Raw genomic sequence first — 121896 nt, 5'->3', positions numbered from 1 at the left:
GCTGGGATCAAGCGAATCCTGGGAGGAGTAGAGGGGATGCAGGAGTGTACTCAAGAATGAAGTCAGGAGGGCAAAAAGGGGGCATGAGATAGGTTTTGCAGAGAAGATTAAGCAGAATCCAAAGGGATTTTATAAGCAGGTTAAGGGAAAAAGAGTAACTAGAGAGAGAATAGGGCCTCTCAAAGTGCAAAGTGGACATCTTTGTGTGGAGCTGCAGGAGATGGGCGAGGTCCTCAATGAATATTTCTCCTCTGTTTTTATCGTGGAGAAGGACAGGAAGACTTCGGAACTGGGGAAAGTTAATGCGCATGTCTTGGGGATAGTCCACATTACAGTAGAGGAGGTGCTGGACGTCTTAAAATGTATGAAGTTAGACAAATCTCCAGGCCCTGACTGGATATATCCAAGAATACTATGGGAAGCTAGAGAAGAAATTGTGGGACCCTGGCTAAGATATTTGCATCATTGTTATCCACGGGTAGCAAATGTTATACCTTTATTTAAGAAAAGCTGCAAAGAAAAACCTGGGAACTATAGACCAGCAAGTGTAACATCTGTGGTAGGTAAGTCACCGGAGAGGATTCTGAGGATGAGATATACCTGCATCTGGAAAGACAGGGGTTGATGAGGGGTAGTCAGCATGACTTTGTGCGTGGGAGATCATGTCTTACAAACTTGATTGAGTTTTTTGAAGAAGTGACCAAGAAGGTCAAAGAGGGCAAGATGGTAGATCTGGTCTGTACGGACTTCAGAAAGGCCTTTGATAAGGTTCCACATGGTAGGCTGCTCTGGAAGGTTAGATTGCATGGAATCCCTGCTTCCTGCCATCAAGTGTATGAGAGTGATGGTGGAAGGTTGATTCTTGGACTGGAGACCCGTGACCAGTGGTGTGCCTCAGGGTTCGGTGCTGGGCTCATTGTTGTCATCTATATCAATGATTTGGACAAGAATGTACAGGGCATGGTTAGTAAGTTTTAGATGACACTAAAGTAGGTGGTATCATTGACGGTGAAGAAGCTTATCAAAAATTACAGGGGGATCTTGATTATTTGGTTATGTGGGCCAAGGAATGGCAAATAGAATTTAATTCCGATAAATTCGAGATGTTGCATTTTGGAAAGTCAAATCAAGGTAGAACTTTCACAGTAAATGGTAGGGCCCTGGGGTGTGTTGTAGAATAGAAGGGCCTTGGAGTTCAGGTACATGGTTCCCTGAATACCTACTGAATATTGAGAGGCCTAGATAGAGTGGACGTGGAGAGGATGTTTTCAGTAGTGGGAGAGTCTAGAACCAGAGGGCACAGCCTCAGAATAGGACGTCCCTTTAGTACAGAGATGAAGAGGAATTTCTTAAGCGAGAGGGTGGTGAATCTGTGGAATTCATTGCCACAGAGGACTGTGGAGGCCAAGTCATTGGGTTTATTTAAATCAGAGGTTGATGAGTTCTTGGTTAGTAAGGGTATCAAAGGTTATGGGGAGAAGGCAGGAGAATGGGCCTGAGAGGGAAAAATATATCAGCCACGATTGAATGGCGGAGCTGACTCAATGGGCCGAATGGCCTAATTCTGCTCCAATGTCTTATGAAAAGTGGGATCACAGGTAGATAGGGTGGTGAAGGCAGCTTTTGGCATTGCTGGCCTTCATCAGTTAGGGTACTGAGTATAGAAGCTGAGAGGTTGTGTTGCAATTGTACAAGACGCTGGTGAGGCTGCACTTGGAGTGTTATGTTCAGGTTTTGGTCACAATGCTATAGGGAAGAGGTTATTAAACTGGAAAGAGTGCAGCAAAGCTTTACAAGGATGTTGCCAGGACTCGAGGGACTGAGTTATAGGGAGAGGTTGGACAGGCTAGGACTTTATTCCTTGGAGTGTAGGAGACTGAGAGGTGATTTTATAGAGGTGTATAAAATCATGAGGGGCATAGATAGGGTGAATGTACTCAGTCTTTTTCCACAGTTGGGGAATCATGAACTAGAGGGTATAGGTTTAAGGTGAGAGGGGGAAAGATTTAACAGGAACCTGAGGAGCAACCTCCTCACACAGGATGGTACGTTTATGGAATGAGCTGCCAGAGGAAGTAGTTGAAGCAGGTACAATAACATCTTTTAAAAGACAGTTGGACAAGACAATGGATAGGAAAGCCTTGGAGAGGGATAGGAGCAGACGATATGGGAAAGTATTTAACTGGGGGAGGGGGGAATTATGATGCTATTAGGCAGTAACTTGGGAGCGTAAATTGGGAACAGATGTTCTTGGGGAAGTGCACAGTGGAAATGTGCAGGTTGTTTAAGGAATACTTGCATGGGGCCCTAGAGAGGTTTGTTCCATTGAGGCAGGGTAAGGATGGTAGAGTGAAGGAACCGTGGTTGACACGAGATATGGAATGGCTTGTCAAAAGGAAGAAAGAAAGCATGGATCAGACAGGGCTCTGGAGAGTTACAAGGTAACCAGGAGGGAGCTTAAGAATGGACTTAGGAGAGCTAGAAGGGGGCATGAGAAGTCCTTTGCAAGTAGGATCAAGGAGAATCCCAAGGCGTTCTACACGTACATGAAGAATAAGAGGATGACTAGAGTGAGGGTAGCACCGATCAGGGATAAAAGAGGAAACGTGCCTGGAGTCAGCAGAGGTAGGGGAGGTCCTTAATGAGTACTTTGCTTCAGTATTCACCAGAGAGAGAGACCTTGACGTTTGTGAGGATGGCGTATGACAGACTGATATTCTAGGGCATGTCGACATGAGGAAAGAGGATGTGCTGGAACTTTTGAAAAACATTAGGATAGATAAGTCACCAGGGCTGGATGGGGTATATCCAAGGTTATTACGGGAAGCAAGGGAAGAGATTTCTGCGCCTTTGGCGATGATCTTTGTGTCTTCACTGGCCACAGGAGTAGTGCCGGATGATTGGAGGGTGGCAAATGTTGTTCCTTTGTTTAAGAAAGGGAGTAGGAATAACCCTGGGAATTACAGACCAGTGAGTCTTACTTCAGTGGTGGGCAAATTACTGGAGAAGATTCTTAGAGACAGGATTTATGGGCATTTGGAGAAGCATAGGCTGATTAGGGACAGTTGGTATGGCTTCGTGAGGGGCAGGTCGTGCCTCACGAGCCTGACTGAATTCTTTGAGGATGTGACAAAGCACATTGATGAAGGTAGACCTGTGGATGTGGTGTACATGGATTTTAGTAAGGCATTTGTTAAGGTTCCTTATGGAAGGCTTATTAAGAAAGTCAGGAGGTATGGGATCCAGGGAAACTTGGTTTTGTGAATTCAGAATTGGCTTGCCCATAGAAGACAGAGGGTGGTGGTAGATGGAGCATATTCTGCCTGGAGGTCAGTGACCAGTGGTGTTCCGCAGGGATCTGTTCTGGGACCCCTGCTCTTTGTGATTTTTTATAAATGACTTTGATGAGGATGTGGAAGGGTGGGTCAGTAAGTTTGCTGATGATACAAAGGTTGGTGGTGTTGTGGATAGTGTAGAAGGTTGCTGTAGATTACAACAGGATGTTGGTAGAATGTAGAGCTGGGCTGAGAAGTGGCAGATGGAGTTCAACCTGAATAAGTGTGAAGTGATGCACTTCAGGAGATCGACTTCAAAGGCAGAATACAAGGTTAATGGCAGGACTCTTAGCAGTGTGGAGGAACAGAGGGATCTTGGGGTCCATGTCCATAGGTCCCTCAAAGTTGCCGCGCAGGTCAATAGGGTTGTTAAGAAGGCGTATGGAGTGTTGGCCTTCATTAGTCGGGGTATTGAGTTCAAGAGCCATGACGTGATGTTGCAGCTCTATAGAACTCTGGTTAGACCACACTTGGAGTATTGTTTTCATTTCTGGCCGCCTCATTATAGAAAGGATGTGGGAGCTTTAGAGAGGGTGCTGAGGAGATTTACCAGGATGCTGCCTGGATTGGAGAGCATGTCTTATGAGGATAGGTTGAGTGAGCTAGGGCTTTTCTCTTTGGAGGAGAGGAGGAGGATGAGAGGTGACTTGATAGAGGTATACAAGATGATAAGAGGCATAGATTGAGTGGGTAATCAGAGACTTTTTCCCAGGACGACAATGGCTAACACAGGGGGACATAATTTTAAGGTGATTGGAGGAAAATATAAGGGGGGTGTCAGGGGTAAGTTTTTTTACACAGAGAGTGGTGGGTGCATGGAATGCACTGCCAGTAGAGGTTGTGGGGGCAGATACATTAGGGACATTTAGGAGACTCTTAGGTAGACACATGAATGATAGAGAAATGGAGAGCTATGTGGGAGGGAAGGGTTAGATAGATCTTAGAGCAGGATAAAATGTCGGCACAACATTGTGAGCCAAAGGGCCTGTACTGTGCTGTAGTGTCCTATGTAAAGGTTCAGAAGGATATGAGTTAAATGCAGGCAAGTAGGATGAGCTTGGATGGGCATCTTGGTTGGCATGGACCAGTTGGGCCAAAGGGCCTGTTTCCATTCTGTATGACTCTATGACCATCTCCCAGAAGGAAGCAACAAATGCTTGGTGGGGAATTAGTCGGTGATACTAACCCACCTCGAATTAGGAACAGCACTGAACCCCTCTGTTGGGGCACTACCAGCTCTCCTTGCTTCAGGTGAGCGGTAAGCCATGGACCATTTGCTACACATATGACCCAACACAGCAAAGGTGAATACATCAATGAATACTCTGTGTGACTGAACTATTGGTCTGTTGAGGAATTCATAAAGCTGGGCTCTTTCTGAAGAAAATTGCCCAAACAATTTCATTGTCACCATCGCTGAATTAGTTTATATTCCAAGGTCCATGTGATAAATGTGCTGTTGTAAGATATTTTGCCCCATACAAAGAATGTCCAGATACCCAAAGTTCCAAAAAGCCACTGGTGCCTTTGCAACAACACCTTAATGTGAGTTGCATCTTCCAGGAAGGATGATACAGATTTTGTTCTGTAATTTAGAATAATGGTCAAAACCTTTGCTTCAGGTTCTGGCAGGAGTTGTACAATATACCAACATTTCTAAACAAATGACCAAACTCAGTACAAGTGGTATTTAGTCAAAAATGGAAAATTGGTTGAGCATCCATATTTTAAATCTAAAGGCATGTACAACCTCCAAAGTAACTCTTGGATTCTGCACTTTAACAGCTCATTTTCTTTTAAGAAGAGCTCAATTTTAAAAGAAACATTTCAGAAACTTGGGTCCATTTCTACCTTCATGTACTTGAGGCAAACAGATGAAGAAAAACAATAGACTTCCTCAAACAAACTGTAATACCTTATTGCAATAAAATACAAATTTATTTGCTAAAAAGAAAATAAATAACCCATTTCACACTCACACATAATTGTTCAGGCCAGCTGAAAAAGTGCATACAATTTATGGACATATCCGTAGAATTAGGCACAATTGATTTCAAATCAGATACCAAAAATAGAGTAAACATGTCACGATTCACCAAATGGTGATAGAGTCTGATTAATCTTGCAGAACAAAATCAGGAGTGTTCGGCGTCAATTAAAATGGTAGTAGAGTTAAAAATGACAATTTATGCAACAGGAACTTTCCACAAATATGGCCAATAATATTGTTCAAACCACCCCCCCCCCCACCCCACCCCGATAGTATTCTCATTTGAATATCTAACTTACAAAAAGTATCTGAAGCAATTCAAATTAAAACTGTTTATTTATACAAAGCTCCTCGTACCCACCATCACCTTTTAAAAGGGATAAGGATCTGAGAAAACTCAGATTTCCACGTACCTCATTAACTAGCCAAAGAAAACACTACTTCAATTCAGAAATAACATTTCTTTGCTGTAAACCACATTTAAATTAATAACCAAGTTCATGTGCAACTTCAATTAATGGCTTTTGCATTGAAGATTTACTCTTCACCTGAAATTTTTGTTGAATGTCACATTTTTGTAGTTTGTGTGCTTAATTGTGAATTCCAACCTAGAAATCAGAACCATGACAGACAGCAATTTTTATTCTAACCATTCATCTTTCAAAAAATGTTGGCAAAAGCAGAGAAAATATTTGTTCCTTATAGAGGAACAGACAGAAGAGCTGATAGCTAACATAGGAATAAAAGATATTTGTGACTTAACCGAGCAAACATTTTCTAGTTAATGCATTTGTCAGGATTGATCTGCACAATGTTGCCAGGTGAAGAACTCCAACTTCTGGCCAAGTCCTCTCTGTATTTACTCCTTACTTCACTTGTAGTCTTGGACTTTTAATCCAAATCCAGTAATCAAATATATGCAAATCAAACCAAGGTGAGCAGAACAATTCATGCACATCCTTATAATAATTGTCCAATTACTATTTTTAAATGTAATGGGACAACTTTAATGTGAGGTATAACATAGATGAAGGTTCTGAAAGCTCTGTAGGGCAATGCAAATCATGGACCATTTAATACTAATTCATGGGTAAAAGAGTTCCAAAGCAAGGCTATACTTTGAAATGGACAGGTTCTAATTGTGATGTAGAGCATTGATTTTTTTTGTATTTATCCTCAGGATATGGGTGACACTGACAATAAAAGCATTTATTGATCATAGTTTCCCAGTCTTGCCAAGCCACCTTCGTGAAGAGTTAACCAGAGTCAGTTTAGTCCATTTATCTCAAACCAGGACAGATTTCCTTTGCCGAGGAACATCAGTGAGTCTATTCTTATGATAACCAGCAGTTTCATGGTCCCTAAGTCTAGCTTTTATTTAAATTTAGATTTTACTTGAACTCACGTCTTGGATCATTAGTCCTAGCATCTGGTTACCCTCCAGCAACATGCTACAGTTATTGCCAATTTCATTGAACCATTACATAGTATTGGATAGAAAAATGGGTGTGGGGCCCACTAAGTCCAATCAGCCTTTTCCTTAAACTGTTCTCTCATCTGAAACCAGCCTCAGTCAATAGGATGTGTGAGACTGCCTCTCAGTTGGATCAATTCCAATTCAATGATGCAATTAAATACAACATTACTCAAGAAAAATCCAGGGAAAAATCTGGAGAATGTGCTTCATCATTCATATACAAGCTTAAAACTTTCTGTAAGATTAAATCAAGAAACACAAATGTAATATTTTATTCAATTTTTGTCATTTTCTCCCCCCCTCCACCGCCAAAGTAATTTGTCTTAGCAGAAGGGTCACTTCACAAACTGCATCCTGTCACTGTTTGCAGCAGAATCATTTTAATTTATATAATTAAAAAACAGGAAAGATGGCCTTAGTAAGTACCAAAGCTACAGTACAATGAAAGCAGCATCCATGGAGATATTGTTTTGTTATTTCAAACTAGCCAACATTTTTTTTGTATAGAGTGTTTTTGTCATCCCACTGATTACTGTATAAGCCAATATGACAAGAAACCAAAGATATTTTTATCTTCTTCCAGACAGAACAGTAGGAAGATGGCTCCACAGCTGTGCCTCTGTAGTGCAGTGATGTTGCTACACACTTCCTCTTCATCTGTGCTGATTTGGTGGCTTTAAGGCAACTTTTGGCTTGAAACCAACCTAGCAAGATCAAGATCACACTAGTGTTTAGTCACAATGACACTTCATGATTAGATTTTGATAGTAAAGTGGTCAGCTTTAGGTTATACACTGACATCAGCAACATTTTCCTCTTCCTGTCTGTGGCATGGTAGTGCAGTTTGTGCTGTTGTCTCACAGCTCCAGGTACTGAGATTTGATCAGAAGCTTGGTGCAAAGTGTTCTACTTGTGATCACATGGGGTTTCCTCCACAGCCCAAAGATATGCAAGTAGCTTATTTGGCAACTGTAAATGACCTCTTAAGTATAGATAAATGGCAAAAGAATAAAAAGTCAGATTCAATGGGCATGTGAGGGAATAACTTGCAGGACTACAGTGAAATACGGGGGGAAATAGAACTGATAGGTTTGATTTGCTGGAAGCCATCATGTGCTTGATGGACCAAATGGGTTTTCCTGTGTCATAACACATATACACAATGATACACATTTCTTTCTTTCCCAATTCTCTAATCACAGATGACACAAACTGCTACCTTTGGGCAAATTCAATTTTTCCAAATTTCTGTCTGGCCCTGTACATCTTCCTCCATTCTCCCAGAGCCAAGAGTCATTATTACTTGCTGCTGACCATCTTAATTTGTGATCCTTCTCTCTCTCATTCCCACACTAATTCATCTTCCACCCACTCATTGGTCTGAGCTCCCCAGTGTGGCAAGGCATCAGTCTGGAATATCCACCTCACAAATAATGAAGCTTTCCTCTTGAACAGATGTGACCAGTTGGTGGATGACCTACTCATGCTGGCTACTTGATAATTAAACATCCCTGTCACCTTGTTTAATATTACAGGTAATCAAGTTAATTCATTAACATTTAACTCAAGGAAAAAAATAACAAATCTGATTTTATTTACCACTTTCTGAATTTGCACAGATGTTAGAGCATGAATGGAGTGATCCAACTCTGATTGCAAAAATAATCCTTGCTGATTTGATCAGCACAATCTACTTAAATGTCCATAACACATTTCTTTAGGCTTTAAAACGTTGACAACTAAAACCGGAAAAAAGTTTTCATTGTACAAGTTAGATCACAAATGAACATGTATTAGTTTGTTTTCTCTCACCGGCACATTACCTAGGAGAAAAGCAACCAAATGGTGCAATGTTTAGATCTGGGGCATGGAATTTAATTACAGGTGTTTTGACTATTTTAAATGGTAGTCCTCATCTCAAAATTACAAACAGTTATCACAGACTGAACATTGAATTGTCTAATATAAATGTTCCCACCTTGTAAAAAGCAGTTTTTAAAATCTGCACTAAACATATGACCTGAGGTGTCACTGCTTTAGGTTTCTTAGTTGGGACAAGCTAGGTGAAGAGACCTGGCCTGGGTTTGGAGACAGTTAGTGGTGGTACTGGTGGTTTTACTGGGAAGCTTACCGGTGTAGGTTTGGAGGATGCGACTGGAAAGCCTGGTTTGGCTGGAGGTAGTGGAGGCCGAGCCATGGGCTTTACCACCTGAAAAACAGCAGCTTACTTTTTAACCACACTGTAGAAAGCACAATCACTTCCTTCTGCTTTCTGCTGAATAGATTACTTTGTACAAATTAAAACCAATCTAATTGAACAATATTTCAGTAGAAACTATACATTTCACTGGAAGTGAATTATACCTTCTGTAACTTGGATAACAATTTTAATGACTGGAAATTATGGAATAAAACAAACAAATGCATTGAGATACTTGTACACATCTGCACAAATAGGTTTTGTGTGTGTGTGTGTTTAAAAGTCATGTATAAATGCCAGCATGGTTCAGACATACACAGACAGTGTACATCTGAACACTCTTCATTTCCCTTTGCAAGATATCTGGGAACAGCTGGAAAAAACCGACAGGAAGCGAGAACCAACTTCCCCACAATTATCAATTTAAGAAACTAAATGGTCACCACTAAATGCAAATCACTTGGTGAGCTTCAGTGTGACAGTGTTTAAGAGGAATAAGAGAGTCAGAGTACAGAAGTGGGTCTTTGGCCCACCATTTGCATGCCAACATTTTTTGCTCAATCTGACTACAAGTCATGTTACTGCACTGCAAATGGGTCACAGGTACAGGTCACATTACTGCACTGTGCATGGGTCACAGGGGGTGAATGGTATAAATAGAGGAAAACTTACTGGTTTAGTTTTGAGTTCTGGCAGTGGTTTAGATGGGGGTGGAGGTGGCCGGACCTGGAGGGGAAGAAAATGTTTGTTTGCAAAATTGATTCTGCTGTAACTGCATTAAATTATCTTCCAATTTGCATTTATGGATCACCACCAATAAAATGGTTACACCTCAACTTTCATGCTTATTACTATAAAAAGATTGGTGCATCAAAAATAAGTTACAGAAGTCTCTGAACACCTGTCTGATATTTCACATATTGCTTGGAGTGATAGTCTCAAAAATGCATATGCACCAAGCCTTCTCAGTATTAGATGGAAGTAGATACATGATAGACCCAAAGAGAATTGAGGCAAATTTGAAAAGTTGGCCATTTTAAATAACTTTCACCTCAGTTTCATTCTGCTTATGATAAAAGTCCTGCACAGAGGTTGGTTAATGAAGTTAGGTACTTTAAAAGGAACTTGAACTGACCTGGGCAGGATTTAACTTGCTGTGGCAGAACAAGCCCAGGTCTACCTCACAATACAGGAACATCCCACTGACCCTTCAGCTCAGATATTTTTGCAAAGCATGCAATCTGGACAGTAGCTTCTGGATTTCCATGTTCACCACACACATGCTCCTATCTGAAGCTGCTGTGGCACTAGTGCAAAGCATTAGCAAGCACAGTTAGCAGTTACCAGCTATTTCTTGTACCAACACTTAAGTGTTTTAAAAAAAATGGTTGCCGTTTCCTGCCATAACTGTAAGATATAAATTACATTCTTTAAGTCACCTGTTCCTAAATAGCCACACCTGTTGACATCTCATATGCAAAAGACTGAATATTCCCAAATGAGTGTGATCCTCAACCTCCCCCCCCCCCCCAATCATTTACAAGCCAATGAGAAAGCACAATTAAGCAAACAGACTTGACTTTAAACACTCACCGATGCCTGTTTAGTTGGAACTGGTTTGGAAGGTGGGACTGGAGGAGGTGTACTCGGTTTTACCATTCGGTGCTAGGGCCAGAAAAATGATTTTAATTCCTGTTCAGATTCATCCAAAAGATTTATGATAATTGATCACAATAAAGCTTGCCAAATGTGCACAAAGATTGCAGCCAATCTTGTGAAACATCCCACATGGTTTCATGGATTTCAATAGAACCTTTGGGCAGCACCATTGTGCAGCTGACAGAGCTGCTGCCTCAGCTCCAGTGAGCCGGGTTCCAGCTCGACTGTAGAGTCAGAGTAGTACAGAATGGAAACAGGCCCTTCAGCCCAATTCATCCATGCCAACCAAGGTGCCCAGCTAAGCTAGTCTCATTTGCCCATATTTGGCCCATATCCCTCTAAACCTTTCCTATCCATGTACTTACCTAAATATCTTTTGTTATTGTATCCACCTCAACTGTTCTCTGGCAGCTTCTCATATATATCAAGTTGCTGCCCCTCAGGTCCCTTTTAAATCTTTCCTCTCACCTTAAACCTATGCCCTCTAGTTTTTCTTTCCTTTTCGCAGGGAAAAAGACTGTATATTCACCCTATCTATGCCCCTTATGTTATACACCTCTATAAGCTCACCCTTCATTCTCCTACGTTCCAAGGAATAAAGTCCTAGCCTACCCATCCTCTGCCTAGTAATTCAGGCCCTCGCGTCAGGGCAACAACCACTCTTTCCAGCTTAATGACGTCTTTCCTATAACAGGGTGACCAAAGCTGTACACAATACTCCAAGTGCAGCTTCACCAACATCTTGTACAACCAACATAATGTCCCAACTTCTCTACTCAGTGCCCTAACTGATTAAGGCCAGTGCGCCAAATGCCTTCTTCATTTTGGGTGCTGCCTGTTTGGAGTTTGCATGTTCTCCTTGTGACTGTGTGGGTTTCCTCTGGGTGATTTGATTTCCTCCCACGTCCCAATGAAGTGCAGATTGTAGGTTAATTGACTGCAGCAAATTGCCCCTGGTGTGTCGGTGAGTGGTAGAACTTGGGGTGAGGGGGTGCAGTTGATAGGAATCTGGGGTGAACACAAACTGGCATTAGTGTAGTACTGGTGTAAGTGGGTGCCTGACTCACTAGTGAAGGGCCATTTTCTGTGGTGTGGGTCTCTAGGATGCTATGAACATTGAAAGCACAGTTCAACATACTGTTGCTGCTATACAATGCGTTTTGTGTTACTGGTCAGGGATGAAGTTCCAGCCAGAGGTGCTTTCACATTTGGGTAGACCAAGGAGCTCATTCACAGGCAAGTGTGAATGAAGTCCTTTGGCCCTTGTGCTTCCTTTGATGTGATTAGACAGACACGAACAGGCAGGGAATGGAGGGATATAGACCACGTGCAGGCAGATGGGATTAGTTTAAATTGACATCATGGTCGGCACAGACATGGTGGCTGAAGGGCCTGTTCCTCTGCTCTGTCATTGATCTGAGAGGGGAACTCCAGTCACTTAGATAGAGGATCAGCATGATTTCAGGTCTCACAACTGCTTGAGTCATCTGCACTGAACCCATATTTAGGATCCATTATATACAATTAAAAATTTAGAAACTAGTCTAAATATTTACTTAAATTCATTAACAATAGTGAATATCCAACTGGCTACAAGACTATTCTCACTAAAGAGTCCAAATCATAGACTGCACTTTATAACCATCACCCAAAATATTACACTGCAGTTCTGAAATCCTCCCAAGGTTATCTCTAAGCAATACGATGACATTTCTAGGAAGTGGTTTGTGGCCTTTTTATTTTGCCTCAAGTGATTGTAGATTTAGTAAGATACTGCAGGATGATTGAAATCTGAAGTTCTGATGAAGTCACTGCTTCTTCACAGATACTGTTTGATTGGAATCTTTAAGTAATTTTAGCAGAATAACTTTAAATGCTGTAAAGCTGTAATTATTGTATTAATCATAAGTGAATATTTATTTGTAATACATTTAAAAGAATATCTACATGACATCATTTTACCTGCAAGGACTTTGCTGTAGTGTTTGGAGATAGGGTCTTGACTGGATCTGGTTTTGGAGGCTACATGAAAATAAAATAAAATGATTTGGCTGAAATTTATATACAAAATAAAATTCCTACCAGCAAGTTTTACTCATGAAAATTTTAGGTAGATTAATAATTTTATATATTTAGGATATTGTTTGCAAATTTTCTACCAACTATAGCCCTTCTGATAATTAACTGGCTTTGCCAAACAACCCTCAAGTCATGTCATGAAGATTTTGTACACCATTTCTCCCAAGGCTGCACAATAGCAGTTTAACACTCAGGTTTCTCATTACCAGTCATCCAAACTGATGGAAATAGTTTAAAATGGCTGTGCAATCACAGTACATCAACAGAACCAACTACATTTTTCTCAAGTCACTAACTCTTCTGTTACGATGTTGAGACACGAGTACAGGAGAAGGTTAACCAATTTGTTAATGTTTAAGAATGACACTGCATTTGTGATAGAATCAAAATGAGTGGAAACTCGTTGAATGGATTTATTCTACGCACAGACCTGCTAGCATAAACCGACAGGCTCCGTGGTATAGTGACGCTACATCAATACAAATATACTAAGTAACAGAATGGATATTGCCCGCTCTTTTAAAAGAGGAAGATTAGAACACAGCAACTACCTCACATTTTAAGGGTGTAATAAAGCAAGGAATGAGAAGAGGCCCTTTGGCACATCTTATCTGCTCCTTACACGTTATTTTAAAGTGCCATGAAGGATCATGCTAAGGAAGACAACAACTTTGAAAAGGAAGTGGTCAGGACTTGACAGGCTTGCACATTAGAAGTTATAGGAAAACTGGGGGAAGAGCAAGTTCATTGGCCACCAATCCCATCCTCTCTCCCACCCAATCTCCCTGTGTGAGTTTAATGAATCAACCCCACATCTCCATCAGAAACACCTAAATCCACCTAATGTTGCCTGGCTCTTACATCTCTCTTATCCCTTGAGTCAACTACGTCATTGCTTCCCATCTGCCAACTCTTCTATCTATATCCCGAACGGACCTTGAAACCTGTCCCAGTGATAAATGGATGTACCTTCACCAGGGCGGATACAGTGGTTCAAGATGGTTGCCCACCATCATTGCTCAAGGACAATAAACACTGACCTTACCAGCAATGCACACATTCCATTGTGGAAATAGACATGCAGCTGTATTGTGGAGGATATTGTAATGCAATAGAAAAGTAATGAAACAATAGAAGAAAGTTGCGTGTACAGCGGTGATGGGTTTACCAGAGGTGCTGGACGGCTGGGTATTACTGTAATCTGCAATCGCTGGTCTTCCTTCGAGGCAGCAAGCAACGAGTGTTTTAGATGTACACTCCTGTTGCTAGGGTACCTGACTTTAGAGTTGGTTCTGTCCTTTCCATCTACAAACATTGGATTTGACAAACCACACGAACTGGATTTTATTGGTCTGCAATGAAATTAGAATAAAATTATTCCTAACATTTAGAGTCAAATCAATCACCAGTTTTAACTGACCTCTGCTACTGTGTTTTGAGGCAGCACCAAAACTCCAGCTCTTGTTGTCAGATTACTGCTCTTGCAGTGTAAAGTCACTGCCGCAGCCATCCTGTGATGGTGTGGTCCAACGCTGGTGACCAGGCCTTGGGCAGCAGATCCCAGGTCCAGCTCCCAGACCATCCTGATGGCCTTTGTCAGTTTGTTCATTATTGAACATGTCTCTGATGGTCAAGCATTTTAAAACAGTTCAGAAAGGATTTGATTTAAAAATTAAAATGAATATAGATTTACTAAAATGCCTTTAAGTGATAGAAATTAATCTTGACATTTTAAATGAGGTGAAATAAATTTTAGGAATACTAACCTGCACCAAGCTTCGCATTTAAGGTTAGCTATCACATTCAAGTAAAATGGGGACAGCAGCTGTGGCTGGTGTGCACTGAGGGGCTGGATACAAACCACATCCAGTTGCTCAGCTCATGGCCTCCACTGCATTCCAACCTCCACATTTGCCTGCTTGCCTGTGCAGTGAAGCTGACCAACAGATCCTTGGGGAACCAGCATCCAGTGAACAGCAGAGTCCCATTATGTGTATGCCATTCAGATACTGCTGCATTATGTCATACCTATGATGTTATAGACAATTTCCCTCCTATGCCAACAGAAAGTGCAAATTCAATCTCTTTTCATCAGTCTAGCTAAAACACTGAGAAAAGACTTAGACCATATTGTTTTAAAAACTAACCACATCTGTCTAATTGAAAAGAGGTGACTTTGATCAATAAATAAAGTTAATAAACACTATTCTTGATTCTTATTTTAATATCTAAATTTAGACTGCATTTGCATGTGCGCTGTACCTCCTTTTGCACCTCATTTTAGAAAAATGGTAGGATGAAAAGCAGTGTTCTTGATGGTTATGTTTGGTTTCCTTGGAGACTGCTTATTAATTATCCGCAAAAAACATCTTTCTGGAGAGAGCTGTGGTCAACCAGGGTTACTGCCACAGGCAAACAGAAAACAGTAATAATGAGCAGCTCCAACGGGACACATCAGGGCAGGGGACAAGCAGGATTCAACTGTGCTCTGGGAAGTCTACGGCATCTTGTGGGACTTCTGCTTTCGTGAAATCAAAAGTGCATTTGCCTGCTGGTCAAACACATCTGAAGCTGCAGTTGGATGTTCTGTGTCAGATGACTTCACAACAGAATTCTAAGCTTTGTTGAAAGAAAGACTGAAAATTTCAGATGTGGTAGATAGTTAACTACCCACATGTGAGATACTGTACCCTGGAATTTTCAATAAAAATGAGTGCATGTGGCCATAGTGGTTTTGCGGTAGCTACGTGTGATTAGTCAGTTATTTTATTTTGGATAAATCTTCCAGTTCGCATGAATATTTTATTAGAATTTCCTAGAGATTAACCACAGTATTTGAAAAACCAAAAGTAATAAATGTGTCTTTAGTTCTCCTGGTAAAATGGAAGAGCAAAGATTAACTAATTTGCTTCAATATAAATCAGGATTACTACTCAATCCAAACATTTTATAGATCAAAATTCAAATATCACATTCATTTTAAACTTAATTCCTGAATCATTACAAATTATTCTAGTCGAATCTGGGATTTTCTACCCATTAGGATGGAGGCTCACTTATTGGGTTCATTCAAAACTAAGATTGATAGATTTCTGGAAATTAAGGGAATCTGAGGATCTGGGGATAGTGCTGGAAAATGTTGGAGGTAGCAGATCAGCCATGATCTTGTTGAATGTTGGAAGATGCCCAAGGGATAAGCAACCTACTCTACTTCTGTTTATGCTCTTCAGTCAGATTTTGATGAATTGGATTAAGTACTTGTAACACCAGAAAATGCTATTGGCTACATTTCCTCAAATCACCTGGTTCATCAATTTAACTGCATTCAGCTTATTCTCGTCTTATATACAGAGCTGCCCATAATGATAAAATCTGTTTCATGTGAGCAATATTTGTAAAATATAAACTGTGTTGAGTAAAAGTGTTCAATAACAGTGATTTAGGGAAATAAATTAGTACTCACAACTTTTTTGTGTATTTTTCCATTAAGCAACCTTTGTAATATAGAAGTCCCATGCTTATTAGGATAAGCAAAATGATGAAAGGCAGAAGCACGGCGAGAATGATGTTTATGGCATTCTCTCTTACTGAAAGGGAAATTCCAAATTCACTCAAGCTTTCAACATCAGACTCTGTGCTACAAGTTATACACAGAAAAAGGCACAGCAAGGGCTTTAACACAATTTTCTCAAAACTCCAAACAATAACAAAACTCACTGGCTTTCTAGAAAACCAATCTACACAACTGGATGGTGCAACACTAATTTACTTGTTGTTTCTCAAGGAATGGACTTCTAATTGGGAAGGGTGGAAACATCCACATAGACCGAGCAAGTTGGGAAGGGACAACGCAAACTAAATTGGTTGGACAAGGAGCATTTTGGACAGGCACATGAATATGCAGGGAATGGAGGGAAATGGATCACATGCAGGCGGAAGGGATTAGATTAGTTTGGCATCATGCTCAGCACAGACCTCGTGGGCCGAAGGGCCTGTTCCTGTGGTGCTGTATGTTTCCCTTGGTCACCTGCCAGCTTAAGGGGTGAACAGCTGGTTCTGCCCTCATCTTTCCCCCCCCCCACCAGCCCCAATTCATATTCAAGAGTCATACAACACTGGAGTCATTCACCAGGGGACAATGTCCATCAGGCAGTTCAAAGTAGCACTGAGATCAGAGTTGTACAGAAATCCACACTGGATACTGTTGGGGTCAATGTTAAAATCAATTCCAACATAAACATTTTAACCTAAATTTAATTAACATTGAACAATTTATGTTTTGCAAAATATACTTTCCCTTAAAACATGGGGAAAATGTGGCCAAGATACTGTATTAGAATTAAATTCATCATTGAGACAAGACCGAAGGACATTGAGAAATGCCAGTCACCTTCCTAGTTACAGCACCCAGGTCTTGGGGAATGGACAAAAATGGACATTTTCAGAAATATGATTTTTCCTCTAAAATCCATGTTTGTATTTCAGGTTGGCTATTATCCAAAAACAACTAGTTGGCTAAGCAGGTAAAATAAATCTAACATTCTCCTGATTGATGCATACATTTTAATAATCATAGGCTCCACTTTGCAGTGGAAGTGACTGTAATGCCATAAAAAGTTAATGGCAGGACATAAATTTCAGTGATAAGCAGAGACTGGAGGCTGGGTCTGTCCTCCCTGGAGTGAAGGGGGTTAAGGTTTGTGGTAGATAATATGAAGAGTAGAGATAGAGTAGGAGTCTTTTATCCTTAAAACCGGGTGCATAAAACCAAAGGACGTAGGTTTAGAGTAAGGGATGAGAGACAGAGGCTCGGGGGGACCTTATTCACCTAGAGAGTGGTGGAGGCAGGGTCACTAACAGCACTTAAATGTCTAGACAAACAAATCGCCAAGGCGTTGAAGCAAACGGGCCAAATCCTGGAAGATGGGATTACTACAGATGGGTGCCCACTGGTCAGCAGGGAACGGATGGGCCAAATGGCCTGTTTCCATGCTCCATGACCCCTTAATCCATTGATGAGTGTGGGAAGCTGTTATCTGTAAGAGGCAGGTAGGAAGGGCTCAAACACAAAGCCACCACACAGGTTTGTGGCGAGCTGGACTCTTACCTGCTGAACCAGCCGTCCGTGTAGCACAAAATGGCTTTACCCAGCCTGGATCACAGTGACATTCTCCCTTGTGATTGCAAACCTTAAAAAAACAATCCAGATTGGTAAATCTAAGATCAACTCAACATGAAATAAATGCATAAAAATCATCTGTGACGCACCAGTGTTACACAATCATGCAGCTGCTTCAATACAAATGTTACTCTCAGTAATATAGTTCTCACCCAGTCAAAGCACGCTGCACAAAGGGCTTCAGTCCCTTCAACAGAATCTAAATCAACTTTACACATGCAGTCATCCAATGCAGAAGGCAACCATCAGCCCATTACACATGCTGGACCGGATGAAAGGACCGACAAAATTAGTCCCCCTCCCCGGCAGAACAGAAATGTTTTCCAGATGGAGAATTGTCTAAAAGATTGATGAAAGCAAATTATGTAATAACTTTCAAATACCACAGATCACAATGTACTGTGTGAAAGTATCTCCTCAGTTCTGCAGCTATTTGTCACTTATCCAGCAGTGGGATGAATTGCTACCCAAACCCTTCATAATTTTGAAGGGATCAGTAACTTTCCTTGCAGGAGTGAACCCCAATAAGTATCTTTCACTGCAGGTAGAAGATGATCCATACCCCATGGTTGTTGCATTTGCTGGAACAGTTCCTTGACCCATAAAGGAGGAGACTCTGGCATCGACCATTGTAGCAGACCTGTTGAAAAAATATTTTGCACGTAATGCAAGATCTGACTTGTGTCCAAAACCCAAAAACCAAATGCAGCAGCCAATTTGCAGAGCATAATGCCCTTTTCTTTGTACTGCCTCAATATAATTGTGTATGGCATGATCTGTCTGGATGGCACACAAAACAGAAGCTCTTCACTGTAATGGTACATTTGACAATAATAAACAGATACCAAAACCAAGCCGCCTGGCCTGCCCATGGAGGTCACCGACAGCACAGTGCAGTGCAACAGCCTTCTGTTGCTCACCATGAGTTGCGTTGTGTTGGATCTGGCTCACTGCCCACACCCCCCCCCCCCACAGTTCCCATGACTGTACTTTTGCAGCCTACAATTCCAATCACACTGCAGTGCTTGTTGCGCAACCCTGTGAAGCAGGGATGTCTGTGAACCAAGACTAGGCCTTGTTGGGGTAGCCAAGGTTTCATTTCCATTCCTCCCTCAACACCATCCTGATGGCCTGTTGACAGCCTGCTCAAAGGCCTTCCAATTACTTTTAATAATTGGATCCTTAAAACCAATTCAAAAGGACTAAACAATTTCATAAAGTTAAAAATTAACTTACTCAAACCCTTTGCGCTAGAAATTAATCAGAAACACTAAAATAAAAACAAAGTACGTTTACGGTCACGGTTGGCAGTCGCCGAGGGGACAGATGTGAAGCACGTTTGGCTCCTCAGCTCTGGACGTTTACGTTTTGCCCTGCGTTCATTCTAGCTGTGGAGCAGGGTCTGAACTATGATCTCCAGCTCATTCCTTCCCTCCATGTCACAATGCACAGATGTCAGGAGTAAGGTTGGAGGTGTGCCAACTGTTACAATGCAGGGTCATTCCCTGCAAACAGATGTGCCAGCTGTTGACACTGCTCTACTTCATCACAGAAGTTCTGAGAGACATTGCTCACAATAATTACTGTTATGGTTCCTCACCATCTCATTGCCACATTTTGTTCCTGGGAGTACGAGTCCAGGGTCAGACGTTTCTTCACTTTGTTCACTCAGTGTTGCAATCTTACAGAATATGTTGTGAAATAGTTGCAGTTCATACTTTGCTTGTGTAACTGGAAACTTGTTCCCTCCGACACAATGCATCTTCCCGCATTTGATATCTCTGCAAAACAAAACATCTACCTTGAACAGGATGATAATTTGCAGTGCCAGTTCAAAGTCTCCAACTAATCAATCCCCAGAACTCAGGGTATTTCTTGTTAACAGTTTAAAGTAATTTCTTGGAATGGATGTCATGTACTAGTGTGGGCATATCTTTACAAATTGTGTACATCATGTGGTATGACTGATACATTCTAAGACCTGCCACTGCTGTTAGTTTACTATTGAATGCCTTGAATAAAGTTATATCGTTACAGCTATATCCTTGTTGTCAGTGAACTAGAACACAAGAACACAGGGATGATGAGTGATGGGTTTATGTTGCTACTAAGGGAGTAGAGGACAGTGAAATAGTGAGAGATGACAGAGTAGGGACCTCTAGGTAAACAGTAGTGCAGGTAGACAGTGGGCATGGAGAAGTAAGAGACATCTCAGCCAGTTGCTGTGCAAAGAATGAGTAGAGAAGTTCCTAAGAGCAAACAATATTAGGTTGTCTTGGGGGAGGACACAGACCAGAGCACCATGGCCTTAGGCAAGAGGAGAAAGGCTGTCTGGATGCTGGTGGTCAGTACGAGACATCGGCAAGTCTACTGGCACCACACCTCATGGACGAGGTCTTACATGGACTCCACACAAACCTGGAAGGGATTTTATACCCAGTGCCTCTAGAGATTTGAGAGCACATGTAACCAGAGCAAACAGTGGCAGATGTACAGACTGACCAAAGGTAAAGGCTAAAAGGTTTAATTTTCAGACCTTCTAAAATTGGGCTGGCAACTGAGAGAATTGGATGTGTGAAGAAGCTTGCAGAATAGCCTCAGGAAGATGGCATTCAAAAAAGCAAAAGCATTTTGCTTAGGGTATGGTTCGGTGGTGCAGCAGATGTAACAATGAAGAGAGGTCCTAATGTTGTCCTGCCTGTACACAGAGCACCCCTACACTGGAGCCAGCAGCTCTCCAGTTCCGCAGAACCACGGCACTCAGATGTACCCAGTGTGCCAGCTAAGTATTGCACAGTCCTCACAACACAGGCAAATGTGAGCAAGCAGTGACAACTGGTCATCAATGATCTGTTCAGTTTGGGTTCCCTCAATACCTCTAACACCCCCAGCAGAAAACAGACAAAATGTGGTACTGAGCATCAGGAGGGTATCAGGATACATGATCAGATGCTTGGTTAGTGAGGTGGGTTTTATGGGACTAGCGCTTCCAGATGGGAATTCTCAGCAGCTGATGTGTTTTAATACAGTTGGCTAATGCTTAATAATGGTTAATGCAACTGGTGAGTTTTAACACAGTTGGGTCAAACTTACCTTGCCTGGCAGGGTTCATGGCCGTACTTAGTTGTTCTGCAATGAAGGTATTTGTTTCCTCTCACGTTCTGCTGGAAGCACTGATCGGGGGCCACTGTCGCATCTGTAACATCAGAAAATAATTCTCATTCAGCAAAGTCAGCTGTTTGATTACTGCAGTCCAGCAGAGAGAAACAGATTAAATCTGCTGGAGATTCTACACAGCTGAATAATGACTTGGTGCGAGTACTGTAAATGGGCAGAGGCAACATTACAGGAAGATAGGGAATGGGAGCAGGAGGTGCCACACAGCCCCTCAATCCTGCTCTGCTGTTCGCTAAGATGATGGCTGATCCAATCTCACCCCAATACCATGTTCTTGTCCTTTTCCCACAGCCCTCGACTCCCTTGTAGATTAAATGTCGGCTAATCTCCCCCTCCACAGCTCAAGGAAGAATGAAGAAATTCCTTCTCATCTGTCTGAATGCGCACAGTGATTCTGCAACTACAGTTCTGGGGACCCACCTCAGGGAAGGTCCTTCCAGTATCCACTGTCAATGGTCCTCAGAATTTTATCTGTCACTGCAAGATGATTCTTCTAAACTCCAGTGTTATAGACCCAACCTGTTCGACCTCTCTTCACATATCAACCCCTTCATTCCAGCAGTCAACTGTCTCTCCAATGCCTGTAGATGGAGACAAACTATACAAAATAGTCCAGGTGTGGTCTCACCAGTGCTCTGTAAACATATCAAAACTTCCCAACTTTTACACTCCATACTCCTTGCAATAAAAGCCAACATGTCATTAGTCTCCCTGAAGTATGTGTAGCTGCTGTGGTGGTTACAGGGTTAAAACCCCCATCACAACTTAAAAATCAAGAGGGTGTCCAGCCTTAACAGCCATTTGGAATATGGCACATCAAGGGTGGTTAATGGCCTGTGATACCCTCTGGGGACATTAAGTACAAGGAGGTTGATGAGACTGAAGGCAGGAGCGAAACTCCAGGACTGATCACAGGATTCTTGATCAGGAAGCCTTTGGTGGCAGTTACAACTCTGGAAGAAATACAGTAGTTGGCTAGAACCAACCCATGAGATAGGGACAACGCCCCACTGGAACATTCAGTCATACAGCATGGAAATGAGCCCTCCGACTCACCCAGTCTGTGCCAACCAAGAAGCCAGTCCCATTTGGCCCATGTCCCTCTAAATCTTTCCTATCCACATACCTGTCCAAGTGCTTTTTAAATGTTGTTAATGTACCTGCCTCAACCACTTCCTCTGGCAGCTCGTTCCATATACTCACCACCCTCTGGGTGAAAAAGTTGCCCCCAAGGTTCCTACTAAACCTCTCCCCTCTTTCCTTAAACCTATGTTCTTAATTCTCCAACCCTGGGAAAAATACTGCGTACATTCACCCTGTCTATACCCCTTATGATTTTATACACCTTTACAAGGTTATCATCACTAAACTGCAGCGATAAATCAGCACATAGGGACAGTGACCAGCTGACCGTAGAGAGAAAGGAAACAGGTCCTCTCCAAACCACCTCCAATAACAGAGGGGCTCAACAGAAGAGCAGCCTATTACTACAATAACCAGAGGCCTGGGAAATGACAGTAATCCCCAAGTGAAAAAGTCTGGTCAGGAGATCTTTGTGGGGAATTAACTCCTTGTATGAACTGCTGGGAGCAGAAAATTCTGCTCTCCTCTGTACTTCAGGGTTCAGTATCAATAACTAACGCTGCACAATTGGTCAGTGATATTGTGGCAACCAATGGTTCTCCTACACAGATCCCAAGGGGTCCTGACAGAGTAGATGTTGAGATGTTCCACCAGTGGGGAAGACAACTACAGAATAAGGGTCTGGTCATTTAAAACTGAGGTACACAGAAATGTCTCCTCTTGGGGGGTGGGAGGGGAGTTGGTGGTGTGAATCTCTGCAATTCTGTCCCAGAGGGCAGTGGAGACCTGATCATTGGATACATTTAAGGTGGAGAGTGATAAATATTTGAAAAGATAGAGGAATTGAGGGTTATGGGGAACTGGCACAGAAGAAGAGTGGAGGCCAGCATAGATCAGCCATGGTCATACTGAATGGTGGAGCAGGATTGAGGGGCTGAGTGTACTGTGTTCTTGCAATGGGACAGATGGCCAAAATGGGCCAGACCTAGACTAAAAGTAGAACAGTGCCATTGGAGAGAACCAAAGGAAAGGAGGAAGGTGGATCCTGGAGACAGGATCACCTGTGCAGTGACTGGTCGCACTCCACACAAGCCAACTGCTCCGACTTGGCTGGTTTCAAATTTTCAACTGAACGAAAAGTATATTTTCACCAGTCATCAGCGGTGGGTCACTGATAACTGCAAATTCAGCTGAACTCTGCAAACTAACTTCTTGTGTTTCACGTCCCAGATCCATCTGCACCACATTATTCTGTAGTCTCACTACATGATTTGCTTTGTCATTCTTCCTTTCAAAGTGGGCAACCTCACATCATCCTCCATCAGCCAACTTCTCGCCCACTCATTTACCCTTTCCGCGTCCACATCCCTGTGCAGCTTCGGTGTCCTCACAATCCCATTAGCAAGTTTCACTACAGTACCTCCAGTCTCACTGTTTATTAATATAGACTATAAATGAGTGAGGCACAGGACTGCTCCCTGTGGCACTCACCGGGTACTGGATTGCCAATCCCAAGTACAATCCATTTATCCTGACTCAGACAATCTGCAGGAGGAACTCAGCAGCTCAAGCAGCAGCCATGGGGAGAAATGAATAGTTGACATTTCAGGTCAAAATCCTGCTTGACACACCAAGTTCCTCCAGCAGATTGTCGGTTCTCCAGATTGCAGCAGCTGCAGTCTCTGGTGTCTCCATTTATCCTGACTGCTTGACTACACTAACCAAACCACACTGTGCCAAACCATCACCTCTGCGCCCTTACCTTGTGCAGTAACCTCGTTTCTGAATTACATCTAATAGTATTTCCACTGTGGGAGTTTCCACGTTGGATTATCCAGCTGCATAACAGGTACGTATGTACATACATTGGATGGGTCCTCTGAAAGCATCAGCTCCCCCCCACATCACTGATCTGTTCTCAGTCTGGTCTCTCCTTATAGTCCAGAATTCCCACAATTTCCTCCACTGTTGCTTCACTGGATTCCCAGTGAAGTTCCAGAAGTAACTCGAGGATCCTCCTGTTCCTGCTGTTTTATTTTGCTCATGAAATCCAAGAACTAGGATCATTCTTGTGAATCTTTCTTACTGTAACTTTCAAACATTCAACATGAGGGAGTTCCAAATATCAAAAGTCCGTGGAGGTCCAGAGCCTGCAGGCAGGCAACTCATTGTTGAGACTTGTTTCCAGGCAATAAAAGGGAGCTTGGTCCTTCATTTATCTGAAGAGGGGGGTTGGTACAGTACATAAACCATGAATTTACTGTGTTTAGTGCAGTGGCAGGGGCATGTGGTAGGGTGCAGTCAGGTACAACACTGTAGTTGTTAAACTACTGTGCCATCAGCCAGGGTTGGGATCAGTGATACAGAGACACAAGTTCAAATCCCACCCCAGACAATGGGGAATTTAAATTCAAGTAATTAAGTAAATCTGGAATAAGAATCTAGTCTCAGTAATGACGACCACAGCTACCAGATTACTGTAAAGACTCAACCAATTTTTACAATAATTTAGTAGTTTATGCTCACTGACCCCTCATTTGGGAGACTGACTGTTGGTTTTACATCCTCAGTCGGGGTTTGGGGGGGGGGGGGGGGGGTGTGGGTAGAACAGTGACATCAGTTCTGCACCCACCCTGTCACATGCTGAGAGAATTTTGTACATTTCAATGAGGTCACCTCTCCAGTTTCTACAGGCCCAGTATGCCTAACTTCTCTTCAACTAGGGCAGGCACGGTAGCGTAGCAGTTAGTGTAACAGCAGCAGCGACCTGGGTTCAATTCCGGCCGCTGTCTGTAAGAAGTTTTATGTTCTCCCCGTGTCTGCATGGGTTTCCTTCGGGTGCTCTGGTTTCCTCCCACATTCCAAAGACGTACGGGTTAGGAAGTCGTGGGCATGCTATGTTGGCACCGGAAGCGTGGTGACACTTGTGGGCTGCCCCCAGAACACTAAAGATGCATTTCACTGTGTGTTTTGATGTACCCGTGACTAATAAAGATATCTTATCTCAACTGACAAACCCTCATCCCAGGAGCCAGGCCAGCTAGTGTGGTCAGGGCATGAAGTAATGCACACCCAGCACTGCAATCAACGTGTGCAGCAAACCACGCATCGTGTTCCTGCAACTTTCCAACTCCACCTCCAGCCGTCAGAAAGAAAACTTAAAACACAACCCATCTACTGAAATTTAAACCGACAATCAATACAAACAAAGTCAGAGTCCTACAGCACAGAAACAGACCCTTCAGCCCAACTGGTCCATGCTGACCAAGATGTCCATCTAAGCTCATCCACACTTGGCCAGTATCCCTCAAACTTTTCCTATCCATGTACTTATCCAATAAATGTCTTCTGAAAAGTTGTTATTCAACTACTTCCTCCGGCAGCTCGCTCCATATACGCGCCACCTCCTGCGTGAAAAAGTTGCCCCTCAGGTTCCTATTAAATCTCTCCCCTCTCACCTTAACCCTGTGCCCCCAACCCTGGTAAAAAGACAGTGCATTCACCTCATCTATTCCCCTCCTGACAGTGATAATTCAGTCTGTAGGTCGAGCTGGAATCCCTGGCAGCAACAGGCTGGTGATTTACGGATCAGTTACCTGGTCCCCATAGAATGGTGCACTGCTGTCGATGGGTGGGACACTGCCCATTGTAGCAGTAGCCTTCCCCGTTCCTGCAGGGAGAACCATTCATTTTGAAGGCATCTTCTGGGCACTGGCTGCTCTGCCCATCACAGTAGTCTGTCAGATCGCAGTCGTGATGTGCGACCCTACACGATTGCCCTGCTGGCTGGATCTGAATTTAAACAGGAAAACAGAGGCAATGTTGAGGTGGAGACATCATAGACTGGAGACATTACAAGGCTCAGAATCGGTGGAAATCTCCAATTAACAAATGATGCACTCCTGAGCATGGCCCAAGAAACACTGAAGAAAGCTGACTAGGATCTCTGCCACTCCCTCAACACAGCAGCACCCCAATTCCCAACGCCAGTGAAGAGTCTCCTACCCCCCCCCCCCCCCCACAAGTATAAGGCTCTTGGCTGCCTTCTCCGGAGTCCAATCCATCCAACTGGGCACTGGGTTTATGATGCGTCTCAAGACCCAGGGAACCAACTGACCAGATGGAAGTTGGGCGACTTAGGAAGGAGGACATGAAGGAGTTCAGGTACTCAGCGGTCCTGTGGTTGGGGAAGCAGGAAGCAGTTAAACAATTTATCCCTTCCCCAACTCCCAGTGCAGATTTTCTTCAAAAAGGTTTTGGCATAAACATTGTTTTCAGGTGAATAGAATATCAAGTGACAGGAAGTTCTCTTGAATTTGCCTGCTAGTTATACTCTAGATTTAGCACTGGGACCTGATTGGTTACGGGCTGTGATCCAACTGTTGCAACATCTGCAATTGGATTCATGGCCTGGCTGACGGGAGTGAATCCAGTTATCACCTTACTCTGGTTGTAATCCCAATAGACCGGAAAAATTGGTGTTGCTCAACACTTCAAGATCCTGGTTGGAAATATAAATCCAGAGTTGTGGAACAAACTAGGGAGCCGTTCTTCACCAGCAAGAAACCTCAAACAAGTGCAACATGGTCAGCTGAACAGAGAGAAACTCCGGGTCCACCATTCTCCAGAAACCAGTCATACAGCACAGAAACAGGCCCTTTAGCCCAACTGGTCCATGCCAACCAAGATGCCCCATCCAAGCTAGTCCCATTTGCCAGTGTTTGGCTGATAACCTTCTAAACCTTTCCTATCCATGTACCTATCCAACTGTCTTTTAAATGTTATTTTACCTGCCTCAACCACTTCCTCTGGCAGCTCATTCCATAAACAGACCACCCTCCGTTTAAAAAAAGTTGCCCCTCAAGTCTCTCTTAAAATCTTTCCCCTCTCACCTTAAACCTCTGCCCTCTAGTTCTTGGTTCCCCAACCCTGGAAAAAAAGACTGAGGTCATTCAAACCAGTGCTAAAGGTCAAGGAATTTCAAGCATGTTTAATTTCTGCAGTCTTTAGTGATGGCTTTTAAAACAGTGTGCAGGGAGAGAGCCTTGCCCACAATTGGTCAGGACCCTAGATCAAATCAATCACCATGGGGATTTTGCTAATTACAACTTGTCCACATTGGGAGACCCCTTAACGTTAATGTTTTAGGTGCAAGGACATTATAAAATATTGTAAAACTTACAAAGCTTTAGGAACTGACTATATCAATGACGACAAATGGTTCTGTATCGTTAATCAAAGCCCATGCTCAGTTTACTGGATAAATCTGCTTACCCAGAGATGATGAACTAAAGTGTAGGAGACAGAAGGGTGACCTTATGGAGGTATATAAAATCATCAGGGGCATAGATAGGGTGAATGTAGACAGCATTTTCCCCAGGGAAAGGCATTCAAAAACTAGAGGGCATGGGTTTAAGGTAAAAGGGAATAGGAACCCGAAGGGTAGCTTTTCTCCCCCAGAGGGTGGTCCGTATATGGAACAAACTGCCAGAGGAAGTGGTTGAGGTAGGTACTACTACTACAACAACAACAACAACAACATTTAAAAGACATTTGGACAGGTACATGGATAGGAAAGATTGAGGGATACGAGCCAAACACAGGAAAATGGGACTGGCTTGGATGAGCATCTTGGTCAGCATGGACCAGTTGGGCTGAAGGGCCTGTTTCTGTGTTGTATTACTCTTTGACTCTATGACAATGACTAGAATACTTACTTGTGGGGCAAGCCTCAATTTGTGCTCCATTAAGAGGCACCAGGTTCCAAGCTTTACACTTTTCTGAAAAATATTTCAGAACCAAGGACAAGACGAAAAACTTACATTGAGTGTAATTTGGGTCCAAGGCAGAAACTTGGTCAGTGAATTTTTTGAAATCAGTTGAGCAAGCACTAAAAGAACATCATCTTTTTCTATTGTACACAAGGTTTAACATTCACCCATGCAGGGTCCCTGGTTAGATCCTCAGAGACAAGAAACCTCAGTGCCTCACCCATATGTTGGGCCACACCCTGCCTCAGATTTCTGGGTCAATATTCTATCTGTGAACAGTGACAATGACAGATCCTTTGCATTGATACCTTGCAATTCTTGCAGCATCCTCCATCTGAACACTCCACTCCCTCATTGAGTTTGCAGGTTGTAGCATTACAACAAGGGTTGGTACATTCCTGTAAGAGCAACACCAGATCAGTATTACACAGCAATAAAGTACTTATAAACCTTTGCGGTATCAATGCCCTTTGATATAATTAGGGACATTTAAGAGACTCTTAGATAGCCACATGGATGATAGAAAAATGGAGGACTATGTGGGAGGGAAGGGTTAGATAGATCTCAGAGCGGGATAAAATGTCGGCACAACGTTATGGGCTGAAGGGCCTGTACCATGCTGTAATGTTTTGTGTTCTATAATTTAGACCTCTACTGCATCAGAATGCACTTCAAATCAGAATTCAGTGGTGAAAGGGTACAGAAAGTGGATTCAGGTTGTGATAACAGTGACCCAATGAGAGATGCAGCCTTCAGTCACCAGCGTCAGAGCTGGTGCTTAAATACTTGATGCACAGCAAGGCTGGAAACTCTGCACTCCTGCTCAAGGTAAACTCAAAACTTCTTGGCTTATGCTCACTGGCCAGGGCCTCTAAGTGTCTTAGTTTACTTTTAATCCTGTCCTCCACCTGATGGGTTCCCAGACAAACTTCACACAGTTCCAATTCTCATTGAGCAAGTGCTCTCAGAGTGAACATCAGAAGGTTGCCCAGGGAGGGTGAGAGCATTAACCTGCACCCCTGGTCTCAGGTACATGGTTCAAGGCTGGTAACTCACTGCACTAATGGAGGTGTTGAAGCTTTAGGTTATGGAAGTTGTTTGTAGAACATTTAACAGTATTTATTAATAAAAAGGTGGATGTTTAACAAGTGAAGGAAGGAAGTCCGATTTACCTGGACGGTGCCACAGTCACACTCCTCCCCACGCTCCAGGAACTGGTTCCCACACTTTGGGCTTCCATATAGTTCGTCAGCTCTGGGACTGTTCAACAGACAGTTTGTCATTTGTGTGGCCAGGAACATCTGTAATTCCCGGTGACTGCAGCTGCTGAAGCTTTTTGGAAACACAATCCTGTATGGACAGGAGCAGCAGGTGAGATTTTGTGACCAGATTTGCACAAATTCAAAGTCATCCATTTTGCATTAGTACAAATGAAATGGATGATCCAAAGCTAGAACACACAACGGGGGCAGTGGTGGTACAAATACAGTCAAAGCTCATCTCTAACACAAGCCCTTTTCTCCTCACTTCAGGCAGACAAAAGAGATCCCTTTGAACTACTGAGAATAGGGGATTTATCCAGAGTGTTCTGACCAATTGGAATTCCCCAATCAGCATCACCAAACAAGTTATTTGGTCAGTATCCTGTTGATGTTTGTGGGATCTAGCTGTGTACAATTTGACTGCTACATTTCCTACATTACAACAGTGACTACACTTCAAAGGCATTTTGTGGGTTGTAAACAGTCTACAGAGGTCCTGAAAGTGCATTGAAGGTTTATGATAAAAGCAACCCCTCAGATATCAGCAACATGCAAATTAACAACGAGGGAAATGAAAGTTGGTGGTCCTGCTGCATTGATCTAACCTGCAGTGCAGAAACCCTCCCAGCACCAGTTTTTGCTGTTTAATGGAATTGCATTGCTTTGCACCATAGAGTCGATGGAACTGGGCTCTCTCCTCATTATCCTTCCTCTCAGTAAACAAAAACAATTTCAACATGGCAATAATCTTCAATATGCTGGAATTTGAAAATCAGCTGAATGTTTACCAATGGAACACCAGGCTGTGAACTCACTCTGGGTTTTCCTGAATGTTTACCATGGACACTGGGCTATGAACTTCTGCTCTGGGTATCCACGAATGTTTACCATGGGACACCAGGTTTTGAACTCACTTCAGGTTTTCCATGTATTGCATGGAAGCAGCCAGGGGCCGTGTTATTTAAGGGCACAAAGGAAATCAAACGTTTCACTCTCCCTATTCAAAGTTAAAACTTGAAGTCAGACGTGGATAACTCCACCAAGCAGCTTCTGGCCAACATCCACACACTGCCCCCACTGCCCATCTCACCCTGTCTTCTTTGCCATAATGCATCCGCCATTGTCCTTTAATGTAGCGCAGCTACAGTACGTATCGTGGTCTTCATCGTGAGACATGCCCAGGTTGTGACCCATCTCATGGGCGATCGTTGAAGCCAATCCAATTGGGTTCCTGTTGTGGTCCTGAATTTAATTTACAGATTATCATCACCACCAGTGTCATCCAAGGTAACAAGCTGTCTCAGTAACAGAGGGAAGTCGCAGCTCCTTTGTCCCAACCAGCCAGTGCTATTGTTATGCTCCGACCCACCTCTTCCCACCCAGTCGGGTCAGGACTTCATTCCTTTCTTTCCCTTATGGACTTGCCCAGTTCCCCTTGGCACTGGTTGCTTCATCCAGTGCTGGGGGAGCAACTTCCACACCCAACCTCTCCGTGGGTAAACATGCTTCACCATAATCCATTCATGGATTTATTCATTAGTTTAAACTCTTTATTTATTCCCAAACATGATCAATGACCATGACCTGTTCATTCCCCATCACACCCCCAGTAACATGTTGTTGTTGCTGGGCTTGTAGGCAGTGAGTAGGTGTGGACAACTCCACCTGGGCCCGTTTGAATTAAGCTTCCTCTTTGCTGCCGGATCCAGTGAGGGCAGCTTCCCAGTACAGCGGGAGCTCCACTTGGTTTAAATTGAAGGTTAGAAAAATTTTATTCTGATTTAGTTCATTAAATGGAGGTTGTGGGTAAAGAGGTTTAGCAGGTACATTGAAGGTTCCAGCAGGGGGAACATACCTCGTTCACTCCACCAGACTGATAGGAGCACATGGCAGATTTAGTCGCCAGTCCAACTGTTGTTCCTTCAAAGCTTTTCCCTCTGAAAAGAGACGTTTAATCTTAGACACTAAATGTTACTTTGCAAATATAGAGATTTAAACATTGAAGATTGTTTAGTGTTGAGAATTGTTAGTTCAGTAATACACTAACTAGAGCCACGATAACTATCACTCACCAAGGCTACTAATATTTTAATAACTATGACACAGGAGGCCATTTGGCCCATCAGGTTCACCCAGCCCGTAGAGAAGTCCTATCAGTCCCACTCCCTCTCTCCTTACTTCCCTGCAGCCTGTGCTCTCCCGTGTATTCATCAACTCCCTGATCATTCTTTTGAGACTCTCCTTCGAAGGGGTCATTTACAGCAACCAATTAACCTATCAGTGTGTAAACTCTGCCACATCCTCAGAATGTGGGTGGCCTCCCCACTCAATAGTTCCCCATTCTCTGTGGGGTGTAGCAGTCCTTGTGGTAACTCTGCCTCCACAAGTGTTGGGGGAAATTCCAGGATTATCTGGTGATATTTCTACATTTCTGACCCAACATCTTCTGCAAGTTGGAGCAGAACTGGAGGGAGTGTTCCTGTGACATTAAAGAGAGGGAACTTCAAGCTACCACACCACCTCTTGTAGAGACAATGTGGTACATATTGTACCAACAAATGAACTGGCATGTTCTGAATGGTGTGAACATTCTTTAGTGTTGATTCCACCGATGGAGAATAAGCCATTACACTCTTGATTGTGGTCCTGCAGATGGATAGGGATTGAGTGATCCATCTCCTGAACATTCATTGTTTTATGTTAAGCTTCTCCCCTGCTCTGGTAGCCTTGGTCCTGGCTGATCAACAGTTGTAGATGGCATTGAGTGGAAAGGGTGTTTTGAACATCATGGTGAACTGATTGAGCTTTCTGTTGTTTAAGCTGATCATTACTGGCACTACCCTGGTGTTAAACATTCCTGTATCTTCTCATCCCAAACCTCCCTCCCCCACCTCTGGTTGTAATTCAGATCTTGCTGTAAACTGGCATCTTGCTCCCACATTAACTGAGGAAATGGTCTTTGATCTCAATACCAGCATAACATCAGGAGGGTGCAGGGAGGGGCTGGGCTCCAGATGCAATAGTGGTGCAGGTCCATTGATGAAACAACTAATGAGGGACCTTCCCAAGTGTTCCAACATCACCCAGACAAGACTGGCACTTGTTGCCTGATTAGTTACAATTCTGATTGAGTTAAATCACAAGGATTAAGACAATCAATTGTTTGATGGATCTCTGGAATTCCATCTTTATAAAAATTAGGTAAAAATAAATTACTTTTAGACCAGAGGAACTCTGACCATTTCCCAGGCCACAGTAACTACAAACATTGACATCAGATTAACAACAGCAGATTTCCCGCTTTGCTGCTTCCTGCAGCTACGTACGTGACTAGCTGGGCATTATCGTGTTTCTTCTTTAATAGCAACACTTCTCTGCGCCACTTAAGGAAATTATCCAGAGTGGTGTCAGGATTGGAGCTGACAACGATTTTGTCTGAATGCGTCCACACTTCCAAGCCTACCAAAGCCACACGGATATTGAGTGATCTGTACAACTAAGGAAGAGGGGGTGAAAGAAACAAAGTGAATGAACTGACAGTGAAGGGGTTACAGGAGCCATCCAATTCAGTGAAGCAAGCAGGTAAAATGTTGAAAATTAAAAATGTCCCTATTAAATGTTTGTTGAAACTCAAAGGTTAAAACAAGGGAAAGAGTCATTAAAGTTCTGCTGCTCGTTCCTTCTCCATCAATGGCTCTCAGGCTGGAGGAGAGAAGTCACGCCTGTCACTGTGCCTTTCCCCAGACCGGGTACCATCAGCTCCTGACAAAGGCTGATCACGTTAGACTCCAGCTGAACCAATGGGAACTGCTCAAGTGTGAATGGGATCAAACCTTTCCAACTAATGGAACATTCTGGAACAGATTCACCAGCTTCCAAATATAGAGGGAGCAACAAGAGTCTGAAATAATGTTTCAACAGAAACCCAAAGATATCCATGGATAACTGTGCACATTTGCCAATTTAAACATCAATTTTAAATGAATACTTTATTGAAACTAGGGCACCAACAAAGAAATCTGAGAGAAGATGAGGAACATTTGGGTTTGAGGATCTTTTGCAAAATTAAACAAGGTGATTTCAGCCACTTGTGAGAGATAACTGGTCCACAACAGGACATCATTGATGCCCAAGGTGGTCAAACCAGGAGGTGACCACGAGGCCAGGGGGACTGTTCTTCCCTGCTTGTGGAACTTTGTTGGGTAGAGGTGACTTTCCCAAGCAGCGAGCTCTGCTGTGCACGAGCAGAGACTATTACACTGACACTGGATGTCCTGAACCAACACCACCCCCCACCCCCCCCACCACATTTCCAGGATTTTTCCATTACATTTCAGGTTTCCACAGTTTGCAATTTTCCCTTTTAGCTTTAAGAAACTCTACCTTGTCCACGTGATTCACTATTTCCATCATACGCTGCCGTATTGTTTGAAGCTCTTGGTTGAATTTTCGATACTGAAATGAAAAAGATCTCACTGACCATTAACAACACACACTACATCCATGCCAAGCAGGAAGGCAGTGAAGAACAATGTTTATGTCTTGCCTTAATGAATAGAATCACAGAGCTGTATGGCACAGAACCAGGCCCTTTGGCCCATCACATTCATGCTGACCTTTTTGCCCATCTACACCAATCCCATTTGCCCACATTAGAACCATACATTTCTATACCCCACTTAGTCAAGTGCCTGTCGAAATGCCCCTCAAACAGCGATCATATCTGACTCCACCACCTCCTCTGGCACCGAGCTCCAGATATCACCCACCGTGCGTGTGAAAACTTCCCCCTTACGTCCCCTTTCAAACTCCTTCCTTTCACCTTAAACCTCTGCCTCTTGTTTCTGATACCCCTACCATGGGGAAAGGATTCTGACTACATACCCTCTCTATGCCTCAATTTTAAAATACCTCAACCAGCTCACCCCTCAGCCTCCTTCACTCCCCATAACTAAAGCCTGTCCAATCTCTCCCCATAACTAAACCCTCCAATCCAGGCAACATCCTGGTGAATCTCCTCTGCACCCTCTCCAGTGCAACCACATCCTTCCCACAGTGTGGTGGCCAGAACTGTACACAGTGCTCCAAGTAAATTCAACAACCTTGCTCCCAAATCTCCCCTCACCTTTGGCAGTGTTTAACAAACTGCAGTGTTTATAGGTGTTTAATGGAATCTGTGGGTTTGTGGGAGCCCCACAGTGACCAGCAACAAGGTGGTTTTAAAAATTGTTTATTGGCTGGTCGAGTCACATACAGGCCAGACGGGATAAAGGTGGCAGATTCCGTCCAAGGAGGGGAGTGAACCAAATGGGCTCAGCAATGTACAACATACGTATATATGTATGGAATAATCTGCCGGGATGGCACACAAAAGTGTTTCACTTTATCTCAGTACACACGACAATAATAAGTCAATACATTTATTTATCACCATATATTATATCAACAGTGTGACAGAACTGTCCACAGAAACACAGGACAGCTGGGAACTTTGGGGCACAAACAGATTGCACGTGCCTCGGAGGCTTGGAAGTAGCACATGAGATTATCAGAGTTAGCAACTCAAGCCCAGTGCTACCAGTTCACAAGCCTCAATGACAGCTGTAGAGGTTTACCGTGACAAGCCACTCAAATTGCCAGGATATCCATTGGATAGAAGACAGAAATTTAATAAGATTAGAAGTTTATAAGATTATGAGAGACATGGATAGAGTAGACAGCCAGTATCTTTCTCCCAGGGTTGAAATGTCTAATACTAGAGGGCATGCATTTAAGATGAGAGGGGGCAAGTTCGAAGGCGATGTGTGAGGCAAGCTTTTATAAACAAGAAGTGTTGGGTGCTTGGAATGCACTGCCAGGGGTGGTAGTGGAGGCAGGTATGACAGAGGGGTTCGAGATTCCTAGATAGACATGAATGTGCAAAGAATGGAGGGATATGGATATTGTGCAGGCAGAATGGATTCATTTAGTTAGGCATTTAATTAGTAGTTTAATCAATTCAGCACAACATAGTGGGCTGAAGGGCCTGTTCCTGTGCTATACTGTTCTATGCTCTAAATGCTCAAAATACTCACTCAGGCAACACCTGAGAAAGGTGTTAACATTTCAGGTCAAAGTTCAGAGAAAATGTTGTGCGTTTTATTTTCAGCTCACCACTTCTGACGGGAGGTCAGACCTGAACTACCAACACTTTTCCTCTCCCCACAGATGCTGCCTGACCTGCTGAGTTTCTGTAGCATTTTAGTTCAGGTTTCCAGCATCTGCCATGTTTTGCTTCTGGCTGTAAATTGGAATCAGGGTGTTAAAAATCCTGCATAGTTCAAGGCCACGTAGAAAACACATGACATTAATTGTGGAATAGTGTACCTCAGTGTTGTCCACTACCAGGAAGAGCTCCACATATCTGGTATCTTGCAAAATATGCATTGATCTCTAATAGAGAGAGAAACAGAGAATTAAGTTGAACAAGTATAAAGTCACGAGTACTTGTTGTGGCTATAAAATTATCAACGATTGTGTAAAGTTCAAAGCTGGGAAGTACCCTGCCGGGAGGTTGATAAAGAGCTGCCATTTTGGGTCCATTGTCATAAAGCGTGACGTTCTGTGCGCTGCAGGAGCCGCGTTTCACCCTCAGGTGCTCCTGTCGATATACCGCGTGGTCCCCCGCCCGAGATCCTTCCAGTGGTTCGATCAGGTAAACATCAGAGCCGACTGTGAGAATCCCCCTGCAGGGGGACAGCAAACAACACTATAAATGGTGATCTGCACTGTTGTGAAAGCTTGCCAAAGTTATACAGGCATGACGGGGATGGGAATGTTCGGGGGGTTTAAAGTAAATACTGCCCTGATTATAAAGTCCAGTTAATGACAATTAATGTAATGGTTTGCACAACTCCTGGGCCTCTGGCAAAGGGAATTCCAGAATGGGAGGGCACAAACGAGGAAAATGCCACTAAACTGGCCCAAAGGATGTGAGGAGACCTCACTGCACCCATGGTTGGCAGCGTCTGTGCTCAGACTAAGGGAAGCTCACAGGCTACAGCTGCCCCAGGACACTCGAGGATGGGTTCCTCAACCAACATCACAGGAGTGAGGGATCCCATTCCACACACCGACAGGAAAACTGACACTCACAACACATCAAGTAAACATCAGAAAGTTTCAGGGCGAGGGACCATCAGGAGCTGGACTGTCCCTCACAGTAAGGAAGGTTGGAAGTGGCAGGAGCTCACAGTTATAAAGAGGCACAGAGTCCTACAGCAAGGAAACAGGCCCTTTGGCCCACAGAGTCCATGCTGACCATCAAGCATCCCTTGAAACAAGTCCCCTACTAGTCCCATTTTATTCTCCCCATATTTCCATCAACTCCCTTAGATTCTATCCCTCACCTACAGATCAAGAACGATTTACAGCGGCCAATTAACCCATCAATCTGGGCATCTTTGGGATGTGGGAGAAAACTGGAGCGCCCGGGGGAAACTCATGCGGTCACGGGGAGAACGTGCAAACTCCACACAGACAGCACCTGAGGTCAGGATTGAACCGGAGTTTCTGGAGCTGAGAGACAGCGGCTCCACCACTGTGCCACCCAACTTTCAACGTCTCAGGACTTGACAATGGATTCACAACCACTGCCGTACTTCTGAAGTGTTGTAATGTGGGAGAGGGATATAGGTGTCCAAATCCAGGAGGGAGTCTGCGAATCTGGGAATGAAGGTGGCCCATATCCACTTACAGGTGGGTTAATAACAGCAAAATATTGGCCAAACAAACAGAGGGCTGATGAGGAGAGGTCTTTCCATGTCAGATGGTGTGCTGATGGGGAGTGTGCTGTCTGACGGGATGTGGCACCAGTGACTTCCACAAGAAGGACTGGATACAAGGAAAGAAGAGATGAACTGGAGGACAACAGAGCATGAGGCTCAAGTGACAGATTTTTCACAATGGGCCAAATGGCCTCCAGTCCTGCACTGTTCCATAAAGTACATTTCTTTTGTTAGAGTATTTTGAGTAAACATTCTCCTGAAAGACTTTCCTTCCTGTTTCAGGTTGGGACAGCAGGATTTGGATTTGCTTTGAGAAAGACGACTGCTGAAGATGTGATCTGGATCCACTTACATTGAAAATAACTATTTAAACAAGTAGTTTTTACACCCCAGATACACCAAAAGGGAACAGACTGTTCTCAGATTAAATGCACACCTTTCAATACTTTTGGTTGTTTTAATTAAAATGTAGCATAAACCCAGAGAGCAGAACTTCTATTGATGAATTAGTTCAGTATTGCTCTCTACACTGTCTCTGTTGGGGAGTTTTATTGCTCGATCTGTAATGTCGGGAATGAATACTTCTTTTCAGACAATTTCTATTGTTCACTGTTGATCAGTTTTGGCAAAGTGCCACAAGTTGCCAGTAATTGGTACCTTGTACAGACTGGTTCACTGATCCCCTGAGGTTTAATCCAGGCACTACTGGGTTTCAGGAAGATCATGATTTACTACACATCATGGCAGTTAATACTTCAGGAAACCACATTACTTGAACAAAAATCAAATCACTTTCTGCTATAAACATCAGGCTTTCACACCCACAGAATTTGCTTCTGTGTATTAGCAGAAGAGGATTATCATCTTCCACCTATAATGTTACAGGTGAAGTTGCAAGCTTTAGTGATTAATTATATTCGGCACCATTGCTGGAAGTTGGTCACCCCCACAGATTCAGCTCGACCCCCACCCTAGAGTTCCTCCAACAGATTGTGTTACTCCAGATTCCAGCGTCTGCCATCCCGCGTCTCTCTGGACGTAGGTCTTGGGTTTGCAAGCCTGCACGATGGAATTTCCTTCTGACAGGATGCTTCCGTCTGGAGACAGTGAACCTTCCCTGAATCCACTCTCTAGGGTGGGTCTGTGCCTCAACTTTCCAATCAGACTCATCAGTTTCACACACTGATTAAAACTTGTTGCTGGGTGGTGTCTGAGAGAAACGAGTGCTGGGATAGTCAGCAATGACAATAAAAGGCTTGGAGTGGATTATTACCTGAGCCCTGTGCAGGTGCTGACACTGACCGAGGAATCAGCGATGCCTTTGACAACTCCATGGTAATAACAATGACCCTGTGATAAATCACACATTTAATGTATGGCAGAATAGTACATTTTGTAAATGAAACCAATTGTTAAGTAATTGCAGTGAAATACCTCGAGCTGTGGTGAATGTACCACTTCTGTCCCATTCTCTGTGTAATGTGTTTCTGAATAATGTTTGACCAGCAGCTCCCTATCGAAGCACAAAGTAAACCAACTGGAATTAGACCGAGGCATTTCAGTGAAGGTGGAAAGAACACGATCATTTGCTGCAGTGCCACGGTGGAACTATTTATGGATTCCACCAACATTGTGGAACTGCTAACCCTGGTTCACTGGGCACTGCCTCATCACTGGTGCTGGATCTCACACCTTCTCTCCTTCCTTCAGATGGTGGCATCCTGTAAGGATTACGCACTTGCATTCCTTTCTTCAATGTAAAACTAACTGCAATCTGACAGTCTTGAGCCCCTAATGTTAACTAGTAAATGGATTAAAGATTTTAAAGGCATCATTCATTTTTCCCAAAGGATAGGAATGAAGGGAGCTGGTGATTTGGTCAAAGAGCAAACAATCACCTTGAATTGTTTCATGGATGCATCTAAAGATTACTCATTAGTTGGAAAGGTCTGAAGAATTCAGACCTTTGATGCCCAGTCACATAGGGGTCTGCCTGTAAAACGGGTGCAGATAGGTTAGGGAAATAAGTAGGGAAATGGGACAGATGGAAAGCTCTGCCAGCCAGTACAGATGTGATGGACCAAATGGTCTCCTTCTAGGTGATAAGAAAACACAACCTTGACAAGGAGGGTAGTGCTCAACTGACAGGGGGCTTCAAGTAGCAGAATCTCCAGATAAGCTGCTGGTGAATTTTACACCAAACTGTAAAGTGATTCAATTTGCAAGGAACAAGGTGAGGCAATGCAAGCTAAATGACAAATCACGTGGAAGAACAGTGGGCAGACACGTGCATAACTCTGCAGAAGTGGCTTTGAGCAAATGGGATACTGACGTAGGGGTTGCTGAACACAGGAAGTTATGTTGAACTTGTTTAAAGCCCTGGTTGGGCCACAACTGAAGTGTCCAGCGCTGGCCACCACACTTCAGGAAAGGTATGAAGATCCCAGAGGTGGTATGGGAGGGAGTTACTGGAGTGTCTCCAGGGATGAGCAGGGTTGGACCAGAGGGGCCAGGGTTGTTCTCCTGTAGCAGGAAGGCCAAGAGGAGGTTTGAATGAGGTGGGCAAGGTCACAAGTGGTTTAGACGGGGAGATAGAGAGAAGCTGTTCCCATTAACAGTTGGTTGAAGGACTGGGGTCATAGATTCGAAGTGATGAAGGAATTTTTTTTATAATTGATCTGGAACTCACTGCCTGGGCTGGTGGCAACAGTAAACAAGCTTTTAAGGAATTAAATGGGCACATGAGGAAAGAATTTCCAGGGCTGTGGGGGAGGAGGAGATGGGAACTGATGGGATTGCTCCTGTGGGAACTGGAGCAGATTCAATGGGCTGAGCCATTTCCTCATCACTCCAATTTTAAAGAACCGAATACAGAAACATTGAATTAATTTGTGGTTTCACTGAAGTTGTTAATACATTTAAAGTGAGGGGAAAGTAATTCAGACAAATGCATTCGATGTCTGAAAGCCAACAGCTCAAACACTAATTTCATTCTTGTATTTTCTCATCACCATACCTCAGATTTATAGAGTGGTTCTGAAGTGAAACAAGCTCTTAAGTTACTTCACAGAGACTTAAAGAAGAATTTGAACTCTAAGCTGCAGAGGGAAAGATGATTAAAAATTTAATGACAGTTTTAAAAAAATTAACACAGGATCCTAATGGCAGAAATACAGAACTCTGGAGTGGAACATAGTAGGTGAAGGCATGGTTGTCAATGGTGGAGGAAAGGAATTAGGGATTTAGATTTGGTTGGAGTGATGGGAATGGAAATGGAGAGTACAGAGGCAGCAGTGGAACAGCTATAGTGGGGTGACTGAAATATAAAGTTGAAGTGTTGGGGACAAGGAGTCAAAGGCCAGGTCAATATTTGAGGGATCAAGTCAGGAGGTGACAAAGGCACCCATAAGGACTGACACAATGGGGGTTTGAGGAAGGCAAATGAGTGAGGGGTCAGAAAGTCAACTCCAGATCAAACTGTATGCCTCTACTCAAAATCCCAGCCAGGAAGAGGGAGCAAAGGGATTGGAAATATCGGCTCTGGAATTCCCACTGCAGCTGGAGCCAGTTGACCAAGTGTCAGAGAAATGGTCTGAGAGAGTGAAAGGAAGGAAGAGTTAGTCCAATTGCAGCTGCTCACTCACCACTCCCAGAACCTCGTCCCCTTCCCTCACTCTCCAGCTCTGAACTGTTCCAGAATCTGTCCTATACACCTCTGCTCAGTTATAGCATTATTTTCCCTGTCCAGTGCCTGCACTCTCTGCACAGTTCCCACTTTCTACAAATCCCACCATTTGCCAAAACTATATCATGGGATAATAATATAAAAAACATCGCGATTAAAGTAGGACTGGAACCGCTCAGTGGTCAGACAGCATCAATGGAGTGAAACACAGCCAACGTTTCAAGCCCCTTCAAGGCTTTTCATCTGACAATGGATCACAGACCTGAAACGTGAATTATTTCTCTCTCCACAGACGCTGCCTGACCTACTGAGAATTTCCAGCATCTAGGTTTTTCTTTCTGATCACTCAGTATCTTGAATTTCTCTTCCAAGCAGAGATTAGCACTACTTTTAATGCTTCTGTCAAGGTGACCATGAACAGACATTTCCACACATCTGTCTAGTTTGCCACCCGTGTTTCCTGTTTTTAATAACTGCCTTCTGCTCCAGTTGAGTTATCCGAGAAAACATGGTACCCAACTGGAGAGGCATAACCACATTCTGCCTCTCACACACTTGAAATATGTATTTTCGATGAAATACAAAATAGACAAACTAAAGACCAGGAGAGAGAAACTCCTCTAAAATGGGGTTTAGTGACCTGGCCAGAACAAGTGCTCTCCTTTCAATCACTCTCCCCGAGAGGCACTGATACTCCTGGTGCACAGACAGTGACACACAGATCTCGAGTTACTATAGGCTGCAATACACTGCACACATTCCTCATACAACCCAGAGGTAGCACAGGGCTGTAGTGGAAGTCTCTGCAACAGAGGCACTGGCTCCTGGACTGGCAGTGTTACTGCACAAGGATGTTAAAATTCACTTACATTTTAGACTTGCTCTAAGCCACATAATGCTGACAATTTAATTGTTGCTCAGTCATCCACACAGCATGACCAGAACAAGCAGGAGGAAAGTTAAAAGTTAAACTATCTGCATTGTGGAACGTGGAAGCCACCACATGTTGAAGTGGCAGTGTCTGATCCAGCACAAACTCTCCTGTCATGGGGCAGGACAGATCAGCAGGAACACAGGCCACAAAAGCACCTCGTTTTACATTGTAATAAAACTTGTGACACATCTCTGCATAAACCAGAATTGTCTTATCAGACAATAGATTGTTCATTTAAGCCAGCAATAACAACAGGAAATCATCTTTATATCAAAAAGCAAGTCTGGTCAGTGGAATAATGTTCGAAGGGGAAGCCACTATCTTACCCATTCTTTTCCAGCTGAAGAATCAACTCATTCCCTTGCAGACGTACAGAATAACTGACCCTTTCTGGATAGGCAGCCTGGGAGGAAATCAGAATTTTTCTTCTTAGAAACATGACTATATGGTGCACAATTTTATTCTGCAATACAGCAAAGCTATCACAGGATTAGCAGAGCTTCGCTGTGGAGAGACTTCCCCTGCCCAACAGCACATCCTGAGAGAATAACTGAATCCAGCAAATGGAGAGATTAATCTTAATTTAGAGGAACCTTAAACCAGCACCCGTCCCGATTAAAGATAGAAAAAAACTGCAGATGCTGGAAATCTGAAATAAAACAACAAACTGCTGGAAACACTCAGCAGGTCAGGCAGCATCTGAGAAGTAGAGTTAATGTTTCAGGTTGAGGTCTCAATGTCAGAACGATCCACAGGTCCAACGAACAGCCCTTGATCTAAAATGTTAACTGTTTCTCCTGCAGATGCTGCCTGACCTGCTGAGCATTTTCAGCAGTTTGATTCATTTGGCCTATTTCAGACTCTGCAAATTTTCTCCTTAACATTGTTTTATGGAGAAAGAACAATGCAGCAAACATGGCCAGATCTTATCGATGAACTCCTTTGGTTCCATAATTAGTGTCAGGTGTGAATGCATTGTTTTAAAGAGCCCGAGTTTACTGAGGTGTGGAAGTTAATAAATAGTTCTGAATGTTTAACCCTTTCTTGCCTGTCCCATGTCCACAAGGCTCAGTGGTGGCTCTCTTTCCTTGGAATAAGTTAGCGTTTGGGCCCCTCCCTCAATCTGGGTGCATAATTCTCAGCTGAGGTTCTGCTGGGTGCTGAGGGGAGGCGGACCTTTGGATGGTACAGAACTGCACGTTTCCTTTTAATGTTGTAGTTCTCAGAACTTCACCAGGAGGGTGGCCATAGCTGCTGGTCCCTGGGAGCACAGTGTCTGATGACAACAGTCCCGCAGATCCACAGCATTTTTACCATGCATTCGTTTCGTATAGTGAAAGTGAATTCCCCTTTCAAACCAAAATTCAGTTCTTGTTGTTACTGATCCAAATGTAGGCCTCTCTGTATGCTGGGTTAAACAGTCTCTCTGGGAATAATAATCACAAGGCATTTCATTTAAGGTGGGGGGGGGGGGAAGTACAAAGGAGATGTGTGGGGCAAGCGTTTTATTGTTAGAGTGGTGGGTGACTGGAATGCACTGCCTAGGGTGGTGGTGGAGGCAGATACGATAGGTGTTTAAGAGACTCTTAGATAGGCATATGTGCAGAGAATGGGGGGGTATGGACATTGTGTAGGCAGAAGGGATTAGTTGTAATTAGGTGAATAGTTCGGCACAACTTGGTGGGCTGAAGGACCTGTTACTGTTCTATGGCGATCCCCTGGTATACAGGGCCCAGTGATCCAGTCAACAAATACCTGGTGATGCTCCATTGCTGTTTGTGGGAGCTTCCTCTGCACAGAAAGAGGTAATGACACTTCAAACAAATGTTACTGGCAGGACAGCACTTTGGAAAGTCTGTCCACCAGGTGCCACACCGGATGATCCGCTTCACCTAACCCAACGGGCCCAGGTGATCACCAAGGGTGTAGAGGAGATTTACAAGGATGTTGCCTGGATTGTGGAGCATGCCTTATGAAAACAGGTTGTGAGAACTTGGCGTTTTCTCCTTGGAGCGACCAAGGATGAGAGGTGACCTGATAGAGGTGTATAAGATGAGAGGCATTGATCGGGTGGATAGTCAGACTTTTTTCCCCAGGGTTGAAAAGGTTTCCACAAGAGGACATAGGTTTAAGGTGCTGGGGAGTAGGTATAGAGGAGATGTCAGGGGTAAGTTTTTTTACTCAGAGAGTGGTGAGTGCGTGGAATGGGCTGCCGGCAACGGTGGTGGAGGCGGATACTATAGGGCCGTTTAAGAGACTTTTGGATAGGTACACGGAGCTTAGAAAAATGGGTAAGCCTAGTAATTTCTAAGGTAGGGACATGTTCGGCACAGCTTTGTGGGCCGAAGGGCTTGAATTGTGCTGTAGGTTTTCTACGTTTCTATTCCCCTGAGGACCCACACAGCTCACTTCACCAACCCCTGCACGCCCCATCCCGTGTCACTTGCGAGTTCTGACGTGGTGCCCCTGATAATCGAGCCCAGATCAGGTACGTTGGCGCCTGGGGAGACTGTGCAGGTTGTTGAACCAGGGCCACGCAATTAGAGGGTGTAGTAGTGACCGAGTCTGGTGCAGCGTCTCCCCGGGGAGTCTCCCTCCTGATGTGAGCCGAGGCTTCAATCCACGCTCCTCCTGTGGAGCCCACTATCGGAGTCACGTTCCCATCGGATGTGTCGGACAACTCACCCGCCGCTCTGGGAAACCTTATTCTAAGGTGGGGCCTCGAGAAACTCAAGCAGCAGCGTTTAGTCTAACGGGCTCGTAACCCGTTTAACTCCCTTTGAACCGTGGACAGAACGCCTGCGACTCGGACCCCACCTTCAGTCGGGGTCCAATCCCGGGACATGTAACCAGGGGTCCGCGTAATGCCTCACGTTTGAAGTAGCCCGGGAGAGACAGATTCATCCAGCCCAGGCTATTGAACCGCATGAAGCTTCACAACCGAGACCCATCTTGTGGTCTGACAATTATCAAGTGGCCGTTAGTGGCCATCTCGACCCTAACGGGGAGAGTTAGCAGGACGGGGCACTGACCCAGCCGGTGAACCGGGGCACCCACTCCTTGTTCTTAGCCTGACGCCTACATCAGTGTTCAACCCTCCGGTTCATTACTCGTGCACCGCTATCCAACCTCGATGGAAACCCTTCCGACAGCGCAAGATACGAGTCGCCGTCCCACCTCGGAATGGGGCAGATGCTCGCTCCTCGGCGTGAAGTCCACGCGAAGGGGTCTCACGATTTCATGATGCTCCACCTCGGAGAGTGGTTCGAACTTGGGCGAACATCCAGCTGCGGGGAGAGGCGACTCAGTGGGTTAGGAAGCAAAGTTTCGTCTCAAGCAGTTAGTAACTCTGGTGATTGGTGGTGCAGTCACCACCGAGTCTTAACGCGAGACCGAGGGAGCTCCCCAACGTTCCTGCGACTCTTAGCTGTAGCTCACGACTCTTAGTCGTGGCTCTAAGACCAGGGACAAACCCTAGAAGTTGAGCAACGCGGTGCCATCAAATTCTACTTTTCCGCAAAGTTGAGAGTAATTTACACATAGTTAGCTGATGAGTCTCCGGATGTGCAGACACCCCGCGGCTTCATCAACAAACTGCAAATGTAATTCGGGAATTATCTGAACTCCAAGAACCTGATCTTTGTATAAAATACAAAGGTTCAGGAATCAGCGTGGGGAATAAATCTGCTACAAACCCAGGTTAAAAGTTCGAGTTTTGTCTTTGATGAACGGCCGTGAGGAGAGTTCACACTTACCGAGCGCCACACAGACACTCAACAAACTGAGCCGAACCCAGATCCCGAGCATCGTGGCCGGAGCGGCGGTGGCGGCGGTCCCGGGGCTGGGCTGGTCCCAGAGCGGAGGCTGAGCACCGAGTGGCCGCCGGCCCATGAATGGAACCTCTCGGTGACAAACCCCGCCTCCTGCCCGTCCATTGGAGAACCGGCTCCAATCAGCGGTGGGCTCCGGGAGAGGGCGGGTCCTAACCTCTTCCGGGGAGTCTGCAGGACAGGAGAGGGGAGGGGTGGAGAGTGGAGGGAGGGGAGGGGTGGAGAGTGGAGGGAGGGGAGGGGTGGAGAGTGGAGGGAGGGGAGGGGTGGAGAGTGGAGGGAGGGGAGGGGTGGAGAGTGGAGGGAGGGGAGGGGTGGAGAGTGGAGGGAGGGGAGGGGTGGAGAGTGGAGGGAGGGGAGGGGTGGAGAGTGGAGGGAGGGGAGGGTGGAGAGTGGAGGGAGGGTGGAGAGTGGAGGGGAGGGAGGGAGGAGAGTGGAGGGGAGGGAGGGAGGAGAGTGGAGGGGAGGGAGGGAGGAGAGTGGAGGGGAGGGAGGGAGGAGAGTGGAGGGGAGGGAGGGAGGAGAGTGGAGGGGAGGGAGGGAGGAGAGTGGAGGGGAGGGGGGGTGGAGAGTGGAGGGGAGGGGGGTGGAGAGTGGAGGGGAGGGGGGGTGGAGAGTGGAGGGGAGGGGGGGTGGAGAGTGGAGGGGAGGGGGGGTGGAGAGTGGAGGGGAGGGGGGGTGGAGAGTGGAGGGGAGGGGAGGGGGGGTGGAGAGTGGAGGGGAGGGGGGGTGGAGAGTGGAGGGGAGGGGGGGTGGAGAGTGGAGGGGAGGGAGGGAGGAGAGTGGAGGGGAGGGAGGGAGGGGAGTGGAGGGGAGGGAGGGAGGGGAGTGGAGGGGAGGGAGGGAGGGAGGGGAGTGGAGGGGAGGGAGGGAGGGAGGGGAGTGGAGGGGAGGGAGGGAGGGAGGGGAGTGGAGGGGAGGGAGTGGAGGGGAGGGAGGGAGGGGGGGAGTGGAGGGGAGGGAGGGAGGGGGGGAGTGGAGGGGAGGGAGGGGAGGAGTGGAGGGAGGGAGGGAGGGGAGGAGGGGAGGGAGGGAGGGGAGGAGTGGAGGGGAGGGAGGGAGGGAGGGGAGGAGTGGAGGGGAGGGAGGGAGGGGAGGGAGGGAGGGGAGGGGTGGATGGAGGGAGGGGAGGGAGGGAGGGGAGGGGTGGAGGGAGGGAGGGGAGGGAGGGAGGGGAGGGGTGGAGAGTGGAGGGGAGGGAGGGGTGGAGGGAGGGAGGGGAGGGGTGGAGAGTGGAGGGGAGGGAGGGAGGGAGGGGAGGGGTGGAGAGTGGAGGGGAGGGAGGGAGGGGAGGGGTGGAGAGTGGAGGGGAGGGAGGGGAGGGAGGGGAGGGGAGGGAGGGGGGGGAGGGGAGGGGAGGGAGGGGAGGGGAGGGATGGGTGGGGAGGGGAGGGGAGGGGAGGGATGGGTGGGGAGGGGAGGGGAGGGGAGGGATGGGTGGGGAGGGGAGGGGAGGGATGGGTGGGGAGGGGTGGGGAGGGGAGGGAGGGGAGGGATGGGTGGGGAGGGGAGGGGAGGGATGGGTGGGGTGGGGTGGAGAGGAGAGGGGAGGGGTGGAGTGTGGAGGGGATGGTGGGAGCGGAGTAGGTGGGGAGGGGAGGGGAGGGGAGGTCTCTCGCTGCTTTCCAACACAGGCCACCTCTGGCTTGTCCCTCAGCCAGGAGCTGCCCCTCCTGGGTCATGGGGTACGGGGGTGACAGTGAAGCTCCCCAACACTTGACCCATCTCCTCAGGGGGTGCAGATACTGACTCACCACAGGGTGCCATTTAAATGCAGAAACAATGCAACATAAGGATACAAAGACAAACGACTGCCAGCCCCTCTGCACTGTTCATCTTCTCTGATTTCCCTGCAACAAAGGCCCTTCAGCCCATCGAGTCTATGCTAACTCACTGAGCAATGCCATCATTCCCCCCCCCCCCCCCGTTATTCTCCTGTAACCCCCTCACCCTCCACACTGGGGACAATTTACAGCAGCCAGTTAACCCACCAACCCACTCGATCATGGGGCGAACGTGCAAACTCCACACAGACAGAACCCAAGGTCAGGATCGAACCCGTGTCTCTGGAGCTGGGAGGCAGCAGCTCTACCTGTTGCACCTCCTTAATCCTTCCGACCTTTCAGTCGTGATTTAGTGATAACCGCTTTGGAATATCCTTGTAAATGAAGCCAAACAGAGCACAACCCAGCTCAGATCATCAATGATAATCATCTGTTTTAAAAGTTGTAAGTCACCTGTGAAAATACTTCAAGGGTTAATGACCGAGAGGTAATGTTAGACCCTTAGCCGCATCTTACAATTCATTCCCAGTTCCACAGCCTCGGTCATTCATGGGGTTGGCGCATTGCCCGTCCCCAGTTGCCCCTTGGGGAGGTGACGAGATCTGTTGCTGTTCCTCTGGTGTAGATGCTCCCAGTGTTGTTGGGGAGCAAGTTCCAGGACAGACTCAGCAACAGTGAGGGAATCGGAATCAGGTTTATTATCACTGACATATCTCATGAAATGTGTTGTTTTGCAGCAGCCGTACAGTGCAAGACATAAAAATTACTGTAAGTTACCAAAATAAATAAATAGTGTAAAAGAGGAATAATGAGGCAGTGTTCATGGGTTCATGGACCGTTCAGAAATCTGATGGTGGAGGGGAAGAAGCTGTTCAAGTGTGGGTCTTCAGGCTCCTGTACCTCCTCCCCGATGATAGTAACGTGAAGAGGGCGTGTCCTGGACTGTGAGGGTCCTTAGTGGTGGATGCCGCCTTCTTGAGGCACCGCCTCTTGAAGATGTCCTCGACAGTGGGGAAGGTTGTGCCTGTGATGGAGCTGGCTGAGTCTATAACCCTCTGCAGCCTCTTGCGATCCTTTGATTTGGAGGCTTCTTACCAGGCGGTGATGCAACCAGTCAGAATGCTCTCCACTGTATACCTGTGCGATTGCTTTCTTTGTGATTGCATCAATGTGTTGGGCCCAGGATAGATCCTCTGCGATGTTGACACCCAGGAACTTGAAGCTGCTCACCACTGACCACTCAATGAGGACTGGTGTGTGTTCTCCCGACTTCCCCTTCCTGAAGACCACAATCAATTCCTTGGTCTTGCTAACGCTGTGCGAGGTTGTTGTTGCAACACCACTCAACCAGCCGATCTATCTCACTTCTGTACGCCTCCTCGTCGCCATCTGAGATTCTGCCAACAGCAGTGGTGTCATTGGTGAATTTATAGTTGGTGTTTGAGCTGTGCCTAGCCACACTGTCAGGAGTGTAGAGAGAGTAGAGCAGTGGGCTACACACGCATCCTTGAGGTGTGCCTGTATTGATTGTCAGCGAGGAGGAGATGTTATTACTGTAGTCTCCCGATAAGGAAGTTGAGGATCCAGTTGCAGAAGGAGGTACAGAGGCCCAGGTTTTGAAGCTTGTTGATTGGTACTGCGGGGATGAAGGTGTTGAAAGTCGAGCTGTATTTGATAAACAGCAGCCTGACGTATGTATTGCTGTTGGTGCTCCAAAGCCGAGTGAAGAGCCAGTGAGATTGCATCCGCTGTAGACCTGCTGTGGCGGTAGGCAAATCACAGCAGGTCCGGGTCCTTGCTCAGGCAGGAGTTAATTCTAGCCAGGACCAACCTCTCAAAGCACTTCATCGCAGTAGATGTGAGTGCTACCGGGCGGTAGTCATTGATAGGAAGGGTGATGTGTTCCCAAGTTAGGATCAGGTTTGAGGGAAGGTTTGAAATAAAACACAGAAAATACTGGAAACTGATTATCATCTCAAACATAAGAGGAAGTTTGAGTGAGTTCTGCAAATTTAGAATTTGGTGAAATTTTGAGTCGTCGACAATGTTGCCGATGAGGAGATTACTCAATCTTTTCAATGGAACCGCCGTTCATTCACAAAATATACAGACAAACATAACCTGCCTGTCAGGGATGCCAAGAGTCAATACCAACTCAAAATAGAGTCCCTGACCAGCTGCCAGTTATGGCAGGGATTACATGACATAACAGGCTAACAAGACGAAGTCGGGCTGCATAGCTAACAACAGTGCATCCCTTCCTGATGAACTTAACACATTCTATGTGCGTTTTGAACTGAAGGGAAGTGGATTGTCACCACCCACCCTGACAGCCACCAACGCAGAGGAACCTGTGATCACAGTGCAGGACATAAGATCAGTCTTCCGGAGAGTGAACACGAGGAAAGCACCTGGCCCAGATGGTGTCCCAGGCCGTGCGCTCAGATCTTGTGCTGATCAGCTGGCAGAAGTATTTGCGGACATATTCAACCTCTCCCTACTTCAATCTCAGGTTCCCTCCTGTTTTAAGAAGACCACTATCATCCCGGTACCAAAGAAAAGCAAGGTAACATGCCTCAATAACTACCGACCAGTGGCTCTGACATCCACCATCATGAAGTGCTTTGAGAGGTTGGTCATGGCACGCATCAACTCCAGCATCCCAGACAACCTGGACCCATTGCAATTCGCCTATTGGTGAAACAGGTCCACAGCGGACGCCATCTCCCTGGCCCTACACTCAGCTCTGGAGCATCTGGACAGTAAAGGCACCTACGTTAGACTATTGTTTATTGACTACAGCTCTGCCTTCAATACAATAATCCCAAGCAAACTTGTCACCAAACTCGGAGACCTAGGACTCAACACCTCCCTCTGTAACTGGATCCTTGACTTTCTAACAAACAGACCACAATCAGTGAGGATAGGCAGCAATACCTCTGGCACAATTATTCTCAACACTGGTGCCCCACAAGGCTGCGTCCTCAGCCCTCTACTCTACTCCCTCTACACTCACGACTGTATGGCCACATTCTGCTCTAACTCCATCTACAAGTTTGCAGATGATACCACCGTTGCAGGCCGTATCTCAAACAGCGATGAGTTGGAGTACAGGAAGGAGATAGAGAGCTTAGTGGAATGGTGTCATGACAACAACCTTTCCCTCAATGTCAACAAAAGAGCTGGTCATTGACTTCAGGAAAGGGGGCGGTGTACCTGCACCTGTCTACATCAATGGTGCTGAGGTCGAGAGGGTTGACAGTTTCAAGTTCCTGGGAGTGAACATCACCAACAGCCTGTCCTGGTCAAATCACATAGATGCCATGGCCAAGAAAGCTCACCAGCACCTCTACTTCCTCAGGAGGCTAAATAAGTTTGGTTTGTCCACTTTGACTCTTACCAGCTTTTACGGATGCACCATCAAAAGCATCCTATCTGGATGTATCATGGCTTGGTACAGCAACTGCTCTGCCCAGGACCGCAAGAAGCTGCAGAGAGCTGTGGACACAGCCCAGCGCATCACGGACACCAGCCTCCCCTCCTTGGACTTTGTCTCTACCTCTCGTTGTCTTGGTATAGCGGCCAGCATAATTAAAGACCCCACCCACCTGGGACATTCTCTCTTCTCTCCTCTTCCATCGGGTAGAAGATACAGGAGCCTGAGGGCACGTACCAACAGACTTAAGGACAACTTCTACCCCACTGTGATAAGACTATTGAACGGTTCCCTTATACAATGAGATGGACTATGACCTCACGATCTACCTTGTTGTGACCTTGCACCTTATTGCACTGCACTTTCTCTGTAGCTGTGACACTTTACTCTGTACTGTTATTGTTTTTACCTGTACTACCTCAATGCACTCTGTACTAACTCAATGTAACTGCACTGTGTAATGAATTGACCTGTATGATCGGTTTGTAACACAAGCTTTTCACCGTACCTCGGTACAAGTGACAATAATAAACTAATACCAATACCAACTTACATTTACTTCTTAGTGAGAGTAAAATGACTGTAATTAGGAGGTACTCTCAATTCCAAGCCCAAGTGTTCACGGATCATTCAGATGGAAACCCGCCGACTTCCACAATGAAACCTTATCGAATATGTACATCAAAGTTTGCCCAAAAGGAACACAACCTGATCCGTAGTCTGCGGAGCAAGTGTTGTGGTCCACACCAATCGCCACCTTCAGGACAGAAGACACACTGCACAACTATTCAAAGGACATTTCTTGTAATTGTATACAACTGAAAGTGGGCGGAAGTGAGACTGGCTGCTTCTGAAAGGGTTTCCAGTGCCTTTGAGCATGGGTTTGGGCAAAGACATCACTTATCCGGAGGTGGTTTTTGGTGTTGGTGACAAGATTCTGGAAATGCTGTCTGAATGTAGCTGAGAGATAGTTCACACAGGCAGCAGCTGACCCACCTGGAATCAGATGTTGAGTAACCTTCCCATCAGATAACCCGGTAATGACTTCCTAAAACTGGTTATTGAACTCTGAATGACTTACTCAGCCAGTGCTTTCCAGAACCAAACACTCGCTGTATTAAGAACTTTATCCCCATGTCACCTTTGGTTCTTGACCGCTCCACCAATGGGAACGGTTTCTCTACCTACCCTGCCTGTATTCTTTATGATTTTAAATCCCTCTGTCAGATCTCCTCACAACCTCCTTTGTTCCAAGGAAAACAACCTCAGATTGCCCAGTCTATCCCCCTCACAGAACTAAAGTCCCTCTTCCCTGGAATCCCTTTGAAAGTCCCCTCTGCACCCTCACTACGTGGTCACCTTTCCTAAAATGTGGCACCAGGACCAGACCCAATCATCCAATTATGGTTGAACCACTCCTTCCAAAAGGTTCATTATAACTCCCTTACTTGTAATAAAGCCCAGGGTCGTTTATTTGTTTTTAACCACTTTCTCAACCTGTCCTGCTGCTTTCAAAAAAAACTGTGCACATATACCCCAGTTAACCTCTGGGAAGGAATCATGTCCTCCAGCTCATCGTCTCTTTGTTTTCCAGCCACAAGTAACACGTTGCTTTTCTCAGCATTAAGTTTTATCTGCCTCCCATGCACCAACCTCTCTGCATCTCCTGACTATTCTCCATTACATCTCCAGGGTTTGTGTCATCAGCACATATGAAAATTATGCTCCATACTCCCAAGTCCAAGTCACACACACACACAGCGGTCTTCGAACTGACCACTGGGGACCTCCATGTATGCTTCCCTACAGTCCAATATCTTTCACTACAACTCTTTCCTGTCACTGAGACAATATTATTCCATGAGCTTTCATCTGTCATACTTTTTGAGTCCATGTGCATCATATCCACAGTGGTTCCCTCATTGACCCTCCATTGTCTATCTAGTTAGACCTGATTTGCCTTTGTCAGATCCACACTGGCTTTCTTTGATCACTCGTCTGGGTGATTAGTAATTCTGTGCCTGATTCTTGTTGAGGATCACAAAACCTGAACTTTATGCAAGCCAAACCAAACTGACTTTGTTCTGTTCAGGATATGAGGTGTGCAGGCCCAGATGTGGGGTCTCTGCCAATTTGTCTCCACCTGGGTATGCTGCATGGATTTTGGATGTGGAACACATAAAATCACTGCAGGACTATCTCCCTTCCCTCTCCTGAGGGAAAATGAGGCAATTCCTCATTAGATCAACTTCTTGCTCAACCAGAACTGGACATACAATTTATTTTAGTAGTAATTGATATTCAATTAATGTTTGCAGTCTTTAGGACAGGTAACCACCATTCTAGACACTTCTACTTTTGTGTTACAGAATTTAGTTTGGAGGCTGTCTTCAATTAGAACATTGCCCCTAATTGAATTCAGTGCTAACTCATTGGGTGGAGGACAGTGCCACCATGTGGAGAAACACATCATTGTTGTTGCAGCAGAAGGTGAAAATACTTTGCATGCAGCATGTGTGCCTGGTTTGCGGACAACAGCAGTGGTGTTGAGACCGAGGGAAGCAATTACCCACATCCTGACTAACAGCTAATTTGATGTGGGGACAATGCGTGTGGAAGTGGGTGCTGACAGCAGTTTCCAGAGGTTATGTCCAGACGAGCACAGGAACCAGACCAGCACAGACCTCATGTGATTGTAGGACCAGAGGGAAGATGAGAAAATCAAACTTCACTAGAGGGTAGCAGGAACTTACTGTGAGAACTCAAACTATATTGTATGTGTGCTTCAGGAGCTGTGACCTGCAGGACTGTAGAACTTGGGTTGGGCAAGGAGAGGGAACCATTGGAATAATGGTCACCTCCTGTGTTGTAAGGTTTTCGATCCTAATGCAAACTTGGATGACCGAGGGCTGTGGTGACTTGGTCACTGATTGCACTCAAAAGCGAGATCAGTAGACGACTGGATACGAGAACACTCGACAATCGGAGCAGGAGGCCGCCACTCGGCTCCTCAAGCCTGCCCCTCCATTTATTATGACGATGGCTGACCTATGCTGGCCTCAATTCTTCTGTGCCTGTTCCTAACCCTCAGTCTTTCACGTACTTCTCTATCTCCACCTTAAGTATCTCTGATTATCTGGTCAGAAGAATCAAGGGATATAGGGGCAGGGTAGGGCAGTGTTGACCAGCTATGACCTTGTTGAATGGGAAAGAGTCAGTGTGCTGAATGGCCTCTCTCTCCCCTACTAACGCTGGCAGTAGATGCGTGTGGGTTATGCAGTAAAGTGGATCCATTCCCCTCCAGAGAACAGATCAACAACTTACTTTCACAGTTCCTTTCATCGTCAGGAGGCCAGCTGCCTCATTGTGCCCACACCTGACCAGCCTGCAGGCAGAGTTCCAACACTCCCTTCAGTGGCACCAGTTGCTCTGTGAGTTGAAAGAACATTAGTCAGAGCTACACAGGAGGCCAGAACGGATCAGGTGTAGGGATCTTGGAGGGTAGTAGTGCAGGACAAGGTTACAAGGAAGGAAAGACCACAGCAGAATGGATAAAGGATGTGAGTGTTAAACAGAGGTGCTGGCGGCCTGGGAGGCAACAGGTCAGCGAGGCCAGGAGTGAAGGGCGAAGGGCAATGGGTACAAACTCTGAAAAGTGAATCCGTTTCACCAAAACAACACAAGTTTTCATACTAGTAATTCTGTTGTAACTTTTGGGACACACTATAACAAGTTGATGTTAACAAGAAATCCAAAGGACAGTCAAATTATTAAATCTTAACATCTGAAAAGATACCGAGACATTGGAACAGGTTTCGCTTTGCATGAGGAAGTTCTTTTGCTTGTTAGCTCCATGGAATTTCTCATATTTCCTTATGACATGAGGCCATTTGGCCCATCAGGTCAATGCCAGCTCTTGCAGCATTTCCATTTTCCTATTTACTTCCCTGTAACTGATTCTCTTGTGTAACCATCAACTTTTAGTTATATCGCTAAAAGAGCGATTTTCAACATTTCAAATCCACAACTAACAAGAGTGTATGTAGGAAGATGAGAAACCTCCGATCAAAGTTTGCACCTGGCTTTATACAAGTATGAAAAGGCTTGTTTTATTTAATGAGCCTGGTAGGGAGACAACACTCACACCCAGAAACATGGAGTTAAAAGAAAAAGCACAATTCTACAACTTAGATGCATTTCATACTGAAATATTTATTACAGATTTGCAGGTCAGGTTATACTTCAGATAATAAAAATTGAGTGCAGTGTTCAGATAAAGTGAAATGATTGAAGGCACTATGACTTTAAAATAAAAATCTGAAACTATTCCCAGTTAGCTTCTGGAAACAAAAACTACCACTCCATTTACACGTTCCTACAACGCGACATAACACTGTTCGAAAATTCAGAACATCACCCTCATATTCCCTTTCCTCACCCTGTGTTTTGTGCCAGTGCGAAGTGGCTGTGCCTGCACTGTCAGGGTGTGTACTGCCCCATGCTCTGCACCTCCTTGCACTGTGGAGACAGTGGGCAGATTCATTCTTCCTTTCCTTTCTCCGAGTTTCCCAATGACCAGGAAGGGATGAGCAGGAAGCTGGATTATCTCGGATGTAAAATTTTCCCAGGTGCTGGAATTCCCATCAGCCTCTGATCATTTCACATACTGTACACAAAAATAACTACATTTCATTGTGCTCACAGCTAGCTGCAAACTAACATAGTATTAACAAATGAATCTTATTCACAACAGCTTCAAAATAATCTAATTACATATTTGGAACCATCTGGAGTGTGGGTTTCTGCTTGGCTTGGTAATTACACTCATTATCCTTGGAGTTATTGGTGAATAGGGTGGGAAATTTACAAGCCATTTCCAGCATTTCACTGTGCAGATAATGGTGCTCGTGGAACGGTCCCTTGCTGTGCCGGTGGTTTACTTCTCTCTGCCGAGATCTGTTCAAGACGTTCAGTGTAGAATCCATTAAAATCTAACCTGCAATGGACAAACACAAAAGCAGCAAAGATTAAATTACCCCAAATGATTTAATAAAAAATAACTGTCATAACCCAAATTATCTGGATGGCGTTCTTCTCAGAACTGCTTCAGTTCCATTAGGGGCACGTTGAAGTAACTGGATCACAATAATTCTGTGGAATGTGCCAATGATAAGCTCAGACCAGAGCTGCAGTCTGAGGTTCACAGGTTCTCAGTTCCCAACGGCTCATCAGCACCAACAGTTTATTCACTTTTAGCCCTAGCAGCAGATGGAAGAGCTTTGGCAGGGCATCATACCCATGGAAAACAAACTGCTGCAACAGAGCCTCCTTTATTCTGCATTTTGATGTACTGCGCAAATTATAAATAAGGAAATGCCTGATTAATGCCTTCCTTCAACCCAGTGAACAGGGTGACTGCCAGAACACACATCCATGAGGAGAAAGGGAAAAGAGTGCTTAATCCCAAAACAAAGACACGTGTTCCTAATCAAAGCTTCAGACCTGCAAGATATTTGCAGTACAACACTTTGAAAAGCATGCATGGTTTTATAAACAATCTGCTGGAGGAATTCAGCAGCATCTGTGGGTGAGGGGAAGGAAATGTCGATGTTTCAGGTTGAAACCCTGCATCAGGACGTGTCGCTTTATCCAATTACCAACTCTGATTTCTCATTTTACAGACATCAGGGCAGTATCCCTCAGCGTACTCGGATACTGGGAATTTCAGGTGAGATTCTGGCATGGATTGAGGACAGGTTAACAGACAGAACACAGATATAAACAAGTGATTTCTGGAAGGGGAGACTGGTGCTGGGCCCCCATCTGTAACAATGGTGGAGAGGAGATGCAGACAGGATAATGAACAGATAGCACATGCTGTGGAAGAATGAGAAGTCATCTACTTTGGTAGAGAAAAAAAATTAGAGAACCTGAGTATGTTTAAAGGACAGAGGACTTGGTACAGTCTTCCCCCACTTTACACACAGGTTATCCTCCTAGAGAACCATCCACATCACGATTTTCTGTAGCACAAACCTCCCTCCAATGAATCCCATGCCTTAAGTAGGGATGCTTTCCCAATGGAGGTTTTTCTCTCAACAGTAACGACCCTGTGGATGTGCGGTCTATAGGTAAGGGAATTCTGATTGTGTTTAAGCAGAAGAGATAGGGTTGTTGTTTTAATTAACTAGCAATGGATGTCACATTGTTTGATAAAGTACCATTGTACAAGTGTCAATAGAAGGGACTGCTCTATCAGTCTCCAAAGCAAATGCCTAAGTGGCCTCCTGCTATGAAGTGGCAACCTGCCACCCTTGTCCTGGGTAAACTAATTTGTTTCTGTTTACATTTCATATTTATTTTCACATTAATTCTGTAAGAGCAAATTTTTATTCTGCATCCCAAAGTTTTTGGTAGTGATTGGTGAATTCTGTAAGGGCAAATTTCTGGTACCTGAACTGTTGTAATGTGGGGATACACTGTAGATGTACACAAATCACCGACAGTTAACAAGGTTTGACGAACGAGGGTGGCAAATGACCCTTTCCTTTTGAATTCAGATTTTCAGTAAAGACATATTAATGCAATTATCATAGTCTTGCTGGAATTACACAGGGCCCTGGGGAGACTAGGTTTGGTAGCTCTCTCAGTCATCATGGGCACCACCTCCCTGTTATAAAATTTCCAGTCATTTGAAAGAGATTCAAATACATAGAATAACATGCATAGGTCTGTTCAAGGAAGTAAGTGCCACCAAGGTGAAGTCCTGGGATGGGGTTTATTCTGTGAGGAGGGATCAAGCAGACCGGGTCAGTACTCCTTAACATTCAGAAGAATGAGAGGCAATCTATTTGAAGCATTCAAGTTTCTTACGAGGTTTGACAGGGGAGATGTAGGAATAATATTTCCCTGGCTGCGGTCCAATAAAACCAGGGATATCCATCTCAAAATAAAGGGTCGGCCATTTGAGACAGATGAGAAGAAATTTCTTCACCCAGAGGATAGTAAATCTTTGGAATTCTTTAACACAAGAGGCTGTGGAAGCTCAGTCATTGAGTACATTCAGGATAAATCAATTATTGGATGTTAAGGGAATCAAACGCTAGGAGGCCAGTCAGGGAGACAGCGTGGTGGTACTGGGGCCGAAGGCCTTCTCCTGCTTCTACTCCTTAAATTCTTCTGCCCATTTCTTACATTCAGACACTATAGAAATCCAAGGATGACTTGCATTTATAATCCCATCTTTGACAAATCTCCGTATGTCCTAAAGCAACTAATAACAACTTTATTTGAAGTTCCAAACCTCTACCACCTTTAGGTGTAAATATTTTCCTCACCTCCGTTCGACATTAAATCTACATTCCCCAGTTTTTGATCCTTCAGGGAAGAGAAACAGGTCTTCCCTAGTTTCACAACTTAGGTTAAAAACTGATGGAAACACAACAGCCAATCTGCACGTCAGCTCAACAAACAGCACTGGGATACAACGGCCCATGCCGTCTTCTCGCAGCTGCCACAGAAGCCTGAAGTCCCACACCACCAGGTTCAGAAACAGCTACTTCTCTTCAATCATTCGATTCCTGAACAATCCTAATCACTACCTTAGTATAGCAACACTGTGACCACTTTGCACTACAATGGACTGTTTTTTGTTCTAATTGTATTCTTTCTTGTATAATTTGTGTTGTTCTTGTGAATATTGTGTATCTGATGCTATGTGCCTGTGATGCTGCTGCAAGTCAGTTTTTCATTGCACCTGCACATTCAAGTACTTGTGCACATTGTAATTGGTTTATTGTTGTCACCTGTACTGAGGTACAGTGAAAAACTTGTCTTGCATACCATTCATACAGATCAATTCATTACACAGTGCATTGAGGTAGTACAGGGCAAAACCATAACAGGATGCAGAATAAAGTGTAACAGCAACAAAGTGCAGAGCAGGCAGACGATAAAATGCAAGGTCATCACGAGGTATATTGTGAAGTCAAGAGTCCATCTTATCATACTAGGGAACCATTCAATAGTCTTATCACAGTGGGATAGAAGCTGCCCTTGAGCCTGCTGGCACGTTCTTTCAGGCTTTTGTGTCTTCTGCCCGATAGGAGAGGGGAAGAGAGAGAATGTCTGGGGTGGGTGGGGTCTTTGATTATGTTGGCTGCTTTCCTGAGGCAGTGGGATGTACAGACAGAGTCCACGGAGGGGAGGCTGGTTTCCTTGCATATAACAATAAACTTGACTTTGACATTCACCTTGGGATAATACCAGCTTTTAGTAATCTTGACTGCAGTATAAATATTTGCCTGGGGACTAGAGATTAATTCCCTTACTTTAACAAAATAGTACCAGGGGATAGAACATCGAACAGTACAGCACAGGAACAGGCCCTTCAGCCCACAATGTTGTGCCGAACCAATTACATTCATAATAAAATGCTCAACTGAACTAATCCCTTCTGCCTAAACAATGTACCTATCCTACCATTTCCCTCACATTCACGTGTGCCTAAGAGTTTCTTGAACGCCCCTATCGTATCGATCTCCACCACCCCAGGCAGTGCATTCCAGGCACCCTCCACTCTGTAAAAAAAAAACTTGCGCTGCACATCTTTGAATTTACCCCCATCACCTTAAATGTGTGCCCTCTGGTATTAGGCATTTCAACCCTGGGAAAATGATACCGGCTGTCTATCTATGCCTCTCAATCATATAAACCTCTATCAGATCTCCCCTCAGCCTCTGCCGCTCCAGGGAGAACAACCCAAGTTTGTGCAACCTCTCATAGCACATGCCCTCCAGGGAGCATCTCAGTAAACTTCTTCTGCACCTTCTCCAAAGCCTCGACACCCTTCCTATAATGGGGCAACCAGAACTGAATGCAATACTCCAGATGAGGCCTAACCAGAGTTTTATAAAGCTACAGCATAACTTCCTGACTCCTGCCTCGACTAATGATGGCAAGTGTGTCATATGCCTTCTTTACTGCCTTATCAACCTGTGTAGCCACTTTCAGGGAGCTGTGAACTTGGACCCCAAGATCGCCCTGCTCATCAACACGGTTAAGGGTCTTGCCATTAACAGTGTACTGTCTCTTTATATTTGATCTCCCAATGTGCAACACTGCACATTTGGCCGGGTTGAACTCTATCTGCCATTTCTCTGCCCATATCTGCAACTGGTCTATATCCCACTGTATCTTTGCCAGTCTTCTACACGATCCACAACACCACCAATCTCCATATCATCTGCAAACTTACTAACCCACCCACGTACATTTTCATTCAGGTCATTTATATACATCACAAACAGCAGGGATCTCAGTCCGGATTCCTGAGGAACACCACTAGTCACAGACCCCCAGCTAGAATAAGTCCCATCGACCACTACCCTCTATGGGCAAGTCAGTTATGAATCCAAACGGCCAATTCACTGCGGATCCCATGCATCTTAATCTTCTGGATGAGCCTCCATGAGGGACCTTGTCAAACACCACACTAAAATCCAGGTAGACAACATCCACAGCTCGACCTTCATCAATCACCCTCATCACCTCGTCAAAAAACTCAATCAAGTTAGTAAGGCACAACTTGCCCTGCACGAAGCCATGCTGACTGCCCCTAATTAGGCTGTGGTTTTCCAAATGCTCATAAATCCTATCCTTAAGAATCCTCTCCAGTAACTCCCCTACCATTGACATGAAACTCACTGGTCTATAGTTACCAGGATTATCCCTGTTTCTCTTCTTGAACAATGGAACAACATTAGCTACTCGCCAGTCCTCTGGGACCTCGCCTGTGGCTAGACAGGTCATGAAGATATTGGTCAAGGCCCCAGCAATCTCATCTCTTGCCTCTCTCAATAACTTGGGGTATATCCCATCAGGCCCTGGGGACTTATCCACCTTGATGCTCTTTAAGAGACTCAACACTGCCTCCTCCTCTATCTCGGAATGGCCCAGCATATTAGCACGCTCCACACCGATCTCTCCACCCTTCTCTTTGGTAAATACTGATGCAAAGTATCAGGACCTCACAGTTAAGGACCTCACCAACATCTTCTGCTTCTAAGCACATGTTCCCTCCTTTATCCTTGAGTGGTCCTACCCACTCCCTAGTTATCCTCTTGCCCTTGATGTATGTATAGAATGCCTTGGAAGAATCTTGAGCATAACTGTATGGAATCTTTTACACAATCACCTGAAACAGGTCATTGTTTCATGCCTCATCTGAAAAACAGCCTCCGTCAGTGCTACATTTATCAGCCCAAATTTTTCTGTTGCAGTCTCTGGAGTGCTGCTAACCCTTCTGAGTGAGGCATGGATATTATCAGTGCCAAGAATGCAGGGAAAGGAATGCTGCTCACACAGGAAGAATCAACAGTTACCAATGGAGGTCTGAGTTTAGCTGTTAAAGTTAAAACATTTATGTCGTATGGTTAGAATGTGGAACTTTCTACCCCAAATGAGGCACAAATCCTTTCTTCAAGTTATTGTAAAAAAATTAACAGAATGTGTAGTGAAGTGGGAGTGGAGTTGTGGCTCAGCTACAGAAAGTACTAGGAAGAATATGCTGTGATCTGCAATTCTGCTAACTCCGAACTATGATCTTCGCAGAGAAAAGTCTTTGATTAGATATTTAATCAGTAAGTCATATACAGAATTGAAAGATCAAATGGCCCTGTCATGAGAGTTACAGCCCGTCCTTTCACCTCTCCTGACTCTTCTCTGCAGAATAATTAAACCAATTTAAATTCAGCACCAGCAAAAATGCACATTTTTCAAATGCTGGATACTTAAAGAAAATTGTGCCAGTGACTTACCTATATATAATGTTGATCATACTGTGCTCGCAGTCATTTGTACTTGAAATGCTTAATCTGTCCAGCAGATCAAGCAGATTGGAAGAAAAGTTGTTGTCAAATGTATTTATGGTTCCCTCAAATCCAGATGTTGAATGCAGTGCATCTGCATGTTCCGCTGCAAACTGAAAACAGGCAGGTTTAGAACCGAGCCTGGGCATCAATGTTCACCTAGCTAACAAAAATCACAAGGAGACACAGGAGATTGCAGAGGCTGGAATTTGGAGCAAGAAAGTGCTGGAGGAACTCAGTGGGTCAGGTGGCATCTGTGGAGGGTAGTGGACAGTCGACATTTCGGGTTGAGACGGGCAGATGGAGGAGGGGAGAGTGGGAATATCGACAGAGGCGGGGGGTGATAGGTGGTAAAGGAAGAATCATATATTGGTATGTTTTCAATGTGGGGGTGAAGGATATAACTAAACACAATGCGGAGAAGTTATGGAATAACATACTGTTAAATGTCATGGACACCAATGCCCAGTATCTGCATCAAGCAGCCCCACTTACGGATCAAACTCTGGATTTCCATCAACCCAAACCCTGGTCTTCAAGGAATACATTCTATCAACATTCCCATTTCTGTTATAATGGCAGCCTACAAAATTACTGATAGTTTTCTGTGGCTCTGTACTGATTAATAAAAAGGGTTGTGATTACAAAATTACATTCACAAAGAACCACTTCTTTCCAGAGGGGCTTATTTAAGTTGCTGGTCCCAAGAACAAAGATTTTTTTTTAAAACAACTGGAAAATGTCATTACATTTCAATTGGTTACTGTATTTTCAATACAAAGTATTTGTTGACAGAATTGTGTTCAGGGCAAGTACGTTGCCAAGAATACAAGGGATTATTCACCTTTTTGGTGAGCTTTTTCTTTTCAATCTCCTCTGACCGTTCTAATTGAGTAGGCGGACCCTTCATCGTACCATGTTCCAGTGTCAGGCGCATCATCTCACTATCGATCTTTATGCTTTGAGTGAATCTCTAATATAACAAGGACATCAGAAGTTTAATATATCATACTTCCAATTAAACAAAACTGTACATAATGAAGATGACAGCTGTTCATAATGGTCAATTCTGTTGCTTTGCTCTGGGCCCCAAGTTGAACAAAATAAACAAATCCTCTACCACATGCCTGGGACCTGCCATTATTTGGAAATGTGCAATTTAATTAGGGATATAAATAAAATGGAGCTGTCCATCTTATGGAAAATCATTCACTGGCTCTGATTTTAGAGTCGGAGTACTACAGCACAGAAATGGGCCCTTTGGCCCATCTAGTCCACGCTGGCCCGATCTTACGGCTAATCCCATCTGCCTGCACCCAGACCATCCCTCCAAACCCATCCATGTACCTATCCAAACCTCTCTCACACGTTACAATTGGATCCACATCCACCACTTCCACTGGCAGCTCATTCCACATGCGCATCACCCTCTGAGTGAAGAAGTTCCCCCTTAAATACTTCACCTTTCTCCCTAAACTTATGTCCTCTAGTTCTAGTCTCAGCCAACCTTACGGGAAAAAGCCGGCATGCATTGACCCCATCTATACCCCTCATGATTTTGTATACCTCTATAAGATCTCCCCTCATTCTCCTGCGCTCCAGGGAATAAACTCCTCAACTATTCAACTCTTCCCTATAACTCAGGTCCTCAAGTCCCAGCAACATCCTTGTAAATTTTCTCTGCACTCTTTCAAGCTTATTGGTATCTTTCCTGTAGGTAGGTGACCAGAACTGCACACATTATCTTTCCTCATGAAAGAGAAAAGAGAAAATCTTGAGCTTACACCATGTCCTTCATGACCTCCAAGCACGAAGTTAATGGAGTACTTTTGCAACATAGCCACTGTTGTAATGTAGGGAACAGAAGAAGGGTAGCTAAAGCAAGTTGCTGATTATCCAGAAGTACGGGCTATTGATATTAAGACTCTAGTTTAAGTCCCACCAATGATGGCTGTAAATAATAGTGAGATAAATCTGAAATAAAATTTAGTATCAGTAATGATGACCACAACCAGTTTGTTATAAAATCCCATCTGGTCACTACTGTTGTTCAAGGAAGGAATCTATCAACATATTGTGGTCTATCCTGTGACTCCAGACATGTTGACTCTTAACTGCTCCCTGAAGTGGTTGAGCAAGCCATCCTGGGGGCAATTAAGGACTGGCAACCAATGCTGGTACCACATCCTATGAATAAACAAATGTATAAAAGTGTCACAGCTACTTGTGCACAGCCAGGTACAACACACTGCAATGTGAAAGCAGATCATCTGATTCACTGATGTTGGTAGAAGGACAAATATTGGCGAAGATACTGGGAAGAACTCCGTTGCTCCCCTCACCATTGCTAAACTGGGGCCACCTGTGGGACCTTCATCAGTGTAACACTCCCTCTCTACTCTGGTGTTTAGAATATGAAGACCATTCGGCCCTTTGAGTCTACCCTTTCAATACGACCATGGCCGACCATTCAAATTCAGTGCCTCCTCCAGTTTTCTTCCTGTATCCTTTAATCTCTTTAGACATGAATAAAATAATGCCTTGAATATAGTGATGTGGCTTCAACTACCTTCTGTGGTAGAGGTTAACCACTCTCTGGTGAATAAATTTCTATTTGTCAATCTTAGATAACTTACCTCCCCCTTATCCTTGGCCGCAATGCCTGGTTCTGGACATCCCACCAATGGGAACACCCTTCCTATCGTGTCCAGTCAGTCCCATCAGGATTTTAAAAGTTTCAATGGCATCCCCTCTCATTCTTCTAAACCCAAGTGAACACAAGCCCAATTGTTTCCAACCTCTCTTCCTACATCAGGCCTGCCTTCCCAGGGATCAGTCTGGTGAACCCTTGCTATACCCACTCCAGCAAGAGCATCCTTCCTCAGCTAGGGAGACCAAAACTGCACACAATACTAGATGAAGGTCTCAAAGCTCTGTACAATGTAGTAAGACATCTGTTCTTATACTCAATTCATTCTGAAGGCCAATATACCACTTGCTGCACCTGAATGCTTACTTTCATCCACTGGTGCAGTCTTGCTGTGTCTCTCCCTTTCCTAGTTTCTCACCGTCCAAATAATATCTTCCTGCTTTTGCCACCAAAGTGATAACCTCACATTTATCTGCATTATGCTGTATCTGCCCACCCAATTAACCTGTCCAAATCACCCTGGAGCCTCTCTGCATCTCTACATGGGGGTCTGTATAAAACTCCCACCAGCAATGTCTGCTCCTTGGTATTTCTTACCTCTGCACATACAGATTCCACACCAGCTGAGCTCATATCCTTCCTCACCATTGTGAGGCACGCCTGACCCCAGCACCAGGGAGGCAACATACTATCCTGGAGTCACATTTGCTGTCACAGATGCGTCTACCTCTTCTGCTTATGTCTGAACCCGCATATCACTGTTGCCCTGCCACTCTCTTCCCCTCCTGCCCAGCAGAGCCACCCTTGGAGTCAGGAACTTGTCCGGGGGGGGGGGGGGGGGGGGGGGGTGTTTCTTGCACTACTTGCCTTCCTTCACTCTGCCTGGTGGTCACCCATTCCCTTCCTGCCTCAAACCACATCACAAAATGTGTTATCCATGTTCACCTCAGCATCATGGATGTTCCACAGTGAATCCATCCACAGCTCCGACTCTCATGTGGTTAGACAGTAGTTACTACACACATGGTCACCAGGAGTTCCCACACTACACAGGAGGAGCATTTCACATCTGAACTGCTCTGCTGTGAATTAACCTTCAATTAAGCACCTTAGGTAACTCCTTTAATTACAGAATACTGATCATTCCAAGAACCTTATTCCACTCCATACCTTTCCTTTGTCTAATAAATTAGAGCAGAAAATAGTAAAAAAATAAGTAAATACATCAGTTAGCCTTTAAGGTACAGGTGTGCACTGATCCTCTGGAAAACCCAGGAGTTCTCTGGGTTGATGTACAAGATCTGGTCCTGTCATTGGAATGCCTTTCATTAATAAGCATTAACTGTATAGTTTACGTAGTACACCCATGGTTTCAGTTTAATCACCGGTATTGGCAATCAGTAATCAGATTTTGATTCATCCCTCACCCAAGTTTAGTGAAAGTGTGGAAGGAAATCAGTGGTTATAAATAAAGACGAGCGGCTCTTCGATGATCTTGACTAAATGCAATGGAATAGAAATGGGCTCACCTGCATACAGTTGGTAAACATGACACACACTGACATAAGTTTTGAAAAGATCTTCAGCAGCACTGTATTAGTTAACATGCAGTCCTTCATACAGTTGTCCAGGAAACTGGTATGATAGTTCAAAACCTCATCAATGTTGGATGCCTAACAAAATACCGAAGAATTACATAAATAATGAAATGTGTACGTTTTCCCCAAATGACTTGTACATAAATTTTAGTTAAATACTAAAGGAGTAGGTGGACTATTGGATTGTCAAGAGTGGCTAAAGTCAGCCATAATTTAAACTTGCAGAATCTGCTGGCTCACATTACAAGAAACTTCACTTGGAGAATCCAAACCATCAACTTCACAAGCTCCTATCTGATTTAACAAAGGTGGTTCACAGGATTTCTTTGAGGAAGTCCTCTATCTCCTGACTGTGGGAATTCAGGTGAATTATTGCTGGAAACTCTGAAGAGACCATATGAACCAGTTTCCAATAAACTTCTGTTTAAATTACAACCAATTAATGGGAGTGTGTCTTCTGGGTGGAGTAAAGAAAGAATCAGATGTCAGGATTAATACTGGGCATTGGATGCGCGTGAATAATCAGCACCAAAGTTCAGGCACTGGCAGGAGAAAACAATTGTTGTTTTGATGAAAACTTCCCGATTGCCATCAAGTTGCTTGAGTAATGCTACACAGTGCAAATGCCTGCAATACAGTGGGGCAGGAAAGAGGAAGATCAAGAACCACCCTGACGTTGATCCAAAATATCATCTGAAACGTTTCTCTTTCTGCAGAGGATGCCTCAACTGTTGGGTCTTTCCTAGCATGTTCCGTTTTTATCCTGGATTTGAATGATTGCAACTTCCCAAATTTACATGCAAACTAGCATCAAGTCACTCATCTAATCAGAATTCATCAGAAGCACAGGAGGTAGCACTTAGCTCATCAAGTCCATACTGAATTCATGCAGAGCAATGCAGCCAATCCTGTCCTTTGCTTGATTCCTATGGCCTATACATTTATTTTTAATTTTCAGGTTGTAGATGTCAATAGCAAGAACAATATTTATTGCCTGACACTTTGATAATGTTTTTCTCCACATATCCTGCCACTTTCAAAATTCATGCACATTAATCCCCAGGCCCCTTTGTTCTGGTACCCATGGACACAGACTACCTCACACCCCACCACCCAAAATACATTGCCTCGGTTTTTGTATTAAATTCTGCCACTTGTCTGACAGCGTCCTATTGTAAATAATTGGTATCAAGCTCATTATTTGCCACCCCTTCAACACCACTACCATTACAGAATTTATACATTTTACTCTGTATTCCAATATCCAAGTCAATAGGTAGTGGAGCCAGCACTGAGCCATGGGAAACACCCACCTACTATCTTCCAGTCTGAATAAGCACCCGTTACCACAACTGGCTATCCTCAGTCCCTGTGGCAGGTTTTTAATCTAAGCTCACATTAACCCTCCTATTCCATGCGTCTCAATTTTGCCAACCAGCCTTTTATGCAATAAAGCAATAAATGTTAAAGATGTGAAAGATAATTAAATTGATAATTTAAATAAATTAAATTAATTTTATTTACAGCGTGGTAACAGGCCCTTCTGGGCCAACGAGTCCGCACTGCCCATTTTAAACCCAAATTAACCTACTTGTATGTCTTTGCAATGTGGGAGGAAACCGGAGCACCTGGAAGAAACCCACGCAGATACAGGAGAACGTACAAACTTCTTACAGACAGCGACGGGAATCGAACCCCGATCGCTGGCGCTGTAATAGTGTTGCGCTAACCGCTATGCTACTGTGCCGCCCAACTGGCAATGTATGACTAAACGCAAGATAGCTTCTGGCTTTGTATTATGTTCAACACAAGGACATGAGCATTTCAGAACCTTCACAGGAAGGGGAGCAGCTGCAGTCACACAAACAGCAGACAGAAACCCTCTCGCATTGGTTATAAAATTAGTACAACCAATGTATTTGCAGAAGAGCAGCTGCACCACTGACCACACTTGATACTACATTGCACGTTAGCTCTGGCACCCTTCTGGCTCTTGATGCTACTTTCTGCACATTTACACATGGCTTAATACTTCCTATTTCCAGTTAAGGAAAGTAAGGTTTCAAAATCTTTTTGAAGTACGAACAGCTCAGAACCCAAACTGTCCTGTACTTCTGGGCACCCAAAGCTAATGTAGTTCCCTCAGGCTGTCCCGTACAAATTTGTCTGTTTAGGCACAATGTAATAACCCTGCCATTTTGAAGTCATACTTCTTCCCGGGCAGAAGTTACATAGCTTTAAGTATACACGACTCTAATAAGAAAATTTTAAAAACTGTGGATTGAGTTTGGCTTTTGATTGTTGAGCGAACCTTTCAAGTGTCCCCACAGTATCTTTAACCCAAACTTTTCCATCCTTACCACTGTCCATAGAAACAAGGACACAAGAGGAAGCAGCAGTAGCTATCTCTGAAACGTGCTCCATCATGTAAAATATTAACTGATACCATTTCCCAATTGACCTCCATGTTTCCCGATTCCCTTAGTGTCCAGAAGTCTATTGATCATTGCTTTAAACAGACTCAACAGCCATGCATCCACAGTGAACTCAAAACATTCAGTTTATAACTTGTCCTCCAAATGGCTGACTCTTATCCAGACACTACGTCCCTAATCCTATGCACTCCAGCCCTAGGAAACAACCCCTCAACATCCCTGCCAATCACCCTCAGAATCATGCAAGTCTCAATGAGATCACATCTCATTCTTCAAAACTTTAGTCCCCAATTTCTCTCATCAAGAAATCTATCGAATGAATCTATGCTGCAATCACTAAGTATACCCTTCTTAGATGTGGATAGCAAAACTGCACACAACACAAGCGCTCTGTAACAAGCTGCTTGGGTGAACTTAAAGAAATAGATAAAATGACAAGAGCTCAAATGAACATTAAATGTAGTGGATTTTGATTGTTGTAAAGTGAAAACATTCAAGATAAATCTTTAGTCCAAATACTTCCACATGTATTAACAGAATGCACATTATAGCTGCTATTAATGAGTATAAATAACTATGAAATCTTGTACTTAAATGTCTTAATAACTACCATATTACATGACAAAAATATGACTAGCATACATTTTGATTTAATTATCTGTCTCTGCCGTAATGTCTTCCACATTTGGGTTATGATTTCTTCGTTTTTTTTCCCATTATTGCCAAAAGGTTTACGTGAGGGTAGTCAGTAAGGAAAAAAACCAAAACATTCAGAGTACTCATTAAAGCTAAAACGTTTTCAACAGCAGTTCATTTATATTTGCTAATGTAATTTAGCTCATGATTGTAACTGGACAAAAATGCTGAGATAATCTTTTCCACATTGTCCAAGTAAATGTTGCACAGCATCACGTACAGTAATAAGAGTGCAGGAGACATTAAATCAAGTTGTAATATTTTATATTGGAATAGTTAGAACAAAGTATTAAGCAAGAGGGGCATTTCTGTAAATTGTTATCCAGCTATTTGAAGTTTTTTATTGCTTACCGATTTTAAATTATTTTCCATTATGTGCCAGTTTGGTTCCATAACCTCAAACATCATGTAATATTGAATGTTCTGCACAAAATTCAGCATCCGCTGTCTCAAGGTGAAGGCAGCAGCAAACCTAAAAAGGATAAAGCAATTATAATAGTGAACTTCTGGAATCTGAACTTCTAAAACCCCATAAACAAAACCTGTAGGTTAAGCGCAGGCAGGGGACAGGTTAAGAAGTTCTCATAATTTCCTCAATATAATCTTGCAAGATTTATGTATCTGAAATTAAACTGACTTTAACATTTTCTTCCTTATAATGGCTGTCCAGAATCTAAAACAAGTTTGTACAGAGTTATTCAAATTATATCAATTAAGGGCAGTGAACCTGGCTTCACTGGTAGCATTTCTGCCTGGATCTGGAGCCTATGTCCCAGTAAGCAGCAAGATTTCTTGATCCCTGACATCTGGCAGGAGACCTGCAACTGACAGGAGTCAACTACCCTCCAAAAATATATTTGCTCTCCTGACAGGAGTTTGGCCAGGTTAATGTCTAAAAAAAAGCGTTGCTGTTTTGGAATGAGATATTAAGGATGTCCACTGGTCAGCATGGACAAGTTGGGCCGAATGGCCTGTTCCCTGCTGTACATTTCTATGATTCTAGGATTCCAATTGTGTCGAATTCCAAACAGAATAAGATATTCAAGTTAATGGAGACAAAAGAGATTGCAGATGCTGGAATCGAGAGCATCTGGAATTGTTTGTTGATCCAAGTTAATGCTCTTGTTCATTGGTATCAATTCAGAATACATGTTTTTTTTTAAACAAAAGCACACAATGTAAGCCCAGTTATCAAAGGTTTAAAAGCTTTAAGAAACATTTTGCACATTAAGTTTGACATTCCTTCGAACTCTGAATAACTGGGAGCAGTTCAGATTGAGAACGTATTTCCGCATTCTGACCAACTTAAACATGGTTAGTATTAAAAGCAATGGCAGTCTTCAACATTTCAAACCAATTTACAACTTACATCTATAGATATTAAAGGTATTCACCTGATGTGGAAATTATTTCAAATGATCGTGTGAACCCAAGGAAAATTCCACTGTATGTACCCTGTGCCATATGAATTTAGAGCTATACCTTACATTTAGCACAGATAACACTGAAGTTCATTAAATATTTTGGGTGGATAAAAACTGCTTCTCAATTTACAATCCACATAAGCATTGATATTTTCATGCAGGTACTGCATTTTTAATGTTGGTTTCAATCAGCTACACAATATTCAAAATATTATTCAGTTCATGTAATTTTGAAACAAAATACTGAACTTCTCCTCACATGGCATCTACACATTGATCTCTATAATCTCACCCACTCTTAACTAGTCAAAACACTTATTTTGCAGGCTACAGGTACATTCACTTTAAAGTTTTGCCACAACAAAGTGACTACTCAGCCTATTGAGCCAGTAGCTTAATATTGTGCATTTTACATAAAATGGGAAGTCCACTGAATTCAAATGATGCTCAGCTCACTTAAGGAATACTTCTTATCTATAATGTTCAACTGACAGAAAACAGACTCTACAGCAAATTCAAAATGATCTGAACTGGCAAACCCAGAGACAGGTTCATAATTCTTGAAGATACACTGTACCAAACAGTGCTATAAATGCGATGAATGTTGAGAATGCACGATAGACTTCTTAAATGCAATGAAAATATTGTCTCAAATAATCATCCTTACCATTTAGCAGAGTGTAATGAATACTGTTTTGCAACTTTATTACTGATCCACACGTTGCACAGCTGCCGATCCACATGTTTACAGTAAAACATATGTCTGAAGAGCATTTGATACCTGGTCAATGCTTTCCTATTGGAAAAAAAAATGAATAGTGAGCTCACAGAAATGCAACTCTAGAACTTGAAATAAGATCTTTATTGGCAACATGCATTGCAATTACATAATGCCTCCTTTGCGTAGGTTTACAGTGTGCCTATTGCATTGCATTACAAATATATAATTTCTCTTTGCAGTAGTTTGCATTCCAAACAAAACACACAGCCCATCAGAATCAAGTGTAAAAAAGGTTTAGTTATTTTTATTCATTCTGTCTAGTATTTGCCACACTTAGCATTTTAACCTGAGATGGAGGAAATAATTTGGGGTGTTAATAGGTCATAATAACTCTTCAACATTTATTGTGATGGAATCTGAATTTGAAGTTAAAAATTTAAGTTTTTAAAACTACTTGAAATTTTATATTTATAGCTGCTTTACCATTTTAAAATTACACTTGATTTCTTCATTTCTTGAACATATAAACTACATTTGATGCAAACCACTATTCCACCACCCAATGAAATAAGAAATGGGAGTTTGGAAGTTCTCCTTTTGAGAGATCCATTGATACCATACCTACATTGTTTTATTCAGCTGCTTGATTAAAGCAGCAGCAGAGCAATAACAAAGTCAACAGTGAACATACATACATTGATGAGAGAAGATCTGAAGGCATGTGCTCAACTGGATTCAAAGAATGAGTGAGCTGTCATGTACTTACAGCACATAATGCCATGCCACATTCTTCTTCATTAGTTTGTCCTTCACAAGTCACTGAAGCCCAATGTACAAAACAACTTTGACAGGAGGAAACTTACAACACACAAGGCCAGATTGGAGCAGAGAACTTGTTAACAGTTATGTTTCATGAAAGTAGATTCATCATTTTGATTTGATAGCTTAAATACTTTCCAAACATTCATTCAGTCATGGAGAGAACATCTAATATTCTCTGGTTCTGACCAGAAATGAATGAAAAATACATTGTGTCCATAACTATTATAGCACTTTAAAATAACTGAATATTTCAAGTACTTTAAGGAAAGGCACCACACATGCATTCCCTCTTTCTAATCAATTTTCCAATCACTGCTGTGATTGTCCACTTTTAGTACCGCTGTAGATTCAACATTGATATTGTTAAGGCAGTCAAAGCATTTTTAAATAAAAAAATCTAAATTCCTATAAAAATAAAAATCTGTGAAATGCATTGTACACAAGTTTTATTAAATAAGAGATTCAGTTCCAGGTGAGCATTTACTGCCAAGTTTCCCAGGTAGATTTTATATTTCTACTGAGTATCTGCCAAGTGAATTTCCTGCCAGACAGCAGATTACTGGCATATGAGTTCCTGTGAGCCGGGTGACAGATCCTGCCTATAAATCAGTCAGAAAGCTGAAATGTTACAGTGTAATGGGCTGTGGTCAAAAGAAAATCCTGGCAACAGTCTGTGAATCTTTTCCACTGATGTCATAGTTGTTCAAAAACAGTGATTAAGATGTTAATAAAAATCTAAATACCACTGCCATGAGAACTTTCTGACTAGCCTCTATGTTACTTCATGATCAGAATTCTTTAAATCTGCTAACCAAATATAAATATCTCCATTTCCTTAAAAAAAACTCAAACTGCTGCTCAGATAAGACTAAATAGTCAGAAGCACTATCCTTTTAAATATTAAATCAATTAACTTTACAGATAGCATCCACCTGCCTTCCCATGGGCTGACATTAGGAACAAACTTATATTTTATTTCTTCCACAATCAATGGAAGACTCCAAAATCAAAGGATTAAGGTTGTAAACCTTCAGAAAGGAATGGATTGGACAGTTTCCTTGTGGTTTGTACTGTGGGGTTTCTTAACCATAAGGAGCTGCTTCAGAACTCTGCTTACACATGAAGGTCCCACAATCTATCCAAAAAGAATCTCTTAGGTTGTAGATTCTTTAAGTGGATTTTCCAAAACTACGTGAAGTCAATTATTCCTTGATTTGTATAGTACACATCTAATATTAAAGTTTAAAATAAGAACTATTCTGTTTGGTCATATTCATTTGTGTAAATCTGGTTCAGCTGATGAAATTTCTATCACTAAACAGACAAAAAATGTAATAGAAATTCCATTTATGTTTCAGTGAGTGGTTACTGCAATCAGGACTAAATATCCAAAGTTGAATGGATTACCTACAGTCAAAGAGAACAAAGGAGTTTGCAGAACAAACATTTTGATCGATGGAATTTAAAGTCTGTTTGCACAAATGTGAAAATGATGCTTGCAACCTCTACACAATTAAGCAAAGCAAGATAACTAAAGGAGGACTGAAACTTATGTCCAACACGTTCCTTTCCAAAACGTTGGATCTATCCTAAGCCCCTATACTTGTAAGGGTGACATCCAGTTTTGTCTTCAAACTGAAACTTTCTGTAAACTCTAAGCTACTCATGAATATTATATGAAACTTAAAATAACCGTTAACATTGTCTTAACTATTTTGACCAATTTCAGATTTTAAAAACGTTATTAGATTTCAATTTCGTCTTCCATTTAGGCATACTGCTTCCCAGCAGTAAATAATAAGAAAGAAACTAGAGTTTCTCATCAGATCATCAAGATGCACCAAGTTTATAACCAGTAGATTTCCTGGGAGGTGCAATGAACTGTTGTGTGTGATCTGTGTACAGAGCCATATCACAAAAACTAAGTTAATTGTCAGCTAGTCATTTGGTTTTTGTGGTGGTTATTGAGGAGGAAATATTAGCCAGTATACCAGAAAAATTCTAAACTTTCATTTCGACTGTTCTACGGGATCTTTTGTCCTATTGACTAAGCAGATGGGGATGATGTTTAATTCTGCATCGGAATTAATTGTGCAGCATTTTCTTAGATTTGCAGGAGTTATCAGTCTAGATTTTACTCAAGTCTATAGTCTGTCTTGAACCTTTAACTTTAGAGTCACGGCAAGCACACTGGTAAGACCATCCTGACTTGGAAATGTATCGCTGTTCATTCATTGTCATTGCGTCTAAATTCTTGAACTCAACACCAGTCTTGGAGTGCCTTCACCAGAGGGACTGCAGCAGTTCAAGGGATGGGCTCACCACCAGTTTCTAAAGGGTAATTAATCGGGCAAGAAATACTGACATTGCCAGTGACACTTGCATGTGATAAATAAAAGTGTGTCAAACAGACACTGTTCACTAACTGGCAAGTAGCATTTCTTTGCTGAAGCTGCAGTGAAATTCAGGAAATCAAGTTGTGTTCTAATTAAACACCAATGTTTCCAACAACACCAGAAATCCACAAACAGGCACTGTTCGTGGCTTAGCCAAAAGAATTAGCTAAACAGCAAGACTTTGGTGATAGGTTTGCACATTGCAGTGTAGTTAGGCAAAGCCACTCACCTGTTTATGATCAACGACAGTGGCCATTTCACAACATAATCAAAGGAGAAAGCTTCCAGGCCACTGAGAGCAATCTCAGTCGGATCTGCATTGATGATGGCCTTTTCCTGTTTGGTTTCAATAGCAAGTACCCGCAGGAGTTGAGTGATGAGGTCATGCGGCATAAGATTAATCTGAAGAATAAAGTCATAAGTTTCATTTACCAGATCCAAACTGGCATCATTAACTCAAGACCAATAGTGAATCATTTAGGATTTTGAATAATACAACTACATACTAACGTAAAATGTGAACACAGTTTCAACACATGCAAGACAACTGAATGATCAAATACTTGGCAATGCTGCACATGCATAATAAATCTCATATGTAGGCAGACATACGAGTGGGAGTGGGATAGAGAATTCAAGTGGTAGGCAGTAGGGAGCCCAGTGTCACTCCTGCAGACTGGGCCTAGGTGTTCTACAAAGTGATCACCCAAACTGCATTTGATTCCTGTTCAAATTGTTTACAAAATTAAATGGTAGCTCCACGTGAAACCCAACTTTCAGTAATTACAGTCAGTTAAAAAAAATATTCAGCAAATCATGTTTTCTCCCCTAGGTACAGCAACAATTTCAAGCTGGCAAATTTCAATGGATTCCCTACACTAACAGTACTATCCAATCTTCACAGCTACTAGTGCATAACCTTGATATGTTTAATTTGACACGGACTTGAGTCAGAAACACAAATTAACCACTCCAATCCCATGAGTGGCTTGCACAATGACACTCTAGGTTTCTTGTTGGAGACTGAGCCAGACGCAAAGCATTTTTACAGACGTCAATGAACAATGTAATTGTAACTAACTCATTTTCATAGTCATACACTATCAACCAATGAGTGCCTTTGGAAAACACGCGAGTTCCAGCACTAAAATGTTATGCTTTAGTTTCGTGTTGGGTGGGTGGAGATGGGGCATTAACCAGGTTACAGGCAGGTTAAGAAAAGGCTTGGCGTACAATTCCTTGCTAACACAGATTTTAGTTCCAATATATGGGCTTCTGAGCTACAAAGCAGTTGTGACTGCTATCCCCATTCCATTGGAGATCTTCCTCTGTGAGCAGTCACTAATATTTTTGTAAAGAAACTGTACTATCCTGTTCATCTATAGAATATAATTATGGCAGTTTTCTGAAGTCAAGACAATTGAACATTTTCCTATAACATCTTCAGGAGTTACATTGAACAGTACACCACAGAAACAGACCCTTCAGCCCACAATGTCTGCGCTGACCATGATGCCAATGTAAACCAATCCCATTCGACTGCACATGTGCCATATCCCTCCATTCCCTGCCTGTTCATGGCCCTGTCTAAATGCCTCTTAAACGTCACTATCATATCCACTTTCACCACTTTCCCTGGCAGCATGTTCCAGGCACCCACCGCTCTGTGCAAAAACAAAATTCCCTTGCACATCTCCTTTAAAAGTTCAACACCTGTGTTGGGGGGGGGGGGGGGGGGGGCAGTGGAGGGGAGAGAAAGGATTGTTGACATTTTGGATCAAAAACCTGTGAAAGGACTGCCTCTTACCTTCATCCTATGCTAGTATGACCTTTCCACCCTGGGAAAAAGACTGACATTCTCCCCTATCCACACTTCTCAGTTTTATGTACAGGGGCTCCCTGGGTTATGAATGACCTGTGACCGAAACCCAACTTTACACAAATTCTCCTATACATTTTTAGCATCTTTCAAGCTATAATAACAACTATAAAATGTTTCATGGTATTCATTAATGACTGGATACAGTATACATTCCATTATTTTAATTATGGATAGTGTAAGGGTGATGATTAAATGCAAGTATCATAGTGAGTGTTTGCAGAGCGAGGCAATATGGGTTACTATAGAAAACAGATGCTTCTGACTTAGAGAAATTGGCTTATGGACAGTTCTTAGGAACAGAGCACTTGCGTCACCCGGGGACTGCCTGTACTTCTATCAAGTCACTGCTCAGCCTCTGACACTCCAGAGGAAAAAACAATCTGAATTTGTCCAACCTCTCCTTATAGCAAATACACTCCAATCCAGGTAACATTCTACTGAACCTCTTCTGCATCCTCTCAAAAGCCTCCACATCCTTCTTATAGTTTGGCGACCGGAACTGCACACAATACTCAGAGGCCTAACTGAAGTTTTATAAAGGCTGCAACATGACTTTCCAACTTTTTACTTAATGCGATGAAGGCAAGCATGTCATACAGCATCTTTACCATCCTATCTACTTGTGTTGTCATTTTCAGGGAGCTATGGATTTGCACCTGAAGATCCCTCTGTATATCAATGCTCCTCGGTCCTGTCATTTACTGTATACTTTCCTCTTCCGTTTGAGCTCCCAAAATGCAAAATCTCACACTCGGCTGTATTAAACTCCTTTTATCATTTCACTGCCCAAATTCCCAACGATCTATACCGCCATGTCCTTTGACAACATTCCTCACTATCCACAACACCACCAATTTTCATTACCAAGGTTCTGTCAGTCCTGTTCTGATATACCTTCAAATCATCTTTAAAAGGGTCAGTATTGGCTGTGCTCATTCGCAGTGCTAGCTCCAGAAGAGCTTCCAATCTGGTGGTAATGATGTCATCCACTGACTTCTTCAGCTCTTCTTCTGTAAGGTCCATAAAATGGACAAAGAAATCTCCCTGATCCATCAGGAAGTAATGTTTTATTGACCTGGAGAAATAATCATCAACACAGCAAACATTTTATTGAAGAACCATATGCCGGTTTTATAGTACAGAACAGGATAATTAACAACCATAAAGTTTGTCTAAGGATGACTTAAAATACACATGGAAACAATTTAACCAGCCTTATTTTGTTAGCACACAACAAGTAATGAAATACAGCTTTTGACAATATGCATTCCAATTAACTTGCATTAAAAAATCTTAGGCAATAATATTTTGTCTCAACCAGACAACAGTTTACAATTAAAAGATGTTCCAAACAGATTACACATGATAACAGAATGGGCAATAACAATCACACTGCTAAATTCAGTTGTGACAGAGTACCTGTCTGCCCAAATGAAGTCACGCAAACAAATTTCTTCTCTCAAATCTAGACTAATACTACAGAAACATGTTTAAAACTTGGTGCTTTTAAATGTTGTATTAATTGTGTGTGTGTGTATATATATCAACAGACAGTAAATTAACCTTACCTGAGCTCCCCCAAAGATTTGCCCTTTAATTTGTGCACAAAATACAGTGAAGATTTGACTTAATGCATTGTCTTCCCTTCCTAGAACTCTAATAAAACCCTACTACAATATGCTGTACTTACAACAGTATTATTCCATTGAGGAAATGGTTTCTTTCAAAACAGTTTTCAGACCACCACATTAAATCTTTAGAGGGGAGGAGGGGGTTAACGTTACTTTATTCTAACTGTTTGCACCACTACAATGATGGATTTCACCAATCCTAACATTTTGTCACAACTAAAGACTCAGTAACAAATACATTTGTAATCAGCAAGGGTTATGGAGAAAAGGGCATGAAGATGAACTTGAGAGATATTGAATCAGCAGAGCAAGCTCAAGGGGTTGAATGGTCTACTTCTGTTTGTACTACTTATGGTCTTAAACCACAGTTGACAAAGAGCCTGCCCTGCTAACCACACTTCAGATTAGGAGAACAAGCTTTTATCAGTGGAGGATTTCCAATGCTAAAAAAGCTTCAATGGCACATCAATATTATTCTTTGCATTGTTATTAAAACACATACTGTAACTTGCATTTGGTACATTCAACTAACAGTTAAGGATTGCTAAGATTGACAAAGGCTGTCAGCAATAGTGGACAAAAAAATCATTTTTTTTTAATGTCATTAAAGGATTTCACTAAAATAGTCAACTTTTGCGCAAGTGGAAAAAAAATTGCAGAATTTCCTACTTACTTATGACTAAAGTTTCAAGGGGATTACTTGTTGGTATTAATACCTTTTATTTTGAAAAAGAACTCTTTACACTGATAATAAATTAGCACACATGGATTATGGTAACAAAAAGCATCAACTACATACTGGATGCAAGTCCCAGGGATTTGGAAAGTAGTGATGACAAAAAGCTTTCCTGAAAGTCATTTCATCACAGTAGGATTAACATTCACATGGATGCTTCCGGCTTTCCAATGTTTGATGGAGAGCTAATTATAAATCTGAAAATTAAAGTTGGTTTAAAAACTTAAATTCAATTAATTGTGACGTGGAACTAAATACACGACAGCAAGGTTTACTTCTATTGCAACAGTTTGACCTAGATTTTGGAAAAGTTCTCATTTTACCTTGTACATTAAACCAAAGAGCAGACACTTTAAGTGTGCACCTTTGACTTTAGTGAACAACAGACAGTTTTATGCCTAAAGATAGTCTGGTGAAATGTTTCTTTTTCCCCCAGTGAAGGAACTGCAAGATGTGACTACTTATTTGAGTAAATGAATGTTCATAATTTGCAAAACCTTCAATGGGGTTAAATGGAGAGATACTACTGATACAAATAGATTCTAACAGGAAACTCTGAAAAGGTACAAGTAATTCCATTTGCGGAAATAAATGTAATATGATAAATTGCTTGGCATTTCAGAAAATTTTCCCATGGGATTATTGGCTGTGTAATCTACTGGATTGCACACTGTACAAAATAGTACCATTAAAGCAAACAAGGAAATTAAGAGCTATTTTGTAACAACTCAGTTACTGTAGGCAATAAACAGAAGAAAACATTTCCTTTTTCAATAAACCATTTAAGACTTTGTACCTGAGTCGTGCCAGGAGTTCTTTTTCCTTCATTAAGAAGTCTAATAGGACCTTGCTGGCATAGTTGTAGGATTTTTCAATTTGTTCCACATATGCTCGTTCCTTCAGAGTATAGATCACTTCCTTGGCATCAGGACATGTCACATCACGCCCACATTCTCTAACAACATTAAGATATTTTCCTGCATATAAAAAGAACAAAGTTCTTTATCTTCATAGTGATGGTCAAAATAAAGCACTTCCTTTTCTCCTATAGACCAGTGACTACACCCTGGACTATTCTCCAAACTGGGCTGGAAAAATATTAAGTGAGAGAGAAAATGACTAATTAAAACATGATCAGGTCAAATTAAAACAAAAACTATGTAATTCTTGGTCCATGCTTGAAAGAAGGAAAGAAAGGTCAAAGTAACTGAGATTTTCCACTTCGGGGCTCCTCCAACCATCAAAAAAATTGCATATCCTTCATCAGTAATTTTCTATCTGATCAGTTAAGCAAAATGTATTGACTGTGTGCTAACACATACTCTTGCTGAGAGACAGGGAATCTCTTACAAGATGTCCTTGAAGAAAATTACTTAAATTTCAGCAAATTTTCCACGGAAAGACGTGCTATTTGTTGCATTACTGAATTGCAAACATCTTTAATAGTAATATTATTCCTGTTACATCTAATTTAAAGCTCCAACATTTTATGGGCAAGTGTAATTGTTTAATCTTTGTTATAGGAAATTTTAAGGTAAGTTTTCTTTAAAATCTATTAAATGATATATACCTGGAATTACAAAACAAACTCAGTAGAACAAATGTTTGAACAGAGTTTCTGCTTTGGGAGCAATTGGTAATCCAGATGCAAATTCTGCCCACAGTTCCACTACTTTTAAGAATTCCCCCCAAGTTTCAGCTTGAATTCACTTATAAACTGCCAGATGCAAAATCTGCCACTGAACTAGTGCAACTGGAGCGTGTAGTAGAATGCAAATTCTTTTTGAAGAATTGGTTTTAAAAAGTGTAACTTTTTGCAATTCGATGAACAGGGCTGAAAAATCAACTTAATCAAAAAAATAAGCATTTTAATCAGTCTTGTCCACTACCCAAGTAAACATATTTCAAAATCAATGAAGTGATTCTATGCTGGATGATAGTGTATTGCTTATACCTGTACTTGTCATTGTAATCCTCCTGAATTTTCTCCTTTTTAAATTCATGCTCTTCCACCAAGAACTCACTTTCCATTACAAATCTGTCTCTAAAATCCTGCATAGAATAATTTGCTAGTTATATTGACATAGTCATCAAACCAAATTGTTAAGATTCAAAAGATTTGAATGGTGTCAATAAGTCTTTCTTCATGTAGAAAACCTTAACTTTTGGAACCTCCTTGAAGATCTGTAAACAAGTACTATTAGTGGAACTCCTGAGTGATTATTTGGACCTGGAATCAAAGCAAGGTGTTCTGTGAACTAATTGTAGAACCACAATTTGCATTTTAAAACAATTTGTACTTAAAACCCAATGTTATTTTGAACTGCTTTGGCTGATATGTACAAAAACAGTGCAACAGAGCAGAAACTTCTGCTTGTCATTTATAAGTCAATAAACTTGTAAGTCAATACAAATTTTATATGGGATCAATAAAAATGAGCAACAAATAATACAAGTTTGCTGTTGCATTAGTAAGTCTTGTCAGGGCAAGAAAAGCAGGGAAATCTTTTCCTTACTGTAGTGGAAATCATGAAGACTTACATTTACATCACGGATGGATATACTAAAATTTCATTTCCTTGGAGATTCTATCAGCTTTTAATAACACAGGTATGACATAAATCTTCCTTCCTTGTTTACTGAATGTTTTATTAAGTGGAACTAAACTCAAAGATAAAGCTAGACCCTAAGATTTCTTTTCCCAAGTAATATGCTTGCTCAGTTCTTCAGACAAAACATGGAACTATTTAGTCCTTCTGGTCACCATGTTGGTTCGTCCTTGCTAAGAATTAATGACTAAAGCAACATTTAAGTAATATTAAACTTCTGTTGTATAAACTCCCACCCAGAAAATCTTCCTCTGAAGCAAGATCATATGGAAGCTCTTTATACCAAGACCTTTAGTTTTCAGTTCTCCATTCACAGGGTGGGTTTATTCATTCTCACAACTCCCCTCCCCACACACGCCTACTTCATTTTATTACATTTTTGCTCAGTAGAACTTAATTAAGCTCCTCTGCTGTGCTTTGTAGCCGTACATAAAAGGACATTTGATGAGTGCAAGTATCCTCAGGCAAATTTATCCTGAATGTAGCAAATTAACATTCAGGACACAATCATGACGAAACCACAACAAACTTGTCTGACAGCAGTTAAATGGATATACTTTTATTGCAGTGTTTCTGTTTGAACTAAGAAGTATTTTAATACTAAAGACAAATTAATTCACTTCAACAATAAAGGAAGACTTATATTTAGAGTGGTGAAGCAACACAAAAGACACAGAAATAATGAAGAGTCAAAAAGCATTATGTTACCTGTACTAAGTATTTTATCAGCCAACTTCTGCAGAAACGAAGGGATTCGGTGCTGGATGATTGTGTACCTCTGATCCCAGTACTTATCATTGTAATCCTCCTGAATCTTCTCTTTTTTAAGTTCATGCTCCTCTACCATGAACTCGCTGCCCATTACAAAGATCAATTTGTTTAATTTTATGATGCAAAATACAGTTAGTTCAACAAATTAAAATACTACAAGCAAAACAGGTCGATTTATTTTTCTACAGACAGCATCATCTTCCCCACTAATGATAGAAACTACCTGCATTTTATGAACAGTCTTACCCATTGGTTCCCTGCTAAAAAAAAATCTCCCTATTCTTCTAATCACATAACTAAGGATTCTTGGTCAATTCAAAGATTGAAGTTGGAGAAGAACGATTTCTTGAACTGCAGAACAGAGTTAATGCAAGACTGAGTAAAGATGGGGAAGAATAAAGGTGTCAGTACTCAACTGCTCAAATAGCATTGATGTATTTACTAGAATGCTCTGGGAATGGGCATTTTAGTGCTAAAGTTAGACTAGAGAAACTGGGATTAATATTCTTGGAGTAAAGAGTGTTGCAAGAAGATTTGCTAGAGATATACAAGATCACAACAAGTCTTGGCAGATCAAATCGAGGGAAGCCGTTCCCATTAGCAGACAGTTCAAGTAACTGGGATCAAGATCTTGCACAAAAGATTCAAGGGGATACGAGGAAAGGCTGCAATGCAGTGATGGAAACAGAGTCAATCAGTACTTTCTAAAGGGAATTGGATAGAGGCTGGGTGGGGGAAGACTTTTGCTGCACAAAAGGAAGGGCAGAGAATGGGACTGAATAGATTGCTCTACAAGGAGCCAGCATGGATTTGATGACCAAGATGCCACCCTTTAGTACTGCAGCTCTGGAGGGACTGAGGATTTCCAATAATAATCTTATACCTGTAAGGATCTTGTATAATTCCCCTGTAGATCCACTTTTCTAAAATTTCAAAGTAAGGAACACTTGCTGCTTTAGTTAGGTAGAGACACAATTCCTGTGCCTGATTGTCTCCTGTGTAGTTAAAGGTTCTGTCATGGAGCACACTTAGTGTTGATCCTCCCATACATTCTCCTTTCTCCACAGAGGTAGCTGGTACAGAACACAAGATAGATAACAATCAGTTTCTATTTGGATTTTGCAGAAAATACTTACTGCAGTTACCAGCAAATAAAAATTCCCGTTGACCATGGATACTAAGCGGAAAGCTACTAAATGCTTCTATATTTCAAAGAAGGATTATTCTCCCAAGCATTCTGCAAAAATTCTTTCCAATGATGAATGTTTTAATTGGCATGAACAATTGCTACTTGTATTTGCTGCTTTGTTGAAAAAAAGTGGCCTATCATGCATAGGTAAACTATGTCCTTTGTTTCATTTCAAAACTTCTGAAGCTTGCCTTTACATGGCAATTACAAATAAACAAAGTATTTTTAAAAAAATACATGTATAACATAAAATAATACCTATTGATGCCAGAATTTCCATTGTTCTAATGGTTGGTTGAACATAAAACCAAAGTTTCTGCAATGATAGCAGTCCTTGTCTCTGCAAGTGTTCCAGTTGTGTTACAAGGATCATGTACTCCTTCACAAGTGTCCGCATTGCTGCAGCTAAAGCATGGTTTACCTGACCATGTTCAAATGATGACTTATCTTCAATGAACCTGCAACAACATTCAAAACAGAATTTTCAAAGCTGGAAACCAAACATTTGTGCTCACTCTATCTTTTTTAAAATCATGAGCTCACTGTCCATTTTACCGCATTCCCTTGGTCAGGCTAGAGTACGAGGGGGATAGAGAGAGGGAGCAATAATGGATATCCTCTTGGGAAATGAGGCTGGCCAAGTGGCTGACGTGTCAGTTACAGAGCACTTTGGAATAGGCAACCTTAATTCTATTAGTTTTAAAATAGTTATGGAAAAAGATGATTGGTCCACAAGTTAAAGTCCTAAATTGGTGCAGGGCTAATTTTGATGGCATTAGATAGGAGCTTGTAAAGGTTGATTGGGAGAGGCTTTTGCTGGTAAAGGGATACCTGGTGAGTGGGAGGCTTTTAAAGGTGAGATAGGGAAAGTTCAGGGCCAACATGTCGCTGGCAAGATCAGGGAATCCTGATTGACGAGATATAATGAGGCTCTGATCAGGAAAAAGGAGCCTTGTATCAGTTATAGGCACCTGGGATCAAGCAAATTCTTTCAGGAATAAGGGATGTAGGAGTAACTTAAGGAAAACAGGAGGGAAAAAGGGGGACATGAGATATCCTTGGCAGATAAGGTAAAGGAAGATTCTAAGAGATTCTATATTAAGAGCAAAAGGGTAACTAGGAAGAGAGTAGGTCCCCTGAAGGATCAGTATGGTCATCTGTGTGTGGAGCCAGGGGAGATGAGCAAGGCATTAATGTTTCTCGTCTGTATTTACCACAGAGAAGGTCACGGAAATTTAGGAATTCAGGGAAGTGAATAATGATGTCCTGAAACACATTAAAATTAAGAAATAGATAGTTTTGGTGGTCTTGAGGCACAAAAGTAGATAAAACCCTAGGACCTGACCAAGTGCATCCTTGTGGGAAGCAAGGGAAGAAATTGCTGAGGACATGGCATTGATTTTTGTATCTTCTTTAGCCATGGGCAAGGCATCAGAAGGCTAGAGGGTGGCTAATGTTGTGCCTTAATTTAAGAAAGGCTGCAAAGACAAGCCAGGGAACTACAAGCTGGTGAGCCTTACTTCAATGGTGGGAAGTTACGGGAGGGGATTCTGAGAGACAGGGTCTATCTGCACTTGAAAAAGGACTAATTAGGGACAGTCAGTACTGCCTTGTGTGTGGGAAATCATGTCTCAGATATTAGATTGAGTTTTTTTAGTTTGAAGTGATGACCAAGGGAATTGATGAGGGCAGGGCAGTAGACATTGTCTACACTGAATTTAGCAAGGCTTCTGATGAGGCCCCACATGGAAGACTGGTCCAAAAAATTAGATCACATGGGATCCAGGGTGAGCAAGCCAACTGGATACAAATACAGCTTGGTGGAAGGAGCCAGAGGGTGACGGTGGAGGGTTGTTTTTTCAGATTGGACAGTGACAGTGGTGTGCCACAGGGATCGGTGCTGGGTCCATTGCTGTTTGTCATGTATATTAATGATTTGGATGAGAATGTAGGTGGCATGATCAATAAGTTTGTGGATGACATCAAAATTGGTGGTGTAATGGACAGTGAAGAAGGTTGTCTAAGTTCATAACGGGATCTGGGTCAACTGGGAAAGTGGGCAAAGGAATGGCAGATGGAGTTTAACTCAGACAAAAGCAGTGATGCATTTTGGGAAGTTAAACCAGAGCAGGACTTGCAGTGAGTGGCAGGGCCCTGGGGAGTGTTGTTGAACAAAGAGACCCAGGGTTACAAGTACATAGTTCCCTGAAAGTGGTGACACAGGTAGGCAGGGTGGTGAAGGCATCATATGGCATGCTTATCATCAGAGTACAAGAGTTAGGATGTCATGTTACAGCTGTACAAGACATTGTTGAAACTGTATGGAGTACAGTTCTGGTCACCCAGCTATAGGAAGGATGTGGTTAAGCTAGAGTGGGTGCAGCAAAGATTCACAATGATGTTCCCAGGACTGGAGGGCTTACGTTATAAAGCAGAGACAGGATAGGCTGGGACTGTTTTCCCTGGAGCGAAGAAGGCTGAGGCATGATCTTAGAGGTTTATAAAATCATGAGGGGCATAGATAAGGCAGAAGGTCACTGTCTTTTTCCCAGGATAGGGAAGTATAGGTTCTTACGCAGGCATAAACAGAACATAGAAAGATTTTATGGGGACCTGAAGGGCAAGATTTTCATTCAGAGGATGGTGGAATATGGAACTAGCTGCCAGAGAAAGTGGCAGAGGCGGGTACGATTACAACGTTTAAAAGACACTCTTAAGTTTTAAGAATAAATTAGATAGATACATGGACGAGAGAGGTCTGGAGGGTTATGGACTGGGTGCAGGTAAATAGGACTAGCGGAATAAAGTTTCGGCACAGACTAAAAGGGCCAAATGGCCTGTTTTCTGTGGTGTTCCATGGTTCTATGGACAGGTACAGCCAGGAAAGGTTTAGAAGGATATGGGCCAAACACAGGCAAATGGGACTAGCTCAGGTAGGCACCTTAGTTGGCATGGACAAGTTGGGCTGAAGGGCCTGTTTCTGTGCTGTATAACTATTTTACTTCTAAGATTCCCATTCAATGTTATAAAATTCTATGGGTCTTCTGCACATGGTCGTGCCTGTGGCCTCAGTCTACAATGTGCATGCTCAGTGTTCACACACCTGTGCCCCAATCTTGGTGGATCTGGAATGGGGCGAATCTGAATAACGTAGCCACTCCAAAATGTTACCAAAACCATTGGGAGATAATAACTGGAGAAGAGCTGAGCACTAAATTGAGGAAATTTCTGCCACACAGAGACCACTGTGCTCAAAGAATATGATTAGCCTTACAGTGAATGATGAGAGTCCAGAAGAAAGTGTGCATGGCCGTGGGTGATGGTCTGGACCAAATCAGTACAGGGTGGGGCTAGAGCCCCAAGCCAATAGTGACTGAAGGAGGAGCATACAGTCGAAGGCTGAAACGCCAACTGATCTAACAGGACAGGTAGAGAGGTGGAAGGGACTAGACGTACTAAGACTAACCAATGGATTTTTGGTGGCTGTTACGGACTCAGTGAATGTCCCTTTAAGATAGAGTGTGTGTGTGTGTGTGTATTTGTGTGTGTGGCGTGCTTATGTCAATAGAAGATAAAGGACGTAATGATGTTGTTGAAGAAGTCAGGAGAGACACCAGCCTGCTAGTTTTCTCTATCGATGGATGAGAAACTATAACTGTGTCTGCCACTGAAATCCATGTATGGAAGTTGGAAGTAATCCGGTGGAGTTCACTTTGTTGCTGACCTGTAGAAGGAAACAGGTATTTGTGTGTGGACGACCACGATTCGGATGCTTTTCGGGGTGAGGAAGTCACTACTGAGTAAACACTGGAGTGTCGTTTGGGTTCCATCGTGGAACATTTGGATTTCGTATTTACTCTCTGTTTTTCTACATCTACGTCTTATCTTCTGACAACGGTGGTTGTTGAAGAAGCCCTTACTCATGTTTCACCTTATGGCTTGCGGAACCGAACTTTAAGAACCATTCCTGAACGTGGAGTTTGGGACTTTGTCACACACACACACACACACACACACACACGAAGAGTTTAGTTTTGGAGTTAATGTTCAAGGTTTAATATTTTTGAATTCTAACATACTAACATTTTTACTTTTATTTTACGTATTATCATAAGTAGTGATTAATAAAATAGTTTTTAACACTGAATCATGCTCAGTATGTTTCTTTTGTTGCTGGTTCATGACATGGCTCAGTCTTCACCCTGGAACTACTGACTCCTGAGAATACCTGGTCTACAGTGCACCATGGCCCGACTCTGCGCATCTGCTTCAGGATCAATAACATCTCTAAACATTAGGTTCTTAAAACCTGTAAAGTTTACTCACCTGGTAACAGAGGAATAGCTTGCTGCTATTGGAAGGATCCTATTCACAAGTTCCTTGACAGACATGTCCAGTGTGGGGTCAACTGTAAAGCAGCGGCTGTGCCTTCCCATCAATGGTTGGGCTGTGATATACCTTCCATCTACTCCAATCAAAATGTACAGCAGGTCTTCAACTATCATTTGTTCTTGTGTAGCAAGAGGTACAGTTCCTGATGGAAAAGAGGGGTTTGACATTGAAACAAATATAATGTGCTGAGTTTTGATAGTCATAATAGTTTGCTCCAAAAGATCTGGTACCAAAATTTTCTACAAGTTGCATGTTAAAAACAGTTGACCTGTATAAATGAACCCAGGATAAACCATAAAGGGGAATGGATTTCTAGAGTATTAGACATAAGTGAAATTCAGCAAAGTATTTTCCAAATTTAGAAAACCAGTTATTACATTTAGGTAGGCAATGCTCAGTCAGTTAGACAGAGCACACGGGAATTAGTTCAGCAGATTAAAGCTCTGCCCAAGTAGGGCATGTTTCAATCTGGAGTTGACACATCTCAGAAACTGAGTAATGTTAAGTCAGGATAGGAACAGCACACATCTTCACATTACTTACAATCCTTTTTAAATTTTAATAGTCAAATAAAGTGTTGATTAGGGAGATGTTAAACCAAGAATAAAAATCAAGTAAGATATGACTCCGCCCTGACCCTTGGATTGACAGGAAGGCAGAGCTTTAATCAAACAGTGGGAAGTGCATCCCAGAATGTTTTCTTGCCAGCACTCATCATAACAAAGGCTGACACCCTGTGTGTAGTTAATGAATATTAACACCCAAACCAAAGAATTAACTCTTGCATCACTTTTGCTGGAGGAAACAAATAAGAAAAATTCTTTTTTTTTGCGAACTGATGTTGTTACAGGACTTTAGTGAGGTGGAGTGCAACAATTATGGAGTTCTTGCAGGCTTCCTACAATTAAAATTAACCAAAGGTGCACATCCCTTCACATGCAGTATTTCACTGCAAAATTATACCAAGTTCATACGATTTTCCTTCATTGCATTAATATTTCCAAATTAAATAAGTGGTGTTTATTAAACTAAGAATAAGGACAGTATATAAAAATAATTCTATCTTCAAGTTTGACATTGAGTGGAATTTGAATCGCATTCAGTCTACCTACCGATAGAAACTACAGTTTCAGTGATGGGACTGGAGCTGTTTATGAAGTCCCCCAAAAGCGCTGGCCTCTCATATACCCATGCTGGGAAATGAGGGATAATCAGCCCCGGATTTTTTTTGCTGTGTTTGTCACGAAGGAGTTTTCGAACTACTTCAAGTGGCTAGAAATTAAAATTTACAAAGTACTTAATATATGATCCAATTTATCAAAGTACAACACTAACCAGGTAAGTGATTATGTACAGCACTTAACATAACCATAGAACATCGTAAGCATCCACAATTGACAATACTCAGCAATCTACAGTGGAGAAAGCACAATATTAATTATGTTTGAATAAAATTACATGTGCACAAAACTAGCACAAATTCATCACATCTCAATGATCTAGTTCTTTTGCATCTTTACAGTGCCATGAAAGATCCTACAAAAGGTACAAATACACTAAAGTAACTGAAGTTCATTCTCTTACCTGTTGCGCATTTGAGCTGGTAGTGACACTACCCAGCTGCTTTCGGAGTTCTTCAAGTTCCTGCAGCGAGAGCTTGGCAGTGGTTGAAGGGACATTGAATGTTGCAGCACTGCTAGCTAAGGCATTGGTAGAGTGTTCTGCTCTGTCCTTTGCATTCTGTTGCAAGTACTGCAGGGTCTATCATAAAATGGATGTTAATTTGCCTTTAAATTTGCAGTATTTAAATATCAAAAATATTTAAACTCAATTTCACACGTAATTATCAACTAACACCATGGAAGACAATTTGGCCTTATAATCTTTACAAAGCTGAAGTTCTGATATCTCTATCACTTTTCACCTAAAGCTCCTCATGCTTCCAACCCCACCCATGAACTGGAACTTGCTGGGAAACACCAGCTTCTATCCCATAGGCGTCATGAAGCATGGGACACCTGCAGAAGCACAGAATTCTGAACTTGTTGCAATTTTCCCAGCTGCATTTCCCAGTGCAGTTTAGGGGCAGAGCATAAACCCACTGCAAAACAGCTATCCTGGGAAAGCTGCACATCGAATCTATGCCAGGGATAGAGTCATACAGCAGAAACAGGCCCTTCGGCCCAACTGGTCCATGTCGACCAAGATTCTAATCTAAGCTAGTTCTGTTTGCCTGCGTTTGGCCCATAACCTTCTGAACGTTTCCTATCCATTATCTGTACAAGTGCCACACATTTAAACCCAGAGGAACTCCTGTGGGGGAGAAGAGTTAAGTGCCAGAAAATCAAAAAAAATTGCAAATGCTGGAAATCGAAAATAATAACAAACTTGCTGAGTATTTCCAGTATTTTCTGTTTTTATTGTAAAGTATTAGTTTATTTACATTTCTTGAATTAACTTTAGTAAAATGTTTTTAATTTGTACTGAATTTTAAAATTTTTCTTAAACAATTGAAAATCAAGAAGTAAACTCTTTAAAAGTGTTTCTGACCACATTCACTATCCTTGACAGCCAGCAACACACTGGGAATGTGGCTTAGCTGGCCATGGAGCTGAGTGTTTCTTATTCTGGCCCACACACATGCTGGCAAAGCAATTCTCTGTGGCAGGGCCTTGCTCATCAGGGAACAAATTGAGAAAGGCTGATCTGGGAAATAAAACTTCATACTTGCCTCATCAAACCCATTACATGGATCTGTGCAAATAGATGCCAAAACTAGAAGAAATCTGGCCAAGTACACAACTTACATGGAATTAATTAAAATCTAGAGTTTATAAAAAAAAGTTTCTTTATAGATTTGTGGAAAAACTAAAATTTTAAATGACTGGGATAAACCAGTCAACACAGCATATTGATAATTTGCTTGATTCTAACCAAGGAAAATAACTTGAACAGGTATCCCTTTCTTTGCTTAAAATTCTGTAGTACTGATTCACAAAACCTGTATTTACTTAACGTGCTGTAGTTCAGTTTCTGCAGCACCAATGCACAGATTAGACTACATTCCCAAATTCACTCTTCCTTTAAAATAAGTAATCTTGTACACATAGCAGTATCAAAACTCAAGACTATTTTGGGTAATGCAGAACACTCATGATCTGACACACTGTGCCAAGCAGTAGTGAGATCCAAGTCTGCACTGCTGCAACTTCTCCAGGACAGGGTCTTAACTGATTACGTCGTCCAAAGGAAGGCCAGGTCATTTTAAGCCCCTCCACTCATGCAACTTTTAACTGCTGCTTCAGGGCAGCATTAGAACAGGTCTAGGGGCAGTCACTTCAACATTACCCTCCTTGATTAGAGAAAGCAGGCAGAAGGCCTAAGGAGGAGAGAAAATAGTTGTAAAACAGGACGTGAAAAGATTTAATCTTACCTTGCTGTGCAATTCTGGGTCAGAATTAGAAGCAAACAGGACTGGTAATTTTTTGGCAGACTGGACAAGTATGAGGTTTTGGGGTACTTGGAAGCACATAATAAGATAGGCCTAAGTCAGCAATGGTTTCCTGAAGGGGAAATCTTGCCTGACAAACTTGTTGGAATTCTTTGAGGAAGTAACAGGCAGGATAGATAAAGGAGAGTCTGTGGATATTGTTTACTTGGATTTTCAGAAGGCCTTTGACAAGGTGCCACACATACGGCTGCTAAACAAGATAGGAGCCCATGGTATTACAGGAAGGGTATCAGCACGGATAGACGATTGGCTGACTGGCAGACGGCAACGAGTGGAAATAAAGGGGGCCTTTTCTGGTTGGCTGCCAGTGACTAGTGGTGTTCCGCAGGGGGCGGTGTTGGGTCCGCTACTTTTCATGTTTTTGTTTAAATGATCTGGATGATGGAACAGATGGCTTTGTGGCCAAGTTTGCGGATAATACAAAGATAGGCAGAGGGGCAGGTAGTGTTGAGGAAGCAGGGTGTCTGCAGAAGGACTTGGACAGGTTGGGAGAATGGGCAAAGATGTGGCAGATGGAATACAGTGTAGGGAAGTGTACGGTCATGCACTTCGGTAGAAGGAATAAAGGCATAGACTATTTTCTAAATGGGGAGCAAATTCAGAAATCGAAGGTGCAAAGGGACTTGGGAATCCTAGGGCAGGATTCCCTAAAGGTTAACTCGCAGCTTGAGTCAATAGTAAGGAAGGCAAATGCAATGTTAACATTCATTTCCAAAGGACGAGAATATAAAAGCAAGGATGTAATGCTGAGGGTTTATAAGGCATTGGTCAGACCACATTTGGAGTATCATTAACAGTCTTGGGTCCCATATCTAAGGAAGGATGTGCTAACGTTGGACAGGATCCAGAGGAGGTTTACGAGAACGATTCCGGGGATGAAAGGATTAATGTGTAAGGAACTTTTGATGGCTCTGGGTCTGTACTCACTGGAGTTCAGAAGGATGAGAGGGGATACCATTGAAACCTACTGAACGTTGAAAGGCCTGCATAGAGTGGATGTGGAGAGGATGTTTCCAGTAGTGAGAGTCTAGGACTAGAGGGCACAGCCTCAGAATAAAAGGACATTCCTCTAGAACAGAAATGAGGAGGAATTTGTTTAGCCAGAGGGTGGTGAATCTGTGGAATTCATTGCCACAGACAGCTGTGGAGGCCAAGTCATTGGGTATATTTAAAGCAGAGGTTGATAGGTTCCTGATTAGTAAGGATGTCAAAGGTTACAGGCAGGAAAATGGGGTTAAGAAGGAAAAATAAATCAGCCTTGATCAAATGGCAGAGCAGAATCGATGAGCCAAATGGCCTAATTCCACTCCTATGTGTTACAGACAAGAAATGATTGCCATCTCAAGAAAACTGAATATGTTAAAATGAAATGTCATCTACACAAATCGTCAATTGTTTTATACATATATATATATCTATATGGAATAAGGTCAACAGCACTGGTGAGGATGGCAAGTAACTACTCACTGCTTTCAGAGTCTTCTGTTATTATTTCCCATTTCTAGCATCCATTGCACTGGGCATTTTGAAAACTTATACGAGTTCTACAAATTTCAACTTGCATTTACCCAGAAGAAATACTTTGTGGTCAGAGAATAAATTTCATTTGGACTTTCCAAAATTAAATTCCACTGTTAGAAGCACAATAATTTTACAACAATCTGCCAATCTTTTAGGATGGTATAATGTCTCAAAAAAACTGATAATGTACTTTAAAACTCACCTCTTTATCTTCAGTAAGTTTTGATAACAGATAAACCAATGGATCCACATTCCGAATGTTTATCGATTTCAGTTCATCATATTTCCTGAGAAATTCCTCTGGTGTTCTAGAGAACTCAGTAATTTTTACCTGGTAAGTATAACAAATAAAATTTTAGTTTTTAATGCAGTGTATGCAAAGCCGTGTACTCTGCTCACTCTCCCTCAGTCATTTCTGCAGCCTTCTCTCCAACCACTATCAACACTGGCCTTAGCTGAAAACAGTATCCCCTTTCACCCCATCCCACCATCCTCATAAGTACTCAGCAGGACACGTTAACATAAGATTTCATCACCCATCACAGAATTGGGACTTATACAGCACAGGAGACGACCAGTTGGCCCATCATACTTTTGCTAGCACTTTGAAAGAACCCTCCATTTACTTCTCTTCTCCTTTCCCCTTCAGTTCTCTAAGTTATCCCCCCTTCATCCAACCCACCTTGTGAAAAGTTATTATCAAGTCTGCTTTTGCCAAGCTTTAGGCAGTGCATTAGAGACTTTAGCTATAATGTATTTTGAAAACAGTAAATAAAATTACTAGAGAGTATAATGGGCATGTCAGGATCCATGCTCAATGCATTACCTTTGCACTGTGGGATGATACAGTAGTTGTGACATATGGAGTTCTATTTTTTTGAAGGAGGTCAATGTACACTTCAGCTCCATCACCACCACGAACCCGAAGCAAACTGAGCAGTTCGTTAACATCGTGATGGATTCGGAATTCACTCATGATTTTTTCCTGTGAGTGAAAAGACGCAAATGTGCTGAAAAATTTAGTGAAAGGTTAAAATAATTCCAACCACAACAACAAGATCACACTTTTCAATACATCCAAATTCACTATTCAGCGGCCCTGCACTCATGAAGGCAATTCATGTTGCCTCAAAGTTGTCTAAATAAAAATAAACTTAGGAGCAGCAGATTTAATGATTTAAATAAATTGCAGTGCTCCAAATCTTTTATTTCAAGTTGGCAGTTTAAGAGCAGCTCTCCTTTAACTTGTTTTATGTGGGTTATTCGAGATGGGTGAATTTTGACAGAAAATTACTTCAAAGTGTCTAGACTTTCTGATAAGAATCAAAGAAAAATGGACAGCTTATGGAGGACTTTTCGCAGACTTAAATCCATAACATGAAACTAAATCAGACCTAATCACAACACATGAACATTTAAAAAAAATGCAGATGGAAGTCTTAAATGAAAGCAGAAAGTGCTGGAAATGCTCAGGTCAGGCAGCACCTGCAGATAAAGAAACAGCTCATGCTTTAAGTCCAAGACCCTTCATCAGAGCTAGGAAAATGAAAATAAGTTAGTTTTCAGTAGCAGAGAAACTGGGTAGAACAAAGGGAATATTAGCTAGGGCAAGATCAAATGTTAACATAGCTGTTAGATAATGGTTGTCTGTATTATACATCGTTAATAGCAAGCCCGAGGGACATGCCCAACAAGTCAGACTATACTAATAGAAAAAGGCAGAGCCAGTTCTGATGAAGGGTCTCAGACCTGAAAGATTAAACTATTTCTCTCTTCACAGATGCTGTCCAACTTGCTAAGTACTTCCAGCATTTTCTGTTTCTTTCACCTCCATATCACATGACCAGCATAAAATTTTTCAACTTGAATTTACACAAGTTGTTCAGTAGCAGAAAAGTAAAACAATGGTTTAGAGAATAAAGAAAAATATTACTGGTGACAATTGCGGAAAGGAAATTACAGCATCTAAAAATGTTCACTAAGCTGGAACTAAACATTCCCAATCCACTCTATCCTATTCCATAGAACACTAAAGCACAGAAAACAGGCCATTTGGCCCTTCTAGTCTGTGCCGAAACTTTATTCTGCTAGTTCCACTGACCTGCACCCAGTCCACAACTCTCCAGACCTCTTCCATCCATGTATCTATCCAATTTATTCTTAACACTTAAAGAGTGAGCCTGCATTTACCACATCAGATGGCAGCCTGTTCCACACTCCCACCACTCTGAGTGAAGAAGTTCCCCCTAAACTTTTTCCCTTTCACCCTAAAGCCATGTCCTCTCGTACTTATTTCTCCTAAACTAGGTGGATAGAGCCTACTCACATTAACTCTGTCTATACCCCTCAATTTTGTAAACCTCCATCAAATCTCCCCTCATTCTTCTACGCTCCAAGGAATAAAGTCCTAACCTGTTCAATCTTTCCCTGTAACTCAACTCCTGAAGACCTGGCAACATTCTAGTAAATCTTCTCTGCACTCTTTCAATCTTACTGATATCCTTCCTATAGTTGGGTGACCAGAACAGCACACAATACTCCAAATTTGGCCTCACCAATGTTTTATACAACCTCACCATAACATCCCAACCCCTATACTCAATACTTTGATTTAAGAATGCCAGGATGCCAAAAGCCTTCTTTACAACCGTCTACCTGCGACGTCACTTTCAGGGAATTATGTATCTGAACTCCCAGATCCCTTTGTTCCTCCACACTCCTCAGTGCCCTACCATTTACTGTGTATGTCCTACCTTGATTTGTCCTTCCAAAATGCAACATCTCACACTTGTCTGCATTAAATTCCATCTGCCATTTTCTGGCCCATTTTTCCAGATGGTCCCAATCCCTCTGCAAGCTTTGAAAGCCTTCCTCGCTGTCCACTACACCTCCAATCTTAGTGTCATCAGAAAACTTGCTGATCCAATTTACCACATTATCATCTAGATCATTGATATAGACAACAAACAACAATGGTCCCAGCACAGATCCCTGAGGCACACCACTAGTCACAGGCCTCCAGTCTGAGAAACAATCATCCACTACCACTGTCTGTCTTCTCCCACACAGCCAATTTCAAATCCAGTTTACAACCTTTCCATGGATACCTAGTGTCTGAACTAACCTCCCATGTGGGACCTTGTCAAAGGCCTTACTAAAGTCCATGTAGACAACATCCACAGCCTTTCCTTCATCTACTTTCTTGGTAACCTCCTCAAAAAAAACTCTACAAGATTCGTTAAACATAATCTACCACACACAAAGCCATGCTGACTACCCTTAATCAGCCCTTGGCTGTCCAAATACTTCTGTATCTGATCTCTCAGAACACCTTCCAATAATTTACCTACTACTGATGTCAGGCTCACTGGCCTGTAATTACCTGGTTTACTTTTAAGAGTCTTTTTTAAACAATGGAACAACATGAGCTGCCCTCCAGTCCTCTGGCACCACACCTGTGGCTAAGGACATTTTAAACACATCTGCCAGATCCCCTGCAATTTCTACACTAGTCTCTCTCAAGGTCCAAGGAAATATCTTATCATGCCCAGGGGTTTTATCTACCTTTATTCGTTGTAAGGAAGCAAGCACCTCCTCCTCTTTAATCTCTATATGTTCCATGACCCTACTGCTCGTTTCCCTTCCTTCTATATACACTATGCCAGCTTCCTGAGTAAATACTGATGCAATAAAACTGTTCAAGATCTCCCCCACCTCCTGAGGCTCCACACATAGACGACCACTCTGATCTTCTAGGAGACCAATTTTGTCCCTTACTATCCTTTTACTCTTCATATACTTCGGGGTTACCTTCACATTATCTGCCAAAGCAACCTCATGTCTTCTTTTTGCCTTCCTGATTTCCTTTTTTCGTATTTTCTTACATTTTCTATACTCTTCAAGTACCTCATTTGTTCCTAGTTGCCTGTACCTGCTGTACACCTCTTTTTCTTAATCAGATCACCAATATCCCTCGAAAACCAAGATTCCCTATGCCTGTTAACTTCGTCTTTAATCATGGCAGGAACATGCAAACTCTGCACTCTCAAAATTTCACCTTTGAATGCCTTCCACTTACTGAACACATCCTTGCCAGAAAACAACTTATCCCAATCCACTCTTCCTAGATCCTTTCTCATTGCCACAAAATTGGCCTTTCTCCAATTTAGAACCTCAACTCGAGGACCAGACCTATCCTTATCCATAATTAACTTGAAACTAATGTCATTATGGTCACTGGACCCAAAATGCTCACCTACACATACTTGTCACCTGACCTGTCTGGTTCCCTAATAGGAGATCAAGTATTGCATTCTCTCTCGTTGGTACCTCTATATACTGATTTAGAAAACCTTCCTGAACACACTTGACAAATTCCAAGCCATCCAGCCCTTTCACAGTGTGGGAGTCCCAGTCAATACGTGGAAAGTTAAAATCCCCTACTATTACAACTTTCTGTTTCTTACATTGGTCTGCTATCTCAAGAGATTTGTTCGTCCAATTCTCTCTGACTATTGGGTGGTCTATAATACAACCCTATTAGTGTGGCCACACCTTTCCTGTTCCTCAGCTCCACCCATACGGCATCCATAAACGAGTCGTCAGGGCTGTCCTGTCTATGCAGCTGTGATATGTTCCCTGACCAGTAATGCCACTCCTCCCCCTTTCATCCCTTCCCCTCTATCACATCTGAAACAACAGAACCCCAGAACATTAAGCTGCCAGTCCTGCCTCTCCTGCAACCAAGTCTCACTAATAGCAATAATGTCGTAATCCCACGTGCCAATCCACACCCTAAGCTCATCTGCCTTACCTACAATACTCCTTGCATTGAAATAGATGCACCTGAGAACATTTCTATCACATACAAACCTTTGATTTCTGTCTATACCTGCAGTCCTTGCATGACCTTTATCCTCCTCCACCTCACTATTTGCTCTAACACTCTGGTTCCCCTCCCCCTGCATATCTAGTTTAAACCCCCCAGAGCAGCACTAGCAAACCTACCTATCTGCAAATATGTTAGTCCCCCTCCAGTTCAGGTGCAAACTGTCCTGTCGGAACAGGTCCCACCTTCCCTGGAAGGAAGCCCAATTGTCCAGAAACATGAAGCCCTCCCTCCTGCACCATCTCCTTAGCCATGTATTTAGCTGCATTATCTTCCTATTTCTAGCCTCACTAGCTAGTGGCACAGGTATCAATCCTGAGATTGCAACCTTGGAGGTCCTGTCCTTCAACTTTGCACCTAATTCTCTAAACTCTTTGCAGGACCTCCTCCTCCTTCCTATCCACGTCATTGGTCCCTACATGGACCACGACATCTAGCTGCTCACCCTCCCTCCAGAGAGGATTGAGAACTCAATCCGAGATATTGCAGAACCTGGCACCAGGGAGGCAACAAACCATCTGGGATTCTCGATCTCTCCCACAGAATCTCCTATCTGTCCCCCATCACTACTGCTCTCCTCTTTTCCCTCCCTCCTTTCTGAGCTGAGGGTACAGTATCTGTGCCAGAGACATGACCACTACAACTTGTCCCTGGTAGGTCATCCCCACCAGCAGTATTCAAAACGGTATACTTATTGTTGATGGGAATGGCCACAGGGGCGCTTTGCTCTGTCTATACCCTTTCCTGACAGTCACCCAGCTACCTGCCTCATGACTTTTAGGGGTGACCATCTCCCTGAAAGATATTCATTAAGCATATCAGTAACTACAAACTAGTAATGAGCACGGGAAATTGCTTACAAGTAGAAATTAGCTTAAAGTCAAGTGCATTTCATAGGGAAATAGAAAACTTCCCAAATTTTCACGGAGACATTTTATTTTGGAATCAGATAAACAATCACCCATTATAGTCCATATTTGGGTAACATTGGAAAGAATTATGCCTGTTAGAATTCTGTAACACATTTCAGAATTAAAGCAAAAAGGGCTAAATATTTTTATAATAATCAGTTAGTTACACTAATATTATAGTACCTCATGCAGTTTTCTAAATATTCTAGTTTTAACCAATTAAACTACATGTAACATATAAAAATTAAACATGCACCGTTGATATGAGTAATTTTGACATTATTGCTTCATTACACATTTATCCCGAGGTAGGTTCGCCTCAGTGACCCGGTCCATGGGGTTTGGACTGGAATGCAAAACATGTTATACACCGAGGTGATGGGCATCAGCAGGGAACCACAGGTGCGTTTATTCAAACGTTGGGGAACAGTTTTGCTCCAATATCAAGTTTATTTCTCCCCCCATCCGGCCCAGACCTTCCACGACCCCCCGACCGCTGCCTTCCCGCGGCACTGTCCCTCCCCTCACGGCCACTGACCCCCGGCCCCAGGGGATGGAGGCCCGCCGGGGGCTCGGAGCCCGGCCCGGCCCGGCCCGCTGGGGGCTCGGTGCGCTGTGCCGCGCCGCGGGTCCAGGCCGGCGGCCGCCCTCGGTGTGCAGGCGGGGCGGCGCCCGGACCCTTTACCCCGGCGCCCACCGTCCTGACGTGGCGCCGGATTCAGGCGGTTCCCCTCGGCCGCTCCCGCTCCCCGATCCCCGCCCCAGTTACCGGCCGCTGGCGGGAAGGCCCGACCCCTCTCGCCGCCGCTCCTCTCCCGCCCGCTGACGCCCCGTTTCCGTCGAGGCCAAAACAAAGCGTGCGCCGCCCTGCAGCGGCTCCGGGAAACCCGAGACTCCCTCACTCGGTTCCGCCTCGCTCCTTCAGACAAAGGGGCGGCCGGTGATCGGCGGGCGTTAGGACCGCGGCGGAGGGCAGGAATCCACCGCCCGTGCGCCAGAGCCGCCTGCCGATTGGTCGGCCGGTTGGCGCTCCCGCGCGTGCGCCGTGCCCGCCCGCCGATTGGCCGGCCGCCGGTTGTCAGGGCGCCGGGCGGATGGTGAGCGCGGCCGATGGCGGCGGCGGCTCCCCGTTCACCTTCGGCTCCGGGGCCGTCTTCCTGCCGAGGGACGACCGCTTCTTCGAGGTGGGTTCCCCGCTCCCGCCCGCGGGCCTTGGCGCCGAGCCCCGGGCACCGCGTCCAGCCGGCCGGGGTTCGGGCTCAGTGAGCCGCGGGAGGAGGGAGGGGCGCATCCATGAGAAGGGGCCTCAGACTCGGCCTGACTGGATCCCGCGGGTACAGTGCGACCTGCGGCGGCATCGCAGGAGGTGGGGGGCCGCCCACACGCACTGTAGCAGCGGCGGAGTGCCTGAGTAACACGGGGCATTCGGACAACGACCCCAACCAGAGGTGGTCCGTAGTTCCCCGCTGCTGAGGGTTGCTCCAGGTCGGTTCGAGAGGCTGCAGATGCTGGAATCTGGAGCAACACACAATGTGCTGCATGACCCACCGAGTTCCTACAGCACGTTGTTTGTTGCTCAGGAACGTGATGGTTGTAGGAAAAGAGCTGCTCCTGTACCTGGTGGCATGGGGCAAAAACCTATATAGAGGTGGGTTAGGACAGATCAGGTGATAAGGAACACGAGTGCTGACCATTAGTGAAGCATAGAACAGTACGACACAGGAACAGCCCACAATATTGTGCTGATTAAGCTAATGATGCCTAATTAAACTAATCTTTTCTCCCTGCAAGATATCTGTGTCTTTCTGTTCTCTGCATATTCATGTGCCATGTAAGAGCCTCTTAAGTGCCTCTGTCGTATCTGTCACTACCACCCTCGGCAGTACATTCCAGGCACCCACCACTCTCAATAAAAAAACTTTCCCACACATCTCCTTTAAACTACCCCCCTCCCCCCATCACTTTAAATGCTTGCCTTTTGGTATTTGATGTTTAAAGAAATGGGGTGAGAAAGGGACATACCCATGAGAATGGGGCATAATGAGAGGGCAGTTTACCTGAAATTGGAAAATTCAATATTCATTGCGAGAAGCTGCCCAGACAGAAGATGAAGATATTGGCACCAGAGACTGAACATGCTGGAATGTGAAGCAAAAAAACAAACTGCTGTTGAGCAGGCCAGAGGGATGGTTGACATTTTAGGTAAAGACTTTGAATTAGGACTGAACACAGAACACAGCACCCAGCACATGGCTGAACACAAGATCCCGCAGGCTGCAGCACCCAGCATGTCACCTAACACATCAGCTGTCACCCATCATCGGTTATATTAATAACCACTTCAACCAGCACAAACACTCAATGCACAAGTTATCAGATGATTGTCATGCTGTTGTTTGTGGGATCTTGATGTGTATGGATTGGCTGTTGCACTTTCTTCATTGCAACAGGGACCACACTTCAAAACTGTGTAAATCAAAACATAAAACAGTAAGAAAAGCTCAGCTGCTCAGGCTGGATTCATGCAGAGAGAAACAGAGTTAAAGTTTCCAATAATGATGTTTTCCCAGGACCCTGATTTAAACAGAAAAGTGGCAAGCTTTACAATGTGGAAATGAGTGGTTCTGATAAGACTGCTCACCTGAAGTGTGAACTCCATATCTGTCTCTGATGCTGGACCTTTTGAATTAATTTTCTGTCTTTGCTTTGGACTTTTGGGTGGTTAACTAATTCATTGCACTTTGGGAAGGAAGTTAAAAATCACCAGAAATACAGGACTTTCATTGTATTACCTCATTGAACAGACTCTAAATTTTCTTGTTTTTGCCAAATGTAACTAATAATTTTCTCATTAGTGGCAGATGTGGGTTAAAAGGAGATGTTTATGGAAGATTTAATTTACTGGCAGTGTGAAGGATACTGATGGAGATGAAAAGGGATGAGGCCTGGTTCTATCCTGACATATCCCTAACAAAGTCAAACAATGAGTTGATGCTAGTCCTACCTGTAAGGCTGGGATTCTGTATTTTATTATACCATCTAAAAATGTAAAGGGCACTGTTAGAACTCCATGATGGATGCCATTTCTGGATTGTAAAATCAGGAGTTATAGGTCGGTTCTAATGCTAAATGTCATCTAGATAGTCGGCTGTTGGCATTTTGATACTGTAGCAAATGTTTTTCCTTGATCTTTAGACGAACTAACATTAGAAATAATTCCTATTTAAATGTGCCTCTTTAAAGTGTTACTAAATCATAAATCATACTACATCAAAAATATTTCTGTCAGACATGGCTGACTCTTAATTGCCTCTTTAGGTTACGGGCAACAGGAGGTGACAATAAATGCCAATATTGCCTCCAAACCCACAGTTCTGAGGAAGGGTCATTGACCCAAAACATTGACTGGTTTCTCTTGCTACAGATGCTGTTTGACCGGCTGAGTTCCTCCAACATTTCTGTTTTTGTTCCAAATCCCATGGATAGTTCATTAGGGATAAAGGCCAAATGCAAGCAAATGTGGCTAGGTCAGTTAGGCAACTTGGTCGGCATGGACAAGCTGGACCGAAGGGCCTGTTTCCGTTCTGTGTAGCTCTACGTTTCTAAAGGCAATAAGGTAAATTTAGTGACTTGGAGGAACACTATCACTGTTGCTGCAAGCAAACCTGCTGGCAGCCACTGTGAGAATCCCCTCAGAAACACCTAGTAATAGCAAAAGGTTTTGGTGGAGACTGCAGATGTAGCAAACTCGGTGCATCGTAGTGTCTGATGAAGTACACAGTTTTGTTTGGTAATGGCTTCTTGAGCTCAGTTTATGGGTTTTTTTTTGCTTAAATTAGCCAGCAGAATTACTGGCAATGTGGACAACTCAAGCCATTGGATATCCTCCATGAGAAACCTGTCTCATCAACGAAAGATGAAGTTTTTTGGATTACTGATTAACTGGAATTTTGAAAAATATGCAATTAACAAACCAGAATTTCATTTTTTGTTCTTATTTTGCTTTAGGATGGTGATATTCATCGACATTTGTATCTGCGAAATGCCACATCTAGTGTGGGAGAAGTGGAAAGACCCAAGTGAGAATGAATACTTTTTCCAACTATATTGGATTAAAACTGTTTGAAATTCCCTCTTTTTATCTTTCAAAGCACTAACTTGTGTATATCCAATCTAGGGTCTCTGAATTTTGCTGCCACATAACAGGATGCAGCCAACTGTTTGATACCCTAGAAAACTATGAACACCATTATAACACCTTCCACCGCAATGTCTGCAGCTCCTGCAAGCGCTCTTTTCCATCCAGTCACCTGCTTGATATTCACATCTTGGAATGGCATGATTCACTTTTCCAGATTTTGGCAGCAAAGCAGAACATGGTAAGTTAGGGTAGGGTACTAGAGTGGTTACGTTACTGTACTCACGTCCAGAGGCATGAGTTCAAATCTCACCATAACAATTAGGCAAGTTAAATTCAAGTAATTAATGAATCTGAAATTAAAGAAGCTGGTCTCTGTAGGGGTGCCCCAAAACAACTGGACTGTTATTAGAAACCCATCTGGATCACTATTATTCTTCAGCTGAAGGAAATATGCCATCCTTATCTGGTCTGGCCTATATGTGCCTTCAGACCCACCATTGTAGTTGAGTCTTAACTGTCTCATCAGATTTTGGGGCAGTTGGAGATGGACAGTAAATGTCAGCAATGGCCACATCCAGTGAACAAATGTATAAGAGAAAGGAGCCTGTGAAATTCTCATTCTTGAGTTGCTCCCTGCTCTGTGTTGAACCTGTGTATGTTTGTGTGTGATTTAGGGAGCAGTGTGAGCCCATTTCCATGCAGACCCAAGAACACACATAGATAATTGGAGTAAATGAAGGCAGATGTGTGTTCTAAATACATGTTAATGCTAATCAAGCCATGAAGTTATGCCAACATTGGGGAATTAAGCACTCCCAGGTGAAATGTAGCCCTGTATATACAGCTTTCCTAATCTTACCCAGCCTTGGAGATTGCACTTGTAGTCACCTATGGAACAAAAGGCTGCGTTTGAGCTGCTAACCAGCATTCGCACATCTCACTTTCCAAAGCAATGTGCCATAATATTAACTGTACCTTCCTTCAAATGTTAGGTTAAAAAGCTGTCTCTCGATGATGGACATTATTGATCCCAAGGATAAATTCTCGTCTGTAGGGGTTATTATTCCATCAGAGAAACCAGTCCTGACTAATACTCAGTCCACCAAAAATATTGGGGAGACTTACATTAATAACGCCTCACAAAGGATCAGGATCTACTTAGAGTCATAAATATTCTGACAGATCCACCTAGTTTTAAAAGCAAATACCTGTGTTATACATTTGGGTATTAATGAGACCAATTGAAGATCTGGGTTACTGTTCCATTAGTTCTTTCTACTTAAGTATGCAAAGCAATCACCAAAGGTATGTGGTATTAATCTCCACAATCAGTGTGCAAGAATCATGGGCATGCATCCGTTCTTGCACTACTTTTCCTCTATTCATTGGCTCCTGTGTGGTCTAATTGTGGCCCTTCCTCTCCGGTAATTTTCCATTACACCTGAACTTGTCCAATTCCTCATCTCTTACCTGTCTACTTTCCCACACTACACCAACTCTTCAGCCAGCACACTGTCATTGTAGTATCTTTCAAGACTATTACGGTCTGAAACCTTTTATTTCAAAGCTCAGTCCCAGTGCATTAAATGCATTGTTTTTGTTTATTTTTGAACATACTAGCCTAGTGCTGTCTGTGTGTCACTACTGTTCCTTACAGGAGTGAAAGTAGATTCATACACTGCAACCAGGAGCAGAGATTGAACAGCTTCTCCCTTGATATTGCAGAAATTCTTTGGAGTCACTTAGGAACAATGGATCAACAAAGAAGGAACCAGCTTACAGTCTATACAGCATGCTCAAAGACTTTGCTGATTGGGACATGTGGAACATGTGCCTTAGGATTGTCTGATGATGGCTGTAGTCTGTCGCCAACTGGCAAATCACCTGCAACGTTGACAAAGGCTAGTTTTCCAGTGTGACTGCCATTCATTGGTTGGGAAAGATGACCTCAAGCCTTTAAGATGTAACATCAGCACCTATTCTTCCACTGAAGGAAAGGAAACCCAGAATGATCCAGAAACATTATCTTCTGTTCCTAAAGGTCCACGAAAATCATTGACACTTCTCATGCAGATCACCCTCCCTGGAGGAGCTTTTCATGGTTTTATAAAGTTATATGGACAGATCTCCTGTTATAGTCTGGGAGCTCTGTTGGACATGCCCCCTTCATGTGGGTGAATAAGTACTCCCTCATTGTCCTCAGATGGTACTTATTGACCACACTGTCTGAGTTAGTACCTGGTTTGTTTCCACATTAGTTCCATCTTATCCCATTATGCCAGTATTCCAGAATTTCACAATCTGTATGTTTGTGACCCAAACGCTTTTTATTTTGTCTTACAGTATCTGTGTTTGATAGAGAGTTGTACAGAAAAATTCAAGACCTCCAGTGACCGCAAAAAGCATTTGATCAAAGTTCATGGTTATCCATCTGACTTTAGATTTGACAAACCAAGGAAACTTAAACGGTAAGGAAACTGTTTCTTGCTACATTTTGCATCAAACTCTCAGAGTGAGATAATAAAAGCACTAGGATATGCTCCTGAATGGTCAACTTATATTTTATTTTCTTGTCCTAATACTTCCAAATAGCCATCCCTTCCTGATAACCTTGTGGTATGACTCCTCGTAATGAAATGATTGAGTACTTGTGAAGTTTTCATCTGCACTGTTAAACGGTACAGAGAGGTGGTTGACTGAATAATATGATAGAATGATACAGCACAAATGTTTTTGACCCATCGAGCCTGTAACAGGTACAATTCATTCCATTCTCGTGTTCTCTCTCCCAGGGGTTTCTTTAAATATTCTCCATTTCACTTTTTTATGTTACCTTGTGTCTGCTTCCACCACGTATTCAGTTACATTGCAGATCACAACAACTTTACCCTCTTTACCCAGAGGGTGGTGAAATTGTGGAACTCCTTGCCACGCACAGCAGTGGAGGCCAGATCAGTGGGGGTATTCAAGGAGGAGATAGACAGATATCTAAATAGTCAGGGTATCAAGGGATATGGGGATAAGGCTGGCAAATGGGATTAGAATAGTTTTTTTTTCTCTCTCTTTTTTTCCCACCCCATTTCTTTTTCCCTTTTCCTTGGAGCAGACTCGATGGGCCGAATGGCCTGCTTCTGCTCCCTTATCTTGTGATCTTGTGATCTTGTGAACTCATCGTATGAAATATTTCCTCAATCCTCCACTTTGCATGCCAATCTCCTTCGGTCTGTGTCCTCCGATAACAAACCCTCTTAGTGTTGGAAGCAGTTTCTCTGAAGGTTACCTGCTCAAAGAAAACCCAGCTTCTCTGTTCTCTCCATATAACTGAAGTACCTTGGCCCGATACTGTTCTAGGAAGTCGTCTCTGCACCTTCCCCCAACCCTAAAGAGTGGTGTCCAGAATTGAACTGAATACTTCAATTAGATCTAACCAGTATTTTGTAATGGTGTACTATTACTTTTTTTTGCCTATGTAATTCAGCTCCTCCGTTTTTGAATCCAAGGTTCCCATTCTGTTTTTAAAGAGTTTTCTAAAATGCCCTACCACCATCAAAGATTGTTTATGAGCAATCTAAGGTCCCTTCATTCCTGGATCCTTCTTAAAATTATGCCACATTTCATATTGTCTCTCATTTTTCATACATAAATGTATCATTTCATACTTATTGCATTAAAATTCTTTTGCTATTTCTATTTCACTCATCCATGAGTCATAGAGTCATCCAGCACTGTGTCCATACTAACCTGTCCATGTTAATCCCATTTACCAGCACTTGGTCAGTTGACTTCTGTGCCTTGGTGATTCAGGTGCTCATCCAGATACTTTTAAAATCCTCTCAGGAAGGATGTCCAGATTGCAGCCACCCTCTGGGTGAAACATTTTTCCCCCTAACCCTTTTTACTCCTCACCGTAAACCTATGCCATCTGGTTTTAGGTGTCTCTGTTTTGGGAAAAAGTTTCTCACGATCCACCCTATCTATGCCTCCCGTAAGCTTCATAGGATAATAGAATCATAGAATTGTACAGCACAAGTGGGCCCTTCGGCCCATTCTCATCCACACGGACCATGATGTCTATTTACGCCAATCCCATTTTCCCTCATTAGACCTGTCACCCTTTACACCTTTCTTATCCAAGTACCTGTCCAAATGCCTAAGCATCGTAATTGTACCTGCCTCTACCACCACCTCTGGTAGCTCATTCCACATAATCACCACCCTCTGTGTGAAAACCATCCCTCAAATATCCTTTGAATTTCTCCCCTCTCACCTTAAACCTGTGCCCTATAGCTCTAGACTACCCTGGAAAAAAGACTGACTATCCTATCTATGCCCCTCATAATTTTGTAAATTTATAAGGTCACCCCCTCAGCTTCCTACATTCCAGTGAGAATAAACCCAGCTGTATGGTTCAATTGGAGAAGCTGTGGTTGTCCTTGGAGTAGAGAAGGCTGAGAGGAGATTTGCGAGAGTTATACAAAATTATGATGGGTTTAGATAGATTAAATGAGAAGCTGTTACCTATTATTAGCTCGTTCAAGATCGGGGGGCATAGGCTCAAAGTCATAGGCAAAAGACTCGGGGATGTGAGATAATGTTTAATGCAGAGAGTGATGATAATCTGGAACTCGCTGCCTATAAGGCTGATAGAAACAGTCCGTCAAAGCTTTCAAAGGGCAATTGGATTGACTCATGGGGAAATAGCTTGTAAAACTATGGGAAAAGAGCGTGAACTGGGAATGGGAGAAACTTTGATTTAAAAAAATTCTCATCCTTGTTTTGAATCACTTCATGACCTCACTTCTTTCCCCGCTTTAGTTTCCTCCAGCCTTATAACTGAGATATCTGCTTCTCCAGTTCTGACCTCCTGACCATTCCAGAATCTAATTACTTTGTGGATGGCAGCTGTGCCTTTTAGCTACCAAGGCCTCAACCTCTGGAGCCTCTTCCATGCCCGCTTTGCTCTGCCCTCCTTGAAGATGCACCTTAAACGATTTTGCCCTAATATATCCTTATCTAGGTTGACATCAATTTTTAGTTTATTAACATTCCTGTGATGCACTATGAAATGTTTTTTGCTGCTTTATAGATGAGTTATTGTTTCGTAGTTCAAGCCTGATTGCACTTTCTGTTTACTTAAAAGTACAATAAAATTTAAGGTTAAAACTTTGAACTTTTAAATACAACTCTTGTCTATTGTTGTGTTCTTCCTTCCTGTCTACAGCAATGTAAAGAATCGGGACGGGAACCCTCATGATATGGAAGTGGAAGCAACCGTATGTCAAAAAGAAACAAATGACATTTTTAGCGGAGCAACCGTAGAGTCAATGGACCAGGAGCCAGGAGAAACAATGGAGGCTGAGAGTTTGGCTGGACCAGGGAGATCCAGTACTGCTGCGGGGCTCCAGCGACCTTCCGTCTCCTGCAGGTTACTGTCTTAACATTTACCGTGCAAATGAATAGGAGAAGTAGCTCTTTACAGTGAAACTTTGGCAAATATAGCGTGTAATTGTAATGTTAAATTACAGACAATCTTGTGGTATATGTCTAAAAATTATTTCATAATGAAAAATCCAATGATACTAATTATATTAGTGGGTGGGGATGTGGAGGTTGTCAGGATACAGAACTCAAAATAGTGCAAGGAAGTTGCAATCTGAAACAAAATAGAAAGGTAAAAATTAGAAAGTGTAGGTGTTGTTTTCAAACCTGCTTTCTTTATGCATGTAGTACGTAAGCATGAAAATAAGATGCAGTTTTGAGTAGTTTTCTTCAGTTTAGGTTCCATGGTATGAACCAAGATGCTGCCCTGCTGCTTTTGCCTACTTTAATGTCAAACATTACCAAATAAAAATAATGCAAGAGGATTCACCTTCTTGCTCTTGAAATTTCACCCGTTTGAGATAAGAAACATTGTAAGCCAGGCATTTTCATTATAAGTCAGAACTGCTTGTGTTACTTTGTCAGACTGTAAGAATGGTGAAGAATTGGATCACGGTGCATTACATTCCATGTAAAGAAATTGTCGTGCTGAAATATTGACTATTTACATTTTAATGAAATTTCAAAATAATACAACCAATTGTACCATCTTTGAGCTGTATGGCAATTTAAAAAAAATTCTACTATGCACCTTTCTTGACCTAAGGACATCTCAAAGGGCTTTGGATCCATTGGTATTTTTTGAAGTGTAGTCACCCCTGTAATGCATGAAACACCGTAGCCAGTTTGCAGGTAATGAAAGCCCACCAACAGCGAAGAGATACTGAACAGCCCTTCTCAGTGATGTTAATTATGGAAAACATTTCCCAAGCTGCTGGAGAGAACTTCTCTGCTCAACTTCAGAACTATATGTCCACCTGAGAGAGCAGAGATGTTTGGTGCAACCACCGATGGTGTATGAGAGCAAGTAATAGAAGTGGGAGGTGGCCATGTAGCTCCCAGAACTGCTCAACCATTCAATCAACTCCACCTTTCTGTTTGATCCCTGTAAACCCTTAGTTCCTCTGTAGTCCAGAAGTCTAGCCACCTCCATTTTGATGACTTACCTTCAACAGCTCTCAAGCAGAAAATTCCAAAGATTCACAGATCTTTGGGAAAGGTTTCCTCTCTGTCTCAGTCCTATTGTTAGTGCCTTTATCCTAACACTGTCTCCGTATTTTACACAAGGCTGCTTAACACCATCACAACTGCTCTGATTGAGATCAACTAGCGTAGCAAAGACTAGGGGTGAAGTTTGATTGTGTCTCATCTCTGTGGCTCAATACTCTACTGTATTTCTTTACAGGGTGCCAGCAACAATCTGTTTTGGTCATGGATCAATCCGTGGCTTTAAGAACCCAAAGAGAAAGAAGCGATGCATGTTGTGAATCGAGTAGTCACAAAACGTAACAAAGACATCAGAATGTGAATTTGGAAGAACCTGTCGCATTTACAACAGTCAAATGGGTTAATTTTGGCCTCCAGGAGACTTTCTGATGCAATTATCAGCCAATGAATCACAGCAGTACTTTTAAAAGGAAAAAGACCAATACTGTTTAGAAAATCTACAATTTTAAATGTCACCGGTAAAATAAAATTGCATTTGGTGTACTTCCATCAGAGACCTTTCATTTCCAAGAAAATTTTACTGAATTCTGGATAGGATGGCATGAGTGGGTGTTTACATTCTTTCATATTGCTGTGGAAACTAATTTTAGCTCATTAATAAGATCTAATTTATTTGCCAATATTATTGGAATGATTCCCAGGATGGTTGAAGTGCACAAGCCAGCCAGAGTTGTGTAATTTACTCGAACACAATGCACAATGGAAAAATTGATGTCATTCTCCAACATAGATGCTGACAAAATAACTAATTCTGCATCTGATTGTGGAGAAGGACAAAGCATGGCTGAGTGGTAGAGTATTTTGTGAGTGAACATTGGAAATGCAGCACTTTATGTTGATAATATTTTGCAATAATGCTGCACTCTGTAAGGCTTTCTCTGCATCAACATTGTCTTGTGGGCGCAACTGCTCCGGTGCTTATTTGATATTTAGTATAAGTATGGGTTAGTTTTTACTTCACTCTGACTCTAGAACCTCCATGTCCCGGACAGAAAGTAAGTGCCTTTGGGAAAGCTGAGGGGGTCACAAATTACCACAGCTCCTCTTGAACAATTTTATATTAAAACTGATTAAAAAATGAAGCAAGCATTCATCTATAGTAATGGCAAAATGGAAATAACCTCAAGAGAATGGAAGAGTTTGCCACATAACAAGAGGTTGGCACTCCAAGATCAGATTAAAACGTAAAAGTCATTCCATGAAATGTAATTTTTCACTGTGTGTTCTCTTTCCAATTCCTGCAAGAGTGTTTTTTAATGTGTTGTCATCCTTTTACAATGACCCTGACACAAAATAAAATGAAAGACAATGGCTTTGTGACAGAATATGCACTGAAAAAGTTGTCCAGTCGATTGCTCTGACCAACCTCAATGAACATCGTGGTACTTTCTCCAAACTAAGTAAAAGCAGTGAAACCTCAACTCCCAGTTAAAGTAATCAGTTAGTGAAAGAAAATAGTGAGTGGCTACTGATGACTGAACACTTCAGCCCTTTTACTTTCTACCTCCTGGTAGATGTGAGTTTTATAGTATAAGCAGCATCAAGTGATTTAACTGTATTCAGTCTTGCTCCCTTTATCCCAAACACGGGTTTCATGCTAGTGCTAATAATGTAGCTGAAAATAATGGATTGTTAGAACGATCACAAGACAATTGGAATTTGGCTTGCCAAACCAACAAAATAAGGTTTAAGCTGTTTATAATTATCATCTGATCTGAAGTCATGCTGAGGCTTGAGCTAAATTTACAGCCTATGGGTGCGAGTTAGTTGAGACTTTATTTTTGCCCATGATGCAGGACCAACCAACATCACAAACACCCGATTATTTGTGTCCTGATGCAAAAGGGAGAACTGTGTTTCATGACACCAACCTCGTAAAAACAGTCTGCAGCTGATACTGGGAAACTGTCCAGCATGTTGTGTATAACATGGTACAACTATCACACTAACTGAATCTGACACAAGGGTATAACAGTAAAGTGTTGACATGCAATTTGGAAAAGTAAATATGAGCTATATATTTTAAAATGAAAGTGCTAATCTTCAGCTTCGATATTGCTGCAATTTTATAAATGTGTAAATATAACTGGCATCCCACTTACTATAAAAGTTTGAGTTTGGCTTTCAACATTTGTCAATTGATTACTAAGATTCTGGTATTGAAATTCAAAGTTCCAAAGTTTTGAGAATCATTTCTCATTTAGTTCAATTTTCTCCCATTCTTCAAGATGTTGAAGTATGATTCCACAGGTGCATTACCCTTTCTGAGTGCCATTGTTTGCGTTCACCTGAATAAGCAGTGTTGGGAAGCTGTTGGACTACAATCCTCTCCTTTCCTGTCATGTCCTGGATCAACATATGCAAATTGCTTGTTTAGTATACCTCTGGATATCAAACAGGAGTGCAAACAATGGCCAGCTTTTGTCTCCACAGACTTGGGGCTAAGGTCAATTACTTTAATTCCATTTTTGACATCTGCACCTTGCTGGCAAGGACAGTGTTTGCTGGTCACCAGTAATTGTCCTTGAGAACATTGTGAGCTGCTGCCTAGAACTGGTGCGGTCCTTTCACTGAAGGTGCTGGCATGCTGTTGGGAGGGAATTCTGGTAATGATGAAGGAATGGTGATATATTTCCAAGTCAGCTTGGTGTGTGAGTTAGAGGGGGCCTGCATGTGGTGGTGCTCCCGTACACCTGCTGCCCATGTCCTTCTTGGTAGTGAGAGCACAGGTTTGAGATGTGCTTTGGGTGTAGCCTGGGTGAGCCAAAGCACAAGACAAAGTTCCACCACTGCTGCAGTTGACCGTACAGACTGGACAATTCACCTCCGTATTTCAGGGTGGAGCTTTACCCAGGTGGGCATTGGATGATCTGTAACTCTGGTTATAGAGGAGCTGTCTGAAGTACTATTAATGACAGGTCAATTATTGAGCATTCAGCACGATGTAAGCTCACTTGTGCTGTTCATGGTAAGTAAATTCCCTCTAGATCTTTACAGGTGAAATTTGGTAAAAGTGGTAATTCCAAGAGCACACAAACCTAAGACTTCTGGATTTGCATTATGAAAATTGGGGTGTGGTACCATAGTGGTTATATGTGACTGTGCCCAACAGACGAGTGATCACAACCTTGAGCTCAATCTGGAGACACCAGTTCACATGCAGCAAGTGAAATAATCTAGAACAAAAAAGATGGTAAGAGTGATGGTGAGCAGGAAATGGCCGATTGTGCTGGTTGGGCAGTGTCTCTCTTGGAGGGAGATCAGTTATCCTTACCCAGCCTGGTCAACAGGGCACTGCAATCTGGTGGCCTCCTAACTGCCCCCCTGAATGCCACAGAAACCATTCAGTTCAAAGCTCGGGATGGACAATAAATACCAGCAATGGACACATCTTGTGAACAAATAAAAATAAAATGGTCTGACTGGCCAAGATGAGTAATGATATAAAGCAACAGCATACTGTGGGAAAGCAGGAGAGCCTTCTGAATGTCACAGCCTTTGCTCCTTTGTTACCCAGCTGAAGTATACAAGCTTCATTTGGCATTGCTCAGATTCCCTTGAAGATCAAATTGTTCCACTGGGACTGTGGTGTTGATGCACATAGCGATTTAGCGTATTTGTGAGGATGTTTGCCAGAAATGTGCTTAGTAAATGGAGTTTTCAGTGGAGGCATATCTTCCTTACCAGCTGAACAGAATGAGTGACACTGCATGGGAGGCTCATTCAGCCTGTGCACCCTGGGTCTGCTCTTTGTTCGAGCTATCCAGTTAACCCCATTCCCCTGCTCCCCTTGTATATCGCTATTTAAACTGCCTCAATTGTCCTTTCAGGACGAGCATTCCACATTATTGCCAAATGTGATGCCTGCTCAACATTTATCTCTCAACCAACCTCATTGAAACATATTTCACCCATTAGCAATCCATTTCCAAGTACAGTCATGTAAATCTTTGCATACAAATTTGGTAACAAGCAGGACTTGTAAACAGGAAATACTGACAGACTTGACGGTGGACCTCACAGACAAATCCTGTGTTCCCTGCAAACAGTCCTACAGTTTTAATGTTGTCAGTGTAAGTGGGATGAAACTTAGCACTGTGGAATCAAAAGAAGGGAGAATTCTGTTCTGAAGATATGGATTACAGCCAATCAAGATATCAGTAGAAAACAGACAGCACAACTCAAATTTAGTAACTGAATCTATGAGCAAGTACTTCGACTGATCTGCCAATAGATCACATCATCTGGGGATTTATGGCAATAACATGGAATGAGGATACATAAGAGATTCTGCAGATCCTGATGAAGGGTCTCGACCCAAAATGTCAACTGCTTATTTTACTCCATAGATGCTGCCTGACCTGCTGAGTTCCTCCAGCATTTTGTGTGTGTTGAATGAAGATACATCTCTTACTCTATAGTGTTTTTTTATTACTGTTTTCTAAGGATTATATGCTGGGTAAAAGTTCAGGCAGCTAACAAAGTTGCTGCTCAAACTAAATTTGCGATTCTGATAAATGGTTGCCAACCTGAAATTGGAACGTGTTTTTCTCTCCACAGGTGCTGCTTGCCCTGCAGAGAATTTGTTTCTTTTTAGATTTCCGACATTTTATTTCTTTATTTTCAATTTGATTACCAGTTTGGGATTTGTAACTTTTCCTAACAGATGGATGAATGATGTCCTGAAGTCCAACACATTGAATTGTAACAGTATGTTGCGCTCTAAATGCAGCTTATTAATTATATGCATATTCATATCTATATTATTAAAAGGACACACCTAATGCCTCAAATGTGCATGGTAACACGTGTGTTTTTTGTGTAAGTAATGCAGGTTTGACTGAAAGATGCTTTGGGGAAAGATCCCAGAGAAATCAATTAATTAATGTGCTACGATGTGATGGTGTTTTTATTTTACTATGATTCTATTCATTATTGTGGTAATAGTAAACAAAATTGCAGAAAGATAGGGAATTATACAACTTGCACTAAAGTCAATCTGGTCTGAATACCTTTGAGAGAAATTTCCCCCACTTTGGCCCCTCGGATTCTCTGGGCTGAGGTTAATTCTGTGCTTTAATTTGAATATTACAGATGTTATGAGCATTTGTGCTATGAATTTCCAGTTCTTATGAATGGAAGCTAACAGGATGCATTGTGGATGTTGTGGTTTTAATGCCACACTGTGCTGCTGTACCCAGGAGACTGCGATCATGTTAAATAAGAAGGACCTGAGTGACTGGTCAGGATCCCCTCCTCCTGTGGACAAGTTCTACGTGGGGGAGAGAAATATTTCATGAGATGTGGAATTACCATATACAGAATGTGAAATCACAATTCACACTGTGTGACAACTAAGCTCAACATAAGTAGCTTTAACACATTGAGGGTAATTTCTTAACCACTGTTTTGTACAATTAAGCTGTTAATGAGTCAAAAACAGAAAATACAACAACTATGCAGCAGGTCAGGCAGTATCCGTTTCACTGTACTTTTGAGGACCTGAAACAGGGGTAGTGTTTCAGGGTCCAAGACTGCATGTCAAAGACCACTGGCAGCCAGGTCTAGGTCACTCTGTGAGCTAGTCATGTGCCCAGCATGCTATTCATGGAAAAGTCAGCACCACTGTAAACCCTCTCTGACCTGGTGCCGTGTCAATGATGGTCTCAGTGTTGGAGGAGGAAGGGTAACAATATCCTCCTAGAATTACATGGGTAAAGAGGGTTTAACTACAAGAGGGACTCTCTCCAAGAGAGTAAAACAACTTAATCCTTGACACTCAATGGAAGGAGCATCACCAAATCCATTCCAACATCAGAGGGATGCCACTTTTGGACCAGTCCATAAAGACTATGGTGACAGAAGCAGATTAGAGGTTGGGTACTCTGAGGCAAGTGACTCATTCGGTCATCTCCTCTCCCCCCACCCCCCCATCTCCCACCTACAAAGCACGAGTCAGGAATGACTGTGTACACTCACTTGCCTTGATGAGTATAGCTCCAGAAATACTCGAGGAGGGCAGCACAGTCCACTCGATTGGTACCCAATGCAACATTCCAACATTCACTCCCTCCACCAATGGTGCCCAGTTGCTGCAGTGTGTACTGTCTTCAAAACACATTGCACTCACTTGCCCAGACAGCACCTCCCAAATCAAGAAGAACAAAGGACAGTTGGTGTATTGGTTACACCATCGCCAGCAGATTCCCCTTTAAATCACGCACTGTCCTGACTTGGAAACGTACCACCATTCCTTCATCACCACTGGATCAAAATCCAGGAACCCTCTCTCCCAGTCCCACTCTGTGAGCTACTTCACCAGAAGTATTGCAATTGTCCAGGGTATTGACTCCCCATCACCTTGTGGGCAATCAGAGATGGACAATAAACACTGGGCTTGCCAGTGATGCCCAGGTCCCAGAAAATGAATAAATGAGAAGTAGAGTTGTTGTTGTAAAACCCTAACCATGCAGCAAGGAACACAAACTCCTTTCTGGTCTGCCTGTAAATTAGATCATGGGAGATTAGAATATGTCCAAACAGCAACTGAAATACCAGACTAATGCTCCTCAAAGATTGATCCCTATATAGAATAGTTTTGTCAGTAGAGTGTGAATTATTTACTGCTGCAGAGCCAATACTGTGCAGTCTCACGCCCCAAAGGAAGCTGAGAAAGTGGCAGCCAGCATGTTATAACATTTATAAACCATTCCAGATGGAGACCGTGGGACCTGGAAATAGAATTGTTGTTACAGGATGTGGACGTTGCTGGAACTCCACTGTTCACTGCCCAGCTCTTGGGTGCCTTAGAAAAGTGGTGTCCTCCACTTTCTTGACCACCACACTCCTTCTGATGGAAGTACTTTGTTCTGAAACAACCGAGCAGCTTGCACAGCTTTTCAGAACGTAGAATCAAGGAGTAGATTCGTGGTCACCATTACTGGGACTGAACTCAAATTCAGGGTTTGAACTCAGCAGTCCTCCCCCTGTGCCGCTGAGACCCACATACCGCACACACCTCTATTCATGGAGCTTTACTGGACGTTAGGCTTCCACAGGAACATCCAGGTTCCAGGCCAGGTTACAAAGGCCAACAAAGTCCCAATGGAATTTGCTGAGTTAATTTTCCTCAATCTGGCCAGGAAAATTAACTCCGATTCTCTTAGCAAAGGAAATGTCGTTCTAAAACAAAAAGTCAGCTACAACTCCCACCCCTAACTGGTAACCTGGGACTGTGGCAGCAACGCCCACAGAGTGATGATCAGCGGGGACAACTTCAGGGTCAACATCAGTCAGGACCAGGGGCTCAGTGTTTATTTAACCGCGCAACACACATCTAGGTCTGAGGAAGGAAGGACATTGAGACAAAATACAGCTGTTTGATGCAGCGGCGGTAAAACATTCTGATCTGGAAACGGTCGTGAACTCCACGAAAACGGTCACGGCAAACGGAAGGAAGAGGCAGCGGTACTTTGTAGGGAAGGGCTTAGCCAAAGATGGAATCGGGTTCACAATTCCCGCTCCGCTCCTTGGTGGGGCACCCGCCCAGCAAATGCGTTTGTTCCTGTCGAGAACCCCAATCATTTATGTTTAAACAGCAGCCTGGAATTTACAGATATGGAGGAACTTTCAAAATGTGGGGCACCAGAGTACATCTGCTTCTAGTTCTTAATTCTCTGCCTCTGTGATCGATGGAGAAATCTGTCGCCTGCAGTTAATCCCAAAAGGAGCAGAAAATTCGTCCAAACCCTCTCAGCGCAAGATTGCAGGGGTGGGTGAACCAGGGGGAATTACTTTGTGATCCCCGGGACCTGGGGATCAACATCACTTTTAAAAAATGCAATGCACGGTTGGGAGCCTTGGCCCGATTACTCGATGTCACCCCTGGAACGGCTGCAGCAAGGCTGGGTGCGAGAAAACAGTGGATTCTGGCGGCGCGGACGAGCAGCCCGGCCGTGGCCGGCAGTGGCCGGGGCCGCCGCTAGATGGTGGTGTTGTCCTGCGCCGGGACTGTGCAGCGTTGGCCGGGCTGGTGCGATGGGAACTGCGAGTCACACCGGCTGCAGCAACTCCCGACCCACTACATGGACCGAAAACTGCCCCCTTGAGTCAATAAACTCTCTGCAATAACCCAGAGGATTGGAGACATTTTCCTCGGAGAAAAAGCCTTCATGTGAAACCCTACAAGAAACACCAAACAGAGCGGACTGGAGGTCACTGCAAAGGTGGAGGGAGCGGGGAGAGTGGGGTCAGTCAGGGAGTTCTCACAGAATATCTCCGGCCTTTGCAGCCAACGGCCTCACTTTATCAAACCGCCCCCGCATCCAAAAATACTTTAAAAACAACTTCCAAAAACTTTAAGGGACTTTTGCCGCAGTAGGTTCCTGGATGTAAAGTTTAAATCAGCAGATTAACGAGACGCGACAGCTTTCATCAACTCACGGGAAATAAAGGTTAGGCGTTCAGTCATCGGACAGAAGTCCTCGCCGGCTCCAGAGAATGAAATCCGCAAGTCATGTAATCAAACCTTAGTGACCAGGGCATGGTGAACATTTGGCAAATAGATATATTGTTGAGGTCGTTTTTAATTTCCCTTAGTGATTTTAAAGTCGATTTTAACGGTATTTAAAACCACGAGAAGTAAAATTAAGTGTGCGGACATTTACCGTCCGCTGGCGCTCCGGTTGTAGCTCAGACTCTCCGTTAATTAACTCACATCTCGCACAGCAGAGACTCGCCACGGAGCTCCGAGATTTAAATATATCCAAAGCTTCGTTGTTTAAGTAGAAGAAAGATCTATTTGAAATAAAACGCTACCCCAAAATCGCAAACGAGCCAAGATGGGTCGCTCTGGTGAGTGGCCACTTCGCCCCGCCGGGATCCGGCCGGGAGTTCTGGCGGCGGATAGAACGGTCGGGCTCGGTCTTCGGTCCCGCGGCTGCCCCGAACCCAGCGCGGCCAAATCCTCGCACGGGATCCAGACCGTGCCGGTATCGATCCCACCTCATGGAATATCCCACTTGCTCCTAAACAATTTTGGGAATCTCGGCAAGTTTGCATTAATTATCAAAAGGAGTAAGAAAAGAGAACAAGAGTTTATTGAAGATCAATGTACAAAACAGTAGAATCATTGTGACTCATCTGTACACGGAAATCTGTACACTATTTAAGAAAATGTAAACAATTCTTAACGTATTTAAATGCACTTAAAATATATATTTAAATATTGGTAAACAACTGTCGAGGGTCTGGTCGGATTTGCAAGTGGTTGGGGCCGGAGGCCTGGGGTTAACTCTCTGTTCGACTTGTTCGGACACGAATGACCAACAAGTTGCCGGTTCAGTCCCTCTCCCCCTCCCGGCGGTGCCCTGTCCGGGTGTGCGGGTGAAGCAAGTCCGTTCCCCCAGAATTCAGGGCCACCTGCTGCTTGGGGATAACTCGGGAGACTGAGGGCCCGGTAGCGGGTCAGACTGCGGAGCCGACAGCTTCGTTCTGAGGCTTCACCGTTCTCTACCTTTGGAATGTACAGAGTTTCTTTAATCGAACTTAACGGCGCAGGCTTTAGAACAACTCTTGTTTCCAACACAAGTTATACCGCCCGTGTTGTGTGACGAATTGAACGGTGGCTGTAATTGTACCGGCGAGCAGTGAACAACTACCGGCGGAATGTTCCGGGCAGTTTGGCCGATCCGGGCGCCACCTCCACGGGATCGATGGTCCGGTGAGCGGGGAAATTCCCCGGAGCCCGGCCGAGGGCGGAGGGCGGCGCGTCCGTGTCCAGCAGCGGACTTCACGATAAATAATACATTCCGTAGGTGACGGGGGCGGTGAAGATCCCGGGAATGGGCAGCCCCGGCCGCTGGAAGGCGTTGGACGGTCCGTAGAGTGAAGGGGCGCTGAGCTGGGAGCCCAGGGGAAAGGGCAGTCCGAAGGAAGGCAGAAGCGGTTTGGCGGACAGTTTGAGTTTCTCCAGCTCGGCTTCCTGAAGTCTCTTCGCTTTCGCCCTACGGTTCTGGAACCAGATCTTGACCTGCGTCTCGGTCAGGTTGAGGGAGCTGGAGAACTCGGCTCTCTCCGCGATCGACAGGTACTGTTTCTGGCGGAACTTGCGCTCCAGCGCTAACAGTTGCGCCGTGGTGAACGGGGTCCGCGGCTTCCTGTTGTTCTTGTGTTTTCGCAGGGCGCACGGAGCCGGGCTCGAGTGTCCTGTAATTAAAGGCAAGCCGTGACCTCCCGCTCTCAGCGCTTTGTCAACACCCAATAAAGAAATCATTGCATCAGAAACTACAACAGAACTCTCCAAAGACCCGCGTTTAAAGACCGCGGCCCCGGGGGTGGTTCGAACGACGGCCCAGGAGGAAAGCGGCGTTCTGACGGATCCCAGTGGCGAGTTTCACGACTAAACCCTGTCCGAGGTTTCCCCGTACCGGTCGTTCACACGGGGGGATGGACACTCCACAGATAAACTGGGCGACTCCTCACGGGACAGCTCCGGGACTCTGTTCCTCGCGTCACACGGCGCCTTCCCCCACCGACTGACCCACATACCGGGAGCCCCTCCCGAACACTTGTCCCGCCGCCGTCTGACTACCTCGACCTGGGCCACCAAAGGAACGAATAAAAAGGGCTCGCTGGAAGTTCTTGCTCTCCGGCGGAGATTTACTTGTCTCCGCGCTGGTTACTGACCCACAGCCACCGCGCTGCTCGCTGTGTTTACTGTTGGATTAGTTATTACCACGTACACTGTTTACTCTGCGGGCTTCACGCCAGCGGGGAATTTCATGGACCTCGGGGTGTGTGAGAAGGAACTCGCCTGAATCTGATCCTCACTAAACTTGCAACCTGTGCAGCCCAAGCTGTGTGTACTTTCGCGCTCTGCGGCCGAACCGCGCACTCTTTTCAACGCTGCTTTTAGTTGTAACTTAAGGGGAAAGCGGCGTCGAGTTTAGACCGGGTGGGGCCGGATCCGGGACATGGGGTATCTCCCGGCTGACCCTCCGAGCGGCCCCCGTCCCCCGAGCCCGGGGCGCGGAGCGGAGCCGCGCACCGACCGACCCAGCGGGCGGAACACCGAGCAGCGATGGGAAGTCCGTCTCCCCGGCCCGGAGTCTCTCCCCCTCCCTCTGCTCCCACCCCATCGGGAGAGCCGCACTTCCCAGCACTCACTTGCCGGCGCGGAATAGGCGGCGTTCGGAACCCACGCCGACACCTCCTTCTCGTTGGCACTTTCCGATTCGTGCGAGGAGGGGTTCTCCGCCGAGTGGCTTTTACCTGAGCACTCAGTCCGGGAGCACGACTGCTCTTTGGAGGCCACAGACGGGGCGGGGGGCTCGGGGGGGCCGGCCGGAGTCCTGGGGGTCTTCCGATCTGAGATGAGAGACTCGACGCTGAACGGCAGGCTGGAGATCTTACATCCCTTCGAGTCGATGGAGGCCCCGTCGCCACAGTCTCGCCCCTTTCCCGGCGTTTCCCAACCCTTCTCCCGCTCGTCAGTGTCCTGGGTGAGGGGTCCTGGCAGAGAATTCATCCTCCGGAAGGAAGGGGCCATACACCTCTGGAAAGGAGCGCGGCGCTGCCCTCAGTCCGGCCCCGCTGACATGGGAGCGCCAGTCAATCAACTCAATCTCAAGATGCCAAACTCGCTGTCGAACTTTTCCTAACTTGGAGCCCAGTCGCTCGCTTTAAAGTTCTTGGATCCTTTCTGTCATCTGAGCCGCCTCCAATCAGCTGTCCCGCTCGGGGTTCTGACGACGAACGGACGGCCCCGATTGGTTTCTCGGGTCTAAAAAGGAACAATAATCATTTTGAAAGCATTGAGCAGTTAATCATAGATTCCTTGCTGGGCACGTTTATTGATAGCTCGGGGGCTGTAATCTCGTACGAACACAGCCACAAGCGCAATTGCAACGCAATTAAGCTGTAAGGGAGCCTTTCGCAAGGTCCCGTTCCCATTACAGACTCTTATTGAAAGCAGAGATTTAAAACTCCTTCAGTATGAGAACCCCACTGTACATTTCTGCATTCCTCCATGCAGACCACCTTTTCACTTGGAGAGAGTTCGCCTCTCCCCAACCCCCTCCCCCCCTCTCCCCCCACCACCCCTCCTCCGGGCCGAGCTAAAAGCCAATGCAATTCTTCAAGATAAGTCAAGGCATTTAATAGGCAGACGAGTTATGTTATGGAAGGCGCCGGCTGCGGTTAGATCAATCAGTGAAGCTACCTCAGGGAGAACAGGCAACAGTTAACTCAACTCAACCAATTGTCCTTAAAATTTCAATGTCTCCTAAACGTCTTTCTCCGATCACTCTCACCCCGTGACTGGAGACATATTCTCCCAACTCAAAGTATGATTTTAAAGCGCTTCCTGTACCGCACACATCATCATTTATATATCAGACACTTTCTGTACGGAAATACCTCTTCGAGTTTAATTTCCAGCTCGGTTTTCCTTGGACACTGTGATTACGGATCCGACGAGATGCCTTTTTGATCTGCAGAACGCCTCAAATGTGCCTTTCATTCGGGTTCCCTCATTGTACAGTTCAGAATCACAGGCCGCCGGCGGCCTGGGGGTTCGGCGAGGCTGTAAAACCCGGAGATACGCCATCAATGTTCACATTGGTGACACCGTTAACGTCTCGTTACACATTACTGGACAAGGTTCCCCGAATTCCCGGCTGCCGTTACCGGAGAGGCGGGTGTTCTACAACCCCCTGCACCTCTCACGGGGCCCTCACACCACGACACGCTGCGCCAGTCTCAGGCTCGGGAGTCACTCTGAAGGCCCCACAACATTGGAACCTTTATTCCCGAGCTCTGACCGACACTGCGACACTTCACCGGAATCTTTC

General features: G+C 43.4%; 4 protein-coding genes across 7 annotated transcripts; 1 reads left to right on the top strand and 3 right to left on the bottom strand.

Moving 5' to 3' along the window:
- Positions 1-5248: 5248 nt before the first annotated feature.
- LOC127584690 (disintegrin and metalloproteinase domain-containing protein 8-like) lies at positions 5249-45486 on the bottom strand. 2 transcript variants are annotated; one of them, XM_052041574.1, is made up of 25 exons: positions 45353-45486; positions 44775-44884; positions 41924-42000; positions 38413-38491; positions 38252-38328; positions 35754-35937; positions 35579-35644; positions 33596-33667; positions 32539-32708; positions 31068-31149; positions 30303-30454; positions 29123-29300; positions 28259-28348; positions 25776-25971; positions 21013-21115; positions 19520-19700; positions 18482-18559; positions 17848-17929; positions 16204-16327; positions 13909-14092; positions 12624-12683; positions 10596-10667; positions 9675-9728; positions 8934-9011; positions 5249-7506 (listed from the first exon to the last, which is right to left on the bottom strand). In XM_052041574.1, the coding sequence occupies exons 1-25, from the start codon at positions 45402-45404 to the stop codon at positions 7456-7458; spliced, it is 2652 nt and encodes an 883-aa protein (XP_051897534.1). In that variant the 5' UTR covers positions 45405-45486; the 3' UTR covers positions 5249-7455. The 2 variants fall into 2 exon arrangements, with proteins under 2 accessions (XP_051897534.1, XP_051897535.1); XM_052041575.1 differs by lacking the exon at positions 9675-9728 and having other exon boundaries at positions 5609-7506; positions 45353-45477.
- Positions 45487-54737: 9251 nt separating this feature from the next.
- Positions 54738-99287, bottom strand: tubgcp2 (tubulin, gamma complex associated protein 2). 2 transcript variants are annotated; one of them, XM_052041620.1, is made up of 18 exons: positions 98593-99040; positions 93326-93484; positions 92702-92830; positions 89052-89228; positions 88580-88739; positions 87402-87609; positions 83334-83533; positions 82770-82959; positions 81824-81969; positions 79303-79483; positions 77034-77214; positions 74487-74659; positions 70986-71114; positions 69246-69366; positions 65695-65838; positions 62360-62488; positions 61465-61628; positions 54738-55643 (listed from the first exon to the last, which is right to left on the bottom strand). In XM_052041620.1, exons 1-18 carry the CDS (start codon positions 98632-98634, stop codon positions 55532-55534), a joined length of 2745 nt encoding a protein of 914 aa, XP_051897580.1. In that variant the 5' UTR covers positions 98635-99040; the 3' UTR covers positions 54738-55531. The 2 variants fall into 2 exon arrangements, with proteins under 2 accessions (XP_051897580.1, XP_051897581.1); XM_052041621.1 differs by lacking the exon at positions 98593-99040 and adding an exon at positions 99068-99287 and having other exon boundaries at positions 54874-55643.
- Positions 99288-99296: 9 nt separating this feature from the next.
- znf511 (zinc finger protein 511) lies at positions 99297-110974 on the top strand. The gene is made up of 6 exons (XM_052041622.1): positions 99297-99482; positions 102307-102377; positions 102476-102677; positions 104783-104907; positions 107661-107864; positions 109224-110974. Exons 1-6 carry the CDS (start codon positions 99393-99395, stop codon positions 109303-109305), a joined length of 774 nt encoding a protein of 257 aa, XP_051897582.1. The 5' UTR covers positions 99297-99392; the 3' UTR covers positions 109306-110974.
- Positions 110975-118121: 7147 nt separating this feature from the next.
- LOC127584678 (homeobox protein MSX-2-like) lies at positions 118122-120975 on the bottom strand. 2 transcript variants are annotated; one of them, XM_052041541.1, is made up of 2 exons: positions 120212-120975; positions 118122-119251 (listed from the first exon to the last, which is right to left on the bottom strand). In XM_052041541.1, the coding sequence occupies exons 1-2, from the start codon at positions 120591-120593 to the stop codon at positions 118836-118838; spliced, it is 798 nt and encodes a 265-aa protein (XP_051897501.1). In that variant the 5' UTR covers positions 120594-120975; the 3' UTR covers positions 118122-118835. The 2 variants fall into 2 exon arrangements, with proteins under 2 accessions (XP_051897501.1, XP_051897502.1); XM_052041542.1 differs by having other exon boundaries at positions 120317-120975.
- Positions 120976-121896: the final 921 nt, after the last annotated feature.

Source organism: Pristis pectinata, chromosome 30 (genome assembly GCF_009764475.1).
Source record: "Pristis pectinata isolate sPriPec2 chromosome 30, sPriPec2.1.pri, whole genome shotgun sequence".
Lineage (NCBI taxonomy): Eukaryota > Metazoa > Chordata > Chondrichthyes > Rhinopristiformes > Pristidae > Pristis > Pristis pectinata.
Note: the sequence above shows the minus strand (reverse complement) of the source record. Positions and strands in the feature narration are given on the sequence as shown.

What these genes read in the sequence shown, in the direction of transcription:
- LOC127584690 (XM_052041574.1), bottom strand. Translation starts at nt 45,404, where the DNA reads ATGCTCGGGATCTGGGTTCGGCTCAGTTTGTTGAGTGTCTGTGTGGCG. An exon ending in TTTATCAACCTCCCGGCAGG is followed by an intron (nt 35,645 to 35,753) that starts GTACTTCCCAGC and finishes TCTCTCTATTAG; the next exon opens with AGATCAATGCATATTTTGCA. An exon ending in GCAAATGCAACAACCATGGG is followed by an intron (nt 17,930 to 18,481) that starts GTATGGATCATC and finishes TGTTTTTTTAAG; the next exon opens with GTTTGCAATCACAAGGGAGA.
- tubgcp2 (XM_052041620.1), bottom strand. Translation starts at nt 98,634, where the DNA reads ATGGACCGGGTCACTGAGGCGAACCTACCTCGGGATAAATGT. An exon ending in TCATTACACTCTGCTAAATG is followed by an intron (nt 69,367 to 70,985) that starts GTAAGGATGATT and finishes TATCCTTTTTAG; the next exon opens with GTTTGCTGCTGCCTTCACCT. An exon ending in TGTTTACCAACTGTATGCAG is followed by an intron (nt 62,489 to 65,694) that starts GTGAGCCCATTT and finishes TTGTTATATTAG; the next exon opens with AGATTCACTCAAAGCATAAA.
- znf511 (XM_052041622.1), top strand. Translation starts at nt 99,393, where the DNA reads ATGGTGAGCGCGGCCGATGGCGGCGGCGGCTCCCCGTTCACCTTCGGC. An exon ending in GGGACGACCGCTTCTTCGAG is followed by an intron (nt 99,483 to 102,306) that starts GTGGGTTCCCCG and finishes ATTTTGCTTTAG; the next exon opens with GATGGTGATATTCATCGACA. An exon ending in GGAGAAGTGGAAAGACCCAA is followed by an intron (nt 102,378 to 102,475) that starts GTGAGAATGAAT and finishes TATCCAATCTAG; the next exon opens with GGTCTCTGAATTTTGCTGCC.
- LOC127584678 (XM_052041541.1), bottom strand. Translation starts at nt 120,593, where the DNA reads ATGGCCCCTTCCTTCCGGAGGATGAATTCTCTGCCAGGACCCCTCACC. An exon ending in CGCCTATTCCGCGCCGGCAA is followed by an intron (nt 119,252 to 120,211) that starts GTGAGTGCTGGG and finishes CTTTAATTACAG; the next exon opens with GACACTCGAGCCCGGCTCCG.